General features: G+C 43.5%; 2 protein-coding genes and 1 pseudogene across 3 annotated transcripts; 2 read left to right on the forward strand and 1 right to left on the reverse strand.

The window, feature by feature from the left end:
- Positions 1-21,686: 21,686 nt before the first annotated feature.
- Positions 21,687-63,142, forward strand: GPR137B (G protein-coupled receptor 137B). Its single transcript, XM_019746998.3, has 7 exons — positions 21,687-22,247; positions 37,148-37,197; positions 47,061-47,283; positions 49,474-49,623; positions 51,920-52,048; positions 54,931-55,055; positions 56,451-63,142. Exons 1-7 carry the CDS (start codon positions 21,879-21,881, stop codon positions 56,560-56,562), a joined length of 1,158 nt encoding a protein of 385 aa, XP_019602557.2. The 5' UTR covers positions 21,687-21,878; the 3' UTR covers positions 56,563-63,142.
- Positions 63,143-63,648: 506 nt separating this feature from the next.
- ERO1B (endoplasmic reticulum oxidoreductase 1 beta) lies at positions 63,649-114,036 on the reverse strand. Of its 2 annotated transcripts, XM_019746996.2 has the most exons (17): positions 113,741-114,036; positions 104,871-104,990; positions 100,419-100,502; positions 96,669-96,710; positions 94,760-94,842; positions 88,154-88,227; positions 82,937-83,057; positions 82,776-82,822; positions 80,099-80,110; positions 78,274-78,300; positions 74,885-74,977; positions 74,509-74,755; positions 73,631-73,700; positions 71,337-71,423; positions 70,255-70,388; positions 66,391-66,447; positions 63,649-63,804 (listed from the first exon to the last, which is right to left on the reverse strand). In XM_019746996.2, exons 1-17 carry the CDS (start codon positions 113,837-113,839, stop codon positions 63,789-63,791), a joined length of 1,413 nt encoding a protein of 470 aa, XP_019602555.2. In that variant the 5' UTR covers positions 113,840-114,036; the 3' UTR covers positions 63,649-63,788. The 2 variants fall into 2 exon arrangements, with proteins under 2 accessions (XP_019602555.2, XP_088655214.1); XM_088799088.1 differs by lacking the exon at positions 63,649-63,804 and having other exon boundaries at positions 65,603-66,447.
- LOC109455417 (nucleosome assembly protein 1-like 1 pseudogene) lies at positions 93,067-94,175 on the forward strand (annotated as a pseudogene).
- Positions 114,037-121,896: the final 7,860 nt, after the last annotated feature.

The raw sequence follows: 121,896 nt of genomic DNA on the forward strand, positions 1-121,896 counted from the left end.
GCACTCTTACTAGCAACATTTTATAGGTGAGGACACTGAGGCACAGAGAGTTTGCTCAAGGTCACAGAGCTAAGAGATAGAGGGACTGAAACTTGGATCTGTTTAATTCTTCACCACCACCCTGTACCACCCTTGATCAGATACCCTAACTACTTCTCACCTCTGCATCCTCTCTCCATCTCCAAGGCCGGCTTATTTTGTACTTGCATCGTTTCTCACATGAACCTGTAAAATAATAACATGAATGGAGCCACTTCAAAATGGAGTCAGCACTGCCATCCCAGAGGAACTACCCTGCCCGTCTTTCTGCTCAAACCCTTGCCATGTGAAAACCCGGACAAATAACCTTTGGACCAGGCCGAAAGCACCATTGTATTCCAAACAACTGTTTGCAAAGATAACAAGAAAGCAGACACTATGACCACTGAAAATTAAAGACGTTCTTTAGGGCTAGCATCACTGTGTTAGCTTCTGCACCTATAAAAAGCCTTCCTTCTACTGATGTCATTGTTCCCCTTCCCTTTCTTGTAAATCCCCCTTGCCTTTACCTCCTAATCGGGACACTGCTTGGGTTTCTGCCTGAATCAATGCTTCCCAAATTCTTTTGGAGCTCAAATAAATGCTGGTTGTCTCTCATTCTGGCCTTTTATTTTCAGGTTACCAGTCCAGCATCGCTGCCTAGTGAAGTCTCCAGCTTCTCGTCTGCACTGCCACGTTGCTAGCACAGTGAGTTCTAAAACCTTTCTACCATTTGGCATCAGCTATAGGGGAAAGCCTGACCTCTGAATCATGACAAAAGAAACACAGTTTTTTTTGCCCAGCTTTTCAGCATCATCTCTCTGCTTGCCCACACGTGAGCTGTGTCTCCATCTACTCCCCAGTGGGTCGTGATCTCTCACTTCTTAGAAAATTTGCCCATGTGGCTTCTACCTGTCCCTTAAAACTCAGCTCAAGTGGCAACATCCCTAGGAAGACATCTGTGATATTGCAATTTATAGAAAGAAATATGTTTGGTCTTCATTCCCTTCTGGCACAGAACTCTAAAAAGCCTGAGGATTTCTTTAGTGATAGGAGGGATAAAAAGTATCTTTTGTTATTCAGAATGAGCTCCTTTCAACCACACCTGAGTTTAGGTAACAAGGTGACTTTTGGAAGGCCCCTAAGGATGGGGGCTGAGTGCCAGGGGAACCCAGCAGGTGATTAGAGGGTTGGAACTTTCAGCCCCACGTCCTGACCTGCCCTCAAGTATTGGATCTGCAGAGCTCCTGCGTTGGTGGACAGGAGCAGATGCTGGGCGAGTGGCTGCTCAGAGAGGGCATGGAAGCTCTGTGCCCTCTCCTCATGTCTTGCCCTCTGTGTCTCTTCCATCAGGCTGTTCCCGAGTTGTATCCTTTTTATAATTCAACAGTGATCTAGTGAGTAAACTCTTTCCTGGGTTGTGTGAGCCATTCTAGTGAATTATCGAGGAGGGGTCATGGGACGACCCGGACTTGTGATGTGTGTCCCAGGGGTGTGTGTGGGGGTTGGGGTCGGTCTTCTAGGACTGAACCCTTAACCTGTGGGGTCTGACACCACCCCCAGGTGGACAGTGTCAGCACTGAATTAAACTAGAAGACGCCAAGCAAGTGTTGGAGGATTGATTGGTGTGGGAAAAACCCTCACATTGTGGTCACTCATACCTGTCTGACTTGCCGATCTAACAGAAAGCCCCTTGAGGACAGCACAGGGACAGGCTGGCTTGGGATCCCCGGCGCGCCGTGGGTGCTCAGCAGTGACCTTGTTACACCCCAGGCCCGGGTGTTTTGAGTGTGTCCCTGGAGTGGTTTTTCTCCCCAGCTCCATGGAGCATGTGCCGGGGCAGCCTGGGGTGGGGGTGGGGACAGCAGCTCCCCCAGGGTTTGGCGAGGCTGACCCCATCATCCTCCACACAGTGTGAGCCCCACCTAGTCCCTGGGCCCCTACAAGGCCAGGCAGGGTTACTGAGAGCCTGGGAGTCAGAGGGGCCGCTCTGTTGTGTCTGGACGGTTCGCGCTCCGATTCCTTCCTTAGTGCCTCAGTTTCTCATCGGTGGCACTAGGACCAGCCTCTCCCCACCCACCTCCCAGGATGTTGTGAGGTGGCAGCCATGACAGCTTTTGAGAAGCATCAAACGATGTATAAATACCAAGTAATTGCACTGTGAAAATAGATCTAGTCTTTCGGGGGAGAGAAAAAATTATTTATCAGTGTCCTACAAATAAGCCATTGGAAATGAATTAGAGTGAAGTAAAACTCAAAAGAGGAAGTAGAAGAAAGCAACCTGAGCTTTCTGAACCTGCTCCTTGGGGCTGGGCATTTGCACGTCTCCCTGCAGATGTCACCTGCCCAGTGAAGGCTTCTGCCCCCACTGCAGAGGGCAGAGGCTCTCCAGCAAAGCTGCTGTGAGGTGTGCGGCCTGTTGGTGCAAGCAGCTGGCACATTTGGCTGAGGTTACCTGATTTTAGAAGTTGCTGGAAGTACATTTCTCTCTCTCCTGAAAGGGCTGTGCTGACTTTGCATATAGAAATGACTCAGTTTCTCCTGTAGGTGGCTTTTCCTAGCCTGTGCTTTTCCCACTGTCTCTTCTTTGGTGTTTGGTTGTTCTGTATGTGAAGGAAGGGTAGGTTGGAGCGGGAAAGGAGTTAAAATTCAACCTGATAGCAGATTTGATAAACGTTTTAGTAGGGGAAAAGTTAGTATTAACTAATGTTTTATAAAATTTATGTTTTCCACTTCCTTCTCATAAGAGATGTTCAAAATCAGCCATATATCAAAGAACAGAATACAAAATTTCTATTTTGTCATTTTTGTTGAATTCATACCATACATGGCATGTAAAAATAGAAGCTTCCAGCAGATGGCGGCAAAGTCTGTCTTTTCTCCACTTATCAGCAAAGACCAACTCTAGTCAAGAGCCACAGCAGGAAATCTCCAGTAAGATGTGTAGGGAAAAAAGTTAGCCCCAGGAGTTGTAGCCTTTGTTGGTAGACCTAGCAACTTCCAGGTTTCCAAGTTATTTATGGATTTTGAGCCAATTCAGTCTTTTTTTTTTTTTTTTTTTTTAAATTTTAGGTGTACAAAACTACGTAGTGGTTAGACATTTATGTACCTCACAAAGCAACAACCCCAATAAGTCTACTACCCACCTGACACTGTACATAGTTTTTACAGTATTATTGACTATATTCCCCATACTGTACTTCACATCTCTGCGACTGTTCTGTGACTACCAATTTGTACTTCTTAATCCCTTCATCTTTCTCAGCCTATCCCCCAAACCCCTTCCCCTCTACAACCACCAATTTGTTTTCTGTATCTATGAGCCTGTTTCTGTTTTGTTTGTTCGTTTATTTTGTTCTTTATATTCTACATGTAAATGAGATCATATGATAATTGTCTTTCTCAGTATGACTTATTTCACTTAGCATAATACCCTCTAGATCCATCCATGTTGTCACAAATGGTAAGATTTCATTCTTTTTTATAGCCGAGCAATATTCCATTGTATAAGTGCACCACAATTTCTTTATCCAATTATATGTTGATGGGCATTTTGGTTGTTTCCGTATCTTGGCTATTGTGAATAACACTGCAGTGAACATAGGGGTGCACACATCTTTTTGAATTGTGTTTTAGATTTCTTTGGATAAATACAGAGCAATAGAAATGCCTGGTCATAAGGTAGTTCTATTTTTAATTTTTTGAGGAGCCTCCATACTGTTTTTGATAGTGGTTGCACCAGTTTGCATTCCTACCAACAGTGCTTGAGGGTTCCCTTTTCTCTACATCCCAGCCAACACTTATAGTTTGTTGACCAGTTCAGTCTTGTAACGATAGGCCAGACATTAACCTCATTTCCCATCTGGCACCCCCAACTCCCTCTGACTCCCATGAAAGCAACAGCCCAAATGTTTTGGGAAGCAGCAAGGTGCTGGGAACCTGGAAAGACTCTTGGTCTTAAAAGACCATAAAGTGTGAGACTCTGGGCCCCCGAGGCCTCCCCTTCTCTTACATCTATGCCCGAGGCTGTGGCCAGGACTCAAATGAAGGTGGAGGAAAGAGAAACAGCTAAAGTGGCAGGATTGTCCTGTGTACTTCCCCAAATCTAGGTGAGGAAACCGAAGAGAATGAGAAACTAAAACAGCAAAGCTAGACCAAACATTAATGCTTAAATGTCTACTTATTGCTGTCACTGTGCGTGGCATTGTGAAATTGAAAAGAGACACACAGTCCCTGGCCTCCAGAAATGAATTAGGTGGAAGGAGCGTTTATTCTATCCAGGGACATGTTAGAGCCAGCTGTCTCTGGTGTGCTGATGCTGGTCATCTCCTTCCACCTCTGAGTTCAGGGACATGGTGGCTTCAAATCAACCACGGTAGGAGTATTTACATGAGGGAAATCAGCAAACACTACAAATCAGGGCACTCCCTGCCCCCAGAGCTGAATGTTAAACCACCACACCAGTGATTCTGTCCCACCATAACAGAAACTGCTTAAATAAAGGTGGAGCAGGGCATTTCACAGTTGGGAAGCAATGGAAAGTGTCATGGGTTTGGATTCAAGGTTAAGCTCCCCCACTTACTGACTATTGGACCCTCACCACTGAGCCTCCATTTCCATCTCTCTTTAATGGGACAAAAATGCTACTTAGTTACAGAGCAGTTTTGAAGCTCAGAGGATATGGGCTTATACAAAATGCCACATAAATCATAATTGATTTTACCAAGGTGACAGAGGCAACCCGTAAAATCTGTTAAATGATGGCGAGGGTGTCTATGTCATCCCAGTTTATGAAGAATTCATAAGATAATGCATTTTTTTTTCATTTATTCCATAATGTTTATTGACGTTTCTTGTCTGCCAAACACTGTGCTATCTGGGCAGTCATAAGAGAAGATGTAAAAACACTTTGTAGATTATGAAGCTTTTATGTAGAAAGTATTTTGTAAATTAGAAGGCATCGTACATTGTTTTATTTTCTCTCAACTTTCTTCATCTCTTCCATTCTGGACACTAGCACTATAACACATCCTGCAACTAATATTATATCCTTCATTTAAATCCTAGTACATGGCAGTCATCACAAACAATGACACAGAAACAAAACTATGACAAGAAACTCTCCTTGAAATATTTTGTTGACAGAAAACAGGTAATAAAAATTATATATGTATATATATATGTATATATATATATATACATATATATATAATATCAATCTAAAAGAGCATACATTAAATATTCACAGTAGCTTTCTCTAGGTAGTAAGATGAATGATTTTGATTTTCCTTTCTTCTGAAATGTTTTACGTTTTTAAAAAAATTACCTATGTAGTATTTTAGTTAAAAATAAAGAAATACAAATCTTTCACTTAGCTGGTTTTCTCATAGAATCTTAAATGTGGATTTGAAAGGAGACTTAGAGATGATTATATATAAGGAAGCTGAGGCTGGGGAGATGAAATAACTGGGTTAGTTGGACTTCTTTCTGTAAATTTGTCATTATCTTTCCTCTCTTTCCAAATGTGTTTGCTTTTGATTATTAGTCTAAACCTCTATGCTCTGTAATTAGATCTTCATCTTTAATTATCTTTCTGATTTTTTGATGTATCTACTTATTCTAGAATGGTAGATTTTCTTTGAGTTGTTTCTTTCTTTTCTTCCTTTTTTTTTTAATGTTCAACTGATTTCTTGGTTTCTTTGAGTTTTCTCTTGGAAAGACTCCTGAAGTAAACAAGCATTTTTATCCCAATCTGTGGCTTCTTTAATTATATTCTTCTCACATTTGCCTCTGGTGTCTACCAACTAATTTTCTCAGAAATTTCCAAGGATGAGTCATAATTCCTCAAAGACATCATTCCTGGAATCAGGACATTTTTTTTCTTTATTTGGTGTAGACTAAGAGTTTTTCATACAGGGTGTACAATATTATTTAATACAAAGGCTTTGTCTTCTGGGATTCAGTGTTTCCATCTTCCAAGTGGATATTTCCCAGCCTACTAGATGACTATATCTTATTGGAAACATCTTGAAAAATCTGAAGCCCTTCCAGCCCCTGCAGACAGACACTGGACTCCTTAGGTTGCACATGAGCAAATAGATCTGGGGCCAGAGGTTGTGCCAGAAGCCAGAGAATCAAAGCCGCCTCTGAGACAAGGAGCAGGCAGAGTGCGGGTGGGAGGGGTCCGCCCCAAGGCAGGGGACTGTTTGCCTCCTGACTGCAGCCTGCAATAGCTTGCTAATTCCTATGGGCTGGCACAAGACAGGGAGGTACAGCTGAAAAGAGGTCTTCCTACCTCAGGACACTTGAGTCCTGTTTTTAACTAGCTCTGTCACTAACTGGCCATATGACCTCATAAAGCCAAGACACCATCTTCATGTGTAAAACAAAGGGCTATTTAGATCTCTTCCAACTCTAAAATTCAGAAAGGGGAAACATTTGCATTTAAAGTTTGGTCACCACTTTTAAAGTGAAATTAATCCACATTTCCCTGGGTATCAAAGGCCTGGCTGAGCCCTCTCCCGGTGCTGGGAATTGCAGACTTCTCCCCTCCACTCACGGGGACTCCCACCTGCCTGTAGATGACTGCTCTTCCAGGCGCTTCTCTGCAAGAAAGGACCGTAGTTGTTTTTAACCATTTTCCCATGTGATGAGCTGAAGTAAATGACATATTTGGTTAAGGCATGTGAAATTGACCCTGCTCGGGGATCTCTGAAAGACAGGTATAGCACTGAGTAAGACCTGGCTCTGTCCATCACCAAGAGGGAAAGGAAAAAGAGAGGTGGGTGTGGGGGGCCAGGGAGAGGCTGATTTCCTCTCAAACCCAGATGGTTTCCTTTGCAGTTGTCTGTGGCTTCTACAAAACCCACCTATCTTAGAGTCAAGGCTGTTAATTAGGGGGCACAGATCTGGACTGCTGTCTCTAGCCCCCAAGATGGTTATTAATGGGAAGGCTGAGCTGTGGGCTGCAGCAGACACTGGCCATTCAGCCAGTGTCACCCGTGTCCTAAGTGGCTGTGGCGCACAGGCGTTTCATTCTCTCAAAGTCCTACACACCAGATGTGATAAAAAAACTACAGTGAATGGGGGGAAGCTGGTTAGCTCAGTTGGTTAGAGCGCGGTGCTCTTAACAACAGGGATGCTGGTTTGGTCCCCACATGGGCCAGTGTGAGCTGCACCCTCCAGACCTAGACTGAAACAACTACTTGACTTGGAACTGATGGGTCCTGGAAAAACACACTTAAGTAAAAATGTTGAAAAAGGAAAAAGAAAACAGTAGTATTTAAAAAAAAAAAAAAAAACTACAGTGAATGTTTAAATTAAAAAAAAATTATTACAGTAAAAGACACATTGCCATTAATCCCCCTCAAAATTCTCCCCCTCGCTTCGAACACACTTATCCCATCGTTCTTGCCACTTTCTGAAGCAGTTCTGGACGTCCTCTTTCATGAGTGTCTTTAGTTGCACTGTTGTGTATGCCTCAATGTCCTGAATCGATTCAAAACATTTACCTTTCACAGTTATTTTGACTTTGGGGAAGAGCCAGAAGTCGTACAGTGAATAAGGTGGATAAGGACACACCATAATGTTTTTATTTGACAGAAATTGCCGTACCAGAGCTGATATGTGACACAGAGTGTTGTCATGATGGAGGATGAAGTAAAGACACGAAAGAGGACTTCCAGAACTGCTTCAGAAAGTGGCAAGAAGGATGGGATAAGTGTGTTTGAAGCAAAAGGGGGGGGGGGCGTATTTTGAGGGGGAATATGGCAATTTGTCTTTTATTGTAATAAAGTTTTTAAAATTTAAACATTCACCATATTTTTCTATCATACCACATAGATCTTAACTTCATTTAATACTCACAACCACACAGAGGTAGAAAACATAGGATTTAATTTCCAGATTAGGAAACTGAGGGTCAGAGAGAAAAGATAACTTGCCCAGTGTCCCCAGCTGGGTTCTAAAGCCCCACCTGACCCGAGGGACATGCTCTTCTCTCTCCACAACCAGATGACCCACCTCCGTCCCCTGCCCCTCAGGCCTTCTCGGTTCCACCCACTACTGAACAAACCACTCGCAGATCCATCCGCTCTCCGTTTCTCCCAACCCCACGTCTCTCAAACTCTCTGGGATTGTTTCATGGGTTACTTTCACCGCTCCAAGCAGGTGGTCAGTTTCTTGAGGTCAGGAAGAATGTTTCCTACTTTGTTTTTCATCCCAAATTACCTGGTGCCAAGCTGGACACATTACTATGTGTGTGATAGTTGATGGGCCAGCAGAGAACCCACCTGTGATGTTTTGTTCATAGACCACAGGCTTTGGGCTCATGGAATGACTCTTCTCTTCATGTCCTGAATTCTTTTTCTCCTCCAATCATCTCATGTTTGAAAGACCCTCTTGTACCTCCTCAGATCTCAACCAAAATGTCACTGTCCCTGGCTATTCCCTCCCAGGGCATCTTCCTTCCTTCCTTCCTTCCTTCCTTCCTTCCTTCCTTCCTTCCTTCCTTCCTTCTTTCCTTCCTCCCTCCCTCCCTCCTTCTTCTTCTTCTTCTTCTCCTTCTCTCTCTCTCTCTCTCTCTCTCTCTCTCTCTCTCTCTCTCTCTTACATTTATTGTTCTCTGTTGAGCATGTTATATAAACCAGCATTCTAAGCTACCTCTTTGAGTTATTCTTTCCCATGTATATATGAGATACACATGTTAATAAACTTGGGGTTTTTGTCTTGTTCATCTGTCGTTCATTACACAGTGTCATCTGAGAACCGGTGAGGAGTAGAAGGAAATGTCTTCCTGTTCTACACTATGTCCTGATTGGTTTTCCTTTGGTTTTTGTCCCCTCGGTGTTTCCCTGATCAGCTCCTAGTTGTCCTGAGTGGCCCCTGCTGTGAGCAGCAGCCTGCGTTCCTAGTATTGGGGTTTCCGCTTCAGAGGTGCTGGGGTCTACATCCAAGTGAGCAACAGGGTGGCATCCTGATCTGGGACAATTTGCTTTTAAGGGAGAGACTTTAGCATGTCAATAGACAGTGGCACTTAAGAAGCCCAAACCCATTTGCTGGGAGATTTTTTTTTCTAGGCATACAAAGTCAAAGGTTTATTTTGTACTTATTGGAAGCTTATGAGTATTTACCACAATACAACCTTAGATATAGATTTACTTTGCTGTTTTCTCATGGGAGCTCTTCATTCTCCTTTAGAGAACTGACTGCCACATGAAATTTTATGAGTAGTTACTTGCTTGCCTCACTAGAACATAACCCCCCTCCCCCCAAAGGTCAGGGACCACATGCATTTGGTTCACCAGAGACTCAAAACCTATGTGTTCAATGAATGAATAATAGTAACTTCCACGACCATCATCCTCTAAGAGCCCACCGTGTATGTTGGGCAGAGGGGCCCAAATCAGGAATCAGAACTAGGTGCCAGTTTAGGCTCAGTGACCCCCTTGCTGAGAGTTCCTGTTCTCTCTCTCTCTCTCTCTCTCTCTCTCTCTCTCTCTCTCTCTCTCCCTCTCTCCTTTCCCCCCTCCCCCTCGGTTCTTTACTTGCAAAGCAAGGCTAATGGTTCCAGTCCCACATATTCTCAGAGGCTGTTAGGTGAAGAAAGTGAGACAACTCTAAACTTACTGTGTTGTTCAAGTTAAGGCCTGATACACACCTGACTAATTATAGGTCCCTTGAGGGATGGGCTCGTGTCTAATTCTTCTTTTCTTTTTGACTTAATTTTTGTGAATAGGCCACACTGATAGATGGTTCAAAAAATATCAAAATATACAAAAGGTATATAGTGACAATCCTTCACTGCTGTCCCGACTGCCCAGCTCCCACCCACAGTGAACCATTACTATTGGTTTCTTTTGTGGCATTCCAGAGTTTCCTTATCTAAATCCAGGTAAACATGAAGCTACTTCCTGCACAGGGTCACGTCTTATACCTGCAAGCTCTCCAACTACCTTGCTTTGTGCTCAATATTGAGTGAATCTTCTATAGGTACCTGTTTATGAATTTGCTGAATTGATGGGTATTATAACCAAAAATTGGACAAGAAAGAATGTAACTTCACAATATGCATTAAAGATGGGCAGAAACACATGCTGACTGTGGGCTTTCTAGAGAATAATATGTCTGCATCTTTCCCACTCCCCTCCAGGACCAGGCGCGACACCTGGGCCAGTGGTTTGTTTTGCTTTTGTTTCTTAATGGATGTAAGCAGTTTGTTGGGAAATCTCAATTCATTGGTTGTTATGAGGATAAATTTAATTACTTCGTAAGAAGGTCTTAGAACAGTGTTTGGCACAAAGACAGAACCCAATGAGCACCGGAAATGTGATCCCATGACCTCTTACCTCCCAGACACAATTCATCTCAAATGACCTGTTAATCTTATGTCATGGGCTAAATTGTGTCCCCTGAAATTCAGATGTTGAAGTCCTAACTCGCAGAAAATGACCGTATTTGCAGATAGGAGTCTTTAAATAAGTAAATAAAATAAAATGAGATCATAAAGTTGGGGCCTTAATCCAATGTAACGGGGGTCCTTATAGGAAGAGATTAGGACACAGACACACAGAGGGAAGAGCACGTGAAGACACAGGGAGAAGCTTCTGCGAGCCAAGGAGAGAGGCCTCAGAAGGAACCAACCCTGCTTGATCTTGACTTCTAGCCTCCAAGACTGTGAAACTGAACTGACATTGTGTAAGCCCCCCCTTCTGTGAGACTTTGTTACCAAACCAATACACCTGGCTTAGCCCCCTCATTTCCCAAACGTGTTAAACTGGAGATGTTTTCTTTTTGTTTCTTAGATCCAGGCTCTGTGAAGGAATTCTCATGGGAGCGGCCAGCAGGAAAGTGCACCCCAGGGCAGGCACTCAGAGTCTACCCCAGGAGTTCTCCCACTGTGCCTGCAGGTGGAAGCAGCCTGCCTGGCCATCTCTCTGCAGGAGTGTGTGCAGAGCTGCACCACCAGCCACCAGGAGACGCACCCTCAAGGAGGGACCCCAGAGCAGACAGCTGCCCTAGGTCCTGTCCTGGGCCCCACCATCACCTGACACCTCTCAGGCCAGCCCCACCTCTGCCTTCCCCGAGCTTTGATTCCTTGGGTAAGGGGTCCCTTTTGTGCTTAAGTTAATTAGAGGTGGTTTGCGGGGCAGAGGGTCCTGACAAATACAGTCCCTGCAGAGTAGGACCCCAACTCAGCCGCTCCTGGTCAGTGGTTGCTGACCAGGCTCCAGCCTCCCTCTCATCCTGCCCCAGTAGTGCAGGGACAATCCTGGAGCTAGGGGTCTATCACCCCTTGGCCTGCAGACAGGCCCCTGATGGGAAGAGCTGCCCTCTCTGGCAGTGCCTGCTGGCACCCACCCAGCCATGCCACCGCCCCCCCCCCCCCAAAGGCTGATCGTCCCTCCTCTGGCTTCCTCATGTCTCGTGGGTGAGTAGCTGTCTGCCTCGTGCTCCTTGAGGCCACCTCTGCATTCTCAGGACCTGCCATGGGGCCCCCGTGCATGCTGCATTCCATCAGCTGGGGAAGCCTGTCCCTGGTGACCTGCCCCTCAGTCCCTAGGGTCCCGGACTGCTCACAGAGCTGGCGGCCACAGGCTAGCATTGTGTCTCTTACACCTCGCTACTGTCGCGTCAAGTAGGACCCAGAATGAGACCAAAAATCAGGCAGCTCATAGTGCAAATGCCATTGCACGGCTGTCGTTGCACGGCGGTCGGTCACATGGCAGCTCTCACTGGGGCGGAACAGAACCAGCTGATTGCTGGCCCTGGGTTCCGAGTCCAGAGCCTGGCTGCATATTAAAAGCCAAAAGGCCGGATGTGGGAAGTTATAGTTCATCAAGTCACCAGCTGCAGTGGCCCATGGAATCAATGTGGGCTCACCCTTGGTTGGCAGGCGAGTCCTCCCTGTGCTCATTGGGCAGCACTGTGCAGGGGCTCAGAGCTAGACTTGGGCTTCCTGGGCCAGCTCTGCCCTCAGAAAGCTGTGTGCCTTCAGGGTAGGCGCCACACCTCTCTGGGCCTTTCATCACCCATCAGCCAGAGAGAACAGTATTATAAATTAATGGGGGAAGTACTGCTACTGGAGTCAAATAGTCTTAGGAATGAATGAAATACTGTGCTTGAAATGTCTTATTCTAACACCTTGAAAATAATTGTGGGTGGTTTGTTTGCTTGTTTGGTTTTCCTCCTGCCTATTTGACTCCAGTATCTGGTCTCTCCACCCCCAACTGCCCATGTTCTGATCTCAGGATGACCCCAAACCTGCTTGCTGTCCCTCCCGACAGCCAGATAGCCAACACAGCCTGTGATATCTGGCCCCTCGCTTCTCCCCTTTACCAAACCTTTCCTCTTCTGTCCACACTCCTAGTCCCCACTTGTCCCGTGAGCACTCCCTAACTCTATACTTCCTTCTCTTTCCATCTTGATCCCGTGACTCTCAGTTCTGGAGCTGCAGAATGGCACATCTCCCAAGTGACTGCTCATTTCAAGGCCACGTGCAGCTGAGTCACTTTTGTGACAATGAGGAAGGAGATAAGAGTCGATGGGCAACCAGCACACAGCCGTCACCACTAACGTAAAGGTGCTTGTGGCCCCTTTCACAATTGCTGGCTTGTCAGCGTCAGCGCCATTCACCACTCCCTGTTGGTGGCCTCTCCCAGACACAGGGCTCAGCGCTCCTGGGCATATTTCATTTCATTTTCACAATAGCCCAACGAGGCTGACTGCCTAGTCTGACAAGAGGAGCCGTGGTGATCAGCAAGGCTGCATTTAAATCAGTGAGGGGCAGCTGTTGTCCATCCCAGACAGAGCTCAGAGCCTCTTATTTCGTGTTTAGCACTGGGCGTGCCAGTGGCCTGCCCCCTCCTTGGGGCCCCCACATGCTCCGAGTCAGCTGTCCACTCAGCTCACTGCTGGGAGACGCTCAGGCTGCTGTCCTGAGTGGGCCGGCCTCCCACTGTTCTATCAGAGGCGATCACTCTGATTGCTCTGGCTGTGTCCCACGACCCACACGTGCTGAGGTGGCGTGTGTTGGCAGCTACGGCCACTGCAGTCACTGGGTGGCTCTTACTATGGGCAGAGGGAGCAGCTGCTCACCCACCTACTGGCTCCCCAAACTGCCTCTCAACGCCTATGCCTCCATTTGTTTCCAGCTCATCTGAGCCCCTTTTCCAGGCACTTCCCTTCCTTCCATTTAGTTGGAGCTATGAGCTGAACTGTGTGTGCCCCCCTCCTCCCATAAATTCATATATTTAAACCCTAATCCCCAATGTGATGGTATTTGGAGTTGGGGCCTTCGGGAGATAATTGGGGTTAGATGAGGTCATGGGGGGGGCCTTATGATGGGATTGGTGTCCTTAGAAGAAGAGACACCAGAGAGTTCACTTTCTCTCCATCATGTGAGGACACAGCCAGAAGGTGGCCATCTACAAACCAGGAAGAGAGGCCACACTAGAACCCAACCATGCTGGTACCCCACTCTTGGACTCCCAGCCTCCAGAAGGGGGGAGAAAATAAATTTGTTGTTTAAGCCCCCCAGTTTGTGGCAGCTTGTCACAGTGGCCGTGGCAAACAAATACAGGTCGTTTCCGTATTCTCTGTACAATACAAGAGATCAGACATGACGACTGTTGGAATCATCCTGGTGCTGTTTTCACAGCACAGTTAGCAAGTACTTAGTTTAGGATCTGCTTCTAGATGCTCCTGAACCAAGTATAAATTTTCTATCTACTCTAGAAGGGTCGGTCTGCCTGTCTGATCCCAGTCACCTGCTGGAATCTAGACCTCTGTTGGTGGAGTCCTACCAGTCCAGACCCCCTGAGCCACAGGAGCCCAGTCTCCTACTTGCAGGGGCCCTTGGTAAGACTCTGTGCCTCCTCTTTCTCCCCTCCCCCTGTTTCCAGATAAGAGGATGCAGGAGGCTGCTCTCTGGCTTATGGGCAGGGAACTTATTAGTCCCTTTCTAAACACAAAGGAAAAATGCAAGTAAGCCCTGGGTGTGGCCAGGGCCCAAGTGCTGGCTTATATGTTTTCTTTGGGTGGCCTTTGTTTTCCCTTTTAGCAAACTGGACCTGGACTAGGAAGATAACTGAGAACACTTAATACACCATGGCAGGGACATGACAACAAACTGGGTAACAAGGGTCCTCAATTGAAAAACCATTTAAGATTAGTCAGTGATATTCTCCATAGTCCACTGGACCTAGAGATTCCAGCCACCGTCAGGGGCTAAGCCTGTGTGTGCAGGGAGGGTCAAAGTACAAGGACAATAGCCAGTTCCCTGCTGGGCATGAATCTCACACCCTCAGGCCCACAGGGGGCAGAGCAAAGTTCCCTGGTGGGATCACTCCCTCTCCTGCTCACTGTACTCCACGCACTTTTTCTGAGATGCAAATGCCAACCTAGGAGGAGGACCATGGAACAATAGGAGGCAGCTCAAAGGCCTTTCCAAGAACTCCAGAGAAGAACTGGGTCTCGTTTTGTCCCCTGAAACTTACAGTGACTTCGCTGGAGCAGAGAATGATGGTCACGTGCTTGGGGGATTTCATTCTGTTTTCAGGTAAAGAAACTATCTTCCGTGCTCTTGGCTGCTATGGGCCCCAGTTTATACTAAGTTCCCTTTTCACTCCAGATCCACTTAATACCCAAGTTTTAGTGAGATTATTGAATCATTGAAAGAGCAGTTCTGAGCACCCCAGAGGGCTGCACCATTCACTGTCTACTTAGTGAGCGAGTGGCCAAGGATTGTCCTAGATTTGGAGTTTGTTATAAATAATCCTGCTAGGGCTGCCTGACTGAGTTAAAACCTGATGTGCTTATTGTTGGGCAGGGGATGAGACATTCAAACGCAGATTTATGGTGACAATTGCACCACTAGGTAAAGCTACTAAAAAAAAATTCACTGAATTATACACTTGAAGTGGGTGGATTTTACGATCCTGTAAAGTCGTTTTAAAAACCTATATGCTTCATGACCTTTAAATTTAGGAATTACAAGCATGATATTTTTTTTAAAAGGTACATAAATCATTCATAAATCACAAAAAGTAAGATAGTTCACAAGGTAGCTTGCAAAACCATTATCACATACTCCCCCTTGAATCTCCCAGCATTCCTGAGACTTTCAAAAGCCTTAGCACTCAAAGCTTAAGATTGCAATTTAGACCCAAAACCCACAAGAAAGGTTGCCTTTGTCCTGAATGGCTAAGAAGAAAAACTACAGCCAGCAAACTGCTTGCTCATTCAATAATGAATGAAACACATTTCATGTTGATCATGGAAATGAGACCACCCAGTCTTTCTATTGCTTTAGGTCTGACGAAGCATGACACAGCATTGCTTAGAACAAAGCAAGTCTTTTGGGAGTGGGATCTGGAGACTGAAAGCCATGTGACACCAAGTTTCCAGGAGTTGAACTTAAAGTATGTAAAGAAGCAATAATTCTGTGGCTACTGTAGCTGTTGCGTCATCTCGTCTAACAATGTCCACCCATTAATATGAATAACTGTGCTTCCCACTGTCCAGGGGGCTTGCCCTCTCAGTTGACCGATACTCCTGACCTGCGTCCCTTTTAGGGGACTTGATTAATATCCTAGACTGAGCAGGCACGGTTAGTTGTTTCTCACTAGCTGGCATCAGCGGGCTCTTTCCCAGGAAGATACCAGCAAGGATTTGTTTATTGAAATGAGCTACTCACCACCATGGAAATTCACTGAAGTGGGGCACAGATACATTATCTCAGCATGGAGCAGGGTGGGGCCTGATGTGGTCTGGAGGCAGGGGCAGCTGCACAGTGGGGGTTCCCAAATATCTAGGCACCCACTCAGGAGAGGGAGTTCAGAACTGGGAGAGACACCTGGTTGGAGCTGGATCTCAGCTACCAGCCAAGGGGCAACACAGAAATTCCTTTTTGTCCTACCTTCTTATCGCCCCTTAAATATTTAAAATAATTTCTGAGGACAGCCAACGATAAAAATAAAAAAGGTAATTTCTTACAAATGTTACATCCATCTCCCAAAAAGTTAATTCTTAACTTCTAACTATGTGCATATAGTCATCCGGGAAGGGAAGGTCTGTAACAATATGGGAACAGATTTGTCATCATTTTGGCCTCCCAGGGTCTGAACTTCCTTCATCTATATTGGGGGCTTTCCTACTCGAGGAAGCAGACGCTCCCGCCACAGAAGCTGAAGACACCAGCGTCTCATGTTCCCAGCCACAATTGCTGCTAGGATGTGGGCACTCAGTCTAGTCTCTGTCAATCAGAGGGCCCTGCCCCACACTCTACATTGGCACCTCTTGACTCCAAGACACATGAACTGGATAATCTATTCTAGAGAGATTCACTCACCCAGCACCTTGGCCCCTTTCCCCTGCCTGCTCTATACTAGAGGTTGGTCCTGCCAAGTATGTGTATTTCTACATCCTTTTGCATCTCTTAGATGGCTGTATGGCACACTTCCAGCCAGGAAGACATAGGTGTCTTGAGATTTCTTAGGAAACTCTTGCCTTCCTCATACAGGAGTCACCCTTTCTGTCTTCTCCCAATGTCTGCCTGGAATGCAAACGTAACATCCAGGGCTGCGGCAGCCATCTTGCAACCATGAGGGAACAACTCTGAAGATTAAAGCCAATATACTCAGGGTAGTAAAGCAGATAGAAAGAGCCAGGGTCTCTGGCAGATTTTTTTTGGATAGTTGAACACATGCTTGTAATAACTGACTTCTAGATATGTGTGTGTGTGGGGGGGGGAAGCATTTATTTTTAAACTATTATTGCCAGATTTTCTATATTTGCAAATGTCCCCATTTTGAACGAATATAGGCAGTTTCCAGGGTCCAGCAGTGGTGTGGCCTGTGGTACAAACTAGCATGTCTGAGCCAGTGGTGGGAGCAGTGTGTTTTCACAAAACCAGTTCTGCAGCATTATTTTGGGTGGCATTCCTCTTTCTTAGTCTCCAGACTCCTCCAGAAGTCCTGAAGCTTTCACGAGCTACATCCTGTGTCTTTTAAGATGTTTTTTGTTGCTTAAATTCACCAAAGTTTAATTGAAAAAGATGAGGTCATGAGGGTGTGTCCTAATGCAATCTGACTGGTGTTCTTATAGAAACAGGTCTTTTGGACAGTGAGATGCACACCGAGAGAACCCTGTGAAGATGAAGGCAGAGATTTCAAAAAGAATTGACCGAAGTTTATTTCTGTTGCTCATAATCAAGAATCCTGACAAACACAGAGATTGACACAAGGAGTGGTGGCAGCAACCTACCCCCAGGGGATGGGGGAGAATTGGGGATTGATTGTCTGGTCTGGTGGGATCTAAGGAGAGTAATAATTCAGGTAATATTAAGACAGTTGATGGCACAAATGCTTACTTGTGGTCACTTGCAGAGAAGGTTGCCAGTACAGTGAAAGACCAACTGAAGTTAAGGCATTGAGAAGCCAAGAGAACAGCAAGAGGCACAGAAAATCAAGATCTGTGGGTGGAGGGGTTGATGCTAATGGCAGGAAAGCTTATGAAGTGAAGTGAGTGGCAGGGTCTTGAATTCTAGTTCAAGGCAGTCTGGAAGCCAGGGACTTTCACTGATTACATGAAATCGCAACTAAACCAAAGGGGAGACCTGTAGCTTCCGGATTTACAACATCTGTTAACGTCACAACTTCTCGTCTCTCGTTAATAGTTAGGACACTGATGGGAAAGAGTGAGCACGGGGGCATTCTGAATGGGGATGTATGGGACTGAGGAAGCACAGAGCACAACCCCCTCCCTCCCCCCACCCGCAGCCCTTGTCATAGGGAATAACCCCTTCTCCCTGTGTAGAGAAGCTGCTCCTCACTTGCTTGAAGACCTATAATGTTCTTGCCTGGGGAAGTCACTTTGCAAGGAGGAATGCAAGTCCCTTTGTATCTCCCCTCTTCTCATTGTCTTTAGACCAAAATCACAGCTAGATACCAGCATGTCCTTCATGTTGTAAAATCAAACCTGGACGGAGGAGACATACACCAAATAAATTGCAAGATTTTGCTCTTTATCTTGGTAAAAGTCTTGGGAACACATGTGGGAATCAACCCTGAGGGTGCTAAGCCGGGGAGGGAAAAACAGGGTGTCTCCTTCCCAAGAAACTGTAGCTCAGTGTGCTTACTGGAGGGGGCGTGGTTCTGACTGTTGACTCGCTTGGTCAGGTGAATGAAACCTGCTGGCCCACACCAAGAGAAGTCGAGATGCCTGAATTTCTTTGGCACAATGTAGGAAGAGGAATCCAAGGAAAGAGGAATGTTGGTGTGGATATATTGTGTATGACCTACTTACCCCAATTCCCTGACCCTGTCCCATGAAAGGAACCAAAAGATACTCCCTTCATCAAGGCATTGAGAAGTACATTGGTGAGGGAAGTGCCACCACCTCTCTGTGCCACCACAAGCACTGTCATGGCTATTTTATCTACATAAAGGGTGCTGTGAGAGCTGCTAGAATTAAACAGCTGCCAGAGGCCAGTGGTGGCACAATCACCAGGAGAGGTAAGGTCACCTCAGAAGAAGTCATGGTGACCACAACCATGCCCAGGACCAGTCTGGGGATCACAGTGGTCTGCACATCAGATACGTTTGGCAGAAATTAATTGATTATGAGCCCCCAGGATCCAAATAGATACCTAGCCCTCTATGCTCCACATATTGCACATGATGGAAGCAACCCAAAAGCTCTCTAGGTCTGATTAAATCATCAAACAATCTGGTAGTCATACCAATTCTTGAACTTGAATGCTACAGAAGTGGTAAATTCCTACCATAGTCCTACTTAAGTGTCCAATGGATATATATAGAAGATGGACAGGTCTTGGAGAGTGGCCATGGGTTATCATAAACTTAATAAGGTGGTGACTTCAATATAGCCCCTTGAGGAAATATCTTTTTCTCATTCCCAATAAGCAAAGAACTCCAGAAGCTGCTTTGCCTCATCTGGCAAGGATAACTTTCCATCTTGCTTCAGAGTTATGTCAACTTTGGCACCATGCCACAATTTGGTCTGTAGAAATCTTAATTAATCACCTCACTATTCTTTGGGACATCACAGTGACTACCTGTGGGGACAGAGCCAGGAGTGCCGTGTCCAGGCTCTCGGCCTCACGTGGAAAGGTGCTGGCTCAGGTAGTAAATGGCCATCAACTGTGATTGGATGGCCATCAGCTGTGGCTAGTTGGCCGTCAGCTGTAACCAGTGAGCCATTGGCCACTAATATAACTGCTGTGGCTAGGCTAGCAAAGAATGGGGCCTAGCAAGAAGATGGTGGCTGAGTTAGCATGGCGGATTGCAGCTAACAGGTGGGGTTGGTTGGCAGAGAGAGGTGGACAGCAGGTTGCGGATAGTGTGGCTCCTGCTTCCTGTGTCTCCAGCTTAGCTGCTAACGAGAGTACTGTGGTGTGACTCCCCTATCTATGGCTCCATGGGTGTTCCTTTTTGGCTTCACCATATCCTGCGTTCTTATGTGGGGAGTGGGAGCTGAGACCCCGCATGACGCCCTGCATGACACTACCACACTGATGATCTCATGCTATGAGATCGAGAGCAGGTATAAGCGTTATTCTAGACGTTAGTAAGAAACACCCAGATTGTAGTGTGAGAAATGAAACTCATGCATCTACAGGGCCTGTGACCTTAGGGAGGCTTTTGGGGGGTGTCCGTGATCTGAGTTGAAAGATGGCCTCCAAAGGGAAGCGTGGGTTTTTGCACCTCTCACCAATGACTACAGGAAAGAGAGAAAATGCTCGGAGGTCCTCTATACGGAGGCAACATTTGTCAAAGCCTGGGCCTCTGACAAACTACATTCTTTCAGTGTAATAAAATATAAAGATGTGTTTGAATGTCCAGGCAAGCACAGGGAAGACATTGGTAAACAACACATAGTTTCTATCCTAAGGATATTTGTAAACAAATGGAGTGACTGACAATTATGCAAGGATGCTCTGTACATACACAGGTAATGCACCTAACCTAATCCTGAGTGGATGGTCGGCGGTGTGTTCCGGGGGAAACATTCTGGAGGAAGTGACCCCCTTACAGATAAAGAGGATTTGGTCAGTTTTTGGAGGAAGGTGGGGAGAGAGTTCTCTTGGCCTGGGAAGTTCATAGGTGTGAACACTCTTCCTAAGGGACTTCAGGGAGGTAAGCTAAGGTAGGAGTCTGGACTTTATCCTCAGAACAATGAAGGGCAAGTGAAAGGAATGCAAGCATTCGAGTGACATGGTCAGGTTTATTCTTTAGAAAGAGCATTCCAGAAATTCTGTGCAGAATGGGTTGACAGAAACGAGATTAGCGGTGGGGAGACCAGTTCCGTATTTTCTCTTTAAGTAGTGATGGGGAGAGAAACACCTGGAATACATTGAGCGAGTGTAAACACTAAATAATTGGGAGGAAAAGCAGGGCTGGATCCAGGCTCTGAGGGGCTCTTTTTAGGCAAAAGACCATACAATTAGGCACAAAGTTGACTACAGGTATACCTTGTTTTATTGCATTTCGCTGTATTGGGCAACAGGTGTGATTTTCACAATCTGAAAGGAAGACCCTCCACCAGCAAAAAGATTACCACTCGTTTATTGCTGTGGTCTGGAACCTAACCGCAGTATCTCCTATTTGTGCCTATACTAACTTAAGATGAGAAAACAAATCGCAAGAAATTACTGGAGCTTTGGAGAATCGGGTCTTTTTCTTCTGTTTACCGGAACTGCTTGCCTAAAAATGCTTCTAGAGGCAGCTGGCTTGGCGTCCCCTCTCTGCGCAGAGCGCGGGACAACTCAAGCACCCCAAGATACGGCGCCCTGGGACGTAAACTAAGTCAACTTCACCGCCTCGGAGAAGCCACCCGCCCAGCCAGAGCATGACGGGCTTGTTGGTCTGGCGGAAGGGACCATTCTACTGGACGGTTGGACTGGAACGGGAGGCTGGACGGGAAGGCGGTGCCGCTTCACTCGGAAGTCCTGAGGCTCGGTCCGCGGACGGTCCGTGGACGTCCCGCGCTCCCGGGGCACCGCCTGCACCGCTTAGAGGTGAGGGGCTCAGCGTCTCCGCGGGGCGCACTGCGTGCCTGGGGCGCACTGCCTGGGGCGCACGGTGCGAGTCTCCGGGAGCAAACTGCTGACACAGGGACCACTCCTTCCTTCCGAGTTCAGAAACTTGACCTCAAAAACGCAAACCGTCAGGCATTTCTGGATTTAGAAATAAACATCACTCCAGGAACAGCCACGGAGTCGTAAAGTTTTATTTTTTAAAGGAAAAAAAAGGACTTGTAAATTTGCTGTTTTTGAAATAAAAGAATTAAGTTCTGCAAAGCAAAAAACAAGTCTTCAGCAGGTGAAAGCGCGAGGCGTGGAGCTTGGTCCCGGAGTAGCGGTCGGCACCAGACGCCGGCGGGCTGTCCTGGGGGCTTGGGGTGGGGAGGTAGCACGCAGTGCGAGGCTGGTGGGAGTGCGGCGCGGCACCCGGGCTTCGGGGGCGCGCGGGGCGGAGACGCACAGTGCGGGGGCGGGGCCGTGGCACAAGGGGCCTGTGTCGGGTGTGCAGTGCGGGGCGCGCGGGCGGGGGCGCGCAGTGCGGGGCGGGGCTGTGGCGCTAGGGGCCGGCGTGCGGCGCGCAGTGCGGGGCGCGCGGGCGGGGGCGCGCGTTGCGTGCGGGGGCGCGCGGGGCGGAGGCGCGGCGCCACCAATCGCAGACAAAGGCCGCCCCGTGCATCATGTGGTACCGGGAGGAAGTCGGCTTGTTGTCTTTCCTCCCGCCGCTGGCCCGGGCGGAACGATGCGCGGAGACCCCCGCGGGGGTGGCGAGCCCGGATGAGGTCCGAGCCCCTGTCCGCGCCACAGCGCCCCCGGCCCGATGGCGGCCCCGCGCTGGGACCCCCTGCGCAACGACTCGCTGCCGCCCACACTGACCCCGGCGGTGCCCCCCTACGTGAAGCTCGGCCTCACCAGCGTCTACACCGCCTTCTACTCGCTGCTGTTCGTGTTCATCTACGCGCAGCTGTGGCTGGTGCTGCGCTACGGCCACAAGCGGCTCAGCTATCAGAGCGTCTTCCTCTTCCTCTGCCTTCTCTGGGCCTCCCTGAGGACGGTCCTCTTCTCCTTCTACTTCAGGGACTTCGTGGCAGCCAACGCGCTCAGCCCCTTCGTCTTCTGGCTGCTCTACTGCTTCCCGGTGTGCCTCCAGTTCTTCACGCTCACTCTCATGAACTTGTACTTCACCCAGGTGAGTCGAGCGCGCGGGAGGTACGTGGAGGGCGCTCACCTGGCAGGCGGCCCTGCACAGTGCTCAGTGCGAGGGCAGGTCGCAGAGCCACGGCCTGGGAGTGTGGGGAAACGGCAGTGGTTCTGGGGTCGTCTGAGCCTGTCCTACCTGTAGGCCTTTCTCGCAGGTAAGGCCCTCCCATTCTCAAGAGGCGAAGAAGGACAGCGAGGGCTGGATGCCATCTCTCAGTCTGCCCTTAGCTCAACACCGTCGGATGAGTGCGGGGCCCTCTCCGCGCAGGGCGCGCAGCATCTTCGCGCACACATCAGAATAGATACTGATGGCAGGTGTGCCCAAAGAGAGACTTGTGTCAGGCCCCAAGCACAAGCCTAGACGTTTGCTGGGGCTTTTTTTTACAGGCGTCTTTTTATGAGGCGTATTGTTAATAAGCTAATGGGAGTACATACTATAAATTGGCTTGATTGCTGTCACCGTTGAGTTAATGAAAGTACAGTAATTGTAAAGTACTTCGCAAATACTGTGGCAAGTATGTCATAAAGTTCAATAACACAATGCTACCATCATCATCGTCGCCATCTCTGATTCTCATTAGTTCTCCAAGGACTAAAACGTCCGTTTTCACTAGGACTCTGCCCAAGGGAAGGGCTCCTAGTGTGTCACCTGCTCAGGGTAATTTAAAAGCTGTCTCATGGGCAGAGGTTTGGTGCAAACAGGCATTCCATTCCTTTAAATAGTGTTGCTATTTCTCTAAAGAAAATGTCATTGATTTTTTAAAAAAGAAAAGGTAGAAAAAGGATGGTCCTGCTGTAGTGGGAGCCCCTGACTGAAAATTTGAAGGACATATACTTGTGGCTAAAATACAGCATGTGTACTATTTCGTGCCTATTATACTCTTACCAAAATGGACCTACAAAGCCTTCTGATAAGTCCAGTGTATCAGTGTATTTTCCAGTCTACTGGTAATGTCTCTTATTTGTCCAAGTACTGCTTTTAAGCCCCCAAACCAGTTCAGGCAGTCAGCGCCACGGCAGACACTCCAGCTTTTTAATTGGATCAAAGGGGGTGGTTGCAGCAAGACACAAAAGTCAGGTGGCTTTGTGTTACTTCAAGAACGGTGACAGTGGTCATTTGCACATTGACGTGTTGATTCGCGTCTCTTTTTGCGACTGCCATGGCTGTCTGGTAGTGACATGCAGATTCTGCTGGATTAGGAGCAGACTACACATTTTTTGCACCATCTGCTGATTGGCGAGTCAGTGCTGAGCGAGGGAAAGCGTGACGAGACACACAGTCAGTCACTGTCACAGCGCTGGCTCCCTTATGTCTCCCGAGTCTTTTGTTCTCTATATCTCCAGGGTGGCTGGCGGGAGTAGGTGGTACCAATGCTGGCATCTCAGATGCTGGCAGAGCAAAGCCATTCCCTGGCTTCCTGACAAGTATTCTGGTTCTCTGGGGAGTCCTAAAGGGGCCCCTGTGGCTCCCTGCTCTGGCACTGCCCTTTCCTTTCCCCACACGCCTGCTCTTAGACCTGCAAGCTCTTAGACTGGGCTGCTTAAGAATTACTGCTGCCTGAGCCCCATCTCGGAGCAAATAAATCACATTTTGGAGGGGGAGGGGTAGCAGCCAGCAGTTAAGAAGCAGGTACTTACTATGTGCACGGTTTTAAGCAGTTTGTCTTAATTATTTTTCATAACAACCCTGTGAAGAAAGTACCGGTAACATCCCCATTTTATAGAGGAGGGTCAGAGAGGTTAAATGACTCGTTTAAGGTCACATAACCAGTGCACGTTGGAGCCGGGAGTCACACCCACATCTGTGACATCTGAGTAAGGTTCATCCCTACGGTATAGTATTGGAAACCTCTCACTACAGAAAACATACCCTCTAAATGTAACCCCTCGTTCTCCAGGAGCTGACCACCAGGGTAGGGGTACAAATTGTACACACAACACAGTTCAGTAATAATTCCAGGAATTTCCGGGGGGACATTTAAGCTTTAGAAGACTTGAGCAGGACCAGCGTCCTCAGGGAAGAGGACCAGCTCCAGAGGCTGGAGGCTGGAGGCGGGAGGAGGGGACTGTGGGAAGGATGATGCATGGGCTAAGTTGAGAGTCGGGAAGGAACTGGAGGGGGGTTCCGAGAGGTCGAGGAAGGTTCTCTCTGTGGTTGTCAAGTCCTTTACGCCTGCGCAGTGCCCAAGGCCTACTGCTCCTCTCTCTGAGGACCTCCCTGATAGCCTGGGAAGGGGGTACCAGCAGCACTGGCTGCTCTGAGGTTCTGAGAGGAGGCAGTGTGCCTGGTGCAGCGCCGCCGTGTGGCCGTGTGCGGCGCTGTCCTGCCTTGCAAGGTGTGTCCTGCCCTCCCATCCGCTCCGGTCATCCTTGGAATCGGGCTCTTCTGGGGCTGGCCCAGGAAGGGGCAGGGTTGTCTCACGTGATTCTGTACCTGTTCCCTCCAGGTCTTGCTCTGCCTGTGTGGCTGTGTCATCATGGCGTCAACTTCATCCTGGCTCCCTCTGCCTCTGTCTCCCTTCCATCCCAACCCCTTCTTCAGAGGGTCCACACAGGGTATGGTCTGGTGCCCACCCAGTGTCTCCTCCAGGCCCCCACCTGCTCCTTTTCGTTCTCTGCCTGCCCAGGGGCCTGCCACCTGCAGAAATCCAGGGTAGAAGCAGGTGACGCGCTCCAGGTTCCTGGGGCCCGCACGCCTCCATGGCACAGGTTGGCATCTGCCAGGACTCCGTCCACAGCCCACTTAGCTCTGAGGTCCACACCTGTTGGGCCTGCACAGTCCCTGTCCAGGGCGCAGGGGGCCAGGTCCCCTTTCTCCCTAATTCTCCATGAGCAGTTTCCGTGGTACTTTAACCTCAGTGACCTGGGGTGAAGGCTGTCATCTCCCCCAGAACACTGTTCTCCTGCCAACAGGATGGTGACTTTTTCTCCACTCTCATCCAGGCTGTGAAGGCGGGATGTGGCTGGCGGCAGGACTGGTTCTGCTCTCTGAGCAGGCCTGGTGTGTGCTGTGTGTACCTCTGGCCCAAATGTTCACAGCTCTCCTTGGAGTAGGAACACTGACTCCCTGTGGCAGCCATCTCGGGGGGACAGCCCGACCCCACTCAGCTCCCTGCTGCCCAGGAAGTGGCAGGGCCAGGGCTTGAACAGGCCATTCCCCCAGGCCTGTCCTATCACCGTGTTAATTTGTCTTTATAATGGGGGTTTCTCTTGGGGCGGGACCCTGACACCTGAGTGTGAGGTATTGTGGTGCCCCCCACACCAGGCCGTGGAGTAGGGGCTTCTGTGCCAGGGTGGCACCTGGGCCAGCAGGTCTGTCTGCGGAGCTGGGGTGGTGGGTCATGAGGTGGCCCGGAGCTTGGTGACACCTGGGCAGTCAAATCTCCCTGCGGTTCCCCTACAGAATCATGGGTCTGGGTCTCAGACTTGGGTTTCTGAGTTGGTTGAATGGTTCTCCCTGGCTCACACTTCCTTTGACCCCTGTGACAGATTCCTGCCGTTCAAGGGGGGTGGTTCCAGGACGGAAAGGAGAAGTGAACCCTGTTGACGGGGGGAGAGGTGGTGTGACAGATGGACACTGACGCAGGAGCCAGAACTGTACCACGCCTTAGAGGGTGACTGGGAAGCTGCAAGGGGGCTGTCATGGGGGCCGGGGCTCATGGCAGGTCCTGGGGGCTCATGGAGGGGGCTGAGGGCTCATGGCAGGGCCTGGGGGCTCATGGAGGGGGCCGGGGCTCATGGCAGGGCCTGGGGGCTCATGGTGGGGCCCTGAGGTCATGGTGGGTGTTGGAGCTCCCAGTGGGCCTGGGGTCGTGGTGCTCCAGTGAAGGCCTGTGACTCAGGAAGCAGCAGTCGGAGTGGAAGGAGAAGGGGCCCTGTGGGCAGAGCTGGGTTTGAATCCTGGCTTGGCCCCCAGTGTGGCCCCCCCAGCCAGTACTGACCTCCCTGAGGCAGTATCAGCCTCCTTCACCTGGAAAAGGGCAACCGTGGTGCTCAGCCCCAGGTGGGAGCGGTGAAGAATCCTGGTGGCTTGTCCCAGGTCACCAGCCGGACGTGCAGAGCAGGGCCCACCCCTCTGACACTGTGCTTACCGCTCGCACCCACCCCCCCACACCCCCCGTCTCAAAATGCATCATGGTCCTGGACCCTGCTGGTAGGGAAGTTGGAAGCAGATGAAAATCTCACCTGGGGACCCTTGTGCACCCCACTCCCAGAGAAAGGGAGCGGGGTGACCTTACGAATGGGTGGGTCTCGCTGTGGGACTTGGCGGCAGTTGATTTAATCACGATTTAATCAGGAAGCATTTACGAAATACATACCTGTGTGTGCCAGGCCCTGATCTGGGTGTTGCAAAGGGCCTCTAGGCCTCTTGGTTAATTTGGGGAAGTCAGATGCTTAGGAACACATGGCCTTTGCCTGGCCCCTAGTACCTGACAGCAATGCTGGGACCACACTGTCACACAGGGCAGGAGTAGGTGTGGCCTTGCCTCTGGCTCCACACTGTGGCCTCCTGGCCCCTGGCACTGGCTCCTGGTCACTCCATGGGCTCACCGCCAGTAGAGCTGTGTGTGTGTGTGTGTGTGTGTGTGTGTGTGTGTGTGCCTGTGTGTGTGTGTGTGCGCATGCGCACGCGCACCTATGCACATGCCTGTGTGTGTGTACTTGCGAGCGCCCGTGTGTGCACCTCTGTGAACCCCTGTGTGTGTGCCTTTGACATCCGTGTGAGCATGAGTGTACATGTGTGTGTGAGTGCAGGAAAAGTTTCCTTATTAGCATTCAGTCTGCCATCTACCACCAGCACCGCCAGGAAGTAGGTTCCTAATTGACTCCTGTATGAATCTCCCTCTAGGATACATATTTTAAAAAGAACCAGTGGCTTTTGCTATTTAAATGTAAGTCAAATCCATTTGCCCTGGTTTGTTCACAGCAGCTTCCTGGGGTCCCGACCAACATCAGATGGATGGGTGGTGCTTGGGGAAGGCTTGTTCACTCTGTCCCCACCCCATGAGCCATGCCCAGCAAGTGTAATCCTTCCTCCCAGGACAGCCAGCCTTTCACAGAGTCGATGGCATACATTGTGTCTTGTCCGAGTGCCCTGTGGTTGGGGTGGAGCATTCGTGGTTCCTTCTGTGTCTGATGATGTGGGTTTGTCCCTCACCATCTGGTCCCTGTCCCCAACGGCCCTGCCCAGTGGCCACAGTGAGCTGGTGGCAGCTCCCGGGGCGGACCAGAGGGAGTTTCTCTCACTATGTGGCTTCCTCTCAAGGAGGTGGGATGGCCGGCCTCTTGGGCAGGATACAAGGAGCGTGATCTAATAAATACTGTCTCGGTCAGCTTGGGCTGCCACGATGGAATACAGTAGACGGGCAGCTTAGACCGCAGACGTTCAGTCTCACAGTTCTGGAAGCTGGAAATCTGAGACCAGGGTGGCAGCATGGCTGGGTTCTGGCGAGAGCCCTCTTCCTCTTCCCAGAGGACAACTTCTCCTTGTGTCCTCCTGTGGTGGAGACAGGGCAGGGTGGGGGAGGGGGACGGCTCTGTGGGGTCCCTTTTATAAGGGCACTGATCCCCTGCAAGAGGGCTCCACCTTCATGACTTAATTACCTTCCAGTGGTGTCACCTTCTAACACTGTCACATTGGGGGTTAGGGTTTCAGCGTATGAATTTGGGGGGTACAGACCTTCAGTCCATAACAAACAGCAGAGTGCTCCTAGCAAGGGCAAGAGTTCCAGGAAACCTCATAATTCTCCTCATTTCTGAGGCAGAAAGTTATTTTGTGTTTGGGGAGGGGAAGAACAGAGGCGTTTTCACTGCTAACTTATTTTGTTTGGGCATGATTTGCCACAAGCATTTTGTACGCTGGTGAGACATGACCCACTGCACAGAGCCCTTCTTTTGGGGAGCCCTTCTTTCGGGCAGCCTTTGGGCCTGGCTGGCTAGTGACCTGGCTAAGCATCCTTGGCTGTGACGATTCCTCCATGTATAACATGTTACCTTGTTTAAGCTCATTTGGGATAATCGTGGGCAGAGCCCTGGCTGTGAACTGAGCTGCAGATGTGGCAGAAGCAGCTCAGAAACATAACGACGATAATAGTGCCTTGTGTGGCTCAGCCCTGACATGAAGGGGGAAACTCCTGCCAGGAGGCTCATCCGAAACGGCAGTCTCCACCTGGGCCGCGGGTTGGCGGGGGCAGGGCTGTTCTGGGGACCGCTGGGCCTGCGTCCCCACCTCCCCTGACAGGAGGGCCCATGCCCACTTAGAAGCGAGGCTGCAGCGATACCCACTGGGCCTCGCGGGGCAGAGGATGCAGGCTTCTCTGAGGGGAGGTGTTTCATGTCATAGGGTTTCAGAGTAGAAGACACCTTCGTGAATGTTTGCACTAACCCTTGCCTGAGCTCAGGAAAAGTAGAGAGAGTCCATCAGGGATGCAGGTTCGTGGCCATGTGGCCAGCCGCGCCCGCATCCAGATGCTCAGGTGACAAGAGAGAACATGGGAAAGAGGGAAACTGAGGCCCGGGTTCCATGTTGACTTGGGGAGCCTTTGGCGGGGGAGTGCTCTGCAGGGCCCCCCGCCCTCTTGGGCTGCCTGCTGCCCAGCCTAACTGTGGGCCCAGCCTGGGACGGCCTGGCTGGTTGGGGCCCAGTTCCAGTAACAGGACAGGAGGCTCTCGTCCCCCTGGAGGGTGGAGGAGAGAGAGAACTTGGAAATAGGAGAGGGACGCATTAGGAAGGGAGGAAGCCAGGGGCGGTGCCTTCACAGGTGGGGCCTCTGTCCCCTTCACCATTTCCTGAGTGAGTGCTGAGCGTGGGAGCCATCCAGGTGAGGGGTGCCCCTGCCTGCCTGTTGGGGTGAGACACACACTTACACGTGTAGACATACACGCACACATGTACACACAGACACTTGAGGAAGAGGGCTCTCCGGAGAGTCTGAGGGTCCTTCAGGGACTTGGCTTCACAGAAATCCAGAGGACAGACAGTGTCATTGTGGGTCCCACGGTCACATGTGAAGCAGCGCATCTAAGTGGTCGGGGCTCTGTGTTCTGAGGGTCAGCGTGAGGCCAGGAAGTGAGCAGGACTCGCTCCATGAACCACGTGCTTGCCAAGTTCAAAGACAGGAGGTGACAGGGTGAAGACCTGACATGGGAACCCAGCCCCTCCCAGGGATCCCCTCACACCTGGACACAGAGCTCGCCTTGGCCTGAGGCTGCTGCACCCAGAGCTATGTGGCAGGGACCGCCGACCCTTTCTCTGTGGTGGGCCCCGCAGCTTAAGAACGTGGCAGTCTCTGCAGAGATGTCGTGTTTGCACAGAGAGTGGGTGCCGAGCGGAGCTGTCACTTGCTGCTCCTCAGGGATGGCTGCACAAAGGGAGGAGTCCCCACTTGGGCTCTCCTGTCGCCCTGCCCTGGCGAATGATGGCACTTAGCATATGGAGACACAGACCGAGGCAGCTAATGACTGTTCCCGGGACACCAGGCCCTGGTTTGCAAAACTTCCCCCAAATGTCAGGAAGTGGGCAGCACAGAGGAAACCCCGGAGCAAGTGCATCAGTGGCTCCTAACTTTCTGAGTACGAAGGTTCCTTGTATGGTGAAGAAAGCGTCTGTGCTCACAGTTTGGTAGCTGAGCACGAAGGGAAATGGTTTGAGAACATACACAGGACGAATAGCAGCAAGCGCTTCTCTGTCTGTGAGGTGAGAACATGCACAGGACGAATAGCAGCAAGCGCTTCTCTGTCTGTGAGGTGAGAACATACACAGGACGAATAGCAGCAAGCGCTTCTCTGTCTGTGAGGTGAGAACATGCACAGGACGAATAGCAGCAAGCACTTCCCGTCTGTGAGGTGCCAGGCGCTTGCCTAAGTGCCCCAGGTATCCAATTCGCCTCCTCCTCACAAAAACCCATAAGGTGGGAACCTCACTTTGCAGATGAGGGACTTGAGGCACAGAGAGGTTAGGCGACGTTTCCAGAGTCACACAGCTGATCATTGGTGGAGGTGGGATTCAAGTCTAGGTGAGCAAGCTCCAGAGGCCACACTCTTAACCAACTCTAGATGTTTCTGTGCTGTGGGTGGACACAGCTGTGGACTGTGAACCGTGGAATCCTGGGTCCTGGTGACGGTGCATGACCTTGAGCTGTGTGTTTCAGCATCCACACGTAGCGAATGTGTCAGGATGGGTGAGCAAACAAGTTGCAGGAGGGGATGGAACGCATTGAAATGGAGTGAGAAACCATGCAGTGTATGTTGTTTGTGAATGTGCTCATAAATAGTGAAAGTGTAAGCCTGCCTGGGTGTAATAACACCAAATTCACGTGGTGGTGACCTCTGCGGAGGAGGGAGGGTTAGAACCAGGTGCTCCTGGGATGCTGGGGCTTCAGGGGTGTCTTTTTATTTATTAAACGTAAGACACACTGGAGCAGACACTAGTGTATAGCTTGCGGAGCTACTGGCGGGTACAGAGTGTTTGCTCTGGGGTTTCTTTGTGTCGACTTGACAAGTTTTATAATAAAGTTAAAACCTGCCACAAATTTGTAACATTTTCAAACAAAGTTGCCTACATAGACATGTGAAAATTGGGTGTGTTAGAGTAGAGACATACTGGTTACTTTCTTTTTTATGTAGCTCAATGTCTTCCTTTTTAAAAACCTTTTTTACTACCTGTAGTGAAATCACCTGATCTCTTGGGACAGCTCTTTTTGTTTCACTCATCTTCTCTACCCCCTTCCCCTTTGGCAGCCATCAGCTTGTTTCGTGTATCTATGGGTCTATTTTTGTTTATTCATTTATTTTTTTAAAATTCTACATTTAAGTGAAACCATACAGTATTTGCCTTTCCTTGACTCACTTAGCATAATGTCTTTTAGGTCCATTCATGTTGTCGCAAATGGCACGATTTCCTTCTTTTTTATGGCTGAGTAATATTCCATTGTATTAATATAGGTACACCCCATGTTCCTTATCCATTCTGTCTGTGGTCCCCAGGCTGCCTGCACGTCTTGGCCACTGTAAATAACGTGCTGGTTTCATTAGACTTCAGCCTGCTTGGCACAGTTTCGGACCTGCTCTGTTACTCCAAGACCCTTAGCCCACAGTCCAAAGCCCAGCACACGGGGCCAGGGGGCCAGCTTTGGGGTCTGGAGCCTCCGAAAGTGGGCGGATTGGGAAGTGTCTGCAGGGCAGCACTTCAGGGAGTGATGGCACAGAAGTGAGGGCGTGGAGACATGGGTCGTGTTTTGTGGGGGGATTTGTAAAGCAAAATGGCTACATAGAGAAGTTGTGAATAAAGTGCATGTCTGCATGCACAGTGCTTCGTTTACTTGTCAGAGACACTGCTTCTGGGACAGAAGAGGCTACTTTTGTTAGTTTGCTGAATGCACAAGGGACACTGTCATATCCACAAAGAATAGCATGGGATGTTTCTGACAGAAGCAGCCAACATGACATTAGGAAAAATGACTGTGAGACAGTGAAAACCAACTTGAATTAGTGGGAGAAAAACAGGCAGGCAGGCATTCAAGGGTGGGAACAGTCAGTGACATCCAGGGACAGTGATTTATAAGGGGACGGGGGCAGAGGTCAGCAGCTGCTTCTAGATCCTGCTCAAGTACGTCACATACTGATCCCTGGCCTTTCTGCGTCATCTGACAGGTGGTGTGAAGGGCCGGGGGTCGCTGAGGGCTCTGCCTGTGCCCGCAGTGGGGGCGAGGGAGCCCCGACTCGCCAAGGAGGGAGCAGAAGGGGGGCCAGCGGGCTTTCCAGCCTTCCCCCCGGCCTGCCTGGGAACAGGAATGGGAGAAGCCAGGATCACGCACGTGTCTTTCCCAAACCTGGACTACATCTTAGGAAAGTCACCAGCTTTCCTCTCAGTGGCTTTAGTTCTAAGTAGGACTTTTAATGCAGTGGGTATGTGGCTGAGACCAGAAGGGATGCGTGACCTGGGAGCAGGGCCTTATTGCCATGAGAGGACAGGAGTTTCTGGGGAAAGCGGCTGCTTCTCTCCGCTCTCGTCTTCAGTCCTGCTCCCCTCCCATCCCTTCAGCACCATGGGGGACTCTGGGAAAATCCTGGTGTTTTCACAGACGGGGTAGATGGGAAGGGGAGGGTGGGGCCTGCACCTTCCTTCACTCACTTCCTTTCCTCATCAAGCTTCCCCAAGAACCAGCTGGGCCTCTCCTGCTACTGCAGGGCTCTAGGCCCACGTCACTGTCCCCCGGACTCCCTGTCAAGGACTGGGCCGCCTCCCCCCACGTCCCCACACCTCCCCCCACCTCCCCACGCCTCCCCACGCCTCCCACGCCTCCCACGCCTCCCCACACCAGCTCACACATCTGCCCTCCTCGGACCACGGGCATGTCTGTGTGTGGTTGTGAGTGTCTTGGGCTCAGGGACCAGCTTTTCCTTATTTTCACAATTCCTGAGACCACACGGCGTGCTCGCTGTCAGAGGAACCTTGTGAACACCAGCAGTCTGAATGTGGTGACCCGGCATCCTCACCTGGCGTCATTTGTCCCCTCGGCACTCACCCTGTCCCTGTCTGTGGCAGCCTGTCTGATTTTGTGGACCTGCTTGTGTATCGAGTGGCAGAGCCGGTGCTGTCAGTAGCGCTGAGATACGAAGTGGTAATTAGTCTTTGTCTGCCTTCCTCCCAGGAGCCGGCTCCTCCTCCAGCCGAGCCTGGTGGGGTCAGTGGGAGCCAGTGCAGACTGTAGGAGGCGGGCAGCCCAATAAGAGGTCCGCAGGCCTTAGCCCAGGAGGTTCAGCTCCAGCTCTGGGCCCTAATCAGTCTCTAGGGAAGTCTCTTGGAACACGGATGGGGTGGGGTGGGTACGAGAGTTCGGATTATTTTGTTTGAAAACTCGGTCCAGACATGTATGTAGTTTATGAAGATAGACGTTATATACTGTAATTAAATATATATACATACACATTTATATATGTATATGTAGTTACATACGTGTATCAGTTTGACATGCCAGGAAGTGAAATACGACTTTGAGGACCTTAAGGGTAAGGAGTAGCTTGAGGAATAAAGGAAGTGTTTCCAAGCACAGCTCGCATAGGCCCAGGTGAATGCAAGACCTCGAATTGCCACAGATGATCATGATTGGCTAGAACCTTTCCAACTCACGGTCCAGGCTTTCACCTTCCTGTTGTTACCACCTTTGCTTTTAGCTTAGAGAGGACCAAGTGATTTATTTAATACCAGCCTTTCCCCGGGCTGACTCTTCCTCCAGGCAGGGGTGTGAACTTAATGGTGTCAGAGGTTGAGTCTTGCGGGGTCTCCCCTACTGTTTTTGCTCAAGTCATTCTGTGGGGTGGGGGCTCTGGGTCCCTTTCCGGGTCCCTAACCCCAGGGACCCCTCATGCTCAGTGCACTACTGGATTGGTGTCCCAGTTCATGGGGCAAAGGCTCAGTGTGGTTTTAAAGTTGTTGCTTCTTGTTTGCTGTGTGGGGGGGTGGTTCTTATCCGTCATTGTTACTAGTATTGAGGCTGCAGTGAGCATTCCATCTGTTCCCAAACTCCGCTCCGTGGGACCCTCACTAGGAAGACTTAAAATGGCCAAATAAGTTTGGGCAGCTGCTTATAAGCCACATGTTCCGCTTAGAGATTTACAACATTAGCTTTCTAAAGGCTCTGGGAATTCCTGCAGGGAACAAAACTGTTTAGCCCAGCAGTTCCAGATCTGTTTGATCACGTGACACTGGCTTCCAGCCATGTTGATTCCCAATTCTGTGGAAACACCTGGAGAAGTCCTGCCTCTGAATACTTCCTTACAAGTGGAATGGTTGGGGCAAAGCCTAAGACTGTTCATGAAGCTTGAATACTGGACCAGATATTTGACAGTCCTGGCTGGGACCCCTGTTCTTCACCGTGTCCCCGGAGGAACGTTCTGGGGCCCAGGCTGGCCTTAGAGGTCGTCCTGCTACGTCTGACTTCGTTCAGTCCACCCACTGCCAGACCAGCTGCTGGGGCCAGGGGTCGTGGGAAGGAAAGTCCGGGAACGTCTCGTTTCATTTATAAAGGAGGATGGTGGGTAGGGGGGCGGCACTTCCAGGTAGGAGTGTCACCTGCTTTTGCAGCTCTTGGCTGGCTGGGTATGTCGTTCTGCGGCTCCCAGGCCTGGAAGACGCCACGCTGACCGAGTGGTGGGAGTGAGCTGGGAGCTGATGAGCCTCCGGTTGACCCGGGCCCACCCGCGCTCTCTCCTGACCTGGGAGCTGGGGCGGCATGTGATCAAGGAGCGCAGAAGGGCTGACGTCACCAGGAGGCTGAGCCCACGACCTGGGGGTCCGCTGCTTGGGCTCTGCCCAGCTGCGGCTGGCGCATTCTGGTTGGCATCTCCTCCAGTTGTTTCCTCTGTCCACGTCTTTCCTCTCCACTAGGACTGTGAGCCCCGTGAAGGCAGGACTGGTCATGTTTTTCTTTCGTTCCTCACAGCGCTTTGCACAGAGCAGAGTCCATAGGTGGGGGTCGCTGTCCCATGGGGGGTGCGGGCGAGGCTGCCATAGGCCTGGGCCAGTGAGAGTAAACGGAGTGACATGGCGGAAGTCCCCTGTCACTGATGAGCCCCACTAAGATGGCGAAATACTAACACAATATTTGCATATTTCCTTGACAAGGTCCAAAACTTTTTAAAATGCGGTAGTTTGTTCTCCTCACTTTGATGCCTGTGAAGAATTCTCTGGGTTATTAAAAGCGAGATCCCCAAGCTCTGTGCAGCCGGAGAGTGTTTTTGTCAGAGCTTTGGGCCGCGGTACATGACGCAGTGTCATGTCCGTAATAGCACTTGCAGTCACGTATTCGCCTACTCCTTGTTCCCGAGAGAGGCTGGTTTGTAACCTTTCTGTTCCTTGTGGGCCGCACAGAAATACCAAAGGTGATGTGACTTGCCTACAGTCCCCTGGGAGGCTGTCGGAGGTGAAGTCAGGACGCCTGTGACTGAGGGCCCTGTGCTCATGCCACCCGTTTGTATTACCAGGTATTTTAACTTATTTACGGTGCAGCTCCCTGCCTCCTACCTGCTTCTGAAAGGACTTCGGACAGAGACAAAACTCGTGTCAGAAACCAACTAATTCTCCCGTCAGTTTGGAATGCTCGCCTGTGAAGCTCTGAAAATGATGTTTTAAAAGGGGGACTTTTCTTAACGGTAGATTTGCTTTCTATAAAGTCTGTAAGACCCTTCCTGTCCCCCATCATTGAGTCTGTGGGTTGAGGTCCTGAGGCGTGAGTGTGTGTGTGCGAGGCTGTGCGTGGACCACGAGCTGCTGGTCTGTGTTTTCAGCACCTTCCTGCCTCTTTGGTGTCGTCTGACCAGTGCAGTCACCTGTTCCAGTGTGTTTTATATCAGTGATTGCAAAGCTATTCAAGAATATCAGGTCAGGCAGTTTTGTTCCCTTTAGGTCAGTATTTCTCAAGAGGTGGTCCTGGGGCCTGCTGCCAATCACACGGTTGGGAGCTTCTTAAAATGCACATTCCTGGGCCCTGCTGCCCCGGCCGCCCACAGGGGTGGCGCCTTGGGATTTGGCTCTTTAACAAGGTGCCCATGTAAGCCTGAGAAGTGCACTGAAGGGTCTCAGGAGAACACCTCTCAAAGGCTCCCAAGGGAAGGTGCTGCTCCTGCTGCGTATGTTGTGTCTTCTGGGTACGGGGCCCAGGGAGTCACACAGAGGGTCCCCACCCCGTGTGACAGCTGCATCAGCACACTTGGCCGGGCACTTGCGATCCACCAGGTTATTTCCTGGGGTGACTTTCCAGTGTCCCTGGAGGAAACTGATAGCTCAGTGCTTCCTCCTCAGAGAAGGGGGCACCGATACCCGACCTCCATGTGCCCCCCTGGGTCCCAGAGCAGCCTGTGCCCTGCTCCGCTCCCCCAGAACCAGGCTCCTGCTCCCCACCCCGTCAGTCACTCCTTACAACTCGGGTACTTCCACCTCGAGCAGTGTGTCTCTCCTGTTAGATATTTGCAAGCTGAGCAAATCCTGAGTTCCAAGAGAGCTGAGGGGGGCGCATGGCTGGGGGTTAGTGAGGAGACAGGGATGGGGACCGGGAGAGGCTGCGGCCGAGGGCACATTTGGGACCCGATGCAGGAGGATCTGCTAGGAAGACTGGGGTGCAGCCCTGCTGATACTAGATCATCTGAAAGACGTCCTCTTCTCCGCACTTCCATTCCTTTCTCTCCTTCTCCCAGTGCTGCTCCCAACCCCAGGGACCTAGGATGGCGAATGGACGAGCCTAGCACTGTTCTGCACGTGCCTCTCAGCCAGCCCCCGGCCCCGCGATCCGCCAGGGCTCTCCTCCCAAGCTCCCTACACCCTGGGAAGAGCAGCCCACTGGCTGGGGCTGGAGCTCACACCTGCTCCCGGCCCCCCCTCCTCTCCGAGGCTCCCCCAGGCTGGTGCTGTGCTGGCTCCCGAGGTCTGGAGACCTACCCGCAAGCACACAGCACTTGTCCTGCAACTGATGTGTGTGTCCGCAGTCCAGAGACATTTTACTGTGCGGCCCAGTTTGACGCCCGAGAGATGGACACTTAACAGTCAAACTCCGTTATTTTGGTGCCAGTGAAACTTCTAACAAAGTGAGGGTGGACGGTTTATCTCTAGGGGAAGTACCGGCCCAAATACAAATCTTAAAATCAGAGAAGACCAGTAATACCTTTACTTCTTTCAAAACCATTTTAAACGTTTTAAAATACCTTCATTTTAAACGTGTATGCACAGCCTAAAAACATTTAGCCTTACCACTTTTCTGACAAAGCAGACACTCCGTTTCAGAAACCCACCCCCATGCCTGGATGTGAAGGGAAGGGGACTGCTCAGCGGTGATATCAGCTTGTTGGTGTCAGCTTACTGAATCCCCAACCTACCATGTTTTTCTGTCATTGCAGGTGATTTTCAAAGCCAAGTCCAAATATTCTCCAGAATTACTCAAATACCGGTAAGTACCGGGGGCATTTTTCTCTGAGAAAGCGGGTGAAAGGCTCACACAGTAGCCTGTTTCTGCAGCTGGGGCTGGCACACGCCAGCGCTCCGGGGGCTGCCCGAAGCAGTCCTGCTTGCCCCGCATGGAGCTGGCTTGTGGAAGCAGGATTTCGAGGTCTTGCAGCATGTCTACCTCGTTTAGAACCAAGAGCCTGGTACCCTTCATAACCAGGGAGAAAAGAGTGGGGAATAAAATTGATGCACGCTGCTGGCAGAGGCACATGTGAACTAAAGGGCCTCAGCCGAAGGCAGAGGGTTTCCCGAAGATGCTGGCATGTGGCCGGGCATCCCTTCCCCACCCTCTGGGTGTGGGTGCAGCTGTGGCAGAGCCTTGTCCCTGCGGCCCCGCCCTCCATCTGGTGTCCTGGCCCCCCTGGTCCCTAGCTGCCGACTGCCGGTAGGCTGTTTTCCGGAGCTGCGTGGTCTGTGTGCAGTCGCCATAACTCGCCACACAGCTGCTGCTTTGCAGTTCCGCCCACGTCCAACAGATACATTTTTGACCGTCGTAGCACTCAGGCACCCTGAGGCAGAGATGGAGTCTGTGTCCTGGAAAGATTATCGCTCCATCTGTACAGATGTCCAAAACAGCAGAGCAACTCAGAATCAGGCCAAGTGCCATCTGTGACGTGTCAGGCGCGTGGGCGGTTTCTGCTGTGGCCTCTGTGGACGTGGGAGTCACAGGAATTTGGTGGAGGAAGAGAGGCCTGAGCTTGCGGGACAGGAGAGGCGTGCAGTCTAGAAGGGGCGATTTACATCACAAGCCAAGTTCATGTGCAGATGTGCATGTGCATGTTTTTCCTGTGGGGAGGGCCTATAGCTTTTCCCAGATTTCCGTAGAGCTCTGTGACCCCCAGCAGCAAAGAACCAGTGGCTGAGAGAGTTCAGACTTGGCCAAGGTTGGGGGAAGGGAGAGCAGGCATCCCAGGGCGTGAGGCGGGTGTCCTGCTGTCCCTGCCCAGGAGAGCTCCGCGCCACGGGCAGACATTTCTGGAAAGGTGACTTTCGTCACTTTCTTGAATCAAAGTTAAAATTTAATTATTTTATTGCTTTAAAAATATTCCAAAATGTATGCATTTTAAATTTTATGTATACTGGGGGTACCAAAAAAATGTATACAAGTAGACACTTTGGTCAACGTTGCTCAAGCAGTAGTTTGCCGTAATCAGAAGTGTCTGGACGCTGATGGTAACCACTTTGAGCACCTCTTGTAATTGCAGAAGCCACACATGACTTGTATTCATCTTTCCTTATGGGCATATATTGAGTATTACAATTTTATACAGTTTTCCTTTCTTAAAATGTGTATACATTTTTGGGGCACCCTCTGTATATATCTACCTTAAACTTATACAGACTTTTTAGTTAAAATTCTGGAAGTATATATTTTCATCCTCATTTGGCATTCAAAGAAACTTAACTTCAGAAAGTTAGGTGACAGTATGGAGCCAGGATCCAGGTAACGAGACTCTTGGTGCCGTTTGTTTTTCACCTGATCTTGCCGTCTCCCTTCACTACTTTTTGGGTTGTTTGGTTCGTGTTTCTACTAGACTATTCGGCTGGGACTTCAGAGCCCACCATGAAATGGCGCTGGTCCCAAGGAGGGCAGTTTCAAGTAGCAAGTAGTCCAAATAGACAGTCCTGCTGCCTCTGATAAAACAGCCTTTCCCCCGCGCTGCTGGTAACCTAGGCCCACCAGCCCCTGACCCGAAATGGGGGTCAGTAGAGGGTGGGGGGGTGGAAGGGGGGCCTGGGAGCAGAGAATGCATGAATGCAGGAGTGGGGGAGAGTATTCTGATTGGATCGCGGAGCCGGTCTTATCTTGGAAATGCTTGATTGAGGCCGGGGTAACAAGGTGTGGAAGCTTCTAGAAGTGTGCTGTGAAAGCACTAGTCAGAAAGGAAGACTGAAGTTTTCAACCTCTGTGCACTAGGGAGACGGGGTCTGTCAGGTTAGAAGACGGGGGTGGTACTTGATCCTGAAACCAAAGTGTAGACGTGACAGGCTACGCTGAGGTGTGTAACTGCTTTCACGGGGAGGGGTCTTGTAGAGATGAAGAGAGAAGCGGGAGAAACACAGTTGGATCCAGATGTTAAAGGTCAAACGTTTGGGCCAGAGAAGGGAAGGGCTTCCTGAAGCCAGGAGGGTGAGGTTTCAATGGGAGAAGCCCATTGACTCATTCTGATAACTCAGTGGCCACTTGAGAAGGAATCCTGGGAGTTCTCGTGTTTCCACACATCTGTAGTCTCCTCTCAGTCCCCGTTTCTCTTAAGTCAGATGCCACAGCCAACGTTTCAGGCCACAGCTTATCCCTTGAGATGCTTCAGATGGACTGGCTTCCCTACCTTGCAGCAAATCACAAGCCATTAGTCTAGAACTAGTGGAAACTTCCCACCCCACGCTGCTCCTGTAGCAATTCTGTGTTTCTAAAGATAGTTTATATTCAGCCCAGCCCAGAACCACTTTATTTCACCCATTTCACTAACACATCCATTGGCTCTGAGTTTTATTGGAGTTGCTGTCCATGTGGTTTGGTTTTTCTCTTTCTTGGTCTATGTTGTTTTAACCTTTGGATCAGGAAATGTGAACACTGGGCATGGGAATGCACAAGAGTACTTTGATTTTTAAACATTTGAAACTGTTTTCCCTCTATCTTCAATTTTTTTAAAAAAATAAAAGCTATAATGAGCCGGGCTTTGCTTTTCCTGTTCTATAAGAAATCTAAGGTGTTGGAAGAGAAATTGAGACAATCTAGTAATCCTGTCCCTGCATGGTAGGAGGTGGTGACATTACATTGACCCAAGCCCAGCACTTCCTGTCCTGAGGAGGAGAGGACAAGTGTCTGGGGGTGGGGCATGGGGGCTGCCTCGGCTCTGTGCTTGCTAACCAGCCAGACGCGGATCCTTCTGGTCTCGCAAGTGAAATGGTCTTCCCAGAAGCTGGGGTCCCACTAATTTTCTTATGCTTTGGTCTTTTATCTGGGCTATTTATCTTGACCCTGTGGTTTGGGTTGAAAAGTAGTAGTTTTAGGGCAATGTCCAAAACATTGTTCCTATGGAAACACACCCTTCTGATAAGGTCTGTTCTGCCCCCCTCCCCTTTAAAACTCTCTCTCCACCCTCCAGAGCCCTCGCTTTCTTCCAGAGCTGCAGGCCAAGGGGGAAAAGTTAAGTTTTATGTTTGTTCTTTTTCATTACAAAAATTATGTAAGGTCATTAGGAGAAAGTTATAAAATAGAAAAAGATAGAAATTTGTGCATTTACACATGTGGAAAGAAGTAGAACAAATTTCCTGAAGCTCTAAGGGAATACAGTGACATATCCCATTGTAGGTTTATTAATACATTTTTCAAGACAGAGCTGGTGTTTTGTCGCATTTCTAATTTTGCTTTCTGACTTTTTAATGTTGGATCATAAGTACTTTTTTCATATTGTTTCAAGTCTCACAACACAGGGTGTTTCTTTAAGACAGTAACAGGCTTTGTTTAGCAGGTGGCCCTATAGGCTCGGGGAGTAGGACTTGACTGAAGTCAAGGGGGCAGGAAGGTTTTCAGCAGAAAGATCCGCTTGTATAAGACAGGAGGTGGGGACGCCTGGAGAGCTTTGGGGACAGTGGGGAGCTGGCCTAATTAGCACACGGGGCGCCATAGATGGAGCTGACACGAGTGCAGGGGAAGGGAGGGTGCGGGGTGGGGTTCAGGTTGGAGGTGAATTAGAACACTCACGTTAGTTCTGGTCAGAAGGCGTGGGGCAGGGTGGTGGTGGTGAGATGGGAAAGAGGCGCAGATGGGAGAGTGGGAATAAGGAACCTGTGGGATTGACAACTGATTGTGTGTGTGTGTGTGTGTGTGTGTGATGTGTGGTGTGTGTGATGTGTGTGAGGTGTGGTGTGTGTGATGTGTGTGTGTGATTTGTGTGTGTGATTTGTGTGTGTGATGTGTGTGTGTGATGTGTGTGTGATGTGCGTGTGTGTGTGATGTGTGTGTGATGTGTGTGATGTGTGTGTGGTATGTGCGTGTGGTGTGTGTGATGTGTGTGATGTGCATGTGTGTGATGTGTGTGTGATGTGTGTGTGATGTGTGTGTGTGATGTGTGTGTGTGATGTGCGTGTGTGTGATGTGTGTGTGATGTGTGTGTGATGTGCGTGTGTGTGTGATGTGTGTGTGTGTGATGTGTGGTGTGTGTGTGTGTGATGTGTGGTGTGTGTGTGATGTGTGTGTGTGTGATGTGCATGTGTGTGATGTGTGTGTGATGTGCGTGTGTGTGTGATGTGTGTGATGTGTGTGATGTGTGTGTGGTGTGTGTGTGTGGTGTGTGTGTGGTGTGTGTGATGTGTGTGTGTGTGATGTGCGTGTGTGATGTGCGTGTGTGTGATGTGTGATGTGTGATGTGTGTGTGATGTGTGTGTGGTGTGTGTGTGGTGTGTGTGTGTGGTGTGTGTGATGTGTGTGATTTGTGTGTGTGTGATGTGTGTGTGATGTGTGTGTGATGTGTGTGTGTGAAGTGCGTGTGTGTGTGATGTGTGTGTGATGTGTGGTGTGTGTGATGTGTGTGTGTGATGCGTGGTGTGTGTGATGTGTGTGTGATGTGTGTGTGATGTGTGTGTGTGATGTGTGTGATGTGTGTGTGATGTGTGTGTGATGTGTGTGTGATGTGTGTGATGTGTGTGTGTGGTATGTGCGTGTGGTATGTGCGTGTGGTGTGTGTGATGTGTGTGTGTGATGTGTGTGATTTGTGTGTGTGTGTGATGTGTGTGTGATGTGTGATGTGTGTGTGATGTGTGTGATGTGTGTGTGATGTGTGTGTGTGATGTGTGTGTGATGTGTGTGTGTGTGATGTGTGGTGTGTGTGATGTGTGGTGTGTGTGATGTGTGTGTGGTATGTGTGTGTGATGTGTGTATGTGATGTGTGTGTGTGATGTGTGTGTGTGTGATGTGTGTGATGTGTGTATGTGATGTGTGTGTGTGATGCGTGTGTGTGATGTGTGTGTGTGTGATGTGTGTGTGAGATGTGTGGGTGTGATGTGTGTGATTTGTGTGTGATGTGTGTGTGTGATGTGTGTGTGTAATGTGTGTGTGTGTGATGTGTGGTGTGTGTGATGTGTGTGTGATGTGTGTGTGGTATGTGTGTGTGGTGTGTGTGATGTGTGTGTGATGTGTGTGATTTGTGTGTGATGTGCGTGTGTGTGTGATGTGCGTGTGTGTGATGTGCGTGTGTGTGATGTGCGTGTGTGTGATGTGTGTGTGTGACGTGTGTGTGTGATGTGTGTGTGATGTGTGTGTGATGTGTGGTATGTGTGATGTGTGGTATGTGTGATGTGTGGTGTGTGTGTGATGTGTGTGTGTGATGTGTGGTGTGTGTGTGATGTGTGTGTGTGATGTGTGTGTGATGTGTGTGTGATGTGTGGTATGTGTGATGTGTGGTATGTGTGATGTGTATGTGTGATGTGTGGTGTGTGTGTGATGTGTGTGTGTGATGTGTGTGTGATGTGTGTGTGATGTGTGGTATGTGTGATGTGTGGTATGTGTGATGTGTGTGTGTGATGTGTGGTGTGTGTGTGATGTGTGTGTGTGATGTGTATGTGATGTGTGATGTGTGATGTGCGTGTGTGTGATGTGTGGTGTGTGTGATGTGTGTGTGTGTGTGTTTTAGAGATCTTTACAGTCAGCAGCCTGAAAAGCTAACGGTGGAAATTATGGTTGTTCAGAAAACTGGAGGAGGAACATTAGGAGCTGAGTGTGGACATGCTGAGGTGACAGGGCCTCAATGGCAGCTGGTTGGAATGTGAGTCTGGATGTAGGACAGAGGCAGTAGCTCAAGACACAGCTTTCTGAACATGGTCGTACAAAAGCTGTCCGTAAAGCGGTAGGACTGAGCATACTTCCTGAGGAACTGGGTGTGGAGGAGAGTGCTCCGGACGTCAACATTTTGGGGAAGGAAGAAGACGAAGAGGAACCAGGGGTTCCCCAGGGACAGGCTCAGATGAGGAAATGAGGGGAGTGAAAATGAGGGGCATGTTGGGCTGTGGAGGAAGTGGGGGTGCTCCAGGACGGTTACGGGGAGATGGCGGCCCAGCCAGTTTGCACCTTTGAGTGTAGTGAGTAGGTCTTGGAGCCCGAGAGAATGTCAGTAGGACCACAGAGCAGAGCAGAGCCCAGCCTGGTCACAAGGGTGACTCCCTGTGGAGGAAGTATTGATGGGAGAAGGGGAAGCCTTTTTCTGGGACTTGCTGTTGATGAGAGGTTCTGTGGGGTGAGGACAGGGGAAAAAGCCGGACAAGAAGGCAGAGGGCCCACTGCGTCCTCCCAGAGGAGGGTAGGGGTGTCATCTCCATGTCACACATGAGGACACACAGCTCTCTCTCACACCAGGCGGGTGAAGGCGGGGCGAGGGCAAGGGTGGAGGCTTGGTGTGAAAACCCAAGCTGGGAAGGGCATGGGGGGGCGGGATTGGGGGCGGTATGGGGGGAGCCACCCCGTCCGGGTGCAAGTTACACCTGGTTTTCTCACCCTTCACCCTCGCGGTACTGTCCCAATGTTCTGCAGCGGTCATGTACTGCTTTCTTAATAAAGAAAAAGGAATAAGAATTTACATCCACAGTAGCATTTAATACCAGACCCATGAGAAGTCATCTGGAAAAGTTAGATGTCCTGACAGTGCTTTTTCCAGACACTCACTGCTGCCATGTGGATAGAAATGTGTGTACACTTTGGCAATGGCCCAGACATGACAGGACTGATTCCAGAGGGTTCTGAATGTTTCTAACCCACGCCCTTCACAAAAGTGCAGCAGATAATAAAACAGTAAGAAATAGGGCTTTGAAGGAACTAGGATGCAGGTTTTCGGTGACTCCCAAATGATTCTGCCTTTGTCCTTCTCTCCATGCCCGACTTCCCCATCTGTGAAATGTGGGAGAGAACAGATAAAAGCCACAGTCATTTACCATGAGCCAGACATTGTGCTAAGTGCCCCCCGTGTGTTCTCCCCTGGCCTCTCAGTAGCCCTGCGAGCAGGTACGGAACCCCCAACTCATGTCCATGGAGGAGGTGGAAGCTTGGCCTGGTGGCCCACGGTCCCAGGCAGATTTCGTGTTTCCCTGATTGTGACCTGGAGGAAACACTCCTGCGTTGGCCGTAGTTTTCCACGTGGCGAGGTGATGCTGATCTTAGCAGTGGGAAAATGTGTGTCCTGCACAGGAAGTGCGGGCGGGTAGGCTGAGCCCAGCGTGGTGTTTCTGCGCTGGGGACACAGTCATGAGGCCGCCCTTCCTGAGCTGTCGGCTGTGGGAGATGCTGGAACCCAGGAACCCAGAACTGAACCGTGTACCCATGTGCTGGGAAGGACACTAATAGCACGTGTGATGGGGGCGGCAGTGGACAGACGGAGGGCCTGCTGGCCGGGACGAGCAGAGGGACCTGCAGGGACTGTGACACTCAGTGAGACAGTGAGGTGGGTTGGAAGGGCCTTGACCAGGGAGCGCGTCCTGTAAAAGAACCTGACCCTGGTAATTCATGTTTATTTTTCCAAAAAAAATTGTTTCTGATTGAAAAGCTTTGAGTGCATCACTGCACATGAAATCGCATCTCAGAGACTGTAAAGCACGGCCCGTCCCCACGGCACGCGGCACAATCCAGGGGCCCCTGGGGTGGCTCTGACCACCCTGTACCCTTCCTGCGTCTCTCATGTCCTTTGATGGCACCACCCTGTGTCCAGGTCCCACCGGTTCCTTGTCACTCCTCTGGCACGCCTCCCTCCTCAGCCCCCGGGCCATCGTGTCTCCTGCCTGAAGTCCTTTCATCCCGTCCATGCTCCACTCTGCCCCGAATCATCTTTCTCAAACGCAGACATGGCCACATGTGTCATTCCTGTGCTTATCCACCTTGTGGGTCCCCAGCCCCCTCCAGTTTCTCTGTCACCCCGTCTGTCCCCTGCGATTGCTCAGGTCCAGCAAACACTCGCCAGCCCAAACCCAGTGTGGTCTTGCCTGCATTTCCACCTTTGCCCGTATCATGCTTTGCGCGCTGTGTTCTGTGCATGTTGTCCTTCCCCCCCTCCCCGCCCCCGTATCTTCCTGGCCACCTGCGCTGCATCTTCTCCATCCTGTTACCTCTGCAGCGGCTGGAGGGGTCAGCGGCGCCCAGCCCAGGGCTGCAGAGGGAGGAGCCTGTCATCCCTTCTCTCCACCTTGAAAGATGTAATTCCTCAAGTTCAGGTGTTTCCCCCAGAAAGGGGGACGGTCTCATAGCTGAGGCGATGGAGTGTTTACCGGAAAGTAAAGGACCACCCTGGTTAGGGATCCAGTGTGATGCTTCTGGGGTCTTTCCTCCCTCCCCCCGCCTGCATCCCCCCTCCTTCTCTCTCAGACATATTTATTGAGCTCCTACTGTGTACAATGTGGATAGACAGGGTGAAGGGCCAAAGTCTCCATCTTCCTGGAGCTTACCACCTAGGAAGGAGGTGGTGTCGGTCAGACCGTGTCCATGTGCTTTATTATAAACTGACCAGTCTGTGAGGTTAAAGTACAGGGACCAGTAAAGCAGATGTCAGAGACCTGATCATGTGTGTGTGTGTGCGCGCACACGTGTGTGTGTAAGGGGGTGCAGGGTGAGTCAGGAAAAGCTTTTAGGAAGACGTGATATTTGAGCTATGATCTGAAGGATGAGGTGGAGTGAGGTCAGCAAACTTCCTTTGACAGAATGTGGGCTCTGAAAATTCAGTGAGTTTCCCGGTGGATAGTAAATTATGATTTGCGAGACATAAAATACCATTCAAATTAGCTGGGGTACGTGGGGGGTTATTATATGGTCTTGACATCTGAGGGCAGGAAATAAAACTGCAGCCATTCATCTGCCCCTCTCTTGGTCCCTCCCTCCCTCACCCTGTGAGCTCCTGTCAGTGGCTTCGTGTCTGGAGCTGGGACTAGAATCCAGCTTTCCCTGTCCTCGTGTGTGATGGCTTTTGCAGACATCACTCTCTAGCTTCAAAACCACTTCCAGTTGATGGTCTTGGACTTGGTTTTGGACTTACAAACGTTCAGCTGAAACCAGTCTGGCTTTGAGCCCAGCAGGCCTGTTCCTTATTTGTGCGTCTTCTGGAAGACATCTGCCTAAGGGAAATATGGTATGTGCTTAAGAGAAACTTGAGGCTGCTGATTTCTGTGTTAGCAAATCTGAGAAGTCTTTATATAGACCTTATACAGGTCACTTAGGATGTGTGTGGCTCTGAGAAGCTGCAAGGTCAAAATGGCCAGTGACAAGGACAGCCGGCAGCGTTCAGCCTTGGGCCAGGCGCTGTGGCAGATTTTTCACCCCAGCATCCAGGAGTGAGGGTTCCCAGGTACGAGAGAGTGCTACCCAACTCCCACTTCACCCATGACTTTTTTTGGGTAAAACCCTTTATAAACATTTCAGTCTGCGAAGACAACCTGTAAGGTAAGTATAATTTAGTCTAGTTTCAGGTGAAGCTCACACAGGCTGATTTTGCACCCCCTCCTGAGTGCAGAACGGTTTCGGGCTCCCAGAAAACAGCTGACTCCGGCCCATGCTCCATACTCTGAGTCTGTCCTCCGCAGGGAGCATCCACGGCTCAGACAATCCTCACAGCTTCCCAGGGACGGGAAATGGGGCTCCGAGCGCTAAGTACCTTCGCGGGGACACAATTGGTAGCCAGTTTGTAATTTGAATCCTGGACTGGCTACCTCCAAAGTCCACCTCTGAGGTGCCTGTTAACTTGGGCCTGTTCTGCTTCCGGCTGTTCCTTCTCAAGTGACGCAGAATATGCAGGCAGGTCCCGGTGCCTTAAATTTGTGTCTCGTCCCATCCAGGTTACCCCTCTACCTGGCCTCACTCTTCATCAGTCTCGTCTTCCTGTTGGTGAATTTAACCTGCGCTGTACTGGTGAAGACGGGAAGCGGGGAGAGGAAGGCGATCGTGTCCGTGCGCGTGGCCATCAATGACACACTCTTTGTGCTGTGTGCCATCTCTCTCTCCATCTGTCTCTACAAAATCTCTAAGATGTCCTTAGCCAACATTTACTTGGAGTCCAAGGTAAGGGTGCCAACGAGGCCAAGCGCCCGCCATTCAACTTGTTCTAAAAATAGACAGACTCCGCACACACCTTTCACAGCTGACCCCCTACCAATGATTAGCCACACTGCGGTTGCCAAAACACAGAGGTATGTGGTTCACTGACCTTTGTATGTGAGGAGGGTTCCATCTCGGTGGCTCAGTGTATTGGAGTGTGCAGAATTCTTGGCAGAGAGTTAAGTCTCTGGTTTATAGATGCAATGGTTTAACCACCATTTTAAAGGACCAGTGGGGTGGATTGTGCTAATATTAATAGAAACACATTTTTTTGAAGTTTTATTGGGGAATATTGGGGAACAGTGTGTTTCTCCAGGGCCCATAAGCTCCAAGTCATTGTCCTTCAATCTAGTTGTGGAGGGCGCAGCTCCGCTCCAAGCCAGTCACCATTTTCAATCATAGTTGCAGGGGGCGCAGCCCACCGTCCCATGCGGGAACTGAACCGGCAACTTCGTTGTTAAGAGCTCGCACTCTAACCAACTGAGCCATCCGGCTGCCCCAGAAGCACACTTATGTTCCCTGTTCCAGACACTTTTATAAACACTCAACATGTATAAACTAACAGAATCCTCACGACTCTGTGAGAGTATGTATGAGTCCCACTTTATACATAAGGAAACTGAGGCACAGAGGTTAGTAGGTTGCCCCAGGACACGCAGCTGGTAGAGGCAGTGCCGAGACTCGGCCTCAGCAGTACGGTTCCAGGGTCTGTCCTCTTCTCCACGTGGTCGTACTGCTATAGCGACTCCGAGGCAGGCTCACTGCCAGCCTGGTGTGCCCACGAGCGGGGTCTGGAACGCTGGGGACGGCCCAGGGAGCTCAGGACTCCATTCCTCTCAGTGATTGTTTAGAGCCACACAAGGTCTTGGCCCGTTCTCTTTCCACACCGTAGAACCTGCGGTCTCCTTTCCCTTCCCCAGAGTTACACAGAGGGGCTGGTAGGCTGCCCGGGGCTGTGGTGCCTAGTGCCCCCCATCAGCCTGGTCCCCAGCTCTCTTTTCATCGAGAAGCTTAGTGAAGTGTGAGGACGGGGAGCAGATGCCGGGGCGCCCGCTGGCTGTGGGGCCACAGCCCCACAAGTCATGTGGCCTCCCTGGGCCTTGGTTTTCTCATGTGTAGAACGGTTGAGTGGTTTCTGTGGCGCCTCTGCTTGTAGAATGCGGAGGCTGTGTGCCCGGGGGCATACCCCCGTCTGCCTCCTTTGCCCTGTGGCCCTGCAGGCCATATCTTTGGTCTGAAGATTGTGTGGCAGCTCTGTCTTCCGTGGCTTTGTGTCTAGCGTAGTTTTTCTTTAATAAATTTTGACAAGTTTTAGACTTGATTTTGCCTTAACTTTCTTATTATTTATATTGTCTCCCATATAGGGGCTATCCAAGGCTTTAAAAAACAGAATTGTGGTTTTAACAGGAGGGGTTAAATTTTAAATTATCAAATACCGTTTGGGTCACGACCATGGCAAACAAGTTAACTACTGGCAAATTAAATATCTTGAAATTAGTTAGTGATTTCCAGATGTAAAACTCAAAAAATGAATTTTAGTGTTTTGGTTAACTATCTTTCTAGCTAGGGGGCTTTAACTGACTTTGGGAATTGACAGCTCCATAAATTGGGGCACAGGTCACTGATTTCCTGGTAATTTTAAGCCAGGACTCCAGGACTCCCAGCTTAGAAGATTCTGGGTTTTGAGGAAGTGACAGAGCCTCTGCCAGCCACACAGCTTTTTCCCAACCACTGTCACTCTGAGAGTGTTTGTCCCCAAGCCAGAGGCGGGGCACTGAGCTCAGAGGCCGAGGGGGTCCTTTTGGAGCTGGGCAGTGACACTTAGAGCTTTAACAGGGAAGCCATCTGACTGTTTTGTTCTTACACAGCCTCAGACAAATAGCTCACACTGTAACCCCATTAAAGGCACATCCAAATCAACTCCCAGGCTTTAAATCATCTGTGTGCAGATAATTGAAAGGTCTAGGAAGGGGTGTGGAATGAGGGGAGGTCTGGAGTGGGTCTGAGGCCCGCAGGTGGAGGGTTCTGATGTGTCGGGGAGGCTGCAGCGCCCCTGAGGTCCGACGGACTCACCAGCTGGGAGCAGGCAGTACTGGTGGAGGCCGGCGTCCTGCACCTGCAGTGGGCCGCCCCTCATGGCTCCCGCTTTTCCAGGGCTCCTCTGTGTGTCAAGTGACTGCCGTCGGCGTGACCGTCATCCTGCTGTACGCCTCCCGAGCCTGCTACAACCTCTTCATCTTATCGTTTTCTCAGAGCAAGAACGTCCATTCCTTTGATTACGACTGGTACAATGTATCAGACCAGGTCAGTGGGCGCGTGACGTGTCACCCGAATGGTGACTCTTTGCAGCATCGCATGTGGCAGAGAGGTATAAGCTCCTGGCTATCGCTGTTAAACACCTTGACAGCCACTTACCTGTGTAGTACCCACAGCCTCATCTGTAAAATGGGGTCATAGTGCCTGCTCTTCCAGCTCATATGTCTTGTGAGGAACTCGGATGTGTGTGCACACGTACCCGTGCACACATGGGCGTACATTCTCCTCTACCTTCTGGGGCTCTTGTCAAGCAGTACTTACATTGTTTAAAGTGCTTCCATGTAATTGTAAGTTGGTCTTATTAAAGGGTGAAATTTGCACAGGTAAAACATTACCATGTAGGTTTCAGAAAATACATAAAACTAGGAAGTTATGAGAAATTTTGTAATGGAGCACGACCACTAACAACATTTCAGGAAATCCAGACGCAAGTGGCTGAGGACATTCAGGTGGTGGTTAGTCAAAGCTCATTTACCAGCCGTCTCACTCTGATACTTTTTGTTTCATAAGTTACACGTCATAAAGCAAACGAATCATCTGGCATCCATGTTCACAGAATCTCACAGTACAAAACAATGAGTTCACACACTCTCATCGGTACCTTGAAATACCGATTCTTAGTCTCCAGCCCTGGACAGAGAGGTAGGGATGTGGAAATGAGCAGACTCCCTGCCTGTAGGAGCTGATGTCCCCTGAGGAAGAGACCCACACAGAGAAGCCATTACAATAAAGACATAGAACGTCTATAATAGGAGCCTGTTGGATTGAACTGCAAAAGCGCCTTAGCTTTTCCTAGAAAAATACTGAGTAGCCAACTGTATACAGATCCATTTCTAAAATCCCAGCGGTGCTTGGAACCTGGACTAAACTAAGACTCTGGAAGAAAGAATGAAATGACCATGGTAAGTTAAACCTGTGAGGCCAAGATGCACTTCAGAATAAGAGAAAGGATTAAAGCAGCGGCGACCACCACCACCCCTAACCCAGACCAATACCACAAATACAGCTGGGAGAAACGGGGGCCAGGCACTGCTGAAGCTGTGCCCTGTTTGGAGACTCAAATATATAAAAATCTGAACTTCAAACAGTAATAAATTAGACTTATTGGAATACACCCAGGATTTCCATTTAGGAAAATATACATACCATTTACTATTTTAACTATTCGTAAGTGTCCGAAGTTTACCCATCTTGCTGGGCAGCCATCAGCACCATCCACCCCCAGAACTATTTCACCCCGTGTGCCATGAAACAACAGAGATTTGGTTTTACAAAATAGCTATTTCAGTTTTTCTTTCAAGTAAGAACTTGTAATTATGATAACTTTAAAATATCACAAATTTTAAAATTTTGTTGTTAGGGGCTATTTATTCAGAGATCTAGACCTACGTGTTGTAACTGAGAGAATCTAGGAGCAAAGCAAATGGCCACAGGTTGCACATGTCTTCCGTGTAAAATGGAAAAAGAGCGACCAACTATTGAGACATACTATAGGTGGAATATGAGATGCAAAGTTTGAGAGGACTCTTTCTGAAGAGTACATGATTCGTTTTGGTTAACGTACTTACATACGGTGTAATACTCCATTATAGGAAAAGGATTAAGGTTAGGCGATGGGCCCTTTATGGTTTGATTTTGGTGCACTGTCTTTCTTTGAAATGTTGCCTTCCTGGTACAGTTACCCAAACACAGCCTTGCGTGTCCCTCACACACCTTCCGTCTGCCCCAGAGGGAGACAACCATGGCCACTCGGCCATATCTCTGCTCCAGAAGCCTGGCGTCCTGGACTCTGAGAATTATTTTCTTGACAGTCTCGCCTGCAAGGAGCTTACAGGGCAAAGAATAGGATAAAGTTAATGTGAAGAGAAGTTTAGAAATTGCCAGATTTATGCTAGAGATGAGACAGTGTAACAGACACGCTGCTCTCAAGAATTGGGAGAAGGCAGCGTATTCTTACTCAGTTGTTGAAGAAAGAAAATCAGCTGGAATTTGAGAAAGTTCATTTGGACATAAGGAAAATTTTGGAGGGTGATATTATAAAACATCAAAGTGGCAGTTTCCATGTTAGAATATCCTGAAGAAGAGGATTATCTGCCCTGAATGGTTTAAGTAACTTCCCACCTGAGGGTGGACCATTAGTATTATCTGATTTCAACCTGTACGTTTTAGGGAAAGGATTCCACTCAATTAGAATTCGTTTCTGTCCACATCAGAAAGAACTGAGTCAAACTTATTTCCTCTGTCCTCGCTCTAGTGACACCACTTTCTCCATCTCTCTCCACAGGCCGACCTGAAGAACCAGCTGGGAGATGCTGGCTACGTAGTGTTTGGAGTGGTCCTTTTTGTGTGGGAGCTCTTACCTACCACCTTAGTTGTTTACTTTTTCCGGGTTAGAAATCCTGCAAAGGACCTTGTAAGTAAACCATTTTGTATTTGCAGAAAATACCTCCTCATTCTAATCACAAGATACTCAATTTGAATTTTTTCTTAGATTTTTCGATAGAGAGCCTCTTTCATCCTGTTGTGATATAAAAAAGTCCCTTATTTGAGATTTTCTTCTCCTTTAATTCTCCTTTGAGGGAAATATGTTTTTCAGTTTAACTTTGTTTTACAGAAGAAAGGAAAGTAAGTCGCATGTCAGGGCCTGGGCAGACCGTTGAACTATTTTTCCTGATGCAACAGTAGCCTCCCTGTGAACCAAATCTATAAGCTTCTATTTTAGCAAAGGAAAATAGAAAATGGCAATTCATTTCTTCACCCCTGTCTTATGCTGGATGGTGAGTAGGGAATGGGGCCGTAGGAATTAAGAACATTATTGTGAAGAATGCTAAAGCCACTCACCCAATTTGGTCACATTTCTGCTCAACTAACTTTATATAAATGTCTTTATGAGGGCAAGACAGAAGATGCAAGCTCCCGGGAGCTGGGCTCCATAAATTATTCCAACCACGCTAACTAGTGGTAGAATTTTGAATCCGTGGTCTTTCAAACCCATGGGAAAGTATAAGGAATGGTTTTTGTCCAATGTGAGCACAATGTGGGTGGTAAGGAAAGCATAGATGTAATAACCAATCTGTTGTGTTTTACTTTGTGTTTTTGTATTCATCTCTGGATAGTCACTGACGAGCCAGGAATAGAAAAAAAGAGTAAGACAGGAGTGGGGAGGGTGGTGCAGAAGCCAACCTGATAGATGGGCCTTGACAGAGAATGGCCCTTCTCAAACTTCTTGGTCTCAGGACACTTTACACTGATAAATTATTTTGTTTTAAATTGAGGTATAATTGACATTCTATTACTTCCAGGTGTATAACGTAATGATTCCGTATTTATATATATTGCAAATTGATCAGTATGGTTAAGTCCACTTAACATCCATCACCACACAGCTACAAGTTTTTCTTATGAGGAGAACTTTGAAGATCCATTCTCTTAACTACTTTCAAACATACAATACAGTATTAATAACTACAGTCGCCATGCTGTACATTACATCCCCAAGACTTACTCATTTTATAACTGGAAGTTTGTACCTTCACTCGTATCACACACACACACACACACACACACACACACACACACACCTCCCTCCCTCCCACTACTCCCACCTCAGGTACCACTACTCTGCTCTCCGTATCTATGAGCTCCAGGGTTTTCTATTTGTTGGTTTTCAGATTCCACATATAAGTGAGATCATCCACTGTTTATCTTTTTCTGTCGACTTATTTCACTTGGCATAATACCCTCTAGGTCCATTCAAGTTGTCACAAATGGCAAGTTTTCATTATTTATGGCCAAGTAATATTCCATTATGTATATATACTATACCACATTTTTATCCAGTCATCTACCAATGGACATTTAGGTTGCTTCCGTATGTTGGCTATTGTGAATAGTGCTGCCGTAAACATAGGGGTGCATATATCTTTTTCATTAGTGTTTTGGATTTCTTTGGATAATTATTCAGAAGTAGAATTGCTGAGTCCTAAGGTAGTTCTATTCTTAATTTTTTGAGGAACTTCCACTGTTTTCCATAGTGGCTGCACCAATTTACATTCCCATCAACAGTACACGAGGGTTCCCTTTTCTCCACTTCCTTGTCAACACTTGTTTGTTGATTTATTGATGATGGCCATTCTGACAGGTGTGAGGTGACATCTCATTGTGGTTTTGACTTAGGTTTCCCTGATGATCAGTGATGTTGAGCACCTTTTCATATGTCTGTTGGCCATGCGCATGTCCTCTTTGGAGAAATGTGTCTTCAGATCCCTTGTCCATTTTTATATTGTCTTTTTATTATTGAGTTGTAAGAGTTCTTTATATATTTTAGATGGAAGTCCCTTGTCAGATAAGATTTGTAAATATTTTCTCCTATTTTGTGGGTTGTCTTAAATTTCTTGATGATGTCCTTTGAAGCACAAAAGTTTTTAATTTTGATGAAGTCCAGTTTATCTGTTTTTTTTCTTTTGTTGCTCATACTTTTGGTATCTTGTCTAAGAATTCTTTGCCAAATCTTAGATCATGAAAATTTGCCTCTGCATTTTCTTCTAACAGTTCTATAGTTTTTACTCTTACATTTAGGTCTTTGATCTGTTTTGAGTTATTTGTATATGTGTGAGGTAAGGTCCAACTTCGTTTCGTGAACTACAAATGGTAAATTTTAAGGCATCCCACCTTGTATAAGTTCCACTTGGCTTCCTATACTTGGCTAGTCTTAGAAAAGCAGGAATTCACATATAGTTAGCTACCATGTAACAACTTTGTTTCATACGGTTGGTTAACCTTTAAGTAGACTACTAATGATATGTACAGGATGTCAGACAAATGCTGGATTTTATGCCACATTTGGTTTGCCGTATCACATTGTTCTGATCTGCTTACTTGAAACCAGTTGAAATTTTTTGAGAGGTAAACTCAGCTTGGGGACAGAAACAGAGTGTACAGATTATAGAGGCAGGGTATGGAAACTGGATAATAAACTCTCTCAAAATTATGTGATCATTATTATTTCATTATTTTACATTGTTGTGTATACCCACATTATCATATAGGTTTATGTCCAATGTGGGACCATCTAGTTTGGCTGATTTGGGTGTTGTCTGGTGTTGCGATAAGGGATTAAAACTATGATAATGTGTTGTTGCAAGTAGAACCCCGAAAGGAGATTTTGTCCGTACTGATAAAAGTCAGTACCTCTCAAGTATAAAGCAAGTGAAATGAGCTTTGTCTCCCTCAAGGAGATCTTGTTTTTCTTTGTCGAGTGTGAGGCCGTGTCTGAACCAGTAACTGTCCTTCCAGACCAGCCCTGGAATGGTCCCCAGCCATGGCTTCAGTCCCAGATCCTACTTCTTTGACAACCCTCGGAGATACGACAGTGATGATGACCTTGCCTGGAACATCGCCCCTCAGGGTCTTCAGGGAAGGTGAGCCCCTGCTGCGTGTTAGAGAGGCGGGGCTGGAGGGTGTGGGCTGCCCCGTGAGATGGATTCCAACCAAAGGAACGTGACTTCACAGAAACCCGGGAGCAGGAGGTGGGTGTGTGACACTGATTGCAGCCAGAGCAGAGCCCCTCCCAGGGCTGTGACCTCTGTGGCGTGGTCGGCCACCAGAGCGGGGGCAGCTGCAGGATTCCCTTCCTCTTTGCTCAGCCACTCGCCACTGCCTGCCCGGTAATCTCCATGTCCCGTGGTGCAACCCGACTTCGAGGCCAGCAGGGGTGAGAGGAGCAAAGTGGGCTGACTGGTGCTTGGCTGGGCCCCTCTCTTCTCTGCTCATGTCCCAGGACCCGGCACTGTTCTGTGAAAGGAGCTTCCGGGCGTGTTTGACAGGTGGAAGCTTAGCTAATGCAATCCTTGGCGCATTTAGAGACCTGTCATTAACATTGTACCATAAACTTTCTCCCCCCGGGAGGAAATGAAAAAAGAAGATGTAAAGTCCTTAGAAAACCTTAAAGGAGCTCTGACGAGAGCCCTTGCTTTAGTGACGGTGGGGAACTGAGGAAAAGCTGGGAGAACACATGGCTTTCTAAGTGGATCAGGGAGCAGAGGGGTCCCGGTCGCATGGGATTAAAGATGGTGCTTGGGAAAGAAAGACCAGCCCACCAGGCCCGCAGACGTGGGGAGCACAGAGCATCTGGAAGCGAGCCAGAGAATTGCGGCTTCCCGACACCAGAAGTTGTCCTAACCCTCTTCCCCAGAACGGTCCTCTTGTCCAGTTACCCTACTGCATGTCCTGCTAGCCATGTGTGTCTCTCTTTGTATGCGCCCTAACCCCTCACCTGCCAGAAGTGACGAAGAGCTGAGGGAATCCTGTGTGGAAGACCCCGTCCACTACATAGACAGGAGAAAATAACAGCAATACTTGTACATTGATTGCTGACTGTATATTAAGATACTGTTCTAAGCATTTTATAGGTATTAACTCACAAAAGCCCAACCAGATAGTTAGCAATATGACTCTCATTCTACAGATGATAAAATGGCACCAAAGCTATCTGTCCAGAGATACACAGGTAAGTGAATTATACTCGACGACGTTGGGATTCAGATACAATTTGTTAAAACATTTTGTTATACATAGTGATTGGTGTATGAGTCTAGTAATGCTGCACTTCCAGGCACTACAGAGTTCAGTCGACTTTTGTGAGCACAGATCTAGCCCCTCCCTCTGCATAGCACAGTCTTCGGGGAGAATGGGCTTCAAGAAACTACTTTAGAAAACCTGGGAATTGTCTGCAGTGTATCTACCTAAAACAGAAGTGCCATCAATAGCGATTACAATGTTTCAAGTCACTGACATAACCTCTTTTTCTTTTGAAGTTTCGCTCCAGACTACTATGATTGGGGACAACAGACTAACAGCTTCCTGACACAAGCGGGAGCTTTACCACCAGACTCAGTTTTGGATCCGGACAAACCAAGCCATGGGTAGCACCAGTTAACAGTTTTATGGAAGACTCCTCAGTTGAAAGCTTCTGAAAGCTTCAGAAAGACTAACTTAATGACAGCTGAATTTTTAGGGCACTTTTCCTTACGAAAGTGGACTTGATTTTTATTTGTTACAGGTTTCTAATGGCTCCATAGACTAAGCAATAATAACTTAGATTGATAAAACCTTATTTTAGTACTAAAAAGGGAGCCAGGCTGCCTATCTCCGTGGCTATAATTTAAACTTTAAAAAGTTCTGTACTTTTATAAAGATGTATTTTATATAACTTAATAATGCTAAAATATACTAGGGGTTTTTGAGAATGTTATTGCAATATATGTTCTAGTTTGCACAGACTTTTATGCATAATTCACTTTAAAAGTATACAGTATATGGTCTGAAGGTTTTTAAGGCTTTTGGACTAAAGTATTCCTCAAATCCTTACCTCTTCAGGTCACTCAGATTCTGAGCTCCACGCTGGTAGACTAGATACAGCTGACGACTACAAAGCCAACGCTGGTAGACTCCAAGTACAGCTCCAGGGTTGAAAGTTAGAAAGTAGCAGAATGTCAACAGACTCCATATGAGGTAACTGGCTCCTTAGAGTTCCTTTAGGCCCAGCGAGTTGATCCCTCCAAGAGTCTCCTCAATTTTGCCAAGGTTGGCACTCCTGTTCAAGAGGTCACTAATGTATACACTCCAATGAGAAGGTTAAAAATGTCGATAGAGTTGACTCAACTTACACTCTTAAAACTCCTCTGCACTCTCCAGAGATTTTGCACAGTTTTTCAGCCCAGTGAAGTCTAAGACCCATTATACCTCAGGACTTCAGCAAGACAGCACCTTTCCCAACTCACTGACTGTTCGTTACATTCAGGGAACAAAGAAGGTGTTCTCAAAAGGGGATTAATAATAAATACCCCTGGCCCCTGAGCCAAAAGACTGTATGGAATCCTAACAGTTTTCCTTTCATTCCCAACATATTTAAAACAATGCCCTTTATTTTTAAATAGCCCTGAAAGCAGCCCACTAGAAGCTGCGTGTTTAAAATGGGAAAAGCACTGCAATATTCTCTAGCGTGATTCCTGTCTCTTAGTCAAGTAAAATGGGCAGGTTCCAGACAACTGCTTATAAGCCGTCTTTCATTTAAGTGAAACACTTGTCATGCAATACTAGTTTCCCCGACGTAAGTGCCATTCTGAAACCTCCAAGAGATATGTATATAATATATATAATATATTCTGCAATTGTAAAACTGCCTATAACAGGAGACTGGCTCTTTAAGGAGGTTAAATACTCTGATTTTCTACAAAACAGAGGTAAGGTACTAGAGCAAGTCCTGTTACCAGAGAAAGTATTCTGCTCTGCCGAGGGCGTCTCACAGCTTGGGACAGGGAGGGCAGAGGGAAGAGCTTCTGTCAGTATGTCTCGTACCTACATGACAACCCCCCTTTCAGATGTCTCTTACTTCCTATTTTGGTCTTCAGGAATAATTTATCTCTGGGCACTGATTTCACAGAGATCAAATCTACTTCTCTTATCTTGATGGTATTTAAAATTGGGATTTCAAGTTTTACGTGGTCATGATTGGGGTTTTCATTTATACCTTGCATAATGGCACATAACATTCTTGACTTCAGTGTGGAAGAATTTGGGTCATGTATCATTTAAAATAGTTACTTTCAGGGGAAATTCTACACTGAAGCAAAATGTGCACTAATTATTCAGGCTGCCTTAAGATATTTTAAGTGTTAATCTAAACAGCTCTAAGAACACCCTGATTTGTCACTTACCACACTGTTTTTGTTACTAATAGTTAGGAGAATTTAAAGGCATACTTAGCATATGCTTAAAACTCCTTTACATCAATCAGGCTTTCAGAAAGTACTGCATTCTTCAGTATTAGCTCATTCCAGGGTAGATATATTTTTAAATACAGTGGTAAAAATATCACTAAAATCATGCAGTTATACTCATCTTATGATGTATACACACTTATTGTTATTACTGGCAGGAAAATGGAAAATAGTTAATAGGCATTAACTAGTAAAAGCCATAATCTATTTTTATGATAAAGCTGCTAGTATTTATTTGAACTATTTTTTAGTGGAAAGGATAAAAATGTTCTAAGTGCCTGTTTTTCTCCGTCCCCTTTTTAAAAAGTAATGCTAAAGCACAAACACATCTAGACTATTAAAAACTATGTGTCACATGATCTGTCTCCTCAGTAAACACTCATGTATATACTCTGTGAAATGGTATAGGAACGGATGGAAAGGAAAATGCAAATTCCCTTTAGCTTCCCAACTTACTTGTGCTGCTAAGTACAATGCTACTCCTTACATGAAATAGTAAAGGCTAAGAGAAGTCAAGGAATGGTGGTTACTGGTTCTAAAGTTCCCAGATGTCCTCGTTTTAAGGAAACATAATGAAAGTTAAAAATTGATGGGGAAGAGTCAGTATCCCTAGAAATTTTGTACCTCCCTGTAGTCTGATTCAGCACTGAAAGGCTGCCTGTGAATGCTTCTGGCATCTACCAGAAATATGTAGAGACAATGAACTTCCGAAGTGGGCTCCTAAGAAATCCAGTTGATTTGTGTAGCCATCTTTCATTGGCTCTTTTCCCTTTTCACAATTAACCCATTTCATTGAGCTGGTGAACAATCGTCTGGGGCGTGCTACATACACCTGTGGAGGGTGAGAAGCTTTGACTTGTAAGGTGTATGTACAGTTATCAGCCACAGTTATGTCCGTTCTTACCTGAGTATCTCAGGCATGTTAGTGACTGTGCAGGTACCATGTTTGGCTGCGTAGATTAGGCACAGGCACTAGTGTAGTCCCAGATTTCCTCTTTTTACCAAAATCCCAAGAACCGCTTTTTGGTGGCCTTGCTCACTTAACCCCTATTAAGAGGAGAGGAATAAGCATTAGGAAAGCCTGGAGCGTGAGAAGTGCTTTGAGAACATTCCCATTTATAGTTACATAGTGCATAGTACTAGAATTGCTTTTAGTTTTTAGCAATAAAGGTGAACTTACATGAGAACTAAAGGGTCTAAATATTTGAAACTTTATCAAGATTTCCAACTAAAGAAACTTGGTTAAAAAAATACCTTGCTTTCACTATAGATGACCACATGGTAAAATATAGACTGGTCTGGGTCTGATCAAAGACACAGCTAATATGCATTTCCATTTTTTGTCTATGTGAGAATTTTAATTAAGAACATTTCAAACTACATACAGTGGTACCTCGGTTTTCGAACATAATCCGTTCCGGAAGACGGTTTGAGTTCTGAAACGTTCGAAAACTGGGACACAGTTTCCCCATAGAAAGTAATGCAAAATGGATTAATCCGTACTAGACCTTTAAAATCAACTCCTACAACTGCAAATTTAGCATGAATTTTACTATCTAATGATACCATAGATCCATAAAATTTACAGCGTTCCTAAACCGAAACGTTTGTCATTGGAGACGTTCGAAAACCGAGGTACCACTGTAATGCTGCTAAGGCTTGTCACGGTCCAGACGGAGGAGATGTTGGAAAGGATCAGGCTGAAAAAGCCAGTGTCTCCCGAGTGCCTATGACGTGACAGACACGGCTCGGACGTGGTGTCTGTGGGCCAGTCCACAAAGGCAGCAGCGCCCTCCCGTCAGCCCTACGCTGACCACCGCAGGGGACCATGAGGAGACCCTGCACCAAAGGGTCACAGGACCTTGAAGTCTGCAGTGATGTCCGTGTGCCCCAACTTCAATCTGCTGATTTCCCGTCCCTGTTGCCCAGCTCCTCTGGGCCTGGGTGCTGAGAGTGGGTTCCTTCAGTGTGAGGTTCTCAGACTCGCTGCCCAGGTCAAGTGTGGGTTCCGGCCTCAGGCCAAATCCAGTGACTCAGTGGCACCTAATGGTTCCTACAAAGATGGATTCCTTACCTGTGTTCCTTGACCTGTGGCTGGGACCTGTCCTGTGTTTCCCCAGAAATGGACTGTACCTTGCCAGAAATGGACTATTCTTTGCCCCCAAACCTGGCCTGCCCTACCACTCAGAATACGAGACTGCCTCCAGGAGACCTTCTGCCTCTGGACTGCAGCCTCTGGACTGGAGGTCAGATGCCGGCTCTCTTCAGCCGACATGAGCCACACAACCCCTCCCTTTCATGACTGCTCCCTGTCACCAGGTCCTTTTCTTGACTCAATCTGTTTCCCATGCACCTTATTAACCTACAACAGCTCTTCCAGTCTCCTTGCAGTTCCAAGTCCTGGAAGGCAGTAGCTGAGGTGTTAAAGGGAAAGGGTACGTTTGGGATAAACAAGCAGTGCTCTAGCAGGGCCATGGGATTTGTGTCACTGGTATATCCTGTGAAGAAATCCACAGGGAAAGTTAAATTGTATCAGAACACTACATGACAAGTGCGCCCTCTGCTTTGACCGAGGGGTGTTAGGTGGACGACTTTAATGGATTTTACTCAATCTGTGACAACTCGATGACACTGTCAAGCAGACACATTCATCCACATCGAGGGCACCTTCTCCACTAGACAGGTTTCTGTTAGCTGTTCCTCTTCAACTGATAGAATCTCTCTCGGTGCATTCTCATCCTAAACGAGGTGTAACCTACTTAGGTTGTGGAATTCATAAATTCCGCGCTGGCTGGGATACTTGTCTGTCTGTTCACGCTGCATCCCCAATCCTGGAATAGTGAACGAGCGTCAGACCCTGCTCTTTGGGCAGACCTCGTTTTTAAGCTGACTTCTGGCACTTTTATCCACTGCCTATTGACTTTATAGGTTTAATGCTCATTTAAGGGGCCCTCCCTATTTTCTTACGAATCTTGGACAGATATCCAACTTTTGGACATAGAATTCATAATGGAATAAAGAAGGAAATACGGATTCGCTATGTAGTTCTCAAATGATTCTTAGAGGCTAAGTCTTACAATAGAAGCCCTGAGATGAAATTCTGTCTACACAGGCACTACACGTCCTGCCTCTCTTTGCCCTTACCTGTTTGAGCACTGGCAAGTAGAATACAGAAATAACACAACAGGCAGTAAAAAGTAGATCTGTATCAGGTAAAGTATCAAATTAAAAGAACAGTGACACATTGAACGGTTAAAAGTGCAATCCTTGAGAGAAAACATTGAGTTGGGCAGAGTTTTCGCAGGATCCATTATGTTAAAGAATTTTTTTTAAAGCTCATGGAATAAACAAGAACAGCTAAAGAAAATTGTGGGAAAAAAAAAGTGAGACTGAGACAGGACCAATGCACCAAATATTAAAACATAGACCCCGAGTAATTAAAATAGTGCGGTCCTAGTGCATGAGTACATAGACCAGTGAAGGAGAAAGAGAACCCAGATAGAGCCAAGTTCTCGTGGGATTTTAGGTATGATAAACGTAACATCTCACACTCGTAGTAAGGAAAAGATGAATAGTTCAATAAATGATATTGGAATAACTGGGTAATCATCTGGGCAAAAATTAGTTTGGATCCATAACTTACACCTCATGCCAGGATACACTCCAAAGGAATACAAATTTAGATTTAAAAAAATTAAAACATAAAAGTTCCAGAAGAAAATATAGGTGAATTATTGCTGTGGAATGAAGAAGGCATTCTGACTCACAGTCCAGAAACCACTAAAACAATAAATTAGACTGCATAAAAATAAAAATTTGCATGGCAAAACCACATTAAGCAAAGTCAAAAGATAGGCAACACATCGAAAAAAATATACAGCTCATTATAGTGAAAGGATTAATACTCCTAACCAATGAAGCACTCAGAAATTCATAAAAAGATAAAAATGGCACAAGATGTGAACACAAAGGTAATATAAATGGCTCTTAAACATGGTAGTCACTGGTAATGAGAAAAAGGACAAACTAAAACACATTGATAATATAATTTCACATCTATCACAATGGCAAAAATCCAAATTTTTAATAACATCTGTTGTAAGGTTGTAGGTAAGTGGGCACTGTCTAAATTGCAGGTGGGTATATGAATTGTTAACCACCCTCTATGGAGGCCAGTATTCTAATTTCTTTCAAAATTGCATATGCATATGGTCTTTCACTGAAAAATTTCATTTTGGTGAATTTATTCTACAAGTACATATTTATATATGTGTGAAATAACATATATACAAAGTCGGGAAACAATCCAAATGCCCATTAATAGGGAATTGGTTAAATGACTGTATGTTCATATAATGGAATCCCAAGTAGTTAACAAAAAAAACGACTAAGCTATCTAGTGATATGGGAAGACGGCTGAGAAAAATTAAGTCAAAAAAGCAAACAGTATGTATATGATGCCATTCTTTGTGTAAAAATGAGAAAAAAAATAAGAGTTTACATTTTTATTTGCTTGTAAATGCCTAAAAAAGTTATGGATGGAAACCTAAGAAACCAAGAACAGAGTTATTTGTGGTGGGGCTGGGGGAGGGTGTGCATGGGGGAAGTTGGGCCAAGGACAGAAAAAAGACATTCCATTGTACAGCTTTGATACTTTCTGGTTTTTGAACTATGTGAATGTATTACCTGTTCAAAAAATTAAAATAAAATAAGTATATTTAAAAAGCCTTGTGACTCAGTACAAATTAAAAGGTGCTGAAAGTCCCCGATTTTTAGTGGAATGGCCAACTTAGGAAATCACAGACAGCACATTCTGGGAGGACGCCCCGGAGTCAGACTTTCTGGTTTCGTATTCGAGTCCCACAGCCTACAACGTGTGACGACCGACAAGTGACTCGGCCTCTTACCCTGTTTTCTAATGGACAAGACCAGTGATTGCCCACCTGCTGTGCCGCTGTTACGATGATAGGAAGGAACAACCTCAGACCACTTACAGATTTTCTCCCTTCTCCACAAATTATAATCAAATCCTCCTCTCAAAAAAGGAAATATTTAAAAAGGGGGAAGAAAAACAAGAAAAAAAAGATGGTAGGAACATTTACTTTAATTCACATTTTTTACTACATGGTGGGTACAACAGCACATTATTTGCAATTCTGTTCTAACGCCAAGGTGTATCTGTAGATATTACTAAAACAGAGCGCACACATTTGTGTTTCTGTAGTTTTGTCAAATAATCGCCGTGATGCCATGCAGCCAGTCTGTAGTTTGGTGAGTAGCTGTGGTGTCTGCAGGTCCTTCAATTTGCAAACTGCTGAGACGCTTACTGTGAACTGTTCTCAAGTTCCCCGGAGAAGGCAATGCTGTCCTTCCTTAGATACAGTGGCACCTAGGGGAAGCCGGAAAGTGTGGCACAGTGTTTCATATATACACAGAGATTACAAGTACTAAGTAATTCACAACGTTAAAACATGAAAATATTTGACATCAAATTTCAAAACTGAAAACTATTACTATTCTGTCTGATCCTCCTCATCATAATCTAAGAATCAACACAGGAGAAACATTCAAATTTTACCAACTTTAATACATGGTCTTTCTAACTTACATAGATGCCACTTAAGGAAAAACAAAACAAAAAAAAAACAAATTCATGCCATTGAAGGAAGGGATATTTTCCTCTTCTTTATTTCCATTACTTCATCAGCTGGTACAATCATTTCTGTCAGTGCTGGATTATCAAGTGCTGGATTTTTAAATTAGGTGATGAGATAAAGACAAAATGCCAAGAGGTATTACCAGCCAAACATTTTCACAAAGCGACCAGTACTTTAGTATCACTTCACAACAAAAACTATGTGAATTGAAAAAACAGCTTATATTACAAGGACCATAAAACATCACCGGGCTCACAAAACAAAGATTCCTACAGCTTACAATCATTTAAGAAATACATAACACAAAAATGTAGGCTGCCCCCCACAATCTAATTTATGGTAAAATAAAGTTAAATAAATTTCATCTTAAGAATACTTCATTTGTTTACTTTCTTGGTAGAGAAAAAAAATTTGTTAAAACTTTGAAAAGAACTTCTAATCCTAATTAGACCCTTTAATTTCCTAGCACTCTAACATACACTTTTTCCTAAGCTTCAAACAAATCACAGTAAAGAAACAAAGCAAATGGAAATGGCCAAGGATTTTCTCCAGTAAACAACAGTTTAAATAATAGCCTTTATCTTTAACTAATGGAACACTGAAGTAACCCTACCAAAAAGATTTTTAAACTTAAGGTAAAAATAGACAAGTGCAAAACTCACATTTTCTTAAACTCTGAACACTAAGAATAATTCTTATTAATTTACCAGCAAGATTACTTAATTCACTTTTTAGACAAGTTTACCTTAAGGTCCCCTCTCCCACCATACAATACTTCATCTCTAAAAATGAAAAGAAAAAGTGGAGGAAGCTCCAATCAAGTCAGGCTGTTTTATAAGACTCAACAAAAACCACCACCACCACCACCAACAATAAAAGCCCGGATCTACAAAGGTTAGAAATAGGGTAAGAAATAATTAACTAGTGAGACCTTGCTCTCTCCTACCACATCCCTGCCTCCTATGGTGACTACATATTTTTAAAATATGGGTGAGCCAACTAAATACAATTAAAATACATCACTGAGTCATCAATGAACACATTTCAGGCTTTGGCAGGAGAAGAAACGGGTTTAAGAGCACTTATTTCATAAAAGACTGAAGAGTCTAAGGAAAATGTTACTTCCACACAGATGCAACCTTCCAAATTAACCACATTATGTCTACTAACACCTTTTTAAAGCATCAATATTTTAACTATTAAGGATGCTTAAATCCCAGGTTTAGAAAATGACTGTTTAGGACTAAATGAGTCATCTGTTGGTACAAGTTACATTTATATACAGTGAACTAAAATGAAAAGGTGGAAAGAGGGGAAGCTTAAAAGAGGAACTAATCTACCTGCTTAAATATCCTATGAAAGCAAATGAGATTGAGAAAATTGCATAGATTGTATTCTAAAATAAAATATTTAAAAATGCTTATTTTAATTTAAAATAGTAAATTCTGTGCATATAATGTTTTAAATTGTCATTATAAATCCACAAAATCCCATTCAAATTTTATCAAGATGGAAACTTAAATATTTATGTTTTTTTAGACTAAATGAAAATTTCTAAAATTGAAGTAGGAACAGAGAAACGCAAACTCAAAAGAAACTGATTTCTAGGTTCTAAGAGTCCTCCTGAGCGAGCCCACTACACACAGGAAATCTGGCTGCTGGCATAGGGGACAGTCCTTATTCACCTTGACCAACACAGGTCCTTCAGACCAAAACAACACAACAGCAACCACTACAAATTTAACTAAAACTAACCAATGAAATTGAAGTTGAAGTCCTGGGGATTCTTAAGTAACTTCTAGAACTATACACTAAAAGGGCTTTCATCGTGCTGATACTTCCATATTCTAGAAGGTGACACAGCAAGGTGAAGCGCACATTTCAAAATCACTGATAAACTGTTATCACTGATACAGCCCTAAAAAACATTTGTTCCCTAGCTTTCTGTTTCCATAACAGGCTGTTAACAGTGTTATCAGGATGGAGACATTGTCATTTAAGTTTGAAATAAAGCATAACAGAATAAGAACAAAAGCAATTCTAAACAATAGCAGAATATTCAACAGATGAAAACATGAAATTAAACACAATTAGTATAACTTACATGTTTTAAAAGTATATACTTCATTTATAAATACCTCTAATTGATAGTCTATTAAGAATCATAAATATTCAAGTGAACAATTGAATTTTCTCTTTAAGAGTTCAGAATTCCCAAAGTCATTGAAGATTAGCCTCCTTTTGTTGAATGTCCAAGAGTAAAAGTCTTCACCCAGTCACTTTATGTCTCTAATTAGACATATAAAAGCCTTTATTACCTACTGTGTTGTAATAAGACTTTAAAATTCTGTAATTCTCTTATACTTGTGGAAAGCCTGTAGGAGAAAAAAAGCATATTAGTACAGCTAATATGATGTATATATATTTCAAACAACTGATGTTGTATGGGTTATAATATGAAAGCAAAATCCAAAATGTACAACACTGACTACTGCAGCTTCCATTTTTAAATAAGTATGCTGTAATTACGTACTAAAGATTAATAAAACACATAGCTGTGGTTCTTCAGTCTTGGTTTACAAGGGGCAAAGGAAGCCAGTTGCTTATCAATGAATTTTACATTAACGATGGGAACAGTGATATGAACAATTCATTACAATAAAGAACCTCAAAACATTTACATTTAGTCTATAAATCCATTTTACACATTCCTCTCCAAGTGTCCGCTCCTTTCTTGTTGCTCCCCAAACACATGAATTTGTTTTATACCATTAGCTCCACAATCTTTAAGGGCAAAATTCTGTTTATTTTTTGTCTGCTGCCGAATCCTTGTGTCCTATGCCCATCAATGCTTATGGTGTTCAATAAATAATGAATGAATGAATGAAAATGCTTCTGGGTCCACATCCAGCTGTAAAACTCTGGAATGGGAATCATAAAAAAATTCTACAAGCTCAATTATCCTTTTGTAAAATTCAAGCTGGATTGAATTTTGGATGTAAAAATTGAATGTTTTCTTTCTATAATTTAGGATAATATAATATGCAGTATTCAGCTATTTCCTTTACGCTAAGTACTTAATAAAGGATCACTTCTACCGAGAATTTAGGATATGCCAGGCAATGTTCACACACATTAACTCATTAATTGTAAAAAAAAAAAAAAAAAATTCTACAAGGTAGATAAACTTAACCCTGATTTTACATTTTAGGAATAATGAAGCTCAAATAGATCGAGTAATTTTCCCAGGGGCACCCAGCTAGTTGGTACGTTCATCAAATCCCAAGACCGTATGGCCACTCAAAATACCTATGCTCTCTATGGTCTCAAAACCATTTTCTTCATAGTCTGACAATTTGTAGGATTAATGGAAAATGAATTCTTACTCTAATCCTCAGAATATTAAAGGATTACAACAGTTTTTAATTATTAGGAAAAAAACAACATGATTCTAAAGAAAATAAATGTGTAAAATCATATACAATCATATATCTCAAACTAGATGCTGAAAAAAATCCAAAACCTGTCAAAATATATATGAAGATGCAGTAAAAGGACCAAGGCCTAACTAATTAAAGAAAAGAGCTTATAAATATGCTGAGAATGAAAAATCACACACCATGTCTGACTTAGACACAAATAGAGAGGGTCAGAGGGCTCCAAGGTTATGGGACAAATTAACTGCAGGCGAGTCCCTTTTCCCGGGAACACAAACTGCCCAGCAGTGTATGGACCCTTACAGCAAAGTCTCTGTGGAGATACAGTCCAGACCTCACAATTTATCCCCCAAGAGATATTTGCCACGTTCTCTGTTGTTATTGTAAGACTGACACTGGAAGGCACACAGCAGGCCTGCATCTGTCTACCGCTTTACCCTTTCAGAGGGGCGCTAAGCTGTACTGTAACATCCAGCAGGTACAGTGATGTCCTAGCTTTGTTCCCTGGAAAATAAACCATGTGATGGAAGTGTTGAAACTATCAAAACATGGCTGTTAGTGTAGGAAAGATACTGCAGAGTATTCAAGGTAAAGACACATTTTCCAGGGTTCAGCGGCCACAAGCGAAGACAATACCCACTAGCATCACGTGATGCAGAAATGCCGCGCTGGGTGCTCTGACCGAGGGAAAGCTGTATTGAATAGGTCGTCAGCTAGAAAACTACCAGTTCATTTAAGAAAGACTAATGCACAAGAAACTCCTCAAAGCGTAACAGGAATTTTGTGGGTTAGGGCCCCCAAAATCATTTACTCTTTAAATGGACTGATAATCAGGTGGAACATATAATGAAGTTAACAGATCCCATTAATTATTAAGAAAAACTGTAACATTCTTTAAGAAAGAATACGCATATAGAATCTATATAAAGGAAACAATAAAACTCTACTGAATAAAACAGGAGAATGGCTAAGTAAATTATGATATATCCATGTAACAGAATATTGGTATATATCACAAATAATATCTACGAAAAAACTGTAACATTGGAAAATGATTACAATATAATTCCAAGCAAACCAGAAGAAACTATACAAGAAGTATGCTTTCAACTCTGTAAATACATACACACACACATAACACACACATACACACATACATACACACACATACATACAATACACATACTATATATGTTACTGTTTTTATTTATTAGTAATGGGGAAATACACATCAAAAATACATCAAATGTTGAAAGAGTCCTGGGTGATAGGGATATGAGGGATTTTTAAACTTAGTTTTTAAATTATACTTTCATGTTTTTCATGTTTTGGGGAGGGGGAGGGATGACTATTTTAAAAAGCAGATGGATAAACGGCTACTTGTGTTTCCCTGGGGAGGAAAAAGGAGATAAGGCTGTACCTTATTGGTGTCACCATCCCATCCTGAGGGTCATTACCCTTAAGAAAACAAAGGTTTCTCACATCTAGTTTAGTCAGGAAAAAAAAAATAAAAGGACCATTTTTTAAGTACTGGAAAATAAGAGCACTGAACCCCCAAAGGTGCTTGTGAATCACCCTCATCACCACCCACTGCATGGCGCCCAGGCCGCGTGCTGTGGTTTAAGAAGTGCGGTCACAAATAATCGCACTGTATCTTCACGTTAACTCTGTGAGAAAGGTTTGGACCTGCCCCATTTCACAGAGCAAGGAAACAGCTGGAAGAGGGAAGTGATGGGCCTGGGCTCACACCCAAGGAAGTGGAGGGGCCAGGCTCAGACTCCGGGAGGCCCCACTGAGCCGGGCAGGCTCCAGAGAGCAGTAAGGGCGACACCAGGCTCCACACAGAACTAAGGCGGGAAGGTGGCAGTTAGGACTTAAATTTCATTTTAAATCATTTAAATTGTTTCTCCTCTTTTATCTTACTACAGGCTTCATAAGTGGGTGGACTGAATTTTGCATGAAATATCCATTACCGATGGACAATCTTATGTCTATGTTGTTTGAAACCTTAACCTACACGGTCATCTTTACAGGGGAGCAACAAGTGACATCTCTGCTATTAAGATAAGGAAGGGGAAATTCACTTATTTTTATTTTAGCTGCCTCTTTTTAACTTAAAAATGCAATGTAAGAAAACATAAGAAATAATCTCTGTATCACTTAGTTCCTTATTTAAAAAAAAAATTCTTAACTTGACTTTTTTGCCTTTCCCCACCCCCCCAGAGCATAGTTTTATTTTCTATGATTCTGTTCCTTCTGTATTCCTTGGTTGGTTGGTATTGCATGTATCTCTACAGGCAAATTCAACTTATTTTTGAAACCATCCGTGGTATAAACAAATAGCAAACTATATATACTATATATCTGTATACAGAAAAGAAATGGAGTAAGAGTGTGTGAAAGAAAATGCCTCCTGGGTTTAAGAAATAAGAGAGTTGAAAGGTTTCACCTCTCTCTTTCATCACCTTCTCAGCCAAGCTCTCCTTACCCCCGCTATTGTTCTTGAACAAGTGACAGCAGCTAAAGAGGATAATAGTATAGTGAGAATATTTTCCCCATACAAATGGGAAGGCAACCTGAGAAATACTGGCAAACACAAATGCTGTGAGCTGTAGAGAAGTTGGCTTGTGAGTACAGGTGTGATAACATATGATCACAATTCTCTTTATCAACAAAACAAACTACTTCGGCAGAGATGACCTTTGCAGCTGGCTGGCTGAAACCCGCAGGAGAATCAATCCTTACCTTCCAAAAGCATTTAAAAGAGCAACTATTTCTTGTCGAGTGAGTTGGAAACCTTTCGACGGGCTGTTTTCTGGAAGCTTTTGGATTTCTTTTTCAGAGAATAGTATCTTCAGGGCAGTTCCTAAACCCTGAGTCTAAAGAAAATAGTGATAAACTTACAATTAAATTCATACCATAACTACCTTAAAGGCTTAAAGGAACAGTCACTGTGATGAGTCGGGAATGCATAGGAACTGACCTTCACCGAAATGTTACACTATGCAAAATAGTTTCTACTTCCTCATGGATTTATGCACGTGGTAAACTTACCTAAGCTGTTAAGGAAACCTGACTAGTTTAACACTTGTTGGACACATTTCACACTACTCCAAATTGCTAAAATGCCTTTTTTTAACCTAGAAAATGTCACATTAGGGTTACAATGTTCGATACGTAACCTTGAACCTATAAAGCATTCTTTAGCAACTCTTAGAAATTATTAGTGATACCTCACTTAATAATTTCTCAATTATTAGCACTAGAGAAAAAGAAAAATCTGATTTCAGTGTAGCTTCTGTTAAAATAATTCTATCTCTTGATTTTCTATGACTTATTATCTTTGTAAAACACAATAAGAGATAAAATATCAATCCTTTTACACTAAATATATAGGGAAATGGGCCTGGTTGGCAGAACTTTAATATTTGGTGATTAGGTGGCCTTCTTTTGATCACTGAAACACATTCATGGACCACAATGTCATAATTAAGACTTTTTATATAATTATACTTTATCTTTCATATAGGCATATAATATATTAATATACTCTATTTATAACCACCTTCAGAAATGAATCTGAGATGGTATCAATAGAAACATACAATAAAACCCAATCATTAACACAGAACAACAAGAACAAACGTCCTTCACATGCACACGTAACACAGAAGTTAATATTAATTTTTTCATCAATAATACAGAAAAACCACACTTAAGATTTCTAATTCAACGAACAATGAGGACATTTTAATAAAAGCTTTCAACTCCTCAGTGGGAAAATCTAAGATTAGTAATCGTTTCAAAACAGAAGTCAACACACAAACCTGTAATTTCCCCCACAATCTGCATTTGTCACATCCAACACAGTCCATTATACGGGAAATGTTCTTGAAATGTAACCGGAATTCCTCCTGCCATGCACAAAATATTTGCATTCTAATTAGATGTTTAAAATGAAACTGCATTCGTCTAAATTATAAGAAACAAAAATGCTGAGTTTATTAATGACTGAATTCTGTTTTTCAACAGTGAAGAAGAAATTTGAATTTGTATAGCATAACATGGCACATAACACAACTAACATTAATGGAAATTTATAAAATTCATTCCACATATGAATTCAACAAAGCACCAACATGTGCACTTTGAGAGACACAAAAGTAAACAATACATGGCTTTTACTTTTAAGGAACTTACCAGCTGCTTCCACTTGATACCTGCACACAACCAGTGGTGATTACAGCTATATTCTATTTTAAACAGAACATAATAGAGCTCGGTCTGAGGCACTGCTCTGTGTGAGTCTAAGAAGGTCATCCCTTCCTCTCTTAGAGCCACATGGTGTGGGCACGGGGGCTGCACCAGCGTCAATGGCTAAAGGGCGGTGCCAGGGGCGCCGTCCCAGCCCCACGTTTGCCAGGGCAGCTTCCCAGGGGCGCTGCTTCCTGGACCCTTGTATTTTGCTCTCATAGCTTCCCGCCTGGGGAGACTCCTGCCTGTGAGCATCGCACATGTTTCTATGACTAAGGTCACCTCACCTTACCTGAGGATGACACTAGTTAAGAGAAAGTTTCCTGACCTTTTACACATGGCAAACTAGGAAAATCACTGTATTGTACTGGGGTGAACTGTTTATTGCATGAAGCTAGAGGCGAGCAGCCTGAACACTCTGGTCACCCCGAGCCCTGTCCAGGGTTCTGAGGAACCGGCACCTTGGCCAAAGGGCAGGCAATAAAATAGAACATGAAACTCTTTGGCTCTCGTGTTATTCGTGTTCTTTGGAGCAGATGGAAAAATGGACTTAGGTTCTCCTTTACACACCTCTGACAAATAGCAAACAAAATGTCCTGCATGTTGTCGCTGAAAGCTAATTATTAAAACTCAGCCCTTTCTCAGCCTCACCTTCCTCTTCTACAGAAAGATGATGATATAGTTGTCCTATCTATTCCACAAGGGCTCTGGGACGATCAAAAGTATCTTTGTATAAACACTTAGAAAATAGAAAGCATTACAGAAGTGAATTAACATGATATTAAATACAGTAATAGCAATATGCCTCGAAAAACAACCATAAAACAACCTTCCAAAACTATAGTTGTGGGTAAATTATTTACTTCATTTCAGAAACATCAAGAAACTCTTACAATGGAGAATCACTCAGCTAATTTATTAGTTCTTGTAGTATACCCCCATCTAAAATATCACAGGGCCAAATGTGTTTCAGAACTTTTCAGATTTTAGAAACACCGTACATACACTATTTATTATGAAACACCCCACCAGGGAGTGTAGCAACACCCCGTAACCAAATATATTAATGTTTTTTGCAGCAACATGTAAAAATAGTAACACAAAGTAGAATTTTTTTAAAAAACACTATAAATATTCTTACATCAGGTCAGGTTTTGCTAACAAATTAATTTGCACCAAACATAAGAAAAATGTTTCCGTTTTTGGAGCTTTCGGGATTTGGGAATTGCATATAAAAGATGGCAGAGTTGTACTAGAAGACGACTTGCCAGCCGATTTCAAATCCTCTTATAACATTTTAAGCGTACAATGTATTCCTTAATGTACTTAATGTAAGCAAATTAAAACAAAGACCTCCTAACATGAAGTTTCATGATGTTCCTAAAATATGTCTTCCTTTTGATATCACAAGTTAACAGGTAATTTTTGCCTTTTAACGTTAGTCCATCAGGACAAAAACAATAGTTTCATAAATTGTAACACTGCATAAAATACACTTAAAAATACTATTTATTGCCTTCAAAGTGGTTAACAGCTAATGATCTTTTGAAAGACGCATCAAAACAATACACACTGTGACTTTAACGTAAGAAAACTCTCTCTCAGACTAATGCCCTTTAAAAAGTCATTCATTTACAAAGGAGCCATACTCACTGGTCATAGAAATGACTGAGGACTCACTAAGCAGTTGGTCAAAAGAGAAAGGAACTGAAAAATGTGGACAAGGGGCTGTGTGTACCATTTATTGTAAAAGGCAATCGGACCAACTTCAACAAGATGGACGATTGGGAAAGAGGGGTCAGATCCACAGGACAAAGACACAACCAGTAAACTGTTCCCCACCCCATCCTTCACTCAAGATCTTTACCTTTAATGATTTGGCCCCCTTTTTGTCACCAGCGAACATGGATTTCTCGTCAAAATGCATGGGAAAGGACCTGATAAAATGACAATACTATAAGTTACAGATGAAAAAAAGTACTATGTATTAGAGCTCTGGTAGAATTTTCTATCCCTACAAATATCTAAAATTCGTGACTTACTCATGTATAAGGTTTAGTAACAAAGAGAGGTGGCAAACAGTTCACATATAAACTATTCAATAAAAGACTAAAGCAAGATAATGACGGTTTTGTAATGTATAAGATTGTAGTGTTTTAAATTATATGATAAATATAATGTAAAAAATTAACTACAATTTATGTGAAAAGTGTGCAATGCTCTCTCAATATTTTAAAGCATTTTTAAAAATTTAATGCATAACTTACTTTAAAAACTTCTTAAACCAACATTTCTCCATGCTCATTTTAACAACCACTAAACTCCAGTTTTATAGACCCAGCATTTTTTTCTAGAATATATTCTAGAAAGTAAGGCTAATGTTCCCTTAGATATCTATCTTTATGCTAACATCCAATGTCATCTGAATTTAAATAGCAACTGGAAGAACACAAAATAGGTAGAAAGAACATGAAAGTCGCATTACACTTTGATACTACATAAAATTTAAAGTTATATTTAAAAATATAGCCTAGTCTCAAGTGTGAAAGTCTGCAGTGACGCTTTATTTTTCAGTTTAGATTTTTAGAAAAATTTTTAAATACTGCTGTTCTATTGCCATTTCCTTCTCAGTTCTAACTCTCCCTTTTCCTAACTCACTTTTCGGAGCCAGTTTTTGTTGTATATCAAGCAGTACCTCATTCCAACAGAGCAGAGAATTTCAGAGCACGGAGACTCGAGTCTTACTTTGTATCTTGAAAGATATCCAGCAGGAGGGTTTTTGTGTCAGCATCATCCTCTACATTTCCAGTGTACAGATCGACGATTGAGCGCTCAAAATATGGGGCCACCTTTGATAAAGCTCTAAGCTCAATTAAGTATAAAAAGTAGAGATTCTTTAGCCTTCTTGGACCTTCTCCCTTGGTTTCCACAGGGTCAAAGCGGCGTTTAAATTCTTTGATATTTGGTCCCCAGCTGGGCTTACCCCAGGTTTCTAAAGAGAAACAGAAATACATGATATACTTCAAATAGATAGCATTTTTCTCTCTACAGAAAATATGTATTTCCCCCAATAATTTTTACACTAACAGAAGGTAAAATTTCTATGTAAAAATCTGATTACCTTCCAGAAGATAATTTGCGCATAGATGTAAATTGATACTAGCATGAAGTCCCGATATAAGCTTATAGAAGACTCTTTTCTCTAGACATAAACCTATTCAGAAAAAGAGTGAAAAAGAAATCACATCCACTTAGATAACAGAAATACTAAAAATCCAGTACACAGCTTATTTTTCAAGTTAAGATTCAAGGACATTAAAAATAAATCAAGGGATAATATAAAATAATTAGATCAAGATTCTCTCACTAGAAAATAGGATTCTGACTTCAGAATAGAGTGAACTGAATATGATAATTTAATGCAGAATAAAACAGAAAGTGTTAGGCCACTGGACATTCAAACACTATGGATACACTTGGCAGGTCCCCATGTTACCTAGAAGACGACAGCACAGATTTGTACTAAAGCAAATGTAATTACAAAGTCACTGCTCTGGTTTGACAATGGCTGTTTCTCCTTTTCCCCTCCATATAGAGGTTTGTTCTTTGAACATACTTGGTAATGGAGGAAGAAGAGACTGAATTGTTTCTCTCCTTCCTGCAGTTCTTTAGTGTGTCTTATGAATCCTCTGCCCTGGAATTCTCTAATTCTGCTTAACCATATGCTCAACTAGTAAGGGGCCCAAACTTGGAAAACAGTTTACTATGTGAGTAGAATTGTATCAGATGGAGCCCAGGAATATGATGGAAATTTGGTGTAACCTTAAGTCACACAGCCTTTTGCTCAAAACAGAGGTCAAGATAATTCTACCACCCTATCCTACCCTTGCCTCCACTTTAAAAGATTTTCTCTTATTATAAGAGTAATATGCATTGTGAATGTACGTAATGCCACTAAATAGTAAATTTAAAAATGGTTAAGATGGTAAATTTCATGTTATGTATATTTCACCATAATAAAAAAGAAAAAAGAACACTTTTAGAAAATATTCTTTATAGAAAATTTTAGAAATAAAAATACAAAAATATGAGTTTTAAGAACCTACTAGATGTAGAGCAATCAGCTTCTTCCCTACTTTACCACCCAACAGGATTTTTTTGTTTTTGTCACTTTTACTTTTGTTTTTAGTTTTTAACACTCTCCCCACGGTGGGAAAATGGGCTTCAATAATGGAAACTAAGAAGTAACCTCATTTATATGCTGAGGGATCTTTAAAATGTTAGAGTAGGTATGTGGATTACTTGGCATGTTTTTAACATCTTTTAGATCACCAATTTACTCCCTCTGTGTTCTAACATAGGTGGTGCTGAAGAAAGCTGTTCCTAACAGGAAAAAAATGATGCTTTTGAGATCTCATTCCCTAATTCAGAATTTTTGCTAGAATATTCTCATTGTCATGGGTGGAGACCAAAAGGTGAAAATTATATTTTGTAATTTCCTCCTAAAAGTATATAGCCAATTTGGAATATTTACAGTAACAAGGGATACAAACTATCTGAATAAATTTGTTAAAACATTAGGTACAAATGTCTCCTCTCGTAAAACTGCTGATCAAATTTGTTATCGAGTAGCAAAATGATCAGATTTCAAATTCTTTCTCTTTCTTTTCCTTCCCACCCACCTCAGTGAGTAGAACTTACTTACATCTAGTAAAATGTCCGGGCTAGAGAAGGAAAAACAGTCAAAGCAAAGCTTGTGAAGATTCATAGGCCTAAATATGAGACCATGAAAACCTAGGAGGCAATTCTAATTTGCAAAGTCCACAAAGCCCCTTGCTGAGATGGGGATGGGGAAAAGTGAGGTGAGAGGAGTAGAATGCATTTCCATAAACGTGAAAATCAGGTAACTTCAAGTAAAATGGTAATAAAAGTATGCTGACTGGTGTAACCAAATAAGACACATGACACACTTAGCAGGAAATTGCTGGACAGCTGCTTCCGCCTGCAGGCTGCTGCCAGGCCCGGGGCTACCTCTGACAGCTGAGGTCCAAGCAATGCCTTCAGTCCCACGCTTAAGTCAAAAGGAAACCCCCCCACCCTCATTCCTAACAATACAGAGCAAATTCAACTATCCCACTTCGAAAGTGATCCTCTTCTCCTTACGCATTTCATTTCATTCAAATTCATTTTCAGCAATTGAATTATAGGACACTGATAACGTTCTTTCACAAAAGGGTAGATTTACTGTGCTATCTGGCCTGCGGACATTGCTTAGTGGTTTTCAAGGGAAGTTTTACAGGCATGATCTAATTCACAGTTGGATGGCTACTGACACTCTCCTGCCCCAGATGAGGAAACTGAATCTCAGAAAAGTTGAGTCAGTTGCCTATTTATAAATAGGAGCGCTCTCCAAGCCCGTATCAGCACTTAGGACTCCCATCCATCGGACCCTAGGAGGGTGGGTGACACAGCATGCCCTAGAATCCAGCATTGCCCAGAAATATCATCCTCTTCCTCTGTTACCAATACTCAGAGTCTGACCACCTCTTTTCACCTAAATATTACTTTTCACAATTTATATCTTTAGAATAAAGCTAATTAAACAAAGCTAAGCATCTTCTTTCACATAGGTCATTTATCAATACAACTCCTAGCAGTATTTGCACATTAATAATGTTTACCTTAATAATGGCCAATATATGCACACAGTTCATTAAAAACAGAGAGAAATCATGTTCATAAGATAACATGACTGATTAACAAATTAGAATTAACTACTTAGTTTAACTCTGTAGACGTAGAGTTCCTATCAGGTTATAGCTACGAAATATCAATTTTCCTGTATCATTCAACTTTCTTATCTTTCATTAATATAGTTTAACTTTTGGTTTCATACATTAAGAGCAATTTGATACATTTCTAAAAAGCATCATATATCTGGTTGTTAAAATTGTACAATGTTTCAGCTTTCCATGAATAACATCTTATATTTTCAACACTAGAAAATACTATAAGAATGCAAAGGCAGCTAGTACATTGGGATCTATACTGCTTTACACTTTAAGTAGAAAAGTTTAGCCTAAACTCACATGTGTAAACATGTTTAAAACCTTCTGAATTCAAATTTACCTTCCCTCAATTTCATATATAAAAAAGTACTTCCTTCCAAAAAGAACATCTCTACTTTAAAAACTAGGTTTGCATAATGGTTACGAGAAGATGGTTTGGATGGGCATGACATACAAAATGGAAACAAGCCCTCGGAGCCAGTTATGGAAACCTGATGACAGTGTCTGCCCTGTGTGTTTCCCCATTGCTTGTTTTGGCTGACCAATAGCCTCAAAACTTTCAATAACTGCATCTGAAAATATAATAACTTAAAACATGTTATTTTTCTTTCAAACACTGTCAAATTTATTTGTCTAGGTAATGAATCCTGAAATTTACAAAGACATATTCAATACATTTTTTATAAGAACCCACTAAATTTAAAACATTGACATAGTTTACCTTCTAGCCATGTGTAGAATGATTCTCCTTAAAAAAAGAACAACACACACACAAAAAGAATGGGGTTAAAATATTTTACATAGTCATTTATATATTAGAATTAAGTCTATACAAATTTTTATGACAGATTAAGGAATATCTCTAGAAATGTCCACTGTTTCATGTGAAGTAGAAAAATAGACATATGGTTCTAGAAAATAAAGACCCCAAATAATTTAAGTATTGGTAGAATGTTTTTATAAATGATATTTTGATTAGTAAAATTTTTAAGAAAACATTTCAATTGAAATCTTACGTAAATCTTATTCACTAGAAGGCTTAAACATTCATAAGTATGTGGCGAGTTTAACACTCTTAAATTAGCTTTTGATGATTACTATAGCACTCTTTAAAACTTCCAGAAAAATAGTGAACTATAATTATTACAAGAATCAAATTATTAATTATTCCATTTTTCCTGATCCAGTAAAACTAGGTAGATTTCCTCAATTACCTAAGACTACTAAGTTTCAAGGGATAATTTAAAATTTTCAAGATAATTCTTTAGAAAAGTTAATGACCAGGATACGGAAAGGCCTGACTTATCTGTGTACTAATGATAAAAGCACTTTCTAGACCAATACTGTTGCTCTGACTGAAAAAGAAAATGACAGTCAATAAAGATAAAAATAGTTAATGCACTTCCTAAATTACCTATCCTTTTTTAATTACAAAAACTCAACACACAGATGAGCCAAACAAGGAGTCTAGGGGATAAATTAGATGGTGGGGAATTACTTTGCCTCCTGAGAGTCTACACACTTTGCGAAACACAAACATCGTCCTACAGATTCATTCGTTCAACATCCTTTTTACTAAGGATCATCCATCATTATCCCACTTGTTTGTTCAAAAAACCCCAACAGCTAACAGGGAAGTCTAGCTCCCAAGGTCCTCGGTAACCTGGCTTCTACTCATCCTTCTAATTTAAACTACCCCTACAGAAAGTCTCTCCTCTGCTAACAGGGTCTCCCTAAACATGCTTGGTTTTTCCTTTCTTAGCTCCTTGGTCCATAGTATTTCCTCCAAATAGCACATACTCTCCAATTCTACTGGCTGAACTCTGCCCCATGATTCAAATTTCATCTCAAATGCCACCTCCTCCAGGAAGCGATCCCAGATCACTCCAGTGAAATATGACTTGTTCTGCCTTTTAAGAGCTATATCACCTACTGTTTGTACTGTGTATGTGCAGTACTTCTTTACCATTATCTGTGTATACTGCTTACCATTCCTGCTCCTAGAAGGAAGGCATCATGTTTATACATATTTCTGTCATGTACATCAGTGCCCTTGAACATAGATAAGTACACATCCATTTGAAATTATCATTTTGGCTTTTTTGAAGCACCTTATGACAGCTATTCATTCAGTAACCTGGAGTAACCAACTGTTGATAAATTACTATTATGCATCAGATTAAATATTATAATGATAACTGAGGTTACAAGTTTCAAAGTCAGTAAAAAAATTAAGTCACAAGACAAGTTATCTGGCTGAACTATCTTAACTTTTTTGTTCAGAACATATTTAAGTAGATTATAATAACCAGAAAATTGGGAAGTTGGAATGTGATCATGGTTCCTATACTAAACATTTAGGGGAAATGGTCTTTATACTTTTCTTTTTGACATAGGATAACTTTATATTATTAAAAATACTCATTTTTTGTCACCATTCATTGTTATTTTCTGGGGGGGGTGAATAAGACAAACTCTTTTGAATTAGAGGAAAAATCAAATGTTATCATTAACACAAACACGCAGAGACAAGAGTTTTAACTCACCATCATCTTCTCCTGAAAGAGAAAATAATAGACAAGATTTTAGAAAATGTCTCCCAGTTCAGATTCTAATCCTATTTATTTTAACATGGAATTAAAACTTCCCGCATGTTAAACTATTAATTATACATGATAGTCATCCTGCAAACGAGACTTTATAATCAGAATATCGGCCAGAAAGTACAAGATCTGCACATACGTTTTATACAATAAATAATATTGGAAGGCAACTAAAAATGACCATAAAGACCACTAGTTTCAATAATTAACAAATATACACAGTCACCCCTTTAACCATCATGTACACAACCCTCCCTGAACACGACGGTTTCCATGCTGGAATAGCACACACACACGCACCTTAACAAAAGTACTTCCCAAACTGGAATCAGTGAAACCCACTGCATTTCATTTTTGGAAAAAAGTTCTGTTGTTCAAAAACTGGTGGAAAGCTAGTTGTAGAAGCCTGTGTATGGCTCAGGCAGAATGGGGAAGAAACCGAGGTCAGACTATTAAGAGCTGCTCCTCCACAGCTGGCAGTTCCGATGGAGAGAGCACACAAACTGCACTGGCATGAGCGATTTCCTTACTTCTGGAGTCCCACCTTCAGCCAGGGCTCAGTCTCGTCCCTACCTAGTCTTCTGTCTCCCTCTTTCATATCCTTTTTCCTTCTTTTCTCCTCTTTCCTCCCTCCATCTTTTTCTATATAGCACTCTTCTTTGTAACAGTTTCATGTCTCTAATTTATCATAATATGGAATGAAGTATTTCTTAGGACTTGATGGTTTTATGAAATGAATAATTATATTTTCTCCTTTATAAGTAAGTGATATTGTTATTCAGCTATAAGAAAAAAATGAAATCTTGTTATTTGTGACAATATGGATGGACCTCGATGGCATTATGCTAAGTGAAGTAAGTCAGACAGAGAAAGACAAATATGATCTCACTTATATGTGGAATCTAAAAACAAAATAAAACCAAAAAGCCAAACTCAGAGATACTGAGAACAGATGTCTGGTTGTAAGAGGTGAGGGATGGGGGCGTTGGTGAAATGGGTGAAGGGGGTCAAAACGTACAAACTTCGGTTATAAAATACGTAAGTAATGGGGACATAATGGACAACAGGGTGACCACAGTAAAATATTGTGTATCTGAAAGTTGCTGAGAGTAGATCTTAAAAGTTCTCATCACAATAAAACAAATTTGTAACTAATGTCTGGTGACGGCTGTTAACTAGACTTACTGTGGTGATCATTTCATAATATATACACGTATCAAATCAATATGTTGTACACCTGAAACTAATATAGTTATATGTCTATTATAGCTCAATCAATTTTTTAAATCCCAATCCTTAAAAAAAAGTAACTGATCATAGGAAAGCTCTAGCAGAAGACCTTCCAAACTCTGTCCTGTGTAACAGCATGGAGGCAGGTGGGGAACTTCCCATTTCGCTTTATGTAACTGTTGTAGTGTTTCAATTTTTATAAAATCTTATAATAAAAACGTAAGCTGAAAATGAAAAGTTATGAAGTAAGGGGTAAGAAGCACACCTTTTCCATGACCCAATTCCTTTCTGCAGGCAGTCTGAGAATGGATATGGATCTGGGGAAGAACATTTGCCACATTGTGGCAGAGCGAGTGACTAAGAGCCGTCCATTCAGTCCCCCTTTCTAAATCTCTTGGGTTCTCAGAAATGCATAAAGATACAAACCTAGACCAGGAAACCCAAGTTCTTAAATCAGTCCTGGCCTGAAGAAAACTTTAGATTGGCAAGTCCGTCACAGGGCTGCTCCCGGGGAGGGCTCCTCGCTGACCGGACTGAGCATGCGCCCGGTAGTTTTACACTAAATAACCTCCAACTGTCCACAGCAATGCTGTCCCCCAGAGAACGCCAGCCATGTATGTGGTTTACGTTTCTTCCAGTAAAAATTTCTAACGAAATATTTCTAATGTCCACATTTTAAAAAGTAGAAGGTATACATGAGCTACCATACAACAAGAGTTGAAGTAGTCCTACCAAAATGATAAAGTTCTGCTTAATGGCAAAAGTATTTTACACCCTTCTGTTTTTACATTTAAATGAACTAAAACTAAGTGTACAACTTAGTTGCGCCCTCGCCACACTTGATGCGCTTGGCAGCCCGACGTGGCAAGACGCCACCTGCCTGGACAGTGCAGCTCCGAGCGGCCCAACGACCCGGAGCTGCTCTGCATCCTTATGAGTTAAAGTGCGGACGGAACATGGGGCAGCACCCTGGGTGTCTCCGGCTCACCAAGTTTCAGAAGCACGCCACAAGCCACTGGTTCTCAAACTTGGCTGCACGCTGGAATCTGGAGAGTTGAAAAAATACCAAGGCCTGGGTGTAGTCCCAGAGATTCTGACTTAACTGGTGTGGGATAGGGCCTGGGCATCCAGATTTAAGAGTTTCCCGGAAAACCTCTGATATATATGGACTACTCATGTATTCTAATCAATTTTACATAAGGTTCCTCGCTTAGGGCCTGCTATGTATCAGACACGCAATAAAAACATGTAGAAGTTTTGAGGCTTAACTATGTTATACTTTTGACCATTCAAATAAAGCAAAATATAAACTAGTTTCTCAAATTAAGTTTAGTTACAAAGACATTTTGTAAACAATTGCTAAAAGCATGAAAATGTATGAGAAACCCACCTCGGCTGGGTGCCAGAGGATTTAAAGGACGATAAACAGATCGAGGCCTGAAAAAAGAAAAGCACAAAAACATAAAACGGTTTGAGTTTGTTACATAATTTTTTTCCAACAGAAACACTCTCCTTCCTCCTCCCTCCACCCCCCCACCCCCTCCCAGTTACTTGAAACAGTTTTCTTCGTAGATGCTGTTCCAAACTCTCCATGCAGACGGCCCTTTGTAGCCAGTGTAACGCTCAGGGTTCAGCAACAGGTCTACATACTGAGCAGTGGGAGACCTCTCATCTGAACAAGAAAATTCGAAAAACCATCCCTATGTCAGTCACCATCCATCTCAAGTTTAGCATTACAGAGCAGACAGGACTACCAAAAGTCTGGAGAAATGCTACACTTTTCAAGTAATCTCCAACTTCAACGGTAGAGTGGTGAGCACACTTATGAGTGTACTTGGCCCTGGATTTGTAGTAACTTGGACGAGAAAGAGGAAAAACAACTCCCTTTCCTCTGGACACTCAGTGCTCTGAAGCCATGTCGTGGCCCTTCTCTTATTAGAGGCATTCGCTGTTTTTTTCAGTTTTTCCACCAGGATTGAAAAGACCTAACAGAATCATCACCTGTTTTAATATTCTATTTTTCTCCCCTACATATGTATCTACCTAAGCACATGCTTGGAAACACATATTTTGTTAGCATATATTGTATTAAAAATAGAGATAGTCTCTACTTTTGACTTATGAAGTAAATGGCTCAATAACTTTGTGATTCAAATTTGATCACGCATACACATACAATGGTCTAGTTTTACAAAGTTACAATTTATTTTTACTAATGCTAACATATTAAAGTGCTCCCCCCAAACCAATACAGTAGGCATAATTTCAAGAACTTGTTAAGACATTTAAAATTAAATAACCATTTTCCACGTTGAAACTTAAATGAGTATTTACTAGATCTCCACTATTTGGACAACATTTTAATAGAGATCTCTGCAGGATACAAAAGATAAAGAAAAACGGTCTGCATCACTGAGGCCCACAGTGTAGGCAGAAAGGGAAACACATGCTTTCCCACCATGGCTATGCTCACAAATGCCTGAGCATAATACATATAAGTTGAGGTGCTATGTATGTTGGCACAGATGCTTTCCTTTATTTACATGCTTCCTACCTTTTGGTGCCATGAGATTAAATCAGTAGTAGACAGGCTCCTGACTTAAAATAGTGGCCAAATATGGTCATTAAAATATGGTTCCTCTTCAATACCTGGCAGTATATTTTCCTGTCAGCCAACAATATTCACAGGACATTCAATGACCACATATTGGGGTTACCCATAATGATAAGGGGAAAATGGCACCCTGATCCATGCCTTCTAAGAACTACTCGGTACGTTCGTGATTCAGGAAGAGCACAAAGATAACTACAACTTCTTATCACTAAATGCGCTGTATCCAACTTATACACAACGGAAACACGATTTTGGAGAATACTGGCTGTTTCTATCCCTAACATTGTACAGATATTCCACTCCACAAGTTAAGGCACAGAAAACAGTTAATTTATAGATGGATAAATGGAAACTGTCCAAGGTCATAGATTGAGTCAAGACTTAAAAGTAATAATTCAACTTTTAAAATCTTAATTAGAAAATAAAGATTCAAATTATGAGTTAATAAAAGTACGGCTTTTATAGTAAAATTCCAACAAAGAGTTCTACAATTCACAAGTTTCTGTTACATATTTTTAATTTCTTTGCACTGGTCTTGGTTACATTCATTTGCACAATTGATTCAATTACGTATATAGGCTTTACGAATATTAAACACACATAAATATATATGTACTGACATATATATGTACACATGTATAAGAATGTGTGTGTGCATGTAAGCCTACACATAGGTAGAGTCACCTATGAATTTACAGATTTGACTAGTATCTCTTCGCCCAACAAAAGCAATGAAACAACTAATAAAGAAAAACAACTAGATTCAGATATTAAAGTATAATGATTTAAAATGCATTTTAAGGGAGCAGACAATCACAGGAGTAAAATCAATTAATCAATTCCAGTAATTTTTAATTACTTTCTTAAGCAAAATTTACATTTTCAATGTTCTCAATGTATTATTTATTTAATTCAATCAAGAGTTGTTTGATCATTTTTTAATCCCTTTTCAAATCATGAAAAAGGTGGGTTTTGTTAACCTATAGAAGGGGTTAGTGAACTACGGGCCCACAGGCCAACTCTGGTCTGCTGTGTATAAAGAAAGTTTCATGGGAACATAAACCATGTCATTTGGTTACAGGCTGCTCTCACACTATTACAGCAGAGCTGAGTAGCTGCAACAGAGACCATATGGTCCACAAAGAACATTTACAATCTGTCCGTTTACAGAAGAGGAGTTTTATCAACCCCTGACCTATACTGAGAAGAGTTTCATCACATCCAGAGAGAGGAATGTGTGTGGGAGAAAGCCCCCTCTAGAGACACCAGCGCTGGTGCCCATCTGTACCCCTGGGGCCACCTGTGACACGATTTGAACGAATTTGCTCCTCATCTGTAACTTCCACCAGTACAGCTATATTACTCATTCAGCTAATTCCCTTTGGGTCCCTACTCTATCTTCCTCCCAAAGAGTTTTCTCTTCTTCTTTCCTCTACCAAGCTGCTGCAAAGCTGTTCTTTCTATTTGACCATGCTAACCATTGCCCAAGGATTCAGGAAACCCACTGAATCAAAATATCCAATTCTGGAATCCATCAACTTGAACTATGTTTTTTCCTCCTTCTCAAGTACACTGAATGTTCTTGTCACTGTCCTACTTTAATGTGTCATGAGGCTACACTTCACTTTCCAGGGCGCTAGACTCTCCTTCCTGCGTCCTAACCCCGATACCTCTTAGAACATCATGGGAGCACCGGCCCCTTAGTGTGCACGCTTTTTGCTTATGGACACAGATCAGAAATGCTGAGATACAGACTCAGAACTGAGCCTACAACCCCCCATCACCAAGTCTATCCCAAATGCTACCACCCACTGTTACAACATGATTTACTCAGTGGAAGAGAACCTATACTTTATAAAGCTCCCATGTAATTTCGATGCACAGCCAGATTTAGAAACTACTGTTTTAAACAATATTTTTAATTTATTAATGAACATGTTTTAAGGGAAAATATAACAGTAACAATCGAGCACACTGTGTAGGTTATTTATGAACCAATGACTTCATTCGACAGACAGTTACTGCACATGGCCCACGTCTGTACCAGGCACTGGGGGTATAGCAGTGAACCAAAGGGACAAGGCGCTTGTCCTCAAGTGGCTCACGATCTATGGGGAGGACAGACAACAAACCTGAACTAAATAACGTGCCAGGTACTCTCTGGGAGAGACAGAGAGCGACAGTGGTTACTATTTTATCTACAGAGTGACAGCAGCCTTTGGTGAGGTGACATTTGAGCAGAAACCTGAAACAAAGGGAGCCGTGCACAAAGACATCAACAACAACAAAACATTGAGAGGGGTGGGGAGAGCAGCTTACCTTGAACTGCTCAATTATTTAAAACCCTACTATTTGATCTATAGGGATCATCTTCCTTTCAAATAACAACAGAACCAGCAACAAAACAGCAGGGAGCAGGGCTGTATGGATATAGTCCAATCAACTGGGGTGAAGCCTTTAGATTTGTTTTAATCCAATGATTTTCGATAACTGAAATCACTAAACACTACTCTGAGCAACTCTGACAGTATGTTTTGTAATTGTGGGTCTAAGTCACGGGGACACACATGAACAGTACTGCCCAGAAGGGTAGTGGGAATCCAGCTGGGATCATGGTTTTATGTGTAAGAACTACATAAAATATACAAGCTACCAATTATTTTAATTATGTAATCCTAAAACTGTTAAAGGATTTTATTTAAACTCTTATAGGATATCTCTTCCACTTTTACAGATTACGAAGCTAATGTTAAAAAATGAGTTAAGACTATTGATGATAATGGAGCACATCAACTTAAACAGAGCAAGTGATCCCCGAGTAGTATTTTTCATTAAATACTTATAGAGAAATACATATTCACATTATATACTATACGAGAAATATATACATTCACAGAAATTACTTTTTAATCTGAAAGCCTATTAAATAAGCACTACTGAAAATTTTTTATTTTAACCAAGGAATAGGTAAAATGAGAAATTGGAAAGAAGTGACTATGAGTGTTAAACACTCAAATATAATTAGAATGACAAACCAAAAGGCACATGAAAGAGTAAGCAGTGACGTGTGGGCTTAACCTGGGTACAATGGCTTGCTTTGATAAAATCTGCCAATTCTAAGTATAATAATGGGGTATTTTATTCATTGCCCATTTATTATATCCAGAGACCCAAAGAAGCGTTGCTCAGATTTCTTAAAAATTGCCCTGCTGAACCATACAGACCGTGGCAATAACATTTCATCTCCCAGCATCTTCTCAATTCACCAGACTATTGTAGCTCATTGTAAATTGTTCCTAGATTAACAGCACAGTTCTACATGAGTCTTTTAAAAACCCTTTGAAAGCAGTATGACCACTCCAGACACTTTAAAAGCTCAGAAGAATGTCTGCTGTCTGTTTCCAACTATGCATGCTTGAATCCCAAATTCTTTTCCACCACCAAAAATATAACGATCCCAAGGTACAAGGTAAAATTAGAGGCCAAACGAGTGATTTAAGCCTACTCACACAATTCTTGGGAATATCCTCCTACAGATAAAATTTCTGAGTCACTTCAATTACTTTCTTTTAAGAGAAGTGGGAGTTATCATTGAACAGTGCCCTGTCTTTGTACCATTCCAGGGGCTTCTGGGAAAGAAGGCTGTGGAGAGGTCCAATTAGACTTCCAAAGTATTGGAAGGTGTCTTTATGATAGTTGTTGAGACCTCCAACAAATTCCAGTGTGAACACTGTTACAGTATATTCACAGAACTGTAAATTAGTGGCTTGAACTGGAGGTCCACAGGAGATGGGGTGTCATAATGGAAAGAACACAGGTTTTAGATTCAGCCAGATCTGGAATGAATCCTGTCTCAGCTTCCTGCTCTTGTGTGGTCTTGGGCAAGTTACTTAGTCTTCGAGACTCACTTTCTTCAGATATGAAATACTACACACTTAATAAGGTAGCTGTAAAGATCAGAAGTAATGTACTTAAGGTACTTAGGACAGGGCTTGGAAGACAGGCTGTCAATAAATGCCATTCTGAATAATAAGATCCACATAGAGACATCCAGTGCATTAAAGCCATAACTCTGTTGATATTGTAATTGATTTCAATGTCTTATAAAAGGGTTCAAGTTAAAATAATTTCGATAAAATAGTTCATTTTATTACCGTCAAGTTCACAAAAGTGATCCTGTGAATCATCATATCTTGCCCAGTCAATGAAAGCTTCTTTGCTTTGATTACTAGAGGAAGAATAAAAAAGAAAATGATTAAATTTGGAGATGAAAATTTTAACACTGTATTCTAGTGTAATTAAAACCAGATAATATGAGGTCACTTCTTTTTTAATTAGATGGTGTCAGAAATTCAGTTAGAGGTTACATGAAGGAATGATGAAACAAAGTATATGAAAAACATAGATACTAATTTCCATGAGTGATTTATATTTCTCAACTATATTAAAACTATTATTAGCCCCAGTCAACATTAATTACTTGGACTAGAATATTAATTTACAAATATATATAAGATGTAGTTAAACACAAAATTCAAGCTGGCCTTCTCAATTGACTAAGAAATTATAGGGAATATTTATTATTTTTTCCTAAGGTAGGAATTAAATTTACTTTCATAATTCTTTTAACTTAAATTGCTTTTGTACTTATAGAACCCAAAATACCAAGAATTGCATTTCTAGGATCTCCCATCCAACGTGGTATTCACTGGCTACAAATGTCACTTTTATTATGGTACATCGTTCATTTTACATACTATTAATACCTCACATTTAAAAAATCTATGAATAAGAAACATGACTTGGAAAACTGATAAAGGAACGACACTCATTCAAACAAACTTTGACCTGCATTCACTTTAACCTATATTCTCTGTCTCGAGTATGTGATGGCAGCACCTATAAGTATTACTACCCTTCTTTATTCGCTACTCAAATAGAAAAAAAACAAAGTAAAAAAATTGTGCACCAAGTATAAGTCAGGTAATTCCTAAGTGCAGTGCTGGTACAGCCAAGAATTTATTTTGTATTTGAGAAACTGCTGAATGACATAAGGTGGGCTGTACCACATCCACTTTATCAACAAATTTTTCTAATTCAATTTACTTTGGGACTTTTTTCTCCTATGGGAGTACACAATTAATTCAATAACAATAAATTTTGTATCATATTTGACTCAGTTGAAATATATGATGCCAGAAAATAAGAGTGCCTAATTTCTAATTACAGCTAAAACGATAACTATAGTTATGTTTAATCACACAAATCTTCTGTTGAAAATAGTAAAGAACAAAGCAATTCTGATATAAATTCCTATTTTCTTGTCAGCAACATGACTAATTTAGAGGAACTTTTTTCTTTGAGCATCCTTATTTGATGAGATTTTGCTGACTGTTCCATCTAACTCCTGCCTAAAGCCATGGTGTAGAAAAGATATGGAATGCTTATCTAATGCTAACAGAGCTGGCCCAGTTTCGTTTATAAATGAGTCAGAAAGAACCTTACAGATTATCAAGTCCAGCTTTTCCAGAAGTCCATTTGAAGATGGATGCTAAGCTACTTATACAATGTCTTGGGTTTAACCTTAGGCTTCCTGTCGAGATGGTGCTGTGAGTTAAGGTGGTAGTCTTCCAAGTGGGAAATACAGGGGCAGGAAGGGATGGGATAGAGAGATTAAAAGGGGCATGAGAAAACTTTTGGGGGTGATAGATATGAGAACCATCTTGACTGTGCTGATTTTTGTGACTGTACACATGTCAAAACATCAAATTATATATTTTGAATAGGTGCTATGTCAATTATACTTCAATAAAGCTGTTTAGAAATTACAGTGCCCACTGGTGGAGAAGTTGTGGAATGAGGAACTCTTGTACCCTACTCGTGGCAATGTACTTTGGTAGTCATTTTGAAAACCATTTGGCAGTACTTAATTCCACTCCTAGGTATATTCGCCACAGAAATGCATACCAAATGCACCACAAGTGTCTACCAAAGTATTTTTTGAAATGGCCCCAAAGTGGAAAACAGTAGGATGAAAACATTACGGTACTGTCTTACTGTGGAATACTATATACCAATGAAAAGGAAGTAAATGCTTCTAAGCTCAAGAATATGAATGAATTTCACAGACATAACATTGAATAAAAGAAGCCAGATACAAAATAATATATTCTTCATTATTCAATTTATGTAAGCAGGCAAAATTAATCTCTGTTAATAAAACTCAAAATCATGGTTAACATGACAGTAATGACTAGAAAAGTCCACGTGGGAATCTCTGGGGGTAAGCAAGTATATTGTTTTGGATAGTGGCTACAGAGTTGGGTTCCATTTGTAAAATTAAATGGACCTTTACACTTAAGATCTGTATACATTATATATGTTATACTTAAATTTAAAAGTTAAAAAAAAAATAACTTCTGTTGAATAAAAACAACTATCAGCAAAATTAAAAGACAAGCCCTAACAACCTATATAGCCAACAAAGAATTATCAGATTATATGAAGAATGCCTACAAATGAATAGTAATTTAAAAATGCAACCCCACCCCCGTGCATCCCTATGTTTATTGCAGTGCTATTCCAATAGCCAAGATATGGAAACAATGAAAATGCCCATCAATAGATGATTGGATAAAGACATTGTGGTACATTTATACAATGGAGTATTACTCTGCCATAAAAAAGAATGAAGTTTTACTATTTGCAACAACATGGATGGACCTAGAGAATATTAGGCTCGGTGAAATAAGTCAGATTGAGAAAGACAAATACCATATGACCTCACTTATATGTGGAATCTAAAGAACAGAATAAATGAGCAAACAAAACAGAAATGGACTCAGAGAGAGAGAAAAAACTGATGGTTGCTAGATGGAAGTGGGGATGGGGAATGGAGGAGAAGGTGAAGGGATTAGAAAGTACAAATTGCTAGATACAAAACAGTCACGGGGATGTGAAATACAGAATGGGGAATAAAATCAATAATATTGTAAAGATTATATAGGGGGCCAGGTGGGGACTGGACTTATCAGGGGGATCACTTCATAGATTGTGTAGATGCCTGACCACTGTGCTGTATACACCTGGAGCTGATGTAGAATAATATTGAATGTCAACTATAATTAAATATATATATACATGGTCATGGGATGTAAAGTATAACATAGGGAATATAGTCAGTGGTATAGTAACAGCTATATATGATGTCAGAGGACAGTAAATGTCTAATCATTATGTTGTTTCATATACCTGAAACTAGTAATAAAAAAATGAAATATAAATAAAAAGTTAAACTTAAAAAAAAAAGTAACCCGCCAACTGAGAAATAATAGCAAAGAACATAAGCAGGCAATTTACCCCCCAAATCATATAATGCCTTAAGGCCCAGTCCCTGGATCATTTCTCTATTTATAGTCTCTCCTTGGGAACATTCAGGTTTATGGTTTCTAAACACCATATAGTCACTGACTGACTCCCACATTTTGTCTCCAGCCCAGACTCTCCCCTGAAGTTGAGACTTGTGTACCCACCTGCCTGACCCACGTCTCTAACTGGGTGTCCTGTGGGCAGCTCACACTTAAGTCCAAGGTTGAACTATAATTTTGCTCCTCCCGGGGTGTCCCCCGTTCAGTGGATAGCAAACCCATTTTTCTAGTTCCAAATCTTGCAGTCATTCCTAGCTCCTGCCTTTTTTATACCCCACATCCATCAGCAAATGCTCTCAGCTCTACCTTGAAGTCCTACCCAGACCTGAGTACTTCTCCTCATTTCCACTGCTACCACCCTGGTCTTAACGAAACCACTATCAGGTCTTATCTAAATTCCTACAACAATCCATAACCAGGCTTCCACAACAGACTCCTGGCTCCCTCACACTCTCACTCAGAATCCACTAATGACTTTTCATGGCACTCAGCTTAAAGCAGTATTCATAATCGTAATGGCTGTCTTCACGGTTCTATAAGAGCCCTGCCCTACCGCACCCACCCCTGCCCCATCCTTAGCATCTCCTGACTTTGTCGTCTTCTACTTTGTCCTCAATCACTGTACTCCAGCCACAGTGGCCTTCTTGTGGTTCCTTAGATGGTCTAGTTATGCTCCTGCCTCAGGACTTTTCACTACCAGCTGTACATCCCTGAAACACTCATCCCCCAGGCAGCCATACTGTGACTCATGCCTTCATGAGCGTTCTGCTCATGTGTCCTGTTATCACTTTGGTCTTCTCTGGCCACCCAATTTAGGATAGTGCAACCACCCTCGCTCTATCCCTCTCCATCATTCTTCCCTGCTTTACTTTTCTCCCTGGCACTCATCACCATTTCACTTAGTTCCCATATACTTTAGTTGTTTATCGCCGGATGAAGCTGCGGAGGGCAGGAATTTGTTTGTCATGCGTACAGCTATATTCCTAGTGCCCTACAACAGTGCTTGGCATATTGTAGGCATTCATTTATTGAATGAATAGGAAACTCAAATGTCCAATAAACAGAGTTTAAAAATGCTCATACTGACTAGTAATCAACAAAATATAAATTAAACAAAAATGAGATACTATTTTGCACTCATCAAACATTATCAACTTTTGGCAAAGTAAGTTGTCAGCGCTGGAGGCAGTACATATCCACATAAGTACTCTGGAAAGCACCTCTGGAAAGCCACTAGGGCAATATCAAGAACAGTTACAAGAGGGCAGTCCTAAGATTCAGCAATTTTACTTCTAGTGTACACCAAAAAACAAAACAAAAACAAAAAAACCCTACCAAAACAACTTTATCAAGGATGCTCAAGGTAGCACAATTTGTAGAAGTAAAAAATTTGAAACAACCTAAGTGTCCATCAGTAGGGGAATAGATAAGTAAAATATGATATATTTATATGGTGAAAATTATTCATCAGTTAAAACAATGAGACAAATCTGTTTTAACATGGATAGGTCTAGAAAGCAAAATATGCAGTGTAAAAAGAAAGTTGCAGAATGTTACATACAGTATTATACCATTTACATAAAGAAAAAATAAAATCACATGGATAAAACTATATACATATAGCTTTTTCAGCGCTCTCTGCTCGTGACACCACCTCCTACTCCTCTTGCGGCTTCCCTGAGTCACCACCTAACCAGCTCCGGCCGCCTGGCTACCCATGCCAGACACCGATATTTGGAGTTCTTACAACATGGCAGCCACTGACAACCAAGAACAGTCTGAATTTGATTAAGTTTTGGGTGATGAAGTAGAAGAAGAAACTGGTGAAGAAACAAAAACCAAATCGCGTCGGCTGACTGTTCAGAGGATGCAAAATCCTCAGTTCTTGCAGCCCTCCAAGAAAGACTTGATGGTCTAGTAGAAACAGGACGGGATACACTGAAAGCTTGCCGAGGGTGGTTAAAAGGTGAGTGAATGCTCTCAAAACCCTTCAAGGTAAATGTGCACAGATAGAAGCCAACTTCTATGATGAAGTTAATGACCTTGAAAGAAAGTGCGCTGTTGTCTGTCAGCCTTTATTAGATACGTGATTTGAGATCATCAATGCAATTTACGAACCTACAGAAGAAGAATGTCAATGGAAACTAGATGAGAAAGACAAAATTTCGGAGGAACTAACAGAAAAGGGCAAGTTTGAAGATGAGAAAAAGGATGAAGAAAAAGAAGACCCCAAGGGAATCCCTGAACTTTGGTTGACTGTTTCTGGTATGCTGACTTGCTGGGTGAGATGGTCCAGAGCATGACGAACCTATTTAGAAGCAGTGAAAGGCACTAAAGTGAAGTTCTCAGATGCTGGCCGGCCCGTGACTTTTGCCTTAGAAGTTCACTTTGAAGCCCATGAGTATTTCACAAATGAGGTGCTGACAATGACATAGAGGACGAGGTCAGAACCAGATGATTCTGATCCCTTTTCTTTTGATGGACCAGAAATTGTGGGTTGTACAGGGTGCCAGACAGATTGGAAAAAAGGGAAGAATGTCGCTCTGAAAACCATTAAAAAGAAGCAGAAACACAAGGGACCCAGTGGGGCAGTTCGTACTGTGACCAAAACAGTATCCAATGATTCTTTAATTTTTCTGCGCCTCCTGACGTTCCTGAGAATGGAGATCTGGGTGATAATGCTGAAGATTATGTGGGGTACCAGATGGGTATTGGACTTATCAGGGAGACCACTCTACGGACTGTGTAGATGCCTGACCATTGTGCTATATTCTGGAAGCTGAAGTTGAACAATACTGAATGTCAACTATAATTTAAATAACAAAAAATAAAAATAAATACACACACACACACACACACATATATATATTTGGTTATTTGGTCATGGGATATGGAGTACAGCATAGGGAATATAGTCAATGGTACAGTAACAGCTATATATGATGTCAGAGGGGTAGGAGACTGGAGGGGTTATAACTTTGTGAGAGGTGTAAATGTATAACTATTACATTGTTTTGTACACCTGAAACTAAAAAAAAGAAAAAAGAAAGACTTAGGTTCAAATTCCTTTTCCCATAGTAATAGATCCAGAAGCCCTGCTAGTTGAGCAATCTTCTAAATTTTCACTTTTGAATAGAGTCAATATTGATGATTTAGAAATTTAAGAACAAATCAGTCAAGAGGAAGCAAAGCTAGCACAAAATTTAGGATAAAGAATAACTTGTTCCTCTTAAAAAGTAGTTGAAACATTAGTGTTTTAAACTCACAAGAAAAACAGGAGATTTCTGGTATAAACAAGAGAATTTTTTTTAATACTACTAAAACAAAACTTACCTTAATGTGCTATTAATTGCTCCCAGTTTATTAGCTTGCTCACAATCTTCTAATTCTTTGGTATTGTTTGCCTCTTTCAAGTACTGAAAGGAAGTTAATAATAAACACATTCAGTAAAATTCATTCCTTTCTCTTTATTTCAGGCTCAACCGGCAGAACAGTAAATCTGTCAATGCTGATATACACTAAACATGGATAATTCTGTTACTGAAATCCCTAACTATGTACGAAATACAAATGAAAATTAGTCACAAATTTCTACCTAATCAATAAGCAAGGACATTAAAAACATAACAACCATCACATTGGTGATGATGTAAACTGAGAAAACCCTCTTGGGAACATCATTTGACATTTATTTAGAGCTTGAAAATGCATAAGCCCTTGAGCCAGCAGTCCCACTCTGAAACCATATCCAGAGCAGTATTTAAAAACAAAAACAACATCGAGGCACCACCACTTTAGAAAGTTGTCAGGTACTATCTTGTGATGCTGAGATAGGCACACCCTATGGCCCAACAATCTTATTTCTAATTACAGACCCAGAGGAACTCTTACGTGTGCGTGATGAGACAAAAGACAAGACGCTAGTGCATCACTGTTTTTAACAGCAAAAGGCTGAAAACAATGGAAATGTCCATCAACAGGGGAATGGCTAACCCATGATATAGTCACACAACTGAATATTATGCAGATGTTACATTTTTTAAATCTACATGTATCAAGAGACAAAATTTCAAAAGCATACTACTCAATAAAAATACAAACTGAAAAAAATGTTTTTAACCTAAAGAAATACAATATTATTTTAAAAATTTTAAAGTTTCATACAAAAGATCTAAATATACACTTGTGGATACAGCAAAATAAAGTATAAACATAAAAAGGATCACAGAAGGATACACATCAACTTCAGAAAACTGTCTAGCCCTGGGGAGGGAGGAAACAGAAAGGGATTGGGAAGGAGTCTAGAAAGGATTCCAACTGTTTTTATACAATTTATTTATTTGCTTTAGTTCTTTAACAAAAATAAATACATGAGAATGAACACAAACAAAAGGCCACATGGGGGAGAGCATGCTAGAAGAAAATGCAGCGAGAATGAGGAAGAAAGCAGAGAGAGAGGGTACCAGGATCTTTATGACGTACGTACAATAGTGAAAAACTACGAGTATACCGTTACCTAAAAACATACGAATGACAAAGTAAATTATGGCATGCTCAGAAGAGGCAAAGGGGAAGCTTTAGTAAAGGAATATTTTAATTCCATTTGCAACTACTATGCTCAAAATAACCTGACAACTATTTACTCTATACAATATAATCCTGAATATGACAGGTCGACTAGTGGAAACAGAAGACCAAAAATACGTGTATGATTAAACACCTGTTGAGGAGGCCATCTGACACTGTAGTTACACTTCGTAGTTCTTCTAGAGGTTGCAAAACAAAACTGAAATATTTCATAAGAAGCTATATAATTTTAATTGTAAGAATATACAATCTCTCTGCTTGCTACAAGAATTAGAAATTTGGGATTTTAAGGCAAAACGTATCCATTCCCAACTACCATGTTTCCCCGAAAATAAGACCTAGCCAGACAATCAGCTCTAGTACGTCTTTTGGACCAAAAATTAATATGAGTATTATATTATATTATATTATACTATATTATATTACAGTATAATTATATTATATTATATAAGACCAGGTCTTATATTAAAACAAGACCGGGTCTTATATTAATTTTTGCTTCAAAATTTGCATTAGAGCTGATGGTCCAGCTAGGTCTTATTTTGGGGGAAACACGGTAACAATGTTATGGGTCTCTTCTACAACTACTGTCAAGCAGTAAATGGTAAATTTCACCATGTAAAGCAGAAATATTCAAGGAAGAAGAGTGACTCACCTTATTAGAACTTCCAGCTTTAATTCCAACTGGGATTTTACTCTTAAAAGAATAACAACAGCAATTTTACAAGCAATCTTGATTTTTTTTTTCGGATTTCTTCACAAATTAGTAATGCTATTGCTCTAATACAAAGGCTATTTTATTCTATGAAGAGAAAATATACATTCAAATTCTGTTTTCGTACTGCCTCTGTGAGGTAAAAGGAAGAGTTACACCAATGTGCAGACTTGTAATCATAGGACAGAAAATTGAATGACACACAAAATTAAAGCATCAAAATGAGCTCTAATTTAAACTCTCAATGCAGTATTTACCAGTTTATATAATTTTTAGGTTTAAAAAAATGACAATCACTTTTTCCATACATTTTCTTACCACAGAAAAAGAAGTTTTTAAAAATTTCAAATTTATTTGAAATATATCATGCTCAATTTTAATTTCTGCTCTAAATTGATGTTTAAGGTTTAGGCAATTTTGGATTCATAGAAGGCTAGAGTATGATTAACCTGGGATTTACCAATAGGAGAACTGCATGTATATCTGATTTTCTTTTCTACAAAGCTAATAATTGCTTTTAGGCTTTAATAAATAAACCAATGAATTATCACACCTGGCTTATCAAACACAATAAAAAAAAAATCACATCTGAAATCAGACAATCACAGGTTGATGCTCTGATCAACCCAGGGGACTGATTTCCAATGTTTATATCAATGAGCTATCAAATTAATAGCAAATTAACTACTAAAAAATTTTCATGTTTCATAGATACAGTTTAACCAAATATTCAGAATAAACATTTTTCCGTCTGGCTAAAGAAAATAACAATAAATTTTTTCCTAATCAATAAAAAGACCATATCGATACAAATGTTACTTGCTGCCAGTATTTTATCATTTCCATGTTTCCTAGTATCTCTAACGAGGGCAGAAGAGAGAAAACTATAAAACTGAAGTCAAATCGAGCAGTCACAATGATATGACCCTGAATTTAAAATAAGGAATAAATAGTAATCCAAAGCACCCTCTGACTCCTGTATGCCCTCTAACTAGAATAGTATGTTAAAATCTTTAGCAGCTTTTTAAAAGGTTTGATGCTAAGTGCACTAACTTGACTTAAGCAAATAATCTTAACATAGGCCTTTTAGAAATATGGCGGTAAGCACCATAGAAGATCGTCATGAATAACATAAAAATCACCAAAAAAGAATTGTTAAAAGTAATTATAACCATAAATTTAACAACCAAAATCGAGCATGAAACAAACCTGACTGTGGCCACTCACACAAGCACCGTGAAGCAGAACGACAGTTACAGTTAAGAGAATGCAAGCTTTAATTCTGTATCATGACACGTTTGGGGTCAATAGGAAATGGCTACTGAATTTTCCCCCAAAGAGAGAAAAATACAAATATCCTCACATCACTTAAAAGGACCAACATGAAGGGCTCGTTTCTGTCTCTGGGGAGAAAGGGAAGGGAACAGACAGGAATTTTTAAATGCATATACAAACAAACACCTTTACTTATTCTTATTAGAAACTTGACAAAAGAAGATAATCCACTGTCAACAAAAAATGATTATTTTAATGTAAAAACAATTTAGAAGTACATACTATGCAGCCAAATAACTCTTACAACTCATCAAAAGGCAACTCAATTTTAAAATGGGCAAAGGATTTGAATAGACATTTTTCCAAAGATGGTATTAAGCACCTGAAAAGATGCTTGATGTTATTGGCCATCAGGAAAATGCAAATCAAAACCCAAATGACGTAACATTCACGAGGATGGCTAAAATAAACAAAAACAAGTGTTGACGGCATGTACAGAAATTAGAACCCTCGCACATGTTGGTGGGAACGTAAAACGTGCAGCCACACTGGAAACAGTTTGGTGGGTCCTCCAAGAGTCAAAGCTACTACATGACCCAGCAATTCCACTGCAAGATGCACACTCGAGAGCACTGACAACATATGTCCACACAAAACCTTCTACCTGAATGTCCATAGCAGCACTATTCATAGCAGCCCAAAAGTGGAAGCAACCACACGTCCATCAATTGATGAATAACCACACAATGGAATATTATTTGGCAATACAAATGAAGCCAGTAACAAGACCACATAGTATATGATTTTATTTACGTGACATGTCCATAACTGGCAAAGCCAATTAATGCAGACAGAAAGTAGATAAGTGTTTCCAGCGGGAGGGGGCAATGGGGAGTGATGGTTAATGGGCAGGGGGGGTTCTTTCTGGGGTGGTGAAAATGTTTTGAAATTAGGTAGTGGCGATGGTTGCACAATTCTGTGAATAGACTAAACACCACTGAATTGTATACTTTAGAAAGAGTGAATTTTAAGTCTCAATAAAGCTGTTATAAAAAAAATTAAAAAATTATTAAAAATAATAATTCAGGTTCATACTGGCATAAACATATAATTACATACATAAATAAAGGGAAGACAAGAAAAATCTCTTGCCACCTAATAAACGTAGAGGAAATGGAATCAGGAAATCACTATATGGCAAACATCGTATAAATAATTCAGGAAAGAATCATCAATGGATGCTAAAATTATGATGGTAAAAGTATGATGAAAACTGGGATATTTTCAGTCTCAAAGATTTTTCCCACTTTACAGTGAAGAAATCTGGCAAACACCACCTTAATCAAGTGATGACGATGACAGCATGTACCTTCTAATACGACACACTAAGAAGGACAAAAGGACACATCACTTCTATGACACACCTGCCAAAAGTGTGTGGCCTGAATCTGACAGTTAGAAAACATCAGAAAAACCCCAAATTAGGGGTATTCTACAAAATAACTGGTATACTGGAAGGGAGGGAGGGATGGAGGGAAGGAAAAATGTCAAGACATTGAAAGACGAACTACCAAGAGACTATTCCAGATTAAAAAGATTAAAGAGACATGGCATCCAAATGCTACATACAATTCAGGATCAGAAACTTTTTTTTTTTTTCTATAATGCACATTAGTCAGTTGGCAATAGATAATTAAGATCTATAGACTACATTAATATTAATTTCCTGTATTATTAATTATGCTGTGGTTAGGTAAGAGAATACTCTTGTTTCTAAGGAAATACACACTGAAGAATTTAGGGGTAAGGAATCATGCTGGTAACTTATACCTAAATAGTTCAGGATAATATTAATATATACAGACAGAGAACAAAGCAAATGTGATCAACATTAAAGAGTAGGAAATCTGGATAAAAAGTATATGGGATGGCTTGTACTATTCTTCCAACTTTTGTCTAGGTCTGACATTATTTCAAACTAAAACGTTAAAAAACATTATATTCTTAAAGGAAAATGAAGACAATATTTTTCCCTATTAGGAAGGACATTCGTTGAGATGTTTTTTTCATATTTTTAAGGACAAAAAATTAGACCAATTGGTTAGGTAAGAAAAGCCAAAAGTAAAATGAAAACATAACGTATAACTAATTACTGATGAAAAAAATAAAAATTACGCTAGATGTCACAAAGCAAGGTCTAAAATGTAGCATTCCCTTACTAACAAGACCAAGTAAAAATCTAATTCCGAGCCTGAAATCTCCCTGCTTTATGCACTTTAATTCCCACTTTAAATTTGAAATTTAAGGTCCAGTGGCACACTTTTTGCCTATGAAACAAGATGAAGATTCAATAAAGCGTGAAATAAGTCAGTCAGTTGTAGATCCTAGAACAGCCTCTGGTTTTAAATGTGTTACCTCTGGACAGGGCTCCACGTGACAGTCTTTTATTGAGCAATGGCCATCTTCTGCCCAGAAAGGACATGGTCGCTTCAGGTTAACCTTAGAGAAAGAATGAATTAACATGAGCAAGCGTGTGTCACAGAGGTGCAGCACTCTTTTCAGTGTCACCACGCTGGGGATGTGGTGGGGAATCAAAAGACGTGCCTACTGTATAGTTCAGAATTTAAAATGACTGCAAGTTTTTCAGACACCCAGATAGAATATTGAGTTTTAAAAATAAATGATGCTATTAGTCCTCTGACACTTCAAAAAAGGAATCAAGTGCACGGCTCATCCGAAGAAGCTGGAAAGCATCTGACTACGCGCACACTTCCCCATCGTCCAGGGTTCTCACGCCCGGTTCACTGAACAAGTGTGTATGGCACCCAGTGTGTGTCAGGGCTGGGTGGGCTTCAGGGGAAAAGGAGGCAGAAAAAGCACTTCCCCCGGAACTCAGTCTACTGGACGGAACAGAAATGATATATTTGTATATTTATTTAATAACAAATTGTGGTGAGTGTTACCCAGGAAAATTCGGAGTTCTGTGATAGAAACTGAAGGGGCTGGTGGCTGGAGACCTCGGAGGAGGTAATATTTCAGGACAGATGAACGTCGCACGAAGTGTGCGTTTGGGTAAAGTGACAGAGCTTGGATAGTTCTGGGAATGGAAAAATGCCAGTTTTGCTGACTTTTAGCGGGGGAGGGAAGATCGTGCAGGACATTTTAATCATTGGAAGAACTCTGAAATGTCACATTCTAAACATGACGGGAAAATAGTAATTCAATAGGACTTCCAGATGGATCGCCCATGTCGAAGATCACAGTGGTATTCTTGCTTCATCCCCTTGAAACAGTTCAGTATCCATTTCTCACCACCTCCACTGTCACCACTCATTTCTTGCCAGGATTACAGCAAGTCTCCCTGCTTCCACTTCCATCTATTCTCACACAGCAGCCACGACTCTCTTTGAAACCTAATTTGGATTATACCAATCCACGCTGGAACCTCCTGTGGCTTCCATCACCTTTGGAGGAAATGGAACCCTGCAGCTGGCTCCACCGGACCCTCCGTCACCCGGCCTCCTGCCCACCTCTCTGAGCTCATGCCCTGCCACGCGCCCCAGCCACCCCAGCCTTCCTGCTGGGCACACACCAAGCTTGCTTCTGTCCCAGGGCCGTTCTCTCTGCCTGCACTGATGCTTTCCCAGACCTTTTCATGGCTCACTCCCTTTGCCTCATCCAGCTCTCCCATGGAACATCCACAGGCACTTACTATGTCAGACTTAACTAACATACCCAAAATCGTGCTCTTCCCTCTAGTAATTCTTGACGTCTCAGCAAATAGCAACTCCATTAATCCAGTCCCTCAGGCCAAAATCTTGGCATCAGCCTCGACTCTTCTCTTTCTCACCCCACATACAACACCTCTGAAAATCGGTTTTGAACTGACAGACACTTTGAGAGAGACAAAAAGAGACAGACACTTTGCCCAAGGTCACCTCACCCGTTCCTGTGAGGGCCTTCATCCAACGACTGGTGCAAGGATCTAGTGGCCTAGACCTCTACCTCAAGTGGGGACAGCTCTGAGGGTCATCCCATCTTAAGAGGTCCCCAAGGTCTGCACTGAAGCTGCATCACAGCTTTACTTCTCCCTCTTCCCACCCTTCCTTTCCTTTCCCTAATTTGTTGGTTCCAAGAGTAGTCCCTAATTAACTTCTCATACACTAATCACTGTCTTGGAGTCGGCTTCCCAGGGGACTTAACCTGTGACAACCTGGCCAGCTCCAAAGCCCTCTGCTAGCTCTGTACCACACTTATAGTAAAATCCAACATCCTCAGGTGTTTAACAAGGCCCTCCTCTAATTTGTTTCCTCTACCCCTTACCTACCTCTCCAACTCTGCCTGTCACTCACTTTCCTCCAGCTATGTCAGTCGTCTTCTTATTCCTCAAACACTAAACCTTTCTACCTGCAGTCAAGCCCTTCATACCTGCAGTTCCACTCCCCTTGCCTGGCGTGTTCTCGCCCCAGGTATTGGCACAGCTTACTCTCTCACAGCAGGTATGTCTTGGCTCAAACGGGACAGCATGAATTTCTTCTTTTCCTGACCAACTTCTTTAAAATAGGGCTACCCAGCCTCCGCACCCCTCTTCCTCTGTATCTCCTACTTTGCTTTATTTTTCTCCAAAGCACTTGTAGCCGTATGAAATTATGTGGTATTGCTTACTTGTTTATTGTTTGTCTCCCTGATCAGATTGATCAGTCGATAGAGGTATATTGTTGCTTCGACCTATATTTGCTTGCTTGCTGAATCTAAGTATGTAAGTGTGTTTAAAATTAACCTCTTCTCCTAGCTTTCCTTTTCTGCCACTGTTATATGTAGAGTATACTGGCTACATTTTCTTTTTGTTTGATTCAGAGAGTAACAGAACTAGAAGAAGGATACGTATCATCCAAATATCCTCCACTTGGGTGATATCTAAAGGTAAATGCATTAACTAGATCATTGCATTACTCCCCTTGTAGAGAGGGTATGAGTATATGCTGGTTCCATAGGGAATAATTTCATGGTGTTGGTTAGAACATTCTTTAAATTACATGTATATGGGTAAATTGTATGTTGGCTAGCCAAGGCCCACATTGGAATTTTTGCCTATCCAACTTCCATGTTTCCTTCTTCTGTTACATCCCTCCTAACTTCCCTTTAAGTAAAAATGATTGCCCTTATATTTATGCAAATAGGAGTGTTCACCAAAGTGTCTTCCCCTCTTTTGTTCATTAGAAGGAAATCCCTTCTCCCAGGAATCTAACTCTTGCACAAAGTGCTGCAAAAACATGAGCAAATGGTGAATTAGACCCAATATTTTGGTGGCCCATAAAGAGAATGGTCATTAGTGGCCGCTCTAATTTCTCCCTTTTCTGAAGTATGCTACTTCAGCTTATCTTTCAATTGTGCGAGATGCTCCCACACCTTTTCTTAATCCAACTCTACCTGGGACACCTAAGCCATTGTTTCTTCATTTACAAAATGTGGCTAATACTGACCTGACAGTGTTCATTCAGTGTAAAGATTAAATGAGATACTCATTCATGTATTCAAATGTTCGAGTGCCTACTATTGACAGAAATAGAAGACATGATCCCAAAAGGGAGAAGTGGTAGAGTGAGGGCCGAGACACCCTGAGTGGAGATGTGAGCGGGGCGTTCCGTGACGGGATGACCTTTGATACAAGAAACACTTCCTCCATTGTACTAGCCCGAACCATGTGAAACTGGCAGCATTCAATCGTTCTGACCTATAACAGCAACAATTTCATCTGGTTAAACCTAGTAGTAAAAAAAGAGCAGGAGAAAGCAGCTAGAAACGCAGCCAGACTGGTAGATTTAGAGGCGGGAATGAGAAGCTATTCCCATCTGTCTCACGCATGTGAAACGCCCAGAACACTAGACACTCAGTGGTTTCTCTAAGCATAGATTGCTCTGTGAAATAAGTCTGCGGGAGCTGCACTGTTTTGTATAGAGGAGAAACAGTCACCTTTTCTGGGTATTCTTGGTGCTGACCTGGGGGGTGGAGATCATTCCCAAATCTTTAATTCTCTAATTTGCTACCTTTTGCACTACTTACAATTACTGAAATGCTGGATTTTTTTATCCTTTAAAATATTTAAAGGACTAAGATAGCGTATGCAGAAATAGGATAAAAGAGAAAATCTGCTCAATTCTTAAAATATACTGAAAAATGAAATCAAGAAAGTTATACACCCAACTGAATACTGAGAGCAAGAGCGCAGGCAAAGCACAAGGGCAGCTCTAAGCATATTGTTCTGAAATGTAAAACACTGTCCTTTTGAATATGCCTTATTGCTGCTGCCTTTAAACTACCACTGCTGATTTGTGAAGGTCTAGAGGAGACTACTGTCGTAATACAGTTCAGGACCAATTCTGCAGTATTACTGTGGCTGGTGTTCTGTCTGTGTCCGCAGCCTGGCTGGCAAGCCCTCCAGTGAGCTGCCCAGTGACCGTCTGCTGCCCTGGCACTTTACACTGCCAGCAACGCTGGCACATGGCACTGCCCTCAGCTCAGCTCAAAACCTGGGCAGGTGCGTCTAGTTGGCAGAACCTAAGGTACAAGGGAGGCCGACAAAATAAGTCCCTGGCATTCAGCTTTTGTGTTAGGGAGGAGTCTCTGCCTCAAAACCAAAATTGAAAGACAAAGAATTCCCCAAATATAGGAAGAGGGTTCAGATTCTTAGTGTTCAAAAAGACTAACAGGTTTTCAGTGCAATACTTAATCCATTTCCGTGACAAAAGACACACGTAGGGTGCTGAGAAGAATCAAAATGGGCTTTCAAAGGGTGATAAAAGTCACATCTGTAGACAGCTATATAAAATTCTTTGGTACCAACGGAATGAAAAATTATAACCATACCTTGTAATAACGGAAGTAGTCTCGCTCTTGCAATTTTTTCATTTTTGGGAAGATTTTGAAGGTATTGAATTTATCGATGCTATCAACATCACACAAGCAATCATCTAGCACTCCAGTGACCTAGAAAGAAATGTATATATAAAATTTAAAACCTGTTTCGACCTTACCAAATCTGTATTGTTATGTAAAAAAATAATTTATACATTCAGATTAGCTAGTATTTGCTCATTAAGATACAGAACATTAAAGCAGTCACTTTTTAGTATGGTCAATTCAATAAAAAAACAACAGAAGGATTAGATGTCCCCATTCTGAAGAACAAAACAGTCTTGTATAGTGGTCAAAAAGCAAGATACGGATGCTTCTTACCTTGCCTAAGCATACATAAAATCCAAGTAGTTGTTGGAATGCTAAAGCAATTCCTTCCAAGACTACTGATGTCACATTGCTGTAGTAACCCTATCTTTTTTTTAGACTGCCATTCAAGGAACCCTTACGTGATGGTCATGGCACTAAGAGTGTTAGGGATCTCATTTATTCTCTAAATACCCAATGAAATGGATATTATCATCTTTGTTTTACATGTAAGGAAATTAAGCCTTAGCAAGGTTAAAATAATTTTTCCAAAGTAGAAATGAGACATAGGCCCAAGTCTGTCTCACTTTAAAATACATGCTTTTATCTACTACACAAAATATACATTAATCAAAGATACACTGATATTTCCAAAGAGAGTTCAGAATCCAAAAATTCCATAAAACATTCTTCAGCTAAATCTTAAAATGAGATCACTGACATGCTCGGCTTGGTTGAAGCTTCACAGAATAACGCTGAGTGAAAAACACCAATCCCAAAGGTTACATACTGTATGTTTCATTTATTTAACATTTTTGAAATGACAAAGCTTTAGAAAGGGAGCACAAACAGATAATTGGTTGCCAGGGTTTAGAGACTGGACTAGGGATGGAAGCTGGAGTGGGGGTAGGGAAAGGAGGGAGGTGGGTTATAAAAGGGTAACAGGAAGCATCCTTGTGTGATGAAATTGTTCAGTATCTTGACTGGTGGTGGGCACATACAACCCATGTGATAAGGAGCATGCAACTCATACATGCGTACATACACAGATGAGACAAGGGACCAGGTATCTGAATAAGATCAGTAGGTTGTGTCAATGTCCTGGTTATAATACTGTATGTTTACGAAATACTACCATTGGGGAAAGCTGGATAAAGGGTACATGGCATTTCTCCGTACTATTTCTTACAACCGCATGGAATCTACAATTACCTCAATTAAAATTAAAATGTAAAAAGTAAATGGGACTCAGCCCGTTACAGGTTACTCATGGGACCAGTAGGAGGAACAGATGCAAAGAATGGCCAGAGAATGGAAACCAGTCCTTCTCAGTGGTTTGTTTCTGCCCAATGCTTTCTTTCCTGAGATAAAGAACAGGGGTCATTACCAAGAATTTTGGAATTCTGTCTGCTTTGTGATCCCATTTACTAAGGTCTTGCCACTACTGTTTCTCCGAAAATAAGACCTCGCCGGACAATCAGCTCTAATGCGTCTTTTGGAGCAAAAATTAATATAAGATCCGGTCTTATTTTACAATAAGAGGAGTCAGGGCATGGACATTACTTATTTTACTATAAGACTGGGTATAATATAAGATAATATATATACTATAATATAATAACGGGTCTTATATTAATTTTTGCTCCAAAAGATGCATTAGAGCTGATTGTTCAGTAAGGTCTTATTTTCGGGGAAACACGGTAACTCTGCCGAATTTCACCCCATTTGTCTAACGAAAACTTCAAATTCTGGCCCCTAAATAATAGCAGGAAGAAAACAAAACCCAAGAATAACTTTGTAGGTTTTAAAAAATTTTATCCAGTGATTGCTTTCTTCTCAATTTTTCTTAAATTGCTGACTTGTAGTTAATAAACTATATTTTATTTTTTTTAAATATTTTAATTGTGGTAGGGGCTGGGGTGAGGTATACGAAATTACCAGGTACATATTTCTAACTCTTAAAGACTATTACAAAGACAAAAACCTGTGTATCAGCAAACTTTAAAAATGTAAACAAGAAATGCTGCCTGTATCTTTTAAGTCCCTCCTTAATCACAGCCATCTCCCTCCCTATGGAGGTAAAAAATCTTACTTTTGTTAATTTTTTTTACTTTTCTTTGTAATTGCATCGCGAATGATGTGTCCCTAAACAACATATGTAAAGTTTTTCCTTCTGATTTTGAACTTTGATATTAATAGAAATCTAATGTGTGGATTGTTCTGTGATGTGCTTCTTTTGATAACATTTTATTTTGACATCAATCCAAGATGATGAGTGTTACAGTAGCTGTAAGTGTTAAATGTTATATGAAAGTATCACAGTTTCTTTTATTGTTGGTTCATATGATACATTGACAGAATAAGGGCCTCCAAAGATGTCCATGCCCAGACTCCTGAAACCTGTGAATTTATCTCACGTGGCAAAAGGGATTTTGCAGATGTGACTAAGCTAAGGCTATTCAGAGAATAATGTTAGACCGAGGGAGATAGGAGTGTCCGAGTCACAGAGAGACTGGAAGATGCTACACTGCTGGCTCTAAGGATGGGGAGGAGGCTGCAAGCCAAGGAACACAGCAGCCTCCAAGTTGGTAAAGGCAGGAGCGGTCTCCCCTAAAGCCTCGGGAGGAATTTGCTGTGCTGACCCCTGATCTTAACCCCGTAAGACACACTCTCAGACTTCTGGTCTACAGAACTACAAGTTTATGTTGAAATTTGGGGGACTTTTTTTGTTGTTACAGCAGCAATAAGAAACCAATCATCTATATTTAAGTTGTTTCCAGATTTAGCTAAAGAACAATGCTATACAAACATTTTTGTTCATCTCTCCATATAGTATATAAGAGTTTCTCCAGATTATATGCTTAGGAGTGTAATTGCTATAAGTATATGTCCAGTTTTACTAGAAAATGGCAGGCTTACTTACAAAATAATTGTGCCAATTTACAATCCTAGCAACAGTGGATGGGAGTTACTGCTAAGACATATTCTCACTGATATTTGATATTAACAAAGGCTTTAATTTTTGCCAATCTAGTAAAAATGAAAGGGTATCTGGTTTTTTAATTACACTAATGAAGTACAATTTATAAGACATTTGCATTTCTTCTTGTGTGAAATGTCTCTTCATGACTTTTGTTCATTTTTCTATTGGGTTCTTTTTCATATCGACATCAGGAATCAATCCTGCTTTTTCCCATTCTATTATGTTCTTCTGGAACTCCACTCAGACACATCAGAGCTTCTCTATTCTCCATGCCCTTAAGCTCTTTTGAACGTGTATTATCTGTTATCTCTCTGGGCTTCATACTAATTTATTTTCCATTCATTTATTTATTCATTCAACATATTTATTGAAGGTCTAACATAAAGCTTGCACTGTTTTAAGTGCTGGGAATATAGAATTAGGAGAAAAAAGACACAGACAAAAATCTCTGCCCTCCAGGATTTCTTTCAGAGGGGGAGAGAAAAAAACAAATGAGGAAAGTACAGAGTCTGCCAGATGGTAGATAATAAAGTGATATGGAAGAAAACTGGAGAATGGAGATAGGTATTGCAGAATTGGGGCTGCTACTATTTAAAAAAGGGTAGTAATGAAAGGTCTCACTGAAATTTTGGTAAAATTTGAAGGAGAGAAAGGAACAAGCCATGCTTTTTGAGGGTGGGGGTGGGGGAAGCATTCCAGGAATTGGGAATACTAAATGTGAGACCCTAAGGCAGTAAGTTGGCCCAGTGTTTTTGAGGAATGAAAAAGAGGGTATGTAGTAGATTTTAAAAAAAAGAAAAGGAAAGAATTAAGAGACCATTATAAGATTTTTGGCTTTTACCAAGTTTGGTGTTTTATCATACCAACCAACTCAGTGCCCAGTTCAATTCTGATACTATTTGGAGTTCAAGCAGAGCCCACAGATTAAGGGCTCAGACCCACAGGACTTCTTAGACGCTGGTCCCAAGCCCCAGGCCACCTGCACTTGACTGACTGGCTATAAATCAGGGGTTTCCATGACTACCTTCTCAGGTTTGATAATTTGCTAGAATGGCTACAGAACTCAGGAAAACACTTTATTAATGTTTACTGGTTCTTGTAAAGGATGCAATTCCTGAACAGCCAAATGGAAGAGATTCCTCACTACTGGGAGATGCAAGTGCTGAGCTTCCATGCCTCCCAGCCTCTCCCCCTGCCAGCCAACGTGCTCACCAACCCGGAAGCTCATCACACCTCCTGGGTTTAAGAACTTTTACAGAGCTCCATCACCAGCACCCCTCCCCGCATCCGGAAGGTCAGTGGGTAGGGCTACAAGTTCCAGTCCTCTAATCACTTGGTCTTTCCAGTGACCAGTCCCATCCTGAGGCCACATAGGGGTTCTCACCTAAGTCACTACATTAGCATAAAACTTGGGTGCGACTGAAAAGGGCTTATTATGAAAAACAAAAGGCACTCCTACCACTCAGGAAATTCTCAGGGATTTAGGAGCTCTGCACCAGGACCAGGTGACACAGACTAAATGTATGGTCGTATTATACCTCACTGAGTGAGATAGGAAGCCACTGAGTTTCAATCAGATGGTAAAAGGAATACGAAGGTGAAGAATATGGAGGGTTTTTCTCTTTTATGTTGTATGATCAGGGAAGGAAACAACTGAGATATGTGGCCAAGTCAAATAAGGTGACACTTCAGCAGAAATCTACGAAAGTGAGCGAGTGAAGCCACATGAATAGATGAGAACAGAGTACGAGGCGTCCAAAGGCCTCCAGGCAAGACCATGGCCGTGTTTCAGGAACAGGGCGGTCAGTGTGGCCGCAGCACAAGCCTAAGGGGGAGAAGACTGGGCGGAGCAGATCTGAGTGAAAAGATCAGGAATTTGTCTCCTGGTCATCAGGTTTGCATACCTAGTAATCACCCCAGTGGAGATGCTGAAAGGCAGCTGGATAGAGGATCTAGAGCCGAGAGACTCCTAGCCTGGAGGTTCTGAAAGTCAGTTATATAGATGGTGTTTAAAGCCAAGAGACTAAATGAGACAACCAAGATAGAGAGTAAAGAGTATCGGATTTGAACCCTGAGGTTCAAATGATTAGAGGTCAAGGGCAGAAGATGAACAAGCAAAGGATACTGAGAAAGACTGGCCTGGAAGACAGAAATCACATCCTAGAAGCCACAAGTAATAAGTATTTCAAGGAGAGTGAGTGGTGAGCTGTGAAAAAATCCTGCTGGTAGGTAAAGTGAAGATTCAAAAACTACTGGCTTGAGCAACAAGGAAGACATTTGTGACCTTGACAGGAGCAGCTTCGGAGGAGTGGGAGGGACACAAGTCCAACTGGAATGAGCTGGAGCGAGGTCTAGAATAGGAGGGACAAAGATAACTCTTTTGAGGACATTTTATTCTATAGAGGGGAACAGAAAAATGGAGCAGAGTCAGAGAGATGGGTGGGTCAACAGAGAACTTTACAATCGTAGCATGAACAGCACGTTTTAGGACGACAGCATGCAGCTGTCCATTTAGAGAAGGAAAAATTAATGATCCAGGAGAGAACGGGCAGATTTGCTCAAGCCAGGTCCTAAACGAGAAAGGAGAATTGGCCTTTGATAAGAGTACGAACAGTTTATCCACGGGAATCCATGGGAATCAGCAGAAGTCAAGATGTAGGGCCGAGACCAGCAGGTACACAGACATGGGCTGCTCTGGCTCATCCAACTTTGGTAGTAAAGTATGAAGCTAAGAGTGGGGGGGAAGGAGGTGTTGGAGGATGAAGTAGAAAGAAAAAGACAAAATAATGGTCTAATTCAATAATCATTTCTTTCGCTGGGTATAATCAGGTGCTTAAACCAACCACTGAGTTTCTAATTTCATTTCTAGAACTTCTGTTTCATTGTTTTAATCTCTTTAGGTCATTCTTTAATTTGGTCCTTTGTTCCTTTTTCACATTTTCAAGTTTCTCGTTCTCTCTATTTAAACACATTAAACATGATTTTAAATTATGTCTGATATTTTCAGAATCTAGGTCATTACAGGTCTACTTTTATAGTCTATATTGCTAATACCTCATTCATGGTGCCTTGTGTGTTTTGTGATTTGTGGCTGTTAGCTACTATTCTTCCTGGCACTTTATCTTCAAGAATATTTTAGGGCCTGGGTTGAAAATAAATTCCTCTAGAGGGGATGGATATTTGCTTTTACCAGTAAGCTGGGGGCTAACCAACCAGGAACTGCTATAAATAAAAATTTCCATTCAAAGCCTTTCCCAGCACAGGTGGCATGAATATGGCTTGCAAACCTGTATAAGAGTGGCTCGTGGCTACAAATTCTCAAGGGAGTTTTTCTCCCCACACCCCTCTCAAGTTCTTTTCCTTTCCCCTTACTCACAGTGGGATTTGTTTCTCATTCGCCCTTATAGTGAGGGTGTATGTAGCTCTTCAGAGTCCAAGTTTCATGGTGAGGTCTCGTTTTAGCTTCCTCTCCCCGGGCAGACACAGGCTGTATGTCTTTCCTATTCCATCCCATGCAGCTGTTAAAGCAGAAGCTCAAGGTCTTCAGGGTTTGGGAAAATCCCCAGGGTAATGGACTGGAACAGCACTATTTGAGTCCCAAGACTGTGGCTTTCCATTTTGGGGGGGCCCTCTGTGTATTCCTGGGTTTCATGCCACCTCCGAAATGTATGTGCAAAGGTTTAAAAATATATCTGACTGAAACTACTTCTTTACAGGAAGACAACTAGTTACCTCACTACGTACTGGGTCTTTAGTTCCCAGGGCTCTGACACACTACAAAGCACATTTGCATTCCATTAAAAGAAAATGGGGTATGAGATATACAAACGCCTATCAAACACCTATCATTTTCTGTGCTCAAAAATAATTTTGTGCTTTTATTGCAAGGAGATATAGTCAATATATTCATCTCCTTAATGATTTCTTGTTAAGAAATATTTTTCAAAAAATCTACTTCTTCCCTTTATGCGTTTAGTGTTTTGCTTCCAATTTACTATGTGGAAGAGAAGTGAAAGAACTATCTTAGTTCCCCTTTTTCATGTTCCTGGGTCTCCCTGCGCTTTATTTCTACATGACAAAGAAACAAACACACTGAGGTGTACTGTACAGACCAGAAAGGGACTCCCTGAGGTTCCAGCTTCATCTTGCTCAGAGTTAACAAGTCATGTTACTGGTCATGTAAGCTCTTTGAACTTCAATCACCTAAAGAGCCCCACTTCTGAGAGCTATATCAAATAAAATGAGAGAATATATATTGAAAACCTGTTACACATTAAAGTACTATCTGAAATACGATCAAACACTGTATGAGAAAGTACCACTGGAAACAAAAACCAATGTATTCACTTTTGAGGACTGTTTGGCACAATACCACCTTGACTTCGCACAAATCTTTCACTGATAAACTGTATATATTCATTTGGACAAATGCAATGTAATAAAATTTAAAGTACAGGTGCAATAAAATTTAAAGTGCAGATGCAATTATAAAACATTGATACATATAATTAGTGGCAAGTGACGAAACCAAAAAATCAACTTCTAGATTGGTGACAAAGTATACAATTACTATGCTATATAAAAAGAGAAAAATCTCATTTTAGAAAAATATCTAAATGTAAATTCCACTCAAAACCAAACATCCAACTAGTAATTAGAAAATAATTTTATCAGAATTTTCTTTTCATAAGTCTGGTAGGTATGCCCAGATTTCCACTTGTTTTCCAAAGTGGGGTTGAAAAGGCTAACAGTTACCTACAAGACTCATTTAAAATGCTGATTCCTGGGTCATATCCAGATCTCCTAAATCAGGATATCTGGTAGTGGGGCCAGACAATTTGCATTTTTAACATGCTCCTCAAAATTCAAACTAAGTTTCCCCTTTTATTTTCATCAAATCACTCATTTAAAAACAATGAAACACGGACACAAATAAATCCCACTGTGAGATGTAGTGCAGAACACCATAACTCCATGAAAAGTGTCTGAATAAAATCAGAAAAACATGTTTACATGGTTACACTCATAGTTACCTCCTATTTTTCTTAGCAAGGAGCATTAATTGCCTCAAATCACGTCTCCCCTGGCTATCCGGCCACCTGAGATACCTTTTCCCTCGCTCGGCAGTGTTGCCACTACGCAGCAGGTGCAGACAAACAGCAGCACCTGGCAGCTGTCGATTCACATTCGACCGTGTAACAACCAAACACATCTCTTAAGAGCAGAGCTTGTCACTCACCCTCCGATTTCCAGCATGTTGACAGCACTTGTGTAAGCTTCGCAAAGACAAGCCCCAAAGTCAACTCTACTCTCTGGCCATCACCTCCCGGCTGCGACCGGCAGGCTGACCCAGACCCCAGCCTCGCACGTGGGCGCACCTGGACGCCACTTGGCAGGCAGTACAAGTCGGTAAAACACAGGGTGACAGCCGAGGGACCCTCCAGTTCGAAAGTTCAGGAAGTGAAGTTCCGTCCTCTCCCGCTCTGCTCGGCTCCCGCAGGCCGCGGGTCGGTCCCCTAGTCCCCATCCCCCCCGCCCCCCAATTCTCGAAGAGAGATTTCCGTTTCTGTGCCCGTTCTTGCTCACAGCGGGGACGCTTTCGCTCCTGGCCCTGCCGCCGCTCTCCCAGCCACTTAACAAATCAGCTCAGAACGAAACACCTACAGGACCCGCACCCTCTTCCTTTTCCCTGCCGTCACCCCGAGTGTCGCCACCCCGCGCACCAGCGGCTCGCCGGCGCTTCCTAGACGCCTGTCAGGTCGCCCCGCTGCCACCCTCAGGCCGCCCGGCCTCCCAGCCATCTCCGGCTCACCTGGGCCTCGACGACGCCCGGGAGAAGGCTCAGGGTGACCAGAAGCCGCACAGCGGCCGTCCCCCGCCCCGCGCCGGCCCGCCGGGCCCCCCGGCTCATGCTGCCTGCTCTCTGCACCGCGGCCGGCCGGGCCCCTCCGGACAGGGGAACGGCGGGTGGCCCGGACGACAACCCACAGGGACGGATGCCGGCGGCCGCGAGATTCCAGGGTCAGAGGTCCGAGCGCCCGGCAGCTGCGAGTGAGGCGGAGAGCCGAGCGCCCCCACCTCACCCCAGGAGGCCCCGCCCCCTCACCCGGCCCCGCCCCCGAGCGCGACGCCTTATGGGAGTTGTGGTCCCGCGCGAAAGCCGGGGCCGCAGCAGAGCGAACTTGGCCCTGCGCTGCTCCGCCTCGCGGACTTGGACTCCAAGGCGGCCAATGAGACAGGACCACGCGGGCCCCAAAACAAGGGAGGTGGGGGCCGGCGGAGCGTCCCCTCTCCTCCCGATTGTCCTGGAAACACGGCCCGGCCTCCTGTGTCGTCGTCCCTTAACTCGTACCGTCGCGGAGTCCAAGTTCGCCCAGTACCTATGTACATTATTAGGACCTTCGAATTCAAATCGGAGGCGCTTTCTTCGTCTCAGTCACTGTCCTGCGGCCTTATCCACTGCGGGAACCTAATAAGCCACCTGCCACTTGTAGACGTGGCTTCGGCCCCTCGTTCCTTTTGTACGTCCCGGATGTGGATGCCATCCTGTGTCCTGCCTCACTCCCACTCCTAGGTTGACACATACTCGTACAACACAATGCACGTTTAAAGAATGGGAACAAACCCAAAAGTTCATAATGAAATATGGGAATGGGGATAAACACACTGAAAAACTTGGAGTGATATAGAGTGGGTTCAGCTCCCACCTCTATAAACATTCTAGTTTACGTGGTTTTAGGCAAGTAACTTAACCTTTGGGCACCTCAGTTTATCCGCCTATAAGGGAATACAATAATGCCCGCCTCCACCATTGTTCTAGGATTACATGAGATTATAGATACAAAGGAAGTCTTCAACAAATGATAGCTGCTATTTTATTAATAGCCTTGATGTCTAGAAAACTAGAAATACGTCCCCTTTTATGTAGTGTGTATAAGTTAGCCATCCCTTCTATAACAAATTACCACTAAGGAGCAACAACAAAAATAAATTTACTATCTTACAGTTCTGGAAGTCAGAAGTCCAAATTGGATCAGCCAGGCTGCCTTCCTTCTAGATGCTTTAGGGGACAATATGTGTCCTTGCCTTTTCCAGTTTCTAGAGGCCACCTGCATTTCTTAGCTCATGACTGTGCATCACACTGTGGCATCTTCACTCCCTCTGTTCCCATTGTCACATGCCTTCTCTTTCTGAACCTAACTCTACTACCTCCCTCTTTAAAAGACCCTTGTGATTACATAGGGTCCATTCAGACAATACAGGGTAATCTCGCCATCTCAAAATCCTTAATAACATCTGCAAAGTCCTTTTCGTCACATAAAGTAACATATGCACAGGTTCTGGGGGTTAGGCTGTGGGCGTCTTTGGGGAGACATTCATCTCGCACAGTGCTTTATGCCTTTCAGAGCACTTTCATGATTCATGGGGCCTAGTGCGACATGAAAAGGTAGTATCCTGGTTCCAAAAATATAATAAAGAATTTCAAGACATGCAGGGTTCTGCTAAGCACAGAGCCCTGTGGGACCGGACTGCACAGGGCACATGCCTTTTTCTCTTCAGCAATTCTCTCTTCTGCCTCCAGCATGTCCAGCTCTTCCCTACCTTAAAAACCAAGAATTTTTGCTTGCTTCTTCCAACGACTTTTTCCATCTTTCCTCTATTTTCTATCCTCCCAATCTCCTCTTTCCCTCACATGAATGGGCTCTGTCCCCATCATTCTACTAAAGCTTTTCTCTTACCAAATCCAGTGGTAAGAGATTTTCTCAAGGTTCCTTGTCTCTGTGCGGCATTGGTTGTTATTGGTAACACATACTTCCTGGGGATTATATTATATAAAAAAAAAAATCCTGGGCATTTTTTGTTGTTAAAAAAGGTGGATTATAAATTTTTTATTATAAAATCTCAGCTCCTTTAATGGACTTTTAATCTCAGGTCCTCCAGGGCTTATGATATCAAGTGTAGAATCCATGGTCTATAGATAGAGCCCTTCTAGATTTTTCATGAGTGGTCAGTTTGCTCAGTTAGTTGTTAGAAAGAAGACAGCAGGCAAAAAAACTGCACTGCAGGCTCAGGTAGCTTTTCTCTGTTTGGTTACCTGACCCAGAAAGTCGCAGCAGCAAGGAAACTGCCTATGTGTTTTCAGCTTAGAAGCCTGACACACAACTTCTAGGGATGGATGGGTTTTTTTCTTGGTGAGTGAAATTAGAAATCACAGGTGTTTATCATCAGATACTGTGTACCCAAATTCATTCATAATGACATCTGTTGGGATCTGTGTTAGTGTTAATTGTTATGAGTGTTATGAGTCTTTTGTGAACAGACTCCCATCCTCTTTGTTCTCTCACCCTGGTCTCTTTGTTCAATTTCACTTCCCCTAAAATCAGGTGCACTAACACTAGCACTGTGAGTGGCATTGGTGATGTCACCTCTGCTTCCTGCAGATTCCTCAGTGATGCAGTTTACACCTTTCCATCCCTAATGCCATGGTTGGAAGTTTTCACAAAGGAAGGAAAGTGTGTACACTAAATCTTTGGTTGCAAGCCCCCAAAAAATCACCTCCAGCTAAATTCTTTTTTAAAAGACTAACGAATGAAAAAAAATGTGGAGTCACTTACAGAAGATACCACCACTTGCACCTCCCATGGGGACAGCGTTTAGATTCTAAGCAGAGTCTTTTTCAGGGTCCCGCCCTTGGACTGATCAATTCCAATCCCTTGTAGTCCTTTGTCCCTCTTATCAAAATTCAAATTCCTTCTAGAGCTTGGCTTGAAGGGGGAGAGCAAGCTCCTGGACTGTCCGCCCCACAAGAGTACACAAAATGAGCAAAAGGGAGTTAGACAATGAACAGTGAACGCTCTACCTTCCATTGTTAATAGAAAGGAATTGATGCTGGTCAGACAAAAGCAACAGATGTGCCCTTCAGGAAGTCGTGTTTTCAGTCAGGTACTCCATTCAGGCTTACTTTTTTTTAACCTCAGCTTGTAGGCATATGTTCTTTAAACCATCACAGATGTCCTGAGGGTGGGACACCAAGAACTGCAGATCAGGACGCTGGCAGCCTGGGAAGGACCACAGTGTGCCTGCTGTCATTTAGGTAATTTATGATTTACTGCCATCAGCTGGATTAGATGAACCTAGTTATCCGGAATTGAGGTATAGAAAAATTGACCACATTTATCAAATGGGAGAATTTATGGGTCTCCCAGATCTATTCATCTGAGAAAGGTCAGGGCCAGCACTGACGGAAATTCTGCCAGGGACAGCTGTGACTCTATTTCCCGATTCAGAATGGAGCCAAACAGAATCAGCCATGGATGACCTCAGTGTGCTTCGTCTCTTCCAATGAATAGTGTCAAAATGTGCTCAAGTCAAAATTAATCTTATTCGTTTTTGGAATGTAGTCACACTGACATCAAACACACACACACACACTCACCCAGGTTTATATTTCTTGCAGGTTCACTCCATTTTGTTTTCAACTACAAGTGATCTCTCATCCCTCTCATCTCTTTGTTTCCCCTCCCCTCCGTCCCACTCTCTGTCTTCCTCTTCTCTGAGAGGACAACCTCATCATCTCATCCCCATATCCAGAGTGAGTCATCCAGAGTCTGATGGCAGGTCCTACCCAAGACCTTCACTTAGCAGTAACAGTTCGCTGCTGCTCTCTGTTAGGACTTAGTGTTACCTGTGTTTATGTGTATCATAGACATCTAGAATGTGAAGTTTTCGAGGACTCCATCTTCTCATACCGAGTTATCTTTAATGGCTGTTCAGTTCCCATGAACAATAGTCAAGAAATATTTGTTAATGTTATTTAGGATCTCAGTTTAGAAGACGTCTCTCTCAGAACGAATCCTGAGTGTGGTGTGCCTGAACATTTGCTGGGAAGTGGCTGCATTGCACAGAAACGGTCCTGGAGAAGGCAGTGAGATGAAACTGGCCGCCTTTCATTAACGCAACAGAGTACAGCTCCTTAAACAGAGGGGCGTTTGATGACTATCAAAAAGACTGAGGGAGTACCAGACTCGTCAGAGGAATGGTTAAGACCAATTCCTGGGAATCCATTCCTTCAGGAGTTTTTTGTTTTGTTTTGTTTTTCTCAAGCACAACTGGAAAGACTATACCTAGTGGTTTTTGAAGCAAAGGCCTGAGAATTGTCTTGACTAGATTACTGTAATTTTTAAGAGACTTTATGAAGTAACAAAATTGCACTAAGTAGTTACATTTCCAAGATATCATCATATGCATTGTGTTTCTGTGATGATTTTATGGCTTGGTTAACTTGTGGCTTCTAATGAAGGTGGAACTCATTGATGAATGGTGCTAAATAAAAGTCAAGGTAATGGGGTGGAAATTTAATAATACCAGTAACTTTTAGGCTGAATTGTGATTAATGTACCTGCTGAGCACTGGCAATCTGTTGTGTTTAAACAACTGTAGCTGCAAATAGTACTGGTGTTTTAACAATGGGCCATGGCAATTTTTTAAAAAGTGGATTTGCGCCTGTAACTGAATTATAAAGCAAGAAATCCTATTTGCTTGATGATAGGATTTCTGAATTTTACTGAGGGAATTTCTTCTCCTTTTCTTTTCACAAGTGACAGGGATTAAAAGTAAAGTGAACGAACTTGGTTAGCCTGTGGCTTGTTATTAGATACCTTCCTAAAGTATATGCTGTTTTTCTTAAATATTTACTCAGCTGTCACACTCTCAAGCATTTTCGCTTAATAGCATTAAAACTGATAAACTCAAGTAAGTTAGATTTATTTCCATTTGTAAAGAAGTTTACATAATGATATATGCAGTTTGGATAAAACCTTTTACATAACAAACATGGTTATGCTAGACGTTAATATATAATGTGATGGGCAATCTATTAGATATAAATAATTGGGAAAACTGGAATTCTACAATAATTCTGCAAATTTCCTCCTTCCTCCTAATTTCTATAATGCAAAAGACTTCACATAATCATGAAGTTCTATGTAATTATCTGCACTTTGGGACCGTCTGACTTGACCCTTTCATGTCCCACTCCAGTCCACTTCATAGGGTCCAGGGTACATCACACTGAGGGCAACACCGAGTGTTTGCACAATGGAAAAAAACAGATTTCACGGGAAGTGGAGAGGGACAGGGTTATGGACATGGGGAGTGCCGATAGGGAAAGGCAGAGAAGGTTACAGGTTATAAGTGGCTCTGGACGTGTTCCTGCGTCAGCACTCACCAAGTTTTTCCCTTCTGTCAATCTGTACCCACAGTCACTAGGAGCCCCAAGAAGTATAGTTTCTCCAAATTCAGTTGCTTTTTCCTGAGTTCAATTGAGTATGTTTATTGAGTCCAATCAGTTGCTTCATCCTGGCTTCTTCTCCAAGTGTCACATCTGTACTTCCTCCTCCAGCACTGGACCCTCTTACCCACCTCTGTCCCCAGTGGAGTCTGATTTTTGTTCTGCAGCCTCAGTGGGGCAGGATCCCGACCTCCTGTGCACCATTCTCTCTCATCTGCCAACATCTTGACTCAGCTTCGGACTCTATTTGGCCTTAACAGAATCACACACACTTGCTGGTTTCTGTTTTGTGTTATTTCCTTTGTTCTGCTTTGGGACTTTTAATGATCTCTCTGATCCACCTTCTGTACTTGAGCAGGATGGCCATCTTGCATTTAGAATGTTAAGCAAAGACTTTGTGTTCTTTTCACATAAAAAAGACAAGCATAGCACACACTCTGCCAAGCATGATAAGGCCTCTGACCTAATGCCTCTTAGGGTTGGGATCCCAGTGGAATTCTCACGGTCTGCGACTGTGCACAGTCACGGAAGGAGAACTGACTCTGGGTGGTGAACACAAAATACAATATACAGAAGCAGGACCAGTCACCACACTAAACAACATTCTAGGGGCTCTTATAGTCCCCCAGAGTGAAACAGGTCATTTACCCCTCTCCTTTCTTTCATGATTGCAGGTTTCACTTTCTGTTCTACAATGTAATAAAATCAACTCACTATTTCTTAGAAAATACTAGCTATGTTCACCAGTCTGCAATTGCCACCAGGTTATAAAACAATCAGAACACCCAGAGAAAATATCCAGTTATTTCAGATTACTTTACAATATTACTTGAGAGAATTTTCCCCCACATTTTCAGATCTTATTTTTAAACTGTCCTGAAATCTGATGTTCCTACTCTGTGGTGCTTTCTTCAGACGTCCCTGGATATATCATACAACTAAATTAGAGTGAGTCTTCATGTACCAAATAATTTACCTAAGAAGTCCCTCATCAAAAAACTTCATTGTAGTTTTTAAATTGCCATGTATAAAAATGTACTAATTCACCCAAAAATTGCTCTAAATTGTTAACAACAAAAGAACATTTTGGAAATTAGTAGTTGTGCTTATTCAAAACTTAAGTTCATATCTGAAAGGTTTGTGAAGTCAATTTTTCAATAGACTATTATTTAAAGAAGTTTTAGGTTCAAAATTGAACAGAAAATACAGTTCCCATATACTGCCTGCCCCCCCCCCCAGGTTCCCCCACCAGAGTGGGACATTTGTTACAGTCAATGAACCTACATTGACACATCACTGTCACCCAAAGCCCATCGTTACATTAGAGTTCACTCTTGTGTTGTGCAGTCTATGAGTTTTGACAAATGTATAATGATGTGTATCCACCATTATACTATCACATAGAACAGTTTCTGTGTTCCACCTGTTCATCCTCCCTCCCCAATGAAATCATTTTTCTAGTAAACTTTCTACCTTGAGGTTTAGGTCACAAATGGGTAAGTGCATATCAGCTGGAATTAACTCCAACCACCAGCTTAAAACAGAATGAAACATCAAATTCATTCATCTGAAATGGTTTCTCTTTACTCTGTGTACATGATGTGCTTACAAGGGAAAAAAAATTGATGAGTAGTTGTGTCCGGCTGTCTTATTAAACATGAAAGATTATCCACTTCATCTTCTGACCAAAATTCTGAATCAAGAGCATGAGATCTGAATTTGCAGCAATCCAGGCACCCTGAGCTAAGTCAGAGACAAGTGTCTGTAGCACTGTCAAGGTTGGAAGAAAATGAAGATACAGTGACCTTCCTTGGGTAGCTTTGGGATAGCACCTGGAGCTCTGACTTCCCACGTCTCTCTGTGCCCTCACCTGTGAAGTGACCAATGGTTAGGATTCTCAGCTCCTCAACCTGTGGCACGAGGTATCCGTAGTACCTTCATGTCCCCATTTGTACCTACATAAAAAGCAGAATCCTGATTTATATTTGTTGAGTAACAACTGAAAAGTCTCTTGACTGACTTGAAAAGTTACATACAATTTATATTAATTTAAGTAGAAACCTACTAATGTGTTCTTGGTGTATAATTTCTATGATACAGAGGAATAACGTGGGTACTTCCCTGGCTGGCACTGAACTAGGTAAGAGTGGACAACCCTTAGCAGGGACGCTAAAGGGGAGTTTGAGTATCAAGTGCCTGCATGGGCCAGGGGGGTTTTGTGAGTATTTCGATCCTGACTTTCAGTGACTCCTAAAAAGCAGAGAGGTGTACCAAGTCTTTTCTCAACCAACCAACCAACCAACCAACCAACCAACCAACCAACCAACCAACCAACCAACCAACAGAAATCCTTTCTCTAATGTATTTTAAACATTTTAGAATTATCCCTTCCCCTTTTCAGGATGAGCATCGATGTCAGCAACTCAATAAGTGGCTTATTATCTTGTGTTCCCACAGTTAATAGTTTGAATTGGAAAGTAGCTCTAAACGGCACATTGAGTGAATGAACCAATCAGCAGCCATAGCTTACCAATTTCTGAAACAGACTAGACTATACACAATAATGCCCAGGAAACAGGGATGTAGTATACTCTGAGAAAAAAAATAGCAAGAAGAACTTTCAGACTCAAAGATTTAAACAGATAGCTGGTGTCTAGATGAAGGGAATTAACTATTGT

The sequence above is a fragment of the Rhinolophus sinicus genome, chromosome 6, assembly GCF_057876585.1.
Source record: "Rhinolophus sinicus isolate RSI-liver-muscle chromosome 6, RSI-T2T, whole genome shotgun sequence".
Classification (NCBI taxonomy): domain Eukaryota; kingdom Metazoa; phylum Chordata; class Mammalia; order Chiroptera; family Rhinolophidae; genus Rhinolophus; species Rhinolophus sinicus.

Excerpts from the sequence above, each read along its gene's own strand:
- GPR137B (XM_019746998.3), top strand. The coding sequence starts at position 21,879 with ATGGCGGCCCCGCGCTGGGACCCCCTGCGCAACGACTCGCTGCCGCCC. Across the intron at positions 47,284-49,473 it reads ACATTTACTTGGAGTCCAAG|GGCTCCTCTGTGTGTCAAGT; the intron begins GTAAGGGTGCCA and ends CCGCTTTTCCAG. Across the intron at positions 49,624-51,919 it reads GGTACAATGTATCAGACCAG|GCCGACCTGAAGAACCAGCT; the intron begins GTCAGTGGGCGC and ends CTCTCTCCACAG.
- ERO1B (XM_019746996.2), bottom strand. The coding sequence starts at position 113,839 with ATGAGCCGGGGGGCCCGGCGGGCCGGCGCGGGGCGGGGGACGGCCGCT. Across the intron at positions 83,058-88,153 it reads TCACTTTTGTGAACTTGACG|ATGAGAGGTCTCCCACTGCT; the intron begins GTAATAAAATGA and ends TTTCTTGTTCAG. Across the intron at positions 66,448-70,254 it reads CTTTTAAATGCTTTTGGAAG|GCTTTCCACAAGTATAAGAG; the intron begins GTAAGGATTGAT and ends TTTCTCCTACAG.